At 37.1% G+C, this 144,179-nt stretch overlaps 8 protein-coding genes, 1 long non-coding RNA gene, 1 other non-coding gene and 2 pseudogenes across 13 annotated transcripts; 6 read left to right on the top strand and 6 right to left on the bottom strand.

Moving 5' to 3' along the window:
• Positions 1-1,761: 1,761 nt before the first annotated feature.
• LOC106373930 (protein ALP1-like) lies at positions 1,762-3,264 on the bottom strand. The gene is made up of 3 exons (XM_013814042.2): positions 3,253-3,264; positions 2,753-3,151; positions 1,762-2,565 (listed from the first exon to the last, which is right to left on the bottom strand). The coding sequence occupies exons 1-3, from the start codon at positions 3,262-3,264 to the stop codon at positions 1,762-1,764; spliced, it is 1,215 nt and encodes a 404-aa protein (XP_013669496.2).
• Positions 3,265-3,590: 326 nt separating this feature from the next.
• Positions 3,591-5,041, bottom strand: LOC106373929. Its single transcript, XM_048743744.1, has 3 exons — positions 4,652-5,041; positions 4,226-4,522; positions 3,591-4,133 (listed from the first exon to the last, which is right to left on the bottom strand). Exons 1-3 carry the CDS (start codon positions 4,709-4,711, stop codon positions 3,591-3,593), a joined length of 900 nt encoding a protein of 299 aa, XP_048599701.1. The 5' UTR covers positions 4,712-5,041.
• Positions 5,042-11,879: 6,838 nt separating this feature from the next.
• LOC106373927 lies at positions 11,880-14,712 on the top strand (annotated as a pseudogene).
• Positions 14,713-42,981: 28,269 nt separating this feature from the next.
• On the top strand, positions 42,982-43,088 carry LOC125580991. Its single transcript, XR_007318702.1, has one exon. It is a non-coding gene; the product is annotated as a small nucleolar RNA R71 (small nucleolar RNA).
• An 8,711-nt stretch (positions 43,089-51,799) lies between these two features.
• Positions 51,800-54,499, top strand: LOC106373925 (F-box/kelch-repeat protein At5g39560-like). Its single transcript, XM_048746249.1, has one exon. The coding sequence runs from the start codon at positions 52,643-52,645 to the stop codon at positions 53,333-53,335; it is 693 nt and encodes a 230-aa protein (XP_048602206.1). The 5' UTR covers positions 51,800-52,642; the 3' UTR covers positions 53,336-54,499.
• Positions 54,500-56,723: 2,224 nt separating this feature from the next.
• Positions 56,724-62,563, bottom strand: LOC106374952 (ribonuclease 3-like protein 3). The gene is made up of 3 exons (XM_013814866.3): positions 57,891-62,563; positions 57,164-57,307; positions 56,724-57,050 (listed from the first exon to the last, which is right to left on the bottom strand). Exons 1-3 carry the CDS (start codon positions 58,332-58,334, stop codon positions 56,787-56,789), a joined length of 852 nt encoding a protein of 283 aa, XP_013670320.1. The 5' UTR covers positions 58,335-62,563; the 3' UTR covers positions 56,724-56,786.
• An 11,909-nt stretch (positions 62,564-74,472) lies between these two features.
• On the bottom strand, positions 74,473-76,913 carry LOC106377121 (serine/threonine protein phosphatase 2A 59 kDa regulatory subunit B' gamma isoform). Its single transcript, XM_048744967.1, has 3 exons — positions 76,549-76,913; positions 75,199-76,399; positions 74,473-75,124 (listed from the first exon to the last, which is right to left on the bottom strand). Exons 2-3 carry the CDS (start codon positions 76,312-76,314, stop codon positions 74,747-74,749), a joined length of 1,494 nt encoding a protein of 497 aa, XP_048600924.1. The 5' UTR covers positions 76,315-76,399; positions 76,549-76,913; the 3' UTR covers positions 74,473-74,746.
• A 162-nt stretch (positions 76,914-77,075) lies between these two features.
• Positions 77,076-79,918, top strand: LOC125580490 (OVARIAN TUMOR DOMAIN-containing deubiquitinating enzyme 1-like). Its single transcript, XM_048744968.1, has 5 exons — positions 77,076-77,415; positions 77,496-77,590; positions 77,737-77,788; positions 77,962-78,011; positions 78,101-79,918. The coding sequence occupies exons 2-5, from the start codon at positions 77,521-77,523 to the stop codon at positions 78,268-78,270; spliced, it is 342 nt and encodes a 113-aa protein (XP_048600925.1). The 5' UTR covers positions 77,076-77,415; positions 77,496-77,520; the 3' UTR covers positions 78,271-79,918.
• A 7,633-nt stretch (positions 79,919-87,551) lies between these two features.
• Positions 87,552-92,588, bottom strand: LOC106377120 (protein SUPPRESSOR OF npr1-1, CONSTITUTIVE 1). 2 transcript variants are annotated; one of them, XM_013817291.3, is made up of 6 exons: positions 92,182-92,588; positions 91,073-92,101; positions 90,658-90,969; positions 90,057-90,539; positions 88,076-89,233; positions 87,552-87,983 (listed from the first exon to the last, which is right to left on the bottom strand). In XM_013817291.3, the coding sequence occupies exons 1-6, from the start codon at positions 92,275-92,277 to the stop codon at positions 87,678-87,680; spliced, it is 3,384 nt and encodes a 1,127-aa protein (XP_013672745.1). In that variant the 5' UTR covers positions 92,278-92,588; the 3' UTR covers positions 87,552-87,677. The 2 variants fall into 2 exon arrangements, with proteins under 2 accessions (XP_013672745.1, XP_048602076.1); XM_048746119.1 differs by having other exon boundaries at positions 91,073-92,587.
• A 189-nt stretch (positions 92,589-92,777) lies between these two features.
• Positions 92,778-94,738, top strand: LOC106374953. 3 transcript variants are annotated; one of them, XR_001275153.3, is made up of 5 exons: positions 92,789-93,219; positions 93,299-93,340; positions 93,421-93,584; positions 93,679-93,964; positions 94,141-94,738. It is a non-coding gene; the product is annotated as an uncharacterized LOC106374953 (long non-coding RNA). The 3 variants fall into 3 exon arrangements; XR_002654854.2 differs by having other exon boundaries at positions 92,778-93,219; positions 93,421-93,589; positions 93,679-94,738; XR_001275152.3 differs by having other exon boundaries at positions 92,790-93,219; positions 93,679-94,738.
• Positions 94,739-120,591: 25,853 nt separating this feature from the next.
• LOC106374858 lies at positions 120,592-122,042 on the top strand (annotated as a pseudogene).
• Positions 122,043-130,759: 8,717 nt separating this feature from the next.
• On the bottom strand, positions 130,760-135,240 carry LOC106377118 (cytochrome P450 708A2). Its single transcript, XM_013817290.3, has 7 exons — positions 134,946-135,240; positions 134,469-134,784; positions 132,069-132,218; positions 131,633-131,977; positions 131,347-131,529; positions 131,137-131,264; positions 130,760-131,039 (listed from the first exon to the last, which is right to left on the bottom strand). Exons 1-7 carry the CDS (start codon positions 135,203-135,205, stop codon positions 130,928-130,930), a joined length of 1,494 nt encoding a protein of 497 aa, XP_013672744.1. The 5' UTR covers positions 135,206-135,240; the 3' UTR covers positions 130,760-130,927.
• Between the last annotated feature and the right edge of the window lie 8,939 nt (positions 135,241-144,179).

A 144,179-nucleotide genomic window follows, 5' to 3' on the forward strand; every position in this document is an offset into this window, starting at 1 on the left:
TTTTCTTTTATACTTTTGGTTGTTGTATCAATTCTGGACATATTTGGTAAATAAAAGATTGAACATTTTGAGGTCTCATGGGCTCCATTCATCTATAAGATGAAAGGTACCTTTTTTTTTTTTTTCCGATATTGACTTTCAAGAATCATAAATGTCACAAATACTAGTACATATTGCTTATAAATGGATAAGGTTCTCTGTTCAAACAACTAACAATTTCAATATTAAAAACAGCTTTTACTTCCATATCAATTAGCTACCCTTGCCGGTTGCCATGAACCACAAGTACGTACTCTTATGTTCAGAGAGCCCTCTCATCTTGTCTCTAACATCAGCTGCAGAGTTACCGGCTTCCACCATATCTCCACAGAACCTGTACGCGATTAGGAGAAGAGGACTATCTCTTGGTTCTTGCTTGATGTTGAAACTGCAACAAAACACAATAACTTGTTAAAAAACAATTTGAAACAACACAACACAAGGTCATGAGAGAATGACAAGTTTCATGACTTTTCTCTACCAATCTGTTCTTTTTCAAGCATTATCCCGCAAACCACAGCTGAGTGGTTCATGGAAGACTTTCAAGTGTTTCTCCTTCTCTAGCTGTTGGGTGCAATGCTTAACACATTTTTCACAATGCAACAAGTTTTTCGCCTCCTCGCCACTTAGAACGATTTTGCTGCATACGAGATGATTACAAACAACGTTGTGTCTACTACCATACACTTCGTGCAACGCGATACTCCTGCTTGAAATAGAATGTTTACAGTTCCTACACTCTATTGTATCGACATCTGATGAAGATGACACAGCCCCATCCCCAACCTTAGTGCCATCGCTGCTTTTTTGAACTAGTATCGAAACCTGGTACTTGACCATTCCCTTGAAGCCTATACTGTAAGTCCCTGATCACAAAGCTCTATTCTTTAATCCCAAGATCAAGGTGTTTGAACCCACGTCGTGTGAAGACCCCTCTTGCTGATTATTAATGTTACCTTCCAGAGGAAAACACTATAGAGAGCGTTTATTTTGACTTTAGTAGAAAATATTCATAACACCAAAAGGTATAGTAATACGAATGACTGTTTTTATAAGTAAAAGTGTCCCAGCAAAAGCTAGAGTTTTGATTGACCAGGATGAGAATCTTTTCTTGATTTGATGCATTAGGTGTTCACAACTTGCGAGGGTTAGCTTACTAGAGGTAAGAAGAACACCAAGATAACGGACAGGGAGGGATCCACAAACCATTCCCATAAATCTAGTTAGGCTCTGTTTGGTTTTTCATTTAGATGAATCCATTCAGTTGATCCATTTATATGTTCCATCTAAATGATCCATTCAAATTTTTGGTCATGTTTGTTTCTCCATTTGGATGAGTCATTTGAATGAACCATTTGAATGAATTTTATGTTTGTTTCTCCATTTAGATGAATCATTCAAATGAGTTTAATAACCAAATTACATATATACCCATGTTTTGATTTAATCATATATTTGATATCAATTTTAACTACAGAAAATTTTATTATTCATTCTAAAATATATTTACACTGAAATTATTTTAAAATTAGCATTTTGACATTTATAAATTTTTATTTCATATAACTTTATTTATAAAATAGACTCAAATTTTAATAATTTTTTAATAAACTTTCAAACAACTCTAAGTAGATATTCAAATTTTAATAAACTTTCAAACAGTTCAAAGTAGATATTCAAATGCCAACAATAATGTTTATAAAACTGAAATTTAAAAAATGTCTAGTATGGAAGTCTAGTTCCTCTTGCCATCTCCATAGTAATACAGTGACGCACACTCTCCATCAGTCTATCACCCTGCAGAATGTATCCAACATGCTCTTCTTGATCATCACCATGCTGTTCATATGATTCCACTCCTTCCCAATAAGAAAAATCAGTATCTCCATGTTGTGAATCTTGAATAAAGTTGTGGAGGGCCATGGTTGCTGTCACAATCTTTATCCATTTCTTCAACTCATACTTGGGATGCTTTCTGTCTAAAACTCTCCACTTGGCTTTCCAAACACCAAAAGTCCTCTTAATCATTGATCTTAAACAGGAGTGCTTGCGGTTGAACAATTCCCTAGTGTTTGATGGTGGACCTCCTCTGTTGAACTGATCTATATGGTATCTAGTCTTGCGATGAGGACCTAAGTAACCAGTTCTGGTTGGGTAACCTGAGTCGACCAAGTAGTATTTTCCAGCTGGTGGGTGAGGAAAAGAAGCTTCTTCAGTAGCACAGTATGTTAGCACCTTCGTGTCATGTGCTCTCCCGGGAACTCCAACATAAGCGTAGATGAACCTCATGTCAAAATTACAAATAGCCAGCACATTCATGGTTGGTTCACCTTTTCTACCTCTAAATGGCTCACTATTCCCAGATGGTGGACGGACAGCAATATGAGTTCCATCTAAAGCACCTATGCAGTTCTTAAAGTAAGGCCAATACTGTGGTTTACCTTCTAGAAAAGGACTAGCAGTTGCAAACTCATTCCTAGTCGGTTTCACAATGTCTGATGCAAGCTTCAAGAGAGAACTTAATACCTGTAACAGAACATACTACCAACGTTAAAATGCAATTCTAGAACAAGGCGCCTACAACAACAAACACCATATTAATAAGAACAAGGCCACTCTTTATCAAATCCCATAATAACGTTGGTATTCTGTTCATATTAATAAGAACTATAGGATTTGAACAAACACCAAGCTTCAAGAGAGAACTTAATACCTGTTCTAACTTCTTTTTCACAGTGTCAATTGAATGCTGATAATGCTCTGATATAGCCCGTACAGTTGCGTCTTGTCCGACCGTCTCTAAGAACATTGCAACACTCTCCTCAACGTAAACATTGTGAGTCTCCTTTAACCCATACTTTTCTGATAGCACCTTACACAAACTCTTAAATGTTTCCTGGTTCATGCGTAGAATCTCATAGCATTGTACCTCAGACCCGTTCATAAAACGTTGCACACGTCGCCAACCTTCACCTCGGTTTGTCCTGACTAATTGCCTATCAGCATCAGCTTCTGTTGCTCCACCCATCTCCTCCAAAAGAGCACACATGTACTGATTCTCATCAAATAACAAATCCAACTCATCATCCTCAATTAAAAGTCTTAATATGCTCTGCAAATACACAAAGAATTTAGTAACAGATATTAGAATTTAGTAACAGGTTTATACACAGATATTAGATATTAGAATTTAGTAACAGATATTATACTTACGTTACTGTCCATCTCGACTTCCTCTACTTCACCAAACTGTATCCTCTACTTCACCAAACCTGAAATATCAAAACCAAATGGTTCACCAAAGGTCAGAACCATTGCACTCCAAACAAGAGCTCATACAAAACACAAATAGAACAGTGGAGTTTTGAACATAACAAACACAAACCAAAAGAACAGTAGAGTTTTGAACATAACAAACACAAACCAAAAGCTGATTCTCATAACAAACACAAACCAAAAGAACAGTAGAGTTTTGAACATAACAAACACAAACCAAAAGAACACTAGAGTTCATACAAAACACAAACAGAAACACAAGCATAACATAGTCTTCAAGCATCTCTACTTTCACCAGTAGCATACTCCAAGTAGAGAACCTTGTCCTCATCATCTTTATAGAACAAGAAGGTCTGACGATTGGTAGGGTCCTGCTTGAGATGATCGATGGCTGCCTTGTACAAAGGAGACCAGTGCCTGATAGCAGACAGTGAGTGTAAGGCTTCCATAGCTGTAAGCTGGTTGCAACTGAACTCAAGGTGGTTCCCTATCATCTTGTTCTTGTCAGAAAGACAATCTACTACAGCCTGTCCTACTTGAGCAGTTGATCTCTTCCTGTTAGCTTTTGTTCTACTGGATGAAGGGCCAGCAGTTCTTGATTCAGCTGGAGCACTGATATCTTGAGTAGGAGGAACTTGATCCACATCAGTGTCTTCAGCATCACCATCATTATTGTCGCCTTGCTTATCCAAAGAGTCTTCGCCTTGCTGAGCAGTCCATCCTTCACCTCCACTTACATGAACCGCTCCAAACACATTCTCCAACAAGTCAACATTTGCTAGTGGATTCTCTTTAAGCTTTCTAGCTGATGGGAATTCCTAAAAACCACAACAACAGACAGACATCACATGAGGAGACAGCAACAACAGACAGTCATCACTTAACATAAACAAGCAAGCAAAGATTGTACCTTAAAAAGTTGATCCCACCAGTCATCAGACATGTCTACGTACCCATTTGCATCATAGCCAAGTCCGGTCCTCTTGTTGATCAACCGTTTGAACCTTGCATACTGAGTTTTGCAAGTAGTGTGCTTGATCCCAAATTTTCTCCAAACGTGTCTTTCCCCATAAGCTTCATAAAACTTGTCGATAATGGACTGTCTCCCAACTTCATTAAGATTTCCTTTTCTTTCATTTCCTTTCAGCTTCTCCTCAACTCTCAGTTTGAGGTAGAACCGGGTTTGCTCATCAGTCCATGCCAGGGACTAACATTCAAATATTCAATACCAGAGACTAAACTAAACTAAGAGAACCATTCAAATATTCAATACCAGAGACTAAACTAAACTAAGAGAAGCATTCAACAAGCATACAAATATTTAAAATGTACTCACATCAGTACCAGGGACAGATGTCATTGCAATCCAAGTAAACTGCAAGAAACAACCTGCCATATAAATAATTCACAAGCTATGAGATTTCACAAGCTACTAGTGAGATAAGCTAAGCTAACAAGAAACTTGAAGCATACTTATGTAATCAAACCAAGCAAACCCATCAGTATTTCAACACATTCTCAAGCATAAACCCATGACAAATTCAAAAGGGAAATCAATACATAACATAAACCGAAGCAAACCCATAAACGAATTCAAACATATAAGCATAGATCTACGAAGAAGAAGATCAAACCGGTGAGAGAGATGACGAGACGACGAGATTGACGGCGAGAAAGAGAAGGCGAGAGAGACGGCGAGAAAGAGACGGCGAGAGAGAGAGAGGACGAGAGAGAGAGAGAGAGCGACGGTGAGGTGAGAGCTTCAAGCTCCTTTCATGGTGGCTAGAGAGAGAGGATGAGAGAGAGAGAGAGAGAGAGAGAGAGAGAGAGAGAGAGGATGAGAGAGAGAGAGAGAGAGAGAGAGAGAGAGAGAGGAGAGAGAGAGAGAGAGAGAGAGAGAGAGAGAGAGAGAGAGAGAGCGATAGAGAGCGATGGTGAGGTGAGAGCTTCAAGCTCCTTTCATGGTGGCTAGAGAGAAACTGAGATTTGAGGTTTGTCGCAGAGAGAAAGCTACGACGGAAAAAAAATGAAATTAGGTTTGTAATCTTTGAGTTTTTTCAAGGGCAAAATCGACATTTGGATATTTCGACTGAATCATCTCCATCTAACTGCTTCGTTTCGGTTCATTCAACTGAACCATCTCCATCCAACCTAATTTTCAAAAATCATTCAACTGATCCATTCGAATGAGTGATGTTTTTTGTGTCCAAACGAACAACGCGCTCAGCTTCGGCCAAATGATTCAGTTGAATGAAGAAACGAACATGGCCTTAATGTTTATACTGAGTTTAGGTGTGTTACATCTTTTCTTTTTTTTTTTTGGGTCAAAGGGTGTGTTACATCTATTTTCTTTGTTTTTCCTTGTACCCCCTTTCTAAATTAAACTAATTTAGCTATATTAAAATAATTTTACAATATTTTATATTGCAGATTATACATAAAAAACAACTCTTATATCCAAAAAAGCTTGTAGATATACAAATTTCGTGCTTTGTTTAGATGTTTACAGTGATTTTCATTCCTTATTCCTTATATCCTTTCAAATTTAATTAGTTAAAGTATATTTACATAAAAAAATACTAAATAAATAACTCTTATATATGAAAGCAAATATCTGTGGATCACATCGAGTTCTTACTTGGTTGAGGAGCGTTACAAAGATTTCTTTTGTTATGAACACTGTGGATTGTCATTAACCAAGACAAGAAGAGATGGCCCATCAGGCCACGACCAGGCTGGTCCATCAGGTCACGACCAGGCCCAACAACAGCCGTGTCCAAGAGGAGAGAGAGTCGGCGGCTGAGGAGAGAGAGTCGGCCTCTCCTTTGGCCGACCTTAGATCTAGATGTTTTCCATTTATCTGTTTTAGATCTTTTCCTATTTTATGTTGTATTAGGTTTTGGATAATTTCCTTTTTCTTATTCCTTGTAACCCCTATATAAGGGAACACTTTGATTGAGTAATAATATACAGAGACACACGAAATATTCAGTCTCAAACCCTTCGTTTACAACACGTTATCAGCACGATAGTCTCTAGACCCTGAGACAAAACCCTAACCTAAAATCTGTCACACATATAAACCCTAAATCAGGCGGAACTTCAAATCGATCTATCTCTCCAACCCCGAGGAACCAGAAGACGAGCCACATATCAAATTGAAGCTCTGGACGATACAAATCTATCTGCGAAAACCATTCGTCAATCCGATCTCAGACGCGCCCACACTTGCAGAAACAACAGGCGGCGCCGACTTAGTTCTTTGGAACCCTAATCCGAACCTACAAGATTTTCTAGCAAACTTCAAATCCTATGAAAGATAAGTTATCATACCTTAGTAGTTTGATGATATCTTGTTCAGATTATGATGTTCATGTAATCTAATACCCTTTTGTTTTGTTTCATGAGCTGAGAGGAGTTGGTGCAAAGATCAAATCTCAACGAACCCTAATTTGTCCTAGCTCGCGTTCCAGCTCGTTAGCATCCGATCAGATCCAGCCATAAGGTGTTCCTGATCCTAGACGACCTCAGCTTCCAGTTCACATCACAGGCAGCTCGAGTTTACAATTAACCAGCTCGCAATCCGATCAGCCGCTCGCAAAGGAAGCAACTCGCGACCCGATAGGAGGCAGCGTCTGTCCAGCTCGCGTCCGAGGTTTATCAGTCCATCTTGGAGGTCCGGGTTCTACAATCTGTAAGACAAAGGTAATCCTAATTCTGAGAACATGAATCGAACCTGGTTGTCTTGTAAATATTGAAACCCTAAAAGATAATCTCTAAAACTAAAAGCCATAGGATAATAGATCAATACCCTATGAGTAAATCGAAGCTCTATAAGTTCGATCTAAACCTAAGAAAGAGATTGATCCATTGATCATTAAAATCAGAGCCTTAAAGGTTTTTGAATCTCAATTCAAATCCCCTTGATCAAAGATCAAAGTTTTCGAAATCCCCTAAAACCCTAATTAGAAAATCGGTTTTAAAATTTGATTTGAAACTTGAGTGTTTTTGATTGATCACCTAGAGCTGTAATTAGGATTGTTTCAAAACTTGAATCTGAATCTTGTTTAAACTGAAACCCTAATTTCGAAGTTAAAGATCCTAAGGCCTTGAAACCCTTAATCGGTCACTTGAATGTTTTAAAACCCTAATCTCGTTTTTAAAATTCTAAAGGCCTTGAAACCTTAATATTATTTTGCTAAATCGATTTCTACTAAAGTTTAAATTAAAACCCTATATTTTATAAAGTAGAATCCAATTGATTAAGGTTGCTTGCATAAATGAGAGTTAAGTTGCTAGATTACTTGATACTAAAATCTAGTTGAATATTACCAAACCTTGAAATTAGTAAACCTAATAGAGATGCAACTATGCAATAGGATTAAATACATTTAGATTAATAATCCCCTATTGTATATAGCCGTATGGCCTAATACATTGTACACACTTGCGGCCTTGTGCCCTTGATTGATTAAAAGCCGTGTGGCTTAGTGTACATCTAAGAGGCCGAGTGGCCTAGCATCCGGATAGTCATATGACCCGGACTGCATCATGATCCGATCCTTAAGATCGTTCTATCACATAATAATCGTGAAAGTCTAAGGCAAAAGCCGTATGGCCTTATATCCGGATTGATATAGAAACCAGATCATATCATGAACCAATCTCTAGGATTGTTGGATCACACTAACATGGCCGTGTGACCTAATTCACACCATGATCGATTGTTTTCATAGATGCGTAAGACTTGTTTGTGGCCGAGCTTGTAAAATATCATGCGGCCACATGATCACATTGTGAATCTAAATTTTAAATGACAATGTGACTCAGATATCGAAAAGGGACTTGGCGATACAATCACCAAGGACAACAATGAGAATGAATTGGTACAGTATTCCATCATCTCATTGAAGGTCTAAAAGATCAGTACATCACTATGGAAAATCCACTAGACTTTGGGGATGCTTTACAGCATAGAAATTACCACTAGAAAACGGTGTTGCTTCCAAAGGCTAGAAATGACTAGAAGAATCTAAGATTCTTGGATTACAAAGTCATGGATGAGTACAACTCAGTCTTGTTTAAGACAGTCTCGATACTGAGACTTTGTGGTGAAGTAGTAACCAAGGAAGAGTTACTAGTGAAGTCATATTCCACATTCCATGTGTCGAAAGTCATACTGTAACAACAATATAGAATAAAAGGCTTCACCACTTATACTGATCTGATTTTCAAAAGGACCAAATTTCGATACGACTAGTCTTATTGCTTTATGATTGCATTCGTGTTTACTTTAACCTAAGGATCATTCACGATTTATATGGAATTGGTTTTAAGTTTATTAAATCTTGTCTGATCTTACTTAAACATATGAATGTTTTAAAGAGTTGCCTAAAGGGCATAAAACCAAGTAAGAAATCATGAATGGTATAGAAAGCCTAGTAGGAAACTATGGCTAAGGCATTTGCCTATAAGGCATTATATACACCCAAAGAAATGTGGTCCATTTAAGTTATAATGAATGGTTTCCAAATAAGAAACAATGGGCAAGAAAAAGGTAACAAAGTTCCTTCAGATCTTTAAGAATAAAAACGCCTAAGACCTTTGAAAGAAAGTGGTCGAGACTATACCGATAATCTCTACTGATTTATACTATGCTAAGGATCAGTATGATAAGAGGCAAGAGATGTGGTGATCATATTGAGAAACACCACGAAATTTTACACTATATGGCATGATAGGATTAGCCATCCTAGTATAGAACTTGATGCAAAAGATTAATATTGAAAAGGCACAGAGTTATCCCGTAAAGACCTCACGTTGTGAAACATGTACACATAGGGAAACTCATTTGGCTTAATTATCCCAAAGCACCACGACCTTATAGTATGGTCATGAGGGGGAGAGAGGATAAACCCATGATCAATACTACAAGTTCGTGTACTATGGTCTAAACACCATGATATATGGCTCGGCCATTACCTGACCATAAAGGGCCATTACCCGGCCAAAGAGAGGCCATGATACAAACGGCCAAACCAAAGAGGCATGTGACTTGTCCATTACACGACTTGGCCATGACTTGGCCGTGACTTGTCTGAATAGTGCAGGCTTGTCCGCACACAGTCCATGACTCGGCCAAAGAAGCCGAAGAGACCATGAGAGACGACGGTCTGGCCGCAAAGGCCATAACCGGCCGTAAAGGCCATTACCTATATGCTTGGGGACATTCTGAATATACATGTACAGAATGATAATAAGCATCAGGCCATATAAGTGAGCATAGATATTCCCATCTAAAGAATGAAAACGGGTCATTAAAACCAGACAAACCATCTTAGGAGATTCTGAGATAAAACCACCACATACATATATGTGCCGTCTAAGATGGAACCTCAGAAGAGGATTGGGAATATATGTTGGATAGGAGTAATACTTTCTCCCACAAATTCAAAGAAAGCTTGAGCCAAAACATGGGTGATTAAAATAGTGGCCAAGTACGGATTGCATGATCAAATGGATCCGACTATCCAAACATTAAAAGGAGAAAGATTATAAGCTGGATAAAGAAAGAGTAAAGGAATGATAAGAATGGTTTTAACCATCATTGTCTTGGCAATATCCTCGGACTATACATTATGATATAAGACGTCCAAAGAAAGATAATATAAAGATAGCCAATTGAGAAGCTAATCGAAATGCCAAACACTGACCCGAAAAAGAATGACTAACCAGCTTAGCACCAAACGAAATTTAAAGTCCTAGAAGAGACATAATCAAGTTGCTATAGAGTCTATGCAAGATAGACCAAGTGTTCCATAAGAGTAAAGAAACTCGGATAGAAAGAAAAGGTGCATAGACAGATCCGAAGTCATGATAATAGAAACCATACCAGACATAGAGATAAAGGCTGGCCAGCTACACATCTAAGGTACCAAACCAAGTAGTCTTGGGACGCCAAGCTGCTAGGTAACAAAGGTCCTGGATAACGAAATCTCAAAGTGATCAGATCATGTCTGGAACATAGTGGAATCACATGAAAGTGTCGACACACACATTTGTATAAAGATACATAAGAGAATAGCACTTGAACATAAGCGAGGATCATGTACCCACGAATGAGTACTCATCATACAATCATAGAATCATAAAGATTATAAAAGAATAGAAAGATAAACGTGGAGGTTCAAAGTATCTAAAGAGAGATGAGCGTATTGGCCATGTACATATACAGAAACGCCATCAGATAAACCAGTGAAATAGATGGATCTTGTGAGATAAAGAAACCGTGAGAGAGGACACATGATCACGTGGCCTAGAGTGTCTATGTCTTCATATTAACAGCATTAGATCATAGCTTGTTTACACAAGGTACTCACAGAGATCAAAGGAACATATTATAAGGAGATGAACTCCTATGTGGTGATTGCTGCTACAGATTTTCGATATTAAACCAAGTCTGGTCATAAGAAAGAAAATAGATACACTAAATGTAGTAAGTAGCATATGGATCACTGGATAAGATAAGATAAGAGAACAGCTTTGTTCCTAAGCTGATTCATAGACTGAAGCAAAAGCAGCTGTATAAAGTATATAAAAGAAATTGATCACACATGATCATTGATCTTGGAGTTGTGTAAAAGACAATCCAATAACAGTCCATATATATATGAGAATTTATAAAGAAATTCCTTGTGCTTATACTAAACCTAAAGAAGGTTAGTAGATATAGAATGAAAATCTATGTGGGTGTCTGGCTAAAAACGTCCAGCACACCAGCTAAGAGCATCCGGCTCTCTGGCCAAAAGCGTCCAGCCCTCAGGCTATAAGCATCCGGCCCCTTCTACCAAGGATGTCCGACTCATATCCTTTGATCACGGCTAGTATAAAAGATCAACCAACAGGTTGTAATCCGACATCAGATCCCTTAAGGATCCGGGATAGCAGAATAGTTTACAGCTGCTGTGTAACCTACACAAGACTTTGTCGTGAGGATAATAGGAGATATTTGATCTACCCTTCCCGGTCGGATACCAAAAGTATTGTAAGCCCGTGGAGTCAAGATCCATGACCTAACAATATATATTAAGCGTGTGATATGATCCACAACAACTAAGGTCATGAGACGCCATCATATGGCATTACCTAAGGCAAAGGAAACAATGCCCACATCCATGAGTGTGTTCGGCCTAAGAGACACAGCAATGATTGATCATGAACACTCATGAAAAAAAGTAGTGAACATGTATAGACAAGGTCTATGACCTGGACATAGATCGACCAGATTGAAACATGGTCGAATGATAAACCATATTTAGTATGCTGTCCATAAATACTTGGTCTGTCCGACCTAAGTAAAGGCGTTTGATAAGTAGACAGTCACGTCCAGACTATGGACAGATGCAAATACGTTTTGCAAAGACCAACATGTGATTCCCGAGGACAATGTGGTTCACATTGCTTAGCACACATGCTTTAAACGGGACACTCAATGTCAAAGGACATGAGAAACGACCTAAGAGGTCTTAATTACGGTGTAGTCATAAAACTGGCCGATTACTCCCTTCCTACACAGACAAGATAGATCACGCATCAAGATGCGTAGTATGTAGAACCTACACCGAGGTTCACATCAGGGGGAGTAGTGCGTGTTGTACTCTTTTTCCTTCATCATGGTTTTGTCCCACTGGGTTTTCCTGATAAGGTTTTAATGAGACAACATTAAGCGTACTACAAATCCTGTATGGTTATGGCATCCAAGGGGGAGTGTTATGAACATTGTGGATTGCCATTAACCAAGACAAGAAGAGATGGCCCATCAGGCCACGACCAGGCCCAACCACAGCCGTGTCCAAGAGGAGAGATAGTCGGCGGCTGAGGAGAGAGAGTCGGCCTATCCTTTGGCCGACCTTAGATCTAGATGTTTTCCATTTATCTGTTTTAGATCTTTTCCTATTTTATGTTGTATTAGGTTTTGGATAATTTCTTTTTTCCTATTCCTTGTAACCCCTATATAAGGGAACACTTTGATTGAGTAATAATATACAGAGACACACGAAATATTCAGTCTCAAACCCTTCGTTTACAACATTTTTCTTATTTTCTTTTTATCCCCCCTTCTAAATTCAATAATGGTGTCATTTTAAAATGTTTAGTTCAGATACAGCGCTGATTTCCTATATTTTAACACGAGTATTATTTGTTATAAATAAAAGCGAAAGGAAAGCAATCTTGTTAATACCCTAGACCTAGTTAAGAACTATTCCTCTGCCACCACTAGCGTCAACTCCATCTTCTGCCAACCATGATTCCCAAAGAAGCTAAACCGAATCAGAAAGAGACGAAGACTAAGCCTCAACCACTGTCGTTTTCATCACTCCCACGATATCATAGAGACCATACTTGCCCGTCTCTCCAAGTGGAATTACCCTAATCTCTCTCTAGTCTCCAAAAGATTCCTCTTTCTCCTCTCTTCTCCCGAACTCTACCCTACGCGTTCTCACATCGGAACCACCGAACCATGCCTCTATTTTTGCTTAGAGGACTTGCCAAATATCCCACATCCCAGATGGTTTACTCTTTGGATGAAACCTGCCGATGAAACCCTAGCTGACGACGATGAAATTCTTGAAGACTATTCGTTGGTTCCGGTACCTTCCTGTCACCATCTTCAACACGTACCATATTTTTCCACCGTAGCTGTTGGTTCGGACATCTACTTAATTGGTGGACCCTACAAGGGGCCGCCTTCTTCACGTGTTCGTATCTTTGATTGTCGGAGTCACACGTGGCGTGACGGTCCAAACATGTTGGTGGCCCGTGAGGAGGCTTATGCGTTTTATATCGATGGGAAAATATATGTAATGGAAAATGGCAGGAAAGACAGCAATTGGATGGAAGTATTAGACATAAAGACTCAAAACTGGAGTCCCTTGCTGAGCCATGGAGCTACTGAGTTTCGTGATGATTGGTGTCTAATCAATGTGTTTAGAGGAAAGATATACGTAATTGCTCAAGAGGAGAACTTTGCTTATGACCCAAAAGAAGGGACATGGGAAGTTGTGGGAACGCACAAGTGTTATGGACATATAGATGTTTGGTGCGCAATAGAGGATGTAATGTTTTGTTTTACGAACTCTGGTTATTGCAGGTGGTATGACACTAAGAGTAGAGAGTGGAGCTTGGTTTTTAAAAGCGACCGCTTTGGTCGCCATGGCGCATGGCGAGGTGGAGCGATAGCCTCATCGCCTCAATTCCCTATGGCTAGGCGACATACACATGGCGGTCGCTATTCACCGCTTTCATGCTTTCTGGAAGGCGCTTCTAGCCACGACATGTTGATATTAGACAAACTAGTTTGGTTTGTGTAAACCTAGTCTATCAAACCTACTTTGGTTTAGTAAGGCATATATCCCGTAATCATATTTTTCTCCTCTATCACGTTTAACCTTTCCTAACTATCCCTTGATCATACTTTTCTCTTCTGTGTTTAAGTTTTATTATGGCTGAGAGAGGATGAGTTAGATAACTATGGTTTTGTGTATGAGTTAGAGTTAAAGATCATAATTCTGAATAGTTTTAATGTTTAAGGACTTGGTGTTTTGATTTGGTATTTTTACTTGTTGTTTTGCTATTAAGACTTAGGTGTTTTGCTATTTAGACTTGCTATTTTTCGTTTTTCTTTTGCTATTTTAGATTCAACTATAGTGGATTTTGTGTTTTGGATTTGAACATACATTTTATTCATTGAACTTAAAGGGAAGTAGCATATAGTTGTTTTGAATTCCTTTTGTGTGAGGCATACACATGGCGCTCGCCTTCGGTCGCCATGGCGCGTGGCGCTTGGCGACCACTGGCTCGCTTTGAGTCGCCTCTAGCCATTTAAAACCCAGATCCCGTAATCATATTTTTCTCCTCTATCACGTTTAACCTTTCCTAAATATCCCTTATCATACTTTTCTCTTCTGTGTTTAAGTTTTATTATGGCTGAGAGAGGATGAGTTAGATAACTTTGGTTTTGTGTATGAGTTAGAGTATAAAGATCATAATTCTGAATAGTTTTAATGTTTAAGGACTTGGTGTTTTGATTTGGTATTTTTACTTGTTGTTTTGCTATTAAGACTTAGGTGTTTTGCTATTTAGACTTGCTATTTTTCGTTTTTCTTTTGCTATTTAAGATTCAACTATAGTGGATTTTGTGTTTTGGAATAGAACATACATATTATTCATTGAACTTAAAGGGAAGTAGCATATAGTTGTTTTGAATTCCTTTTGTGTGAGGCATACACATGGCGCTCGCCTTCGGTCGCCATGGCGCGTGGCGCTTGGCGACCACTAGCTCGCTTTGAGTCGCCTCTAGCCATTTAAAACCCAGGAGTGGAGAGAGGTCAAGGGTTCGGATATAGAAGTATTGCATAAAAGCGAGGATGGCTTTGTAGGGAGGTGTCTTGTTCAAATTGTTAACCATGGTGGGAAACTATTAGTTATTTTGGTCCCCAGGACTGAGGAATACAAGGCAAAGCGGAAAAGGAGAATTTGGTGTGCGAAAATCGCATTTGAGAAGCGCCTTGAAGGTGAGATTTGGGGTAAGTTGGAGTGGGTTAATGAAGTGCTTACGGTCACCAAGTCGTATAAGTTTTTGAGTTGTTTAGTCATTACGATTTGAGGATTACTAAAAAGATGGAATACTAATTGAACAATATGGTGATATCTTAGTAGAATCACATTAATTGTTTCATTTTATATGAACAACCTGCTTTGTTCTTTGAAATAAGCTCATTTGTTTTTTTTTTCATCTATCAGTGTCATGAAACTCTTTTAAGAGATCCATATATAATGTTATTTTTACACATTGTTATATTAAATTTGGAATCATATAAACAAGGGGTGCCTGGGCACTACTAATTACCCGGATTGTACTTGCTACTTGCCTCAGGGTTAGTTTGAAAAAGCAAGTACTTGCTTTAGTCAAATCGGGTAATAAGTAATCGAATTTTATTATTCACAAGTACAACCCAAGTATCAAATATATTTTTATTTCTTGACTACTTGTCCCGTCACTTGACTCGTTACTTATTAACCGCTAATGTTACTTGTATCCATTACTTGATTTACTAAATATTTTGTATCTATTACATTAGTTAAAATAGTTAAGTGACTTATGTTTGGAAGTTTGTATGTGTATTACGAAATTCTGTTTTGAATTTCAATGATTTCATGTTTAATTTCAAGTAATCAAGAAAAATAGGTCCAAGTAATTGAGCAGATCAAGTATGGAACCAAGTCAGGTAATATATAAAATCAAGTAATAAACTAATACAAGTAATTCACAAGTACTTAATTTTTTAACAAGTACTTGATATAGAAAATACTTGGTTAGGACATGTCAAGTACAAGTAATAAATACAACTACTTGAACAAACCAAGTCGGGTAACAAGTATCTCAAAATCCCCTAATATTTGCTTTGTGCCCATGTCTAGTATGACCCACATATATATATATATATATATTAAAAGGCACTCATAATTTTAACTTTAATGGCGATCATGGTTTGATCATGGAGGCAGCTTTTTAGATCGGATTTCTCATTGGATTTTCGATCTCCATCTGATCTCTACGCCCCTCGAAGTAGACATCAGCCATCGTTGCTTCACGTGGACGTTTCAGGTTTCAAATCTGTTTCTTCTCCAACAATCACCATAGTTCTCACGGCAAATCGTTTCTCTTTCACTCGTGGTTTCTACGTCAACACGTTCTTAACCAACGGTTTGGGGAATCTACGATCCATCTCAGATAACACGGCTCATTGGCCTGTCTCGATTACATTCGTGGGTTTGTACTGTTATTTACAGTCCTGCGTGATTCCATATCTTTGTATGGGGTCTTTCAACCGTTTCCGATCTGCTCATCAAGCGGATATCAAGGGCAAAGGGATCCTCTATGATGATGATGATGAACCTATAAAGCTGGTGGATCGCGATGATTCTTTTGTAATCAAGGAATTTGGATTATCTCTTATTGGCAAGCTCCTTAATCCAAAGAAACAGAATGTAGAGAAGCTGTTGCAAACAATGCCTTCGCAGTGGGGTTTGTCTGAGAGAATTATTGCCAATGATCTAGGGAATGGGAAGTTTTTATTAAACTTCATGTCTGAGGAGGATCTAAAGTCTGTTCTGAGAAGAGGCCCATTCCATTACAACTTCTGTATGTTTGTACTGGTGCGTTGGGAACCCATAGTGCATGATGATTACCCATGGATTATTCCTTTTTGGGTTCAGCTCATTGGATTCCCTCTTCATCTTTGGACTGACACGAACCTAAGAAACATAGGTGGTAGACTCGGTCATGTCGATACTCTGGAGCTCACAGAGGGGCGCATGCTCATAGAGGTTGATTCACGCCGTCAACTGAAGTTCTCTAGGAAAGTGGAATATGAGGGAGATGAGGTTATGATCGAAATAAAGTACGACAAGCTTTTCAAACACTGTACAATCTGTGGTTTGCTATCTCATGAGAAAGGATATTGCCCCTCAATGGATGTTAGATCACGGTTACAACATGTGGAAAGGCCTGACTTTTTTTCCCGAGTACAGCGGGCTCAGGATATGCCTCGTCAAAACTGGAGTCGTGATGCTCTGGTAAATGCTAGACCCTCCCAGCAGTCGTCACTGCAGACCCGGGAGCTGCAATCTTCACGATATTATACGTCTAAGCCGGTAAGGTATGATGATAAGAGTACGCGAGGACAGGGGCCTCGCTACTGGGAGAACGACAGCAGTCGGGGTCGTCACTCGGATAGGATTATCCGTAGCAGAGACGATCATTTAAGGAGGAACAGGTATAGTAGGGCACGGGATAATCCTGGTCCCTATGTGCGTCCAAACGAGAAGGCATGGAAAGTGAAACCGAAGACGCATGAAGTGGGAAGGGGTCAGTCTGCTGTTGATGAGGATGCAATGATTCGAGGAGCAACGTCCGGTGAGATAGTTCCTTATGAACAATCTCATGAGCACAAGTCACGTTCCATAGTTGATTTGGCTGAGATGAGGAGTGGTGAAAAAACAAGCAATAGAAAGTTAGCAAGCACCATTGTGACTCCGGTGCGTGCAGATCATCCTATGGAGGAAAACGTTACTTTACGTGATAGGGGTGAGGCTAGAGCTCTCGCGTTCTCCCCTAATGGCGAGCCGAGTCATGCCGATGACCTTATCATTGGGGCGCTGAGTGATATGGAGATAATGGAACAGTCTGATGGTGCACTGATGGCTGATGGAGATGATGGCGAGGACCTGCTAGGTTTAGATCTTATGAAGTTGGAGGATAGACAACCTCAACTGAGGTCTCTTCAGGTCTTGGGACGGCGTAGCAGCTCGAGGTCATCACGGACTAAGAAGCTTGGTGCGAAACGTAGTGCCCCTTTGGGCATTAACAGGAAGTTCGAGATCCTTCGTAGGGGATCTCCAAGCAAACGATCAACGGCCACAGTCTCACATGTAGCTGAGGGTGGTGAAAAGCCACGACGTCATCGTGATGACAAAGAGAAGGCGTCAAAACATGATGGTTTGATGAGTTCCAAATACTCATCGCGACGCCATCAGTGAAGACAATCAGTTGGAACTGTCGGGGGATTGGGAACGACCTCACAGTTCGACGCCTTACGGAGATGTGTCAGAAGCATCGCCCAGGACTTGTGTTCCTTTCTGAAACAAAGAACAGGAGGCTGATGTTGCAAAACATTCAGGCCGACTTAGGGTTTGATCATTTGTTTACTGTTGAGCCACTTGGTCTCAGCGGAGGTTTAGCTTTATTTTTTATGGATGAATTTCAAGTTAATGTTTTATTTTCGAATAACCGTATGATTGACATTGAGGCAGTCATTGATGGAATAAAAGTCTATATGACATTTGTTTATGGGGATCCTGTATTAGAAAGACGTGATCAAGTTTGGGAACGTCTTACGCGTTTCTCAACAACAAGATCTGGACCTTGGTTTATGATAGGGGATTTCAATGAAATTACGGGTCATGATGAAAAAGTAGGAGGAAGACAACGGGCTGATAGTTCTTTCCTGCCTTTTAAGCAGATGCTTAGTGATTGTGGAATGCTAGAGTTCTCTTTCACGGGAGACATGCTTTCATGGGTAGGTAAAAGAGCAGGTGGAATGACCGTTAGATGTCGCTTAGACAGGGCAGTAGGAAATGCAGATTGGCATGAGAAGTTTCCTCACTCGAGTGTCAAGTATATGAGATTGTGGGGATCGGATCATTGTCCGATTCTCGCAGATATACTCGTAAAACCAATGAGGAGATAAAAAAAATTTAAGTTTGATAAAAGATGGCTAGACAACGAGGAGCTAAGGCAGGTCATCCTGGAGGGATGGAAATCTCCTGATTTACCTCCAGAAGCGACTATTATGGAACATATCTCTAGCTGTCGAAAAGCTTTGGGGGAATGGAGGAGGCAGCATAATGTCAACTTTGCGAGACTGGTGGAGGAATTGAAAGAGAAAGTGGAGGGCATGTATGCGGATGACAATGCTACCACTGAAGAAATTGCCTCAGCATTGAAGGACCTCTCTAATGCTCTTAAAGCAGAAGAAATGTTCTGGAACAGAAGAGTCGAGTGTTCTGGCTAAGAGAGGGGGATAGAAATACAAAGTTTTTTCATGCACTAACAAAACAGAGAAGAGCCAGGAATAAAATTACGCAGCTCTAAGATGTGAATGGAAATATAGTTGAGGATGAAGAGGGTTTAGTAGCCATTGCTACTAGTTATTTTAGACAGATCTTTGTATCGTCTAACCCTGAGGACATTGAAGAGGCGTTAGCTCAAGTTCCTACGACAATCACTGGGGCAATGAATGAAAACCTTACAGCTCCGGTAACGGAACGGGAGGTCAAATTGGCTCTTTTTGCTATGCATCCAGAGAAGGCTCCAGGACCAGATGGGATGACTGCGCTATTCTATCAGAAATTCTGGGATATTGTAAAGGATGATTTAACTCTTATGGTTAATAACTTCCTTATCGAGGGAACGGTGGTGAATGGATTAAATGATACAAATATATGTCTCATCCCGAAGACGGCCAAGCCTAATGATATGGCTCAATTCCGACCAATAAGCTTGTGTAATGTAAGCTATAAAATAATTTCGAAGGTCTTATGCCAGAGATTAAAGAAAGTGCTACCAGGCTTGATTTCAGAGACCCAGTCAGCCTTTGTTGCTGGAAGACAGATTTCAGACAATATTATGATTGCCCAAGAAATGTTTCACGCGCTGAGGACTAAACCAAGTGGTCGCAGTAAAAGGATGGCTATTAAGACCGACATGAGCTAAGCATATGACAGAATGGAGTGGTCATTCATTGAAGCCGTCATGCGCAAAATGGGATTCTCAGAGACGTGGATAACCTGGATAATGCGATGCATTACGCCGGTAAAATATAAGGTGCTTATGAATGGTCAACCAAGAGGAAATATCGTTCCTGGTAGAGGTTTAAGACAAGGAGATCCTTTGTCTCCTTTCATTTTTATTCTATGCACGGAAGCGCTCGCTAGCCTTCTTAATCATGCAGAGAATCAAGGGAAGATAACGGGGATGCGTGTCACACGCGCGTGCCCCTCGGTATCTCACCTTCTCTTTGCTGATGATAGCCTTTTCTTCTGTAAGGCGGAGCCCCGTGAATGTGAAGAAGTAATGAAAGTAGTCAGGAAATATGGTAAAGCTTCTGGCCAATGTATCAACTTCGAGAAGTCGTCCTTACTCTTTGGTAAGCGGATTAATGCAAATACCAGGCAAGAGATCAAAGATGCAATGGGTATACAAAACGAAGGAGGGATGGGAACCTACTTAGGTATCCCGGAAGATATAAGTGGATCCAAGTGCAAATTGTTTGCATTCCTCAAGGACAAGTTAATGCACAGGGTAAATGGATGGACGGGTAGGTGGCTTTCAAAAGGTGGGAAGGAAGTTCTGATAAAATCTATTCTGCTAGCTCTTCCGACTTATGTCATGTCTACTTTCCTGCTCCCTTTAGAGATATGTGAAAACCTAGCTAGTGCCATCGCACGGTTCTGGTGGAGTTCAAATCCACCAAAGAGAGGAATTCACTTGGCGAAATGGGAAAAAGTTTGCCTACCAAAGGAGGAAGGAGGGATTGGGTTTCGTATGATCCATGAGTTCAATCTGGCATTGTTGGCAAAACAACTATGGAGGTTGGTTCAATTCCCAGACTCATTGGTCGCTCGGGTGTTGAAGGGGAGATACTACAAATTAACCTCGCCGCTGAGAGTAAACTCGGCTAGCTGCCCATCTTATGTGTGGACTAGCATTTCTGCTGCAAGGAAGTTGTTATTGCTGGGAATCAGACAGAAGATACACTCAGGTTATGAAGTAAAGGTGTGGGAGGATCCGTGGATCCCAACGATCCCAGCGAGGCCGGCTGTCCCTGTGGCACCAGTAATGCATCCTAACATGAGAGTAAGCGATCTCATTGATCAGATAGGGAAGGATTGGGATGTTGGATTATTGGAGAATTATGTAAATCCCGAGGACATACCGCTTATAAGGAGTTTGGCCATCAGTTCATCTCACCGGCGCGATACTTTTTGCTGGAGCTACACAAGGAATGGCCAATACTCGGTTAAATCTGGATATTGGGTGGCCCAGAATTTATTGAAGACGGCGGAAACACAGGAGATATTGGATCCGAGTATTACCAAGCTTCAAGCTTTTTCTTGGAAGTTAAAAACGCCTACGAAAATATGTCATCTTATTTGGCAGTTATTGACTGGGCATGTTGCAGTAACAAGGAATTTAGCAAGACGTAATATACGATGTGATAACTACTGCCCAAGATACGGAGATTTGGATGAATCAGTCACACATGCTATCTTTGAATGCCCGCCAGCGCTACAAGCTTTGACCTTATCGACAACCCCAACAAGCCCTGAGGTATTTCAACTACCAAGTGTCTACGCCAATATGGACTACCTATTCTGGAGAAAAAACTCTATTATTGAGCCGGAACAAGACAAAGATCTTTTTCCCTGGATAATTTGGTATATCTGGAAAGCTAGGAATGATAAACTATTCAAGGGGATAGATAGAGATCCTTTGGAGTTAGTCCGCTATGCAGAGAGTGAATGTCAGGCCTGGTTTGCTGCGAACGATGTGGCACAACCTATGGTACAAGAGACTAATATAGAGAACCCTCAAGTCATAAGCTTGGGTAATATTTGCTTGCTGGATGGATCTTGGACAACATCTGCCAACTTCAGTGGACTTGGATGGGTTTGGATGGACAATACGGGAAATACTCAGCTCATGGGGATGAAGAATCTTCCTCGACGTGAATCAGCCTTGCATTCGGAAGTAGAAGCGCTACGGTGGGCAATGGAGAATATGCTACAGCACTCAACATGCCAGCGCTTTGGGACGGATTGTAAGGAGCTGATCGCAATGTTAGATGATCCTCATGCGTGGCCTAGCTTTGCGACGGAATTGGAGAGGATAGAGACGCTACGGATATGCTTCCCGGAGTTTAGCATCACTCATGTTCCACGAGCGAGAAATCAATTTTCAGACTTTTTAGCTAAGAATGCTAGATCCTTCCATAGGGAGTTACTTTTCATTGGTTGTTCTATTCCGGTCTGGTTACCCAGACCACCTCAAGCTTGAGTAATAAAATGGCTGTTCGATGGAAAAAAAAAAAAAAAAAAAATTTTAACTTTAATCTTATGGTGGTTAGCAAAGATTCTATATTTCGTAGGAATAGGACATGTGTTTTTTTCTTGTTTGCTTTTCGTGTTCATTTCTTATTCTAAGGTAACCGCTCAATTAGCAGTGTTACCTTGAGTTTTTATTAAAACAATTGTAGTCCTGTTATGAACCAGATTGTAGATGACTCATAACCAAGAGATTATGATTTGTAATCTTTCCATTTATCTATGACGGTGTAATCTCCTATATAAGGAACTTCTATGTTATGAATACATATAGACTTTTTCATTACTTTTATAACACGTTATCAGCACGAAACTCTAAATCCCTAAGCTAATACCCAAATCGAAAAACCCTAAAACCCTAACCCTAGCCGGCGATCCGACGAACCCTAAACCCCGATCGCGTCTCTTGTTCCCGCATCTGTTCCAGCTCGCGTCCCCGATCAGCTTCAGCCCAAGGCGTTCCTGATCTTAGCTCAGACGTTCGCGACCCAAGAGCAGCTCCAGTACGCGACCTCTTCCTCGTTCACGACAGCATCAGACAGCTCGCGTCCGACGATCAAGGCGTTCCCGATCAAGCAACAAAGGACATCCGCGACCCGATAGAAGCGACTCGATCCATTCCAGCTCGCGTCCCATTCGTGTGCAGCTCGCGGCTCAACTCCTTTGGAGGTCCGATTCAACAATCATCTAAGGTTAAAAGGTAATTGAAAACCTAAGAACCCATAATCGAACATGGATTGATTGATAAAGAATGAAACCCTAAAACCCTAATCTTTATGAATCAAAACCATAGGGTAATAGATCAAAAATCCTAATTGAGTAAATCGAAGCTCTAAAAGTTCGATACCCCAAACCCTAAATCATGTTCCTACATGATTAAAACCCCAAATCGGTTTTTACAAGTTAAAATCCAATAAACTCTAACCCTATATCTATAAACCCTAAATAATATAAGTATCAGAATTAATTATACTATAATTATCAAATCACATATTAAAAACCTGATCGAATATTTTGAAATCAAAAGTGTTTTCGATTTTGATCATTGAGGTTTTAAATCTGATTGAATCTGATGCTATGTTGCTAGAATTGTTTGACCGTTAAATTGATAGATTTATTTTCTCATCCTGCTTGGTTAATTATTTATCTGATTTAAAATTGTTTAAACCTACCAGCCTGTTAAAACATTGATTGAATCCGATAGGTTTCTAGCTTACTTTGCTTATATAATCCGATAGGTTGATATATTGATTGAGGTTTACTTGTTTAAAATCCGAATGATCTGATTGCATGATTCTTGAGGTTTAATATCATCTGCTAGGATTGATAGTTTTGTAATTTGATCTGTTTTAAATCGAAACCCTAAATAATATGTATGATAGCTTATATTGATCTGATTTGGATGTATTTGAGAATTGAGAATCCGTATGCTACTTTGATAGATTCATGATAAAATCTAATGTCTTGAGGTTTAAGATTATATGCTAAGTTCGATTAAATTGATTGATCTGATTATATGTTTTTGAGGTTTGATAAATTCAGATACTAGATAAATTATTTACACACGGTTTATGCTGAATAAAATCAGCGTTGAAACTGATTGAGTGATTAATAAATCTTTTTACTAGTCTTGCTAAAATCCATTGATTGTTAAATCCTAATTGCATGATTAATTGAATCCGTTTTTGCTAGTCTTGATAAGCCATAATATTATGTGCACATAGAAATAGTATTGCTGAGACTTGCTAGATATTGACTGATTGATTAAATGCCTTTAAGATTGATAGTTTCATTGTCCTCACAAGATTGAAATCCGAATTGATTATTTTTAAGAGTAAGGCCGCATGAAAATTATACCTAAATATTGAGTGATATATGATTTGAGATGTCGAAAATCAACCTGGATTTTACTGCCCTAAATCTCTCTGGAGATAATTATTTACGGTGGGCATTGGATACAAAGATTATCCTAAAGTCAAAAAGACTTGGTGAATGAATCACAAAAGGCGATAATGCCAAATGAGAAAGATTGATACATGGTAGAATTAATTATTAGCCATCATCTTATTAAGAGTCTCAAAGATCAGTATCTGACTATAGAGAATCCTCTAGACCTTTGGACAGAGTTAAAAAATCGAGATATGATCACCAAAGAACGGTGTTATTACCAAAGGCCCTATTTGATTGGAGGAATCCCAGAATCCATCACTATAAGTCTGTGGATGAGTCTATTGCTAGCTGGGAAAAATAATGGATTACTGATGAGAAACAGTGAATTGAGACCTCCTGGATTAACCCCATTACCTGATACCAATAAGGCCGCAGAAGAAAAAAAAGGTAACCACGTCCAGAATGATAGACCACACGGTCATAGCCGTGGACGGTAGAAAGGACGTGGCCATCATCACTATAACACATTTGGCCGTGGGAATCACTATGGCAGAGGCCGTGGGTATCAACCCAATTTGAGCCATGGTCAAGGCAGTGGCCGTGGTATATCCTTTAAACCACAAAGCTCGACCAAATCAGTGTGCCATAGATGTGGAATGGGGAACCATTGGGCTAAGATATGAAAGACTCCTAAACATTTTTGTGACCTCTATCAAAGAGAGTCTGAAAGGGAAGAATCCTGAAACCCACTTGGTCTATAAAGATGGTGAAAATAATTTCGAACATGATCAAGATGATCTTATGGAATATGAGACTTATGATTGCCTAAAAGAATCAAGTTGATAATCTGATTTCGACATCAAACTTGTGTGATTGCTTTGCTTTTCTCTGATTTTTATCTCCTTGAATTTATTTCTATTACATTGTCTGCTTAGATTAAATGAATGAATGATTTTCTATATGAGTACACTGAAAAACGCCAATATAAGTACTGATGTTAGGAGTTTTCAAGGCTCCTAAGACAAATGATGTAGTATAAAAGATTGTCGAACCAATTCTAAGGGATTCAAAGCACCGAGAATGCAAGTACGTACTTAATCTAAGTGCAACCGATAATTTGGATGGTTTTATCCTACTACTAATAATATAATGCAATAACAGAACAATAAAACAATAAAAGAAGTGACTTTCTTTGGTTATGATAAAAGAGAACTCATGGGTATAGGAATTAGACCTTGGGTGATCAAGTTTCAAACTAAAGATGGCAAATGATCAATCAAACTATCAACCTTAAGCTTAGACACAATCTTAAACAAACTCTATGTCTAGATGAATGTTCATTTACTAACATATTTCAAACATCAAATGTCTTTGGTTGAATAATATGAAATCAATCATTACTAACAAGTGTATTGACTATCTTAACACCTTTAACAACAAATGTCTTTGGTAAAGTATGTTAAAAGCTTAGGAGAGTTGTCTCAAGCATTTCATCAAACACCTTGTGGGTGGGAAATGCCTAAAGATCAACTTTGAGAGGCCAACTCAGAAGATGCATTATGAATACTATACTAGCAAGGAATAAGGAGGATCTACACTATAACATCCTAGATCTAGCCTAATCACCCTTAATCTCCCTAACCCATGAATTCAAGAGTGGATTACTCACTACTCTTCATGATTCCTCTTAAACTCATATTGGATTTCAGATTAATCATGTAGAGAAATACAGATAATAGATATGAAAACAACAGAATTGCAATAACAAAATGATCAAATTGATTCAAAGAGATGAACTTTCCAAGAGGTTTTTGGTGGTTTTCTTTTGATAAAAGATATTCTGCCTGGTGACTTCCAAAAAGTACTTAAAACATAGGTTTAGAAAGTAAAAACGTGCATAATGAAATGACCAAAAGGCCCTTGAGTAAACATGAATTCGAGCAAACAATAGGCGCGCAGCGACCTCCAGTAGTCGCTCCGAGAGGTCGCTCCAGGCTTCGGAAGTGACCTGGAGGGGTCGCTGCGAGACGTCGCTCCGGGCCCGTTTTCGTGTCTCCGAGCGATGAAAGCGCGAGCGACTTCTCCGCGTCAATCTGGTAAGGTCGCTCTGATAAGGCAGGTCAGAGCGACTTGACGGTGTCGCTCCGGGAAGGTCGCTCCCAACGCTCTGCTTCGTCCAATGATCACCCTTACACCTCTTTTGAGCTCCAAATACACCCTAATGTCTCCGAGAACTCCATGCAGTACTCCAATACCTAATAAAGACTTATGTATTCAAAATGCAACCTAAACATGGCTAAATCCTAGTCTATATGATCAAAATGCACATGGGTGAATGGATAAAACAATGGAAATACGCAAGATATCAACTCCCCCAAACTTGTTCTTTTACTTGTCCACAAGTGAACTTCCTAGAACTCATAGGGAGAGAGGTTTGTAGGTGGGAGCTCATAGCCAAAAAAAACACAACTAGCACTCAATTCAACATCTAATCCAACATGAGCACACTCTCTTATTACACTATAGCTTCTCTAGGCCTATCTCAACTCCTTTTGCCCTTACACTCATCATCAAGCATCCACACATTCAAATCAACCAACTCTCACATTCATTAAACATAAAACATCAAGTGAATTCTTGAAAATGGTCAATTGGTCCAAATCATTTGGTTGGGTAAAGGGAGGGCTTTTATTCAAGTGAGTCAAGAGGTTCAAGATACATGATCTTTTAAGGTGGTTTACTCTCAAGACAAGTAGCCTTGACATTGCACATAATATATCTAAGAAATGGACCAACTCATGCATACAATGCTCAATCTCCATTGTTCTACCCTTTTCCCAAACATACAAGTTACACAATCACTTCCCAATGTCAAACACAACTCACATCTCTCACCATAAGATCCCAAGAACACTTTGCAGATAAAATTCTTTTTCTTTGAAATCTATAAAGGATTTTCCTCAACTTCAAAACAATCTTAGCTCCTAACAACTTTGCTATCCCTTTTTTTTTTTTTCTTTTTTGAGGGCCAAGACTTTTCATAAACTCGAGCTAGATGTTTATCTACTAATTCCAATAAGATTATCCATTCAAACACAAAGAGTCTATTCTTTTCCTTCGAACTTTTCATGCTTCCAAATCATAATCACAATACTCACCCCTCCCCCCCCCCCCCACCTATAGCTAGACAATAGAGTGCCTAATCTAGCAAGAATGAAGATCAAGCATTGTCGTTCCCGATACTCTCAACATTATGCACATGTAAGACTTTCCGAAAAAAGCTTCACTCATCAAACAATGAAAGCTTAAAAGGAGGAAAGGGTTTCGGGAGTGGTGTACCACTCAAGTTTGTCAAAAAGATTGGCGTAAAGGATGTGACAACTCAAGTGTGTATATCCATGACTCAGTACACAAGGGACCATAAGCAAAAAGCATTAAGTTCGTTCAGTTCAAATAAGGTTGTAGTTGGCTTCAAAGATTGAGTTTCAGCAACGAATGAGATTCAGGAAGAGTTTTCAAGGCTCGAAACATACAAGGCTTTTTGAGAGATGCAATAGCTACTCGAGTGTGAGATAGTGTTCTTTACAAGGCATCTTAAATCATTGCTCACAATGCAAGTGAATGCAACCTATATGCTCTAGACTCTCCTAAAAATGCAAGTGATGCAATCTATATGTTTTTTTTTATGGAAAAAGGTATGTGTGCAAGACTCAATGCAAATTCATCAAAGCAAACATGATCAAATACTTGGTACCTCCCCCAAACTTAAGTTACACAGTCTATGTGTTGTCAAGTAGAGAGAGATACCCACAAGGGAAAGCTAATATGCAAAAATGAGATGGTATATACAAGGAAAAATAGTGAAGTACTTTCAAGGATATTGAGTAGGGGCAGAGGCCCCAGCATCGTCGTCATCCAGTGGGAACGTGGTGTAGTAATCCCCAGGTGTTGAGCTGTAGTCTCCATACCATTGTTGGCTCTGAACCTCGTCAATCTCAACCTCACTATCTGAAAAGGCTAGGGATGGAGACTTGTTTCCTGAGGTGGAGGGTTGAATGGGTGGGTTCCTCCATTTTCGCTGGAGCTGTCTATCAGTGAGGGGGAAACCAAGATCAGTAGGCTGAGGTGGGGGCTGGGGTACTGATGTGTTCGCGAAGGCGAAGTCCGCTGAGCTACATCCAAATATTCCTCCTCTGGTCAAGACATTGGCCACTTTCTTCATGAACTTGGCTGAGGTCTTTGCCTGCTTCTTCACCGTCTTGCTCAGCGCCTTGCACTTGTCCTTCAGCTTTTCTATTGTCCTGTCTTGTGCCTTGTTCCATCTCTGAAGTCGACCAATATGCTCATGAGCATCACGAAGAGCCCCAGGAGGGAGAACTCCATCATATGGCTTGAAGTAGTAGCGCGGAGGTCCATAGATGGGTTCAGATGCTTCCGCAGCAGGTTCGTCAGCTCTCGTCGGCACACTTCTTTTTCTTGGTGCAGCAATTTGACCGAGAGGCCAGAGCTCTCCAAGAAAGTCTTCCTGGGAAATGTCGAAGCTGATAGCTCCAGGTCTCTCCAAGCTCGTCAGGTTCTTGTTGGGAAGAACCACTTCAACAGGCTTGCCCTTCAAGTAGTAGTGGTAGACATAGTCATTCCCATACATCCCACTGAAATAAGTGGCAATCCTCAAGTAAATGTCATCAATGAATCGAGGCCCTGCTGCGTCCTTTCCCAAGGGAACATTCAGAAATTGAAGCAGTGGTGTGATTAACCCGCCAATTCCAATCTTTGGGCGCGAATCAGAGGTGTACCATGCCCAATCTCTGTAGTGCTCGAGACGACTCACGAAGAAACTGACCATCCCAAAAGTAGCATAGATGTCGTCGCTTGGAAGAGGCAAGAGTCCGGGGGGCGTCGTAGGGTCGGATAGCCGGGCAGAGCAGTCGCATATCTTCCTCGGTGACATTACCCGCTTCCTTCCGTGGATAGAATGCGTGGACGAGCATCCTATGGAGGTAGCGCACATACGGATGCCGGATATGCGAGTTCTTGTCAGTCCTGGTAGAGTGCCTGTTTCCGGTGATCAACTTCCAAAGCTCGGTGGGTAGGTTTTCGCATTTGGGAAGAGAGGAGTCTTCTAAGTCTTGGAACCCCATGACTCTCCCAATGTCTTTGAAGTTCATGTTGTAGTCTCTCCCATTGATATTGAACTTGAGCTTGCCCCATCCTTGCCTCACATGCGGAGTGCTATGGTAAGTGACCTCAAGGGAAGACAAAAACTGACAGGAAACATCCTTGTAGACAGGGTAAGCTATGGTGTGGAGTTTTGGCATCTTCAAATGTCCCAGCATTGCCGCGATATCACTCAAGATCCAACTCATTCAGCAAATCAAGGTCGGCGAACCTTGTTGGAGTCCAAGTGACCCCATTCAGAAAGTGATCATACAGCTCTTCCACTGATGGAGTTTTCGCCATGTCTCTATCAACAGCAACCGCCTTCCCTTTTGACATCTTGGCTTTCTTGGTAGGAGCCTGCTCATCCCCACCTTCATCGTCACTCTCCTCATTAGTGGGAATTGCTACACTTTTCCCTGCCCTCTTCTCTTGCTCTTTTGATTTCTTTGTAGCCAAGGTTTGTTGTCGAGAAGTCCTCTGTGTCCCAGAGCCAGCTGGTTCAGAGGCTAAGGCTTTCCCTCTTAGTGCAGACTCTTTTCTTTCAGCTTCTTGCTTCTCAGCTTCTAACTTCCCCTTTGTTTTCTTAACTATTGTTACCTGAAAAATTGAAAACTTGAAAAGGGATAAGTAGGTGGAAGTAAAGAGGATTAAGACTTTGCAAGTGAAAATTGGAAGAGTGAACTCAACAAATGAACTAGCAATTTAAGCTCAAGTTAACTCAATGCCAACTATTCCACACATTTAACACTAAGAAGCCAAGCTAAGAGCAAAGAATCCCACTACTCAATCTTTTCAACATATGAAAATTACAAGTTAAGTAAAATTCAATAATCAAGTGGTCCTAGAGTGAGATAATTCTTTAATCAAACCTTTCAACACCTTAACATACTAACTTACCCACTAGCACACTCAATTGGGGTCAATTTTGAAAACCACCAAATCCATGAACCCTAATTTTAAAATTCAAATTAAACTCAATTTCACTATTAATTCAACAACCCAACTTGATAGATAAGCTTTCCCTAGTCTATTTTACCACAATCTAACAAGAAAATGACCAAATTTCGATTTTCAAATTCTAGGGTTCATGGACCTACGAAATTGAATTTAAAAACTCAATACCTTGCTTTGGATGAAAGGAAATGGTGAATGGGTGGTGAGGAATAGACTACAGGGGCGAAAGCTTGGATTTAGAAACAAGAACTTGTTGATTTGGGTGAGAATTAAGAAAGTTAGGGGATTTTTGGTGTGGGTGAGTTTGAGAGAGTATGAGTGTTTATGAGAGGAGGAGAGGGTGAGGAAGATGAAATCGTGGGGGTTGGGTAGGTTTAGGGGTGTCCGGTTCGGTTTAGGTAGATTGGGGATTGGTTCATTTTAATCAAACCAGGTTTAAAACGAAGAAAACTTACCTGGACCGGTTCGGGAGCGACTTGAGGGTGTCGCTGCGAGAGGTCGCTCCCGGGTCGTTTTTTCGCGTCGTGATTCGACAAAAACGCGAGCGACCTGGCTGTGTCGCTCCGAAGACGTCGCTCCCAGCTGGAGCGACTTCATGTGCTCGCTATAGGAGGTCGCTCCGAGAGCGATTCTCGCGTATCCGAGGCCATAAACGCGAGCGACCTCGCTGTGTCGCTCCGGTCACGTCGCTCCCAGCTGGAGCGACCTTATGATGTCGCTGCGGAACGTCGCTACGAGGTCGATTTTGTGCCCAAAAACCGCGAAAACGCGAGCGACCTGGCTGTGTCGCTCCGAATACGTCGCTCCCAGCTGGAGCGACCCTTCACACTCGCTGCTGATCCTCGCTCCCACGATCGATTCTCTGCTCAAACCGGATCGATCAAGCACCTGCACACCACTTCAATTTTTTTTTTTTTTTTTTTTTTTTTTTAGAAATATGATGAAAATGAAAATACTAATGCAATATGTAGAAGGATACGCATGAGACTTCCTTCCAAGTGAGCTTGTTTTAAGTCTCTAGCTTGACTTTGCCTCCTTTTGGATTAGGCCGGGGTAGGATCAGACAGAGGAGTTGAAACCCCATCTTCCTCGGGTGCATCTACCATGTAGACTTAACCCTTTGTCCATTGACTGTGAAGTCTCTTCCATCAGTACTCCACAAAAATATTGCTCCATATGGCCTAACCTCCTTGACCTTGAAAGGACCGGACCACCTTGACTTAAGCTTTCCTGGAAATAACTTCAGCCTAGAGTTGTAGAGAAGAACTTGATCTCCTTCTTTAAACTCTCTCTTCAGGATATTCTTGTCATGGAAAGCTTTAGTTTTCTCCTTGTAGATCCTTGAGTTCTCAAAAGCATCCATTCTTATCTCATCAAGCTAATGTAGCTGAAAAAGCCTTTTCTCCTTGGCACTCTTGATGTCAAATTTCAGCAACTTTACTGCCCATAGTGCCTTGTACTCAAGCTCCACTGGCAGATGGCAAGCTTTCCCGTACACTAGGTTGAAAGGTGTGGTCCCCAGAGGTGTCTTGTAAGCTGTCCTATAAGCCCAAAGCGCATCATCAAGCTTAATTGACCAATCCTTCCTTGTAATCCCCATAATCTTCTCCAAAATGGACTTGATCTCCCTGTTAGAAATCTCTACTTGACCACTTGTTTGAGGATGGTAAGGAGTTGCCACCTTGTGCTTAACACCGTTCTTCTTGAGAAGTCCCTCAAGCAGTTTGTTGATGAAATGAGACCCTCCATCACTGATTACAACTCTAGGAACCCCGAACCTTGGAAAGATGGTGCTCCTGAACATCTTGGTTACAACTCTAGCATCATTGGTGGGACTTGCAATAGCTTCCACCCATTTGGAGACATAGTCAACAGCTACAAGGATGTATTTGTTGCCAAAAGATGATGGAAATGGCCCCATGAAGTCTATACCCCATACATCAAACACTTCAACTTCAAGGATTAGATTTTGAGGCATCTCATTCCTTTTTGTGATGTTCCCTCTCCTTTGGCATGAATCACACTTTGAAACAATGTCCTGTGTATCCTTAAACATATTTGGCCAACAGAATCCAGCTTGTAGCACCTTCGCAACAGTCTTGAAGGTAGCAAAGTGGCCTCCATAGGATGATCCATGACACTGTGTAAGGATCCCATCAATCTCCTCATTAGCAACCACTCTCCTATAAAGTTGATCCTTGCAGAGAATGTAGAGCTAGGGCTCATCCCAGTAGTATCTCTTCACATCCTTGTAGAACTTCTTCTTCGCATAGCCCACAAGATTCAAAGGTTCTTTTCCTGTGGCTAGGTAATTTACCAAATCAGCATACCAAGGTTCTTTCTCCTCTGTTGCCTTGACTTCTTCAAGCTTCCTACCAGTCTCACAAACTGCCATCACTGCTCCAATAGCCATGATCTGTTCCTCAGAAAGTCCTTCGTCAATAGGAATGCCACACTTCACTCTCAGCCTGGACAAGTGATCAGCTACACCATTCTCAACTCCTGGCTTGTCCTTGATCTCTAAATCAAACTCTTGAAGCAAAAGAATCCATCTCAAGAGTGTGGGTTTTGCATCCTTCTTTGCCAAAAGGTGTCTCAACGCAGCATGATCTGTGTAGACAATGACTTTAGATCCCACCAAGTAGCTTCTGAACTTCTCAAAGGCAAAGACAATGGCTAGCATCTCCTTCTCTGTTGTGGCATATCTCATCTGAGCATCATTCAGGGTTTGGCTCGCATAGTAGATCACAAGGGTCTTGCCATCTTTCTTCTGCCCCAAAACAGCTCCCACAGCATAGTCACTAGCATCACACATGATCTCAAAGGGGAGATCCCAATCAGGTGGTTGGACAATCGGAGCACTGATGAGTTCACCTTTCAGCTTCTTGAAGGCTTGTAGACATTTCACATCAAAGCTGAAAGTGGCTTCCTTGCACAGCAGCCTGGTCAATGGTCTAGTGATCATGGAGAAGTCCTTGATGAATCTTCTGTAGAACCCAGCATGACCAAGAAAACTTCGGATGTCTTTCACTGTCTTTGGTGGGGGCAAACCAACCATAACATCGATTTTGGCCTTATCCACCTCAATTCCCTTCTCTGAAATCTTGTGTCCCAGCACAATTTCTTCCTTAACCATGAAGTGACCCTTCTCCTAATTCAGCACAAGGTTGGTGTCTTCACATCTCTGTAGGACCCTGCACAAATTTGACAAACAAGCAGAAAACGAAGATCCGTAGACAGAGAAATCATCCATAAACACATCCACAACATCCTCAATTAGATCAGAGAAAATTGACATCATGCACCTTTGAAAGGTGGCTGGAGCATTACATAAATCAAATGGCATTCTTCGATATGCGAAGGTACCATAAGGACATGTGAATGTCGTTTTCTCTTGATCATTGGGATGTATGGGGATTTGGAAAAACCCTGAATAACCATCAAGAAAGCAATAGGATGAGTGATTTGCAAGTCTCTGAAGCATCTGATCAATAAATGGTAATGGGAAATGATACTTTCTAGATACAGAATTTAGTTTTTGGTAGTCAATGCACATTCTATGACCTGTGATGGTTCTTGTTGGTATCAATTCATCCTTGTCATTTTTAATCACAGTGATACCACCTTTCTTTGGTACAACATGCACAGGAGATACCCATTTAGAATCTGAAATAGGGTAAATAACACCAGCATCTAAGAGTTTAAGAATCTCTTTCTTTACAACATCCTTCAGGTTAGGATTTAACCTTCTTTGATGCTCGATAGAAGTCATTGATTCATCCTCAAGATGTATCTTATGCATGCACAAAGAGGGTGATATTCCTTTGATGTCATCAAGTGAGTAACCTATTGCTTTTCTAAATCTTTTAAGTGTTTTCAAAAGTTCAGATAGCTCAGTTTCAGTAAGTTCACTACTCACAATGACAGGATAAGTTTCATTAGGACCGAGGAATGCATACCTTACACCATGGGGGAGAGGTTTAAGCTCCACATTAGGCGCCTTAAGCTCGCTCCAGTCATCTTGCTGGGTGTCCTCTTGTTGAGTGACTGAGGCTTCTTGATGAACCACTTGTGGAAGCTCCTCGTACTGATCCTTACTGACAAATCCCTGCTGTGAATCTAGCATCATCCCATAGGCAGTACTCTCCAGGTTTTCAATCACTTCAACCCCTCTCTCTATCGTCAAAGCATGCTGTAGAGGGTCTTCTAGTGACAACTCTTCAAGGAGCTCATCAGCAAGGGCGTCCATCTCTTCAATGTAGAAGACTTGCCCTTGAACTGTTGGCTTCCTCATCACCTCCTTGATGTCAAAGTGGAGAATGTGCCATTTACCCAAGTGGAGATCAATTTTGCCCTCTTTCACAATAACAATAGCTCCTGCTGTAGCTAAGAAAGGCCTTCCAAGGATTAAGGGATCTTGAGCTTCCTCACCCATCTCAAGCACCACAAAGTCTGTAGGGATCTCATAGTTTCCAACCATAACGGGGAGGTCCTCCAAGATACCCACAGGGTACTTCACTGAACGATCAGCCAATACCAGAGACAGTCTACACTTCTTGTACTGAGTGAAACAAAGCTTCTTAGCAACAGATAAATGCATCAAGCTGACACTAGCTCTCAAATCGCAGAGACATCTATCAAATACCATAGGTCCAAGAGCACAAGGTATTGTGAAGCATCATGGATCTTCTAGCTTCTTTGGAACAACAAGCCTCTGGATGATGGAACTGCACTCATGAGTGAGAATCATCATACCCTCCATCTCTTTCTTCTTTGCAGCTACAACATCTTTCAGGAACTTGCTATATTGAGGAATCAGCATGAAAGCATCAATGATGGGCATTGTGACTTGAACTTCACTCATTTGCTTCTCAAATAGAGCTTTGTACTTCTCTAGCATCTGCCTCTAGAATCTACCAGGAAATGGAAGTTTGGGTTCATAGGGAGGAGGAACAAAAGAATTCTCACTTGCTGGGGCAACAACTTCACCATCTTTCACTGTTTTCTTCTCTTCCCCAACCTTTCCTTTACCTTTGGCTTCCACAATCTTCTCCAAGATTTCATCATTGATTTTCTCATCAACAATTGTGAGAACCGAAATTCGCACTGTTGATTTCCGTTTAAATAAGGAAACTAGAAAAATCCTAATTTCCCAGAGGTCCCGGATATCTGCTAATACCACACGCCAAGCAATCATAATACAAAAATAACAACGATAAAGTATAAAAAATCGAAAAAGAGCAAAGTAGATCTTATTCCGAATTCGCGTTTGAGCGTTACAACAAGGTAAGAGCCGGGGCTACAAGAGCTGTCGGCGAGATTCCTAGTTTTAAAACCCTAAGACGGCAATAACCTGGTTGAGTCGCAGCTCGAATAACAAAAACGGAAATATGCCTAATTGCTCTAAGTGCTAAGTCTGCTCTGAGAAAAAGTCCTCCCATGCTTCTCGCCTAGGACTCCTTATATACTGGCTCCTAGGTCGGTTTGCGCTTTTCCTCTTCTGCCCTTAAGCCGTCATAGCATAAAAATGGAGATATTCCATTTTTTCCGATCCTCGTAATTATCTTCCAAATTTCGTATTTATCCGCGGAAACTTGACATTTATCTTTCCTTGCGAACCAAGCGTAAACCGTCATGCGGCTTACGGGCTGCAGATTAAGAAATCATAAGTTGGGCCTCGAGTCATGTCTTAGGTCCTTTTGGGCCGTCTTCTGACTCGAAACGTTTATTACGGCTTCTTTCGATAAAGAACGAACTTTCCGCGATTTTTACCGTAAAGTTTGATTGATGACTTAGAATGGCGGGAAACATGAAATGGGTTCGCTGCGGCCTTCGGGTGACAGCATCGAAGGGTAGACGAGAATGCATGGACTAATTGTCGTATCGATGTTTCGGAAGAGCTCGGTCGCTACGTAGCGACCGAGCGGAACGAACGCTCGGTCGCTACGTAGCAACCGGACAGCGTGCATGTGCGATAGTAGCGTAATGACCGAGCTTGGTTTTTCCGTGTTCCGATCGTCATACTCAGATTTATCCGTAACCGGTCTGGGTATTTTTCCGACGGCTTATGTTTGATCTAAATAGAATTTGGACGAAGCTTTATCTCGGGAACATAAGTTGTGACGTTCTCTTGACCGAGTATGATTTGTTGTGAAAAGACATACTTGCATTTTGCGGGGATTTGGACGTTAACTTCGTCGTAACCGTTTTCGACCCCAACAGTTAGCCCCCCAGCTCGTTAGGATCGTGGATTTCTAGTGAGATCCCAATGTGCGGTACGGCGAGTTCGGACGAGATTGGTGTATTTGGGAGAAGTTTGTGTCCAAAAATTCGCAAGTAAATAGTAATTTCTCATGCCTATAAGAAGGGAGGTAATTTCTTCACAATCTTTACACTTACTCATTCTCATAGAGAGGTTTCTTGAAAAATTCTTTCTTCTTTTTCTTTCTCTCTATCATTTCTTTCTTGGTAAAAAAGAAAAGCACGAGATGTCGAGTAAGAAGAGGACTTCGAGGAAAGGGTCCTTGCCCGCTAACGTTTCTGAAGAGCTCTGTGTGCCAAAGATAGAATTCGTTCCTCATTCGGTAGACCCGGCCGAGAACGAGGCATGGTGGGCGGCGTGTTATGGTTCGATCACGCCTCCCAAAGAGAAATCGTTCCCGGTCATGAACCGTCGCCCAGTCGAGGAAGGTGCACCAAGTAGGAGTACTAGCGAATTCCTCGAGGTCATGCGGTTGTTCTACCATATTTCGGATGCGGTGGAGTTCAGGGTTCCTCGTCAAGGAGAGCGTGCTAGTAGTCCCCCGGAGGGTTACTTTACTTGTTACGAAGCATTCGTAGTGCGCTGTCGTTTGTGGTTCCCGATTCCCGAAATTATCGTCCGTGTATTGGATCGTTTCGGGGTGGCGATAAGCCAACTGAATCCCCTTGGCATCCAGCACCTCATTGGAGTCCTGATCCTGGGCTATGAGCATGGTCTCTCTCTTACCGTCGATCATTTCGAAGCGCTTCTTAGGTTGCAGATCATCAAGGATACGGACAAGTACAGGTTGGTCCCTCGGAACTTCATGTCAGTGGTTAAGGGGTTTACTTCTAACTTCAACTCGTGGAAGAAGTTTTTCTTCTTCGTTCGTGTGGACGCTGTGTCTGTCGAGAAGAGTTGTATCCCATTGTTCCGGAGGTTGCCGAACGATCGTCCCTTCATCAATCCCCCTGCTCTGTTTCCTGAGGACATTATCGCGGTTAGGGATCTGCTCAGGAACGGTCCTTTCTTCTGGACCTCCTTTACGCCGAAGAGAGTTCGAAAGGCGTTGAGGTTTGTGCATCCTAGTCCTGCTTTGGGCGGGGAAACAGGGAGGATTCCGAGCCTGACGATCAAGGTCCCGACGCTACTCCCACGGTTGCGATGGGGCTGAATTCTTCGAGGGGAAAGATATTGACCTCGGTGACCTTGAGTTTTCGATGGACGATTGCATGCTTCCAGGATGGGATCCGGACCTTGCTTTTGGCGATGGAAGCGGTACGAGCGAGGTCCCTATTCCGGACTTTGATGATTTCTTCGCTGGTCTTCCCTCGGGCTTCGATGCTCCTCCGTACACGAATGAGTTGGGGAGGCCGAAAGTCGTCGCGGAAGGATCTCGTATCATCAACGGGGTATAGGCTTTAAGAATTTTGACGATCGTTTCAAGTGTATATATATATATATATATTTTTTTTTTGCTTATAACGTGTCAATCGGTTTTACAGGGCTTGAACTTGCTTGGATCGGCCCTTGAGGCGAGCCATAGAGAAGCCATGATCTACCGCTTTAAAGCGGAGAAGGCGGAAAGGGATCTTGCTCGCATGCGAGACGACATGTTGGCGCGAGATGCTCAACTCGCTTGTGATCGTGCGAGGACTGTTCGTATGGCGGAACGGAAGGGCAAGAGGGAGATTGTCGAGGTGATGAAGACTCGCGCCTCTCAATTCCAAGTCGAGTACGGGAACCTCAAGGATGCTTTTAACTCGCTGGGCGACTTCCGTGAGTGTCGCGGTTCAGTTGGGAGCCTTTGGAAGACGCGGGCGGATGACTACGTTTTCGAGAGGGAGATGGAGTTAATGAAAGGCAGCATGAAGGATCATGCTCATGCTGAGACGCTCATTTCTCCGATCGACGGGAGGATTCAGGGATTCTGGGATCCCATCCCAGTTTCTCCTGATACCGTAGAGACCACGACCGAGTTTTCCGGTGGCGATGAGGAAGTGAACTATCCTGCGGATACATTCGGAGCTTCCTTGTCCGGGAATTTTAACTTTGATCTGTGAGAGGTTAGTTTTTGACGGGAAGAAGTTTTTCCCTTATCTAGTATTCTGCGGCTAAGTGTGGCCTTCATTCATATATGTCCGGCCGAGAGTGGCCATTCGAACTTTGTATGGGCCTGTTTTGGCCGCTTTTATTTTTATCGGGACTGACCGTTGGTGGCTTTGAACCCCTACCGCTATGCGGTTTATATATAATGGATGTTTGTTTTAGTTACTTTGTTTCGAGTGGGTTTGAAGTAAACATGAGTTGTCTTCTCATATTTAACTTCGTTGAGGCGTTCGATCTGTTGGTTTGTTCGTGACGTGAGTTTTCGTAAAAATTATTTATTCTTTCGAACTTTCGGGAACGTTGAGATATGAACGGAGAGACATGTTTTAGGATCTCGTATCGTTTAGATATCATGTCTTTGAGATGTCTGAGACCAATGCGATGGGTTTAGGGCAAGACCTAGGTTTACTCTCGGCTTTAAGGTTTGTGCGGTGACTAGCCGGCTATCGATTTTCCTGTTGCGATTTCTACCTGATTCGTACCGATTTAAAGTCCGCGATAGGTTCTCGGCTTATATGGCTTGTTTGGTACGAATCGAGCATCTTTCTAGAGACAATTTTTAAGCCAACTGGAAGTGCTAGACCAAAATTTTGGATTTTTTTTGTAGCGCGCTTTCGTCCTTGTGTTGGACGTTCGAAAATCAAAAGAGTGATCAAGTTGCGTTTGTTTAAGACGGCTGATGTGTTCGTCGGGGCCAATCGACGAACAGAGTGTAAGGTTTTTGTGGTCGCGTTCGGACAATTTGTTCGCATCGTCTCGACTTTTAACTTGGCGACGTCTCGCAGTTATTTCGAAGACTATTCGTATATTTTCGGTGCTGAAGAGGGAATGTTTTGTGATTTTGGGCCGTAAGAGGCTGCTGAAGTGCAAGTGTCTTAAAAAGGAGCGATGCATATTGTAGTAAAAAATTTCGAAATCTCTATGAAACTCGATTACAATAACACATCTTTTCCTATGTGGGAGTATACGAGTATACACACCCACTCCCCCCCCCCCCCTTTTTAGAGAGGGGGATAGCTGAACTCGTCTTTCGGCGAGCTGCCTACGTACCTCTTTCGAGGATCAAGCAATCTCGTAGTTCTATTTTATGCCGCGAGCATTTTTACTCGGCGATTGTCGTCGTGCTGACCGCCTTGATCGTGACGACCGTGGCTGGGTCAGCGTTCTCCTCCGGATGTTCCGGTTGAGTCGTAGTGTCAGCTTCAGAATCGTGTTGAGTTTCGACACCCGAAGCGTTTGCATCAGCAGACGATGTTAAATCGTCTTTTCTTGAAACGTTTTTGGCCGAAGATTTGTCTATCTTCGTGCGCTTGCGATTTGCCTTTGCAGAGGTCGTCATCTGCCTTAACTTGTGCTCCGCGAGGAAGCATAGTCGCGACTGTTTTTGACATCCCCAGAGAGCTGCGACTTCGTTTGGGGTCGGGAACTTGACGCCTAGGTGGTACGTTGATGGAACGGTTTGCTTGGCGTTGAGCCACGGGGTTCCCATGATCACGTTGTAGATGGTCTCCTTGGCCTTGACTGGCAGCTGGCCATGACTGGCAGCTGGATGATCGACCACCGCGAATTCGATAATTTTCGTGCTCTACTTGGCCATGACTGGCAGCTGGATTGACCCGAGGGTCATTGATACTTTGCCTGAAAAACCCGTGAGTGGTTTCGGCGAAGGAGTTACTTCTCCCAGTTTGATGCTCATCCGATTGAGAGTGTCACGGAAGATTACATTGATCGTGCTTCCCTTGTCAATGAGTACTCTGCCGACCTCCAGATCTCGTATGACGCGATCTATGACGAGCGGATCGCAGTGAGGTTGATCGATCCCGCCGGCTTCCTCCTTCGTGAAGGTGATTGAGAAATTCTGATCATCTCGGTTAGGAGACTATGTAGGCCAGTTTGCGCTCGACTCCGCCTTCCGCTGGTAAGCCTTGATGGCCGAAACCGTATTGTTGCAGAATTGCGATCCTCCAATGATCATGTTGACTCTGCAACGATTGTTATCGTTCCCCTTCTGGTCCTCCTTGGATGTCTGTCGACGTCCTCATCAGTCTCGTTGGAGACATCGCTAGGATCCAGGTCGAAGTGCTCGACTCCGTTGTCCTCCGAAGCCTTCGCGGGATGCGGAAGACTTTCGGGGTTTCCCTTTTCGAAGGGAGATTTATCGCTAGGGTTTTGACCCGAAGGTCGTTTCTGCGCGACTTTAGGCCTGTCGAGTGGGGTTGCGAAGTCGAGTCTTTTCCCGCGGACTTTAGTGGTTCCGCGGGGGCGGATTGCTCGAGTCCTTGCCGTTAAAGTTTCAACTTGTTTGGTCAAGGTGCTCACGAGCTTATCCTGTTCTTCCAACCTTTTTTCGTAGGTGGCGAACATCTTTTTAAACTCCTCGAGTGCCGCAGCGTTGGCTGGTGTGTTGGCCGCGGATACGTCCGCTTTGGGAGTGTGGAGGTTAGTGCCACTGCTTCCGTTAAGAGGAGTCTGCACGTTATCCGCGTCGTCGGTTGACATGTCTGGTTTAGCGTGATGTGGTTGAGAGTTAGATTGATCCGTACCCCCCCCCCCCTCCTTCTAGCGCCAAACTGTGGGAACCGAAATTCGCACTGTCGATTTCCGTTTAAATAAGGAAACTAGGAAAATCCTAATTTCCCACAGGTCCCGTAAATCTGCTAATACCACACGCCAAGCAATCATAACACAAAAATAACAACGATAAAGTATAAGAAATCGAAAAGAGAGCAAAGTAGATCTTATTCCGAATTCGCGTTTGAGCATTACAACAAGGTAAGAGCCTGAGCTACAAGAGCTGTCGGCGAGATTCATAGTTCTAAAACCTAAGATGGCAATAACCTAGTTGAGTCGCAGGTCGAATAACAAAAACGGAAATATGCCTAATTGCTCTAAGTGCTAAGTCTGCTCTGAGAAAAAGTCCTCCCATGCTTCTCGCCTAGGACTCCTTATATACTGGCTCCTAGGTCAGTTTGCGCTTTTTCTCTTATGCCCTTAAACCGTCATAGCATAAAAATGGAGATATTCCATTTTTTCCGATCCTCGTAATTATCTTCCAAATTTCGTATTTATCCGCGAAAACTTGACATTTATCTTTCCTTCCGAACCAAGCGTAAACCGTCATGCGGCTTATGGGCTGCAGGTTAAGAAATCATAAGTTGGGCCTCGAGTCATGTCTTAGGTCCTTTTGGGCCGTCTTCTGACTCGAAGCATTTATTACGGCTTCTTTCGATAAAGAACGAACTTTCCGCGGTTTTTACCGTAAAGTTTGATCGATGACTTAGAATGGCGGGAAACATGAAATTGGTTCGCTATGGTCTTCGGGAGACAGCATCAAAGGGTAGATGAGAATGCATGGACTAATTGTCGTATCGATGTTTCGGAAGAGCTTGGTCGCTACGTAGCAACCGGACAGCGTGCATGTGCGGTAGTAGCGTAATGATCGAGCTTGGTTCGTCCGTGTTCTGATCGTCATACTCGGATTTATCCGTAACCGGTCTGGGTATGTTTCCGACGGCTTATGTTTGATCTAAATAGAATTCGGACGAAGGTTTATCTCGGGAACATACGTTGTGACGTTCTCTTGACCGAGTATGATTTGTTGCGAAAAGACATACTTGCCTTTTGCGGGGATTTGGACGTTAACTTCGTCGTAACCGTTTTCTACCCCAACAACAATCACCACTTCATCATCTATGTTGATGGCAACCCCCTCACCTTGTTTCTCAGCATCCTTGGTGAGAGCCCTTTGAGGTAACTCCTTACCACTCCTGAGGGAGATAGCTTTCATGGTCTCCTTGGGATTTTGCTCAGATTTTCCAGGTAAAGAACTTTGTTGGCGATTTTGTTGAGTGTTCATGGCAGCAAACTGGTTCTCCAAGGTTCTGAACTTGTTGTTGAGCTCATTGTAGCTTCCATCAATCTTTGAGTGAAGGTTCTTCAACTCATAACCAACATGCTTCTCACTTCTTGTCTGAGACTCCAAGATTTGTTTCAGTAGGGCATCAATGCTGCTGACTTGAGGAGTAGAGGTAGAAGGATTAGCTTGTTGTTGGGAAGAATGGTGTCCTTTGTTGTTGAAACCAGGAGGAGGGTTTTGTTGAGGCTGATAGCTGCCTTGTTGGTTGTTTCGAGGCTGATAACCACTCTGTTGGTTGTTGGAATAGGATTTCTGTTGGTAGTTGTTGTACTGAAAGTTGGGCTCTTTTTTGTACCAGCTACCATTGTTGTTGATGAAACACAGCTCTTCTTGACCTTCCAAACCCTCAACCTCATGAACAACAGGTGGTGTCTCTTGGCTTGGGTTACCGACAAAGTGCAGCTGCTCTTGGGTGGCTTTATCAGCAATGAGGATGTCTATCTTATCCTGTAGAGCTTTCAACTCCTTTCTCGTCTGCTTGTCATCTGTTCTTCTGCCTCTGTCGTGGTCTCCACAGTAGACTGCATCACTCTTTACCATGTTGTCAACCAGCTCTTCTGCATCTTCCTCAGTTCTCCCCAAGAAGAACCCATTGCTAGCTGTATCCAGTCTGGCCCTATACTTAGGAAGAGCACCCCAGTAAAATGTGCTTAGTAAGCTTTCCTTAGAGAAGCCATGGTGTGGGCATTGAGCTTGGTAGCCCTTGAATCTCTCCCAGGCTTCACTGAATCCTTCCAAGTTCTTCTGTTGAAAACTGGAAATCTCATTTCTCAGCTTAGCAGTTCTTGAAGTAGAGAAGAACTTCTCCAAAAATGCTTTCTTGCAGTCATCCCAGGTGGTTATAGAGTCGCTGGGTAGAGACTTTTCCCACTGACGTGCCTTATCGCCCAAAGAGAAAAGGAATAGCTTGAGCTTTAAGGCATCTTCGGACACACCATTGGTCTTTGACAACCCACAGTAGCTGTCGAACCTGTCCAAGTGATCAAATGGGTCCTCTAGAGCCAAGCCATGATACTTGTTGTTTTCGATCACGTTGAGGAGTCCTGATTTGATCTCAAAGTTGTTGGCTGCTACAGCTGGTGCTCGGATTCCCAATCTATGACCATGAATGTTGGGGCGGTCATAAGTGCCAATGGGTCGAGCTGCTCGCTGTTGGTTTTGTGGAACGTTGTTAGCTCCATTGGCGTCCGCATCATTTTGAGGTATGTCTCCCATATCAGTATCCAATCTCTGCAAGTGAGCATGTTGCTCTTCTTCTCTTCTCTTTCTAGCACACTCTCTCTCTAAAGCTCTGATGTCTGCAGCTCTTGGAACTAGGTTTGATGGACCTCTGCTCCTCAAGTTCATACACCTGTAAATTAAAGGGAGGTGAAGAAGGAGAATCATTAACAAAAGAAAATAAAAATGACTTAGACTCAAGCAAGTAACTAAATCTCAATGTTCAAATCTACCCAGAATTTGGCAACGGCGCCAATTTGATGTTAGGAGTTTTCAAGGCTCCTAAGACAAATGATGTAGTATAAAAGATTATCGAACCAATTCTAAGGGATTCAAAGCACCGAGAATGCAAGTACGTACTTAATCTAAGTGCAACCGATAATTTGGATGGTTTTATCCTACTACTAATAATAGAATGCAATAACAGAACAATAAAACAATAAAAGAAGTGACTTTCTTTGGTTATGATAAAAGAGAACTCATGGGTATAGAAATTAGACCTTGGGTGATCAAGTTTCGAACTAAAGATGGCAAATGATCAATCAAACTATCAACCTTAAGCTTAGACACAATCTTAAACAAACTCTATGTCTAGATGAATGTTCATTTACTAACATATTTCAAACATCAAATGTCTTTGGTTGAATAATATGAAAGCAATCATTACTAACAAGTCTATTGGCTATCTTAACACCTTTAACAACAAATGTCTTTGGTAAAGTATGTTAAAAGCTTAGGAAAGTTGTCTCAAGCATTTCATCAAACACCTTGTGGGTGGGAAATGCCTAAATATCAACTTTTGAGAGGCCAACTCAGATGATGCATTATGAATACTCTACTAGCAAGGAATAAGGAGGATCTACACTATAACATCCTAGATCAAGACTAATCACCTTTAATCTCCCTAACCCATAAATTCAAGAGTGGATTACTCACTACTCTTCATGATTTCTCTTAAACCCATATTGGATTTCAGATTAATCATGTAGAGAAAAACTACAGATAATAGATATGAAAATAACAGAATTGCAATAACAAAATGATCAAATTGATTCAAAGAGATGAACTTTCCAAGAGGTTTTTGGTGCTTTTCTTTTGATAAAAGATATAATGCCTGGTGGCTTCCAAAAAGTACTTAAAACATAGGTTTAGAAAGTAAAAACGTGCATAATGAAATGACTAAAAGGCCCTTGAGTAAACATGAATTCGAGCAAACAATAGGCGCGCAATGACCTCCAGTAGTCGCTCCGAGAGGTCGCTCCAGGCTTCGGGAGCGACCTGGAGGGGTCGCTGCGAGACGTCGCTCCGGGTCCGTTTTCGTGTCTCCGAGCGATGAAAGCGCGAGCGACTTCTCCGCGTCGCTCTGGTAAGGTCGCTCTGATAAGGCAGGTCAGAGCGACTTGACGGTGTTGCTCCGAGAAGGTCGCTCCCAACGCTTTGCTTCGTCCAATGATCACCTTTACACCTCTTTTGAGCTCCAAATACACCCAAATGTATCTGAGAACTCCATGCGGTACTCCAATACCTAATAAAGACTTATTTATGCAAAATGCAACCTAAACATGGCTAAATCCTAGTCTAGATGATCAAAATGCACATGGGTGAATGGATAAAAAAATGTAAATACGCAAGATATCAAGTACTAAAGCAGGTATCGCCAGTTTGAAAGAAAACTATGGCTAAGCTAATATATTATTGCCTAAGGGTATGCATCTAGAAATCAGTGATGCCTTATATTCACCCAGCTCTAAGATCAAGAGCAGCCTATTGAGTTTTAAAGATATAAGAATGAATGATATTGAAACAATGGGCAAAGGAAACAAAGAGTTCCTTCAGATATATGTATAAAATCGCTCAAGGCCATAATAAGTCCTAAAGACTATACCTGCATTCTCTACTGACCTAGACTATGCATAGATCAGTATGATAGAGCTAAAAGCCTGCGAAAATATACACTTTAAGGCATGACCGGATTGGCCATCCTGGTCCAAACATGATGCAAAAATTGATATTCAAAAGACACACATTAAAAGATAAGAAGAGTTATCCCAAAGAATCTCACGTGTGTAGCATGTACACAAGGGAAACTCATTAGGCCATCACCAGTAAAACGGCTACGAGCCACTTTTTCATAATAAAGACTATATGTCTAGATAATACTGGTGAATACATGTCCCAAGCGTTTAAATGATTATGGTATGTCCATGGGGGTAAGTGTGGACAATTCTGTGATACATGTCCATACCAAGAACGGCTTGGCCGAAATCTTTTAAAACGCAAATAGCTGATTGATAGACCATAACTTATGAGGTCAAAACTCCCATTCACAGCTTGGGCCACACGAAATTTACATGCACCTAAGTTAATATGCATCAGGCCATTTAGTGAGCATAGATATCCCCTATCACAATTATTAACGGGTCAAGAGCCAGACATACCCCATCATAAGACATTTGGACGTGCCGTCTATGTACTAATTGCTCCACCACAGAGAACTAAGATGGGACCTCAAAAGGAGGATGAGGATATATGTTGGATATGATTCTCCCACAATAATAAAGTACCTTGAGCCAACTATGGGTGATTATATTTGAGGCCATGTACATAGATTATTTTAAGACCAGGAGGAGAAAAATAATAAAGTTGGTAAAAGAATGATAAAAGAAATAGAATGGAATCAACCATCAATGTCTTGGCAAGATCCTCGAACTAAAGAATGTGAAATAGACGTCCAAAGATTATACATTTACAAAGCTAGCTAATCAAATGCCAGACACATTTGCTGACCCGAAAAAGAATGACTAAGTCATATATAAACCAGCTTGTAAAGCACCAACGAATTTGATGTCCAAGAAGAGACACAATCAAGTTGCTACACAGTCTAAACAACGTATGAAATGTGGTAGACCAATAGGTTCCAAAAGATAAGAATCCTCGGAAACAAAAGAAAGGTGCAGATAATGATAATCAAAATCCAAATCCGAGGTTACTAAGGAAACCATCCCAGACATGGAGATAAGGCCGGCCGGCTAAGGTACAGGTACCAAACAATGTAGCTTGGGACGCCAAGCTGCAAAGTATTAAAGGTCCTGATAATAATGAATCTCAATCGATTATATCATGTCTGGAACATAATGGAACCAATAAGGAATGTCGACATAAGATGATTTATTTGCATATAAGGTAGCACTTGAATTTATGAATATAAGCGAGGATCATGAACCCACGTCAATATAAGAGTGCGCACTCGTATAACAGATTGGATTGAATGGAAACATGGGGTTAAATAGTTTAAAGAAAAAAAGGCGTATTTGGCCATATGATTAAGATGCCATAGGATGTTAAAACCAGTGGATATAAATGGGTCTTATGAGGAATAGAAATCGTGAGATATAAAGCTGATGTTGCACAAGGATTCTCACAAAGACCAGAATAGATTATGAGGAGACATACTCCCATGTGGTGGATGCAACTACTTTTAGATTTATCATAAGTCTGGCTATATTTTTTTTTTTTTGGTCAAGTTGTCGTAGTGACTGCATATTTATATGGTCCACTAGATAATGAAAGTACTAGAGGGTATTGAGCTGAAAGTACAACAAGTTCTCGAGAACAGTATTAATAATCATCAAAATATATGATCTGAATATCCTAGGAACCTCTGGATACAATTTCCCAAACAGCTGAATATCTCAAGAAAGAGTTTGAGATGAAAGATCTTGGAAAACAAAGTTTTGTTTGGGATTACAGCTTGAGTACATTAACAATGAAATCCTTGTGCATCAAATAGTATATACAGAAAGGGGTACTCAAAAGATTTAATATGGACCAGTCTCACCCATTATCTAGTACATGGGCGTGAGATCACTTGTTTTGGACACTGATCCATTCAGTCCAAAGGTGGACGATAAAGAAGTCCATTTAGTCCTGAGATGGACGATGCAGAAGTCTTGTTTTAGACACTGATCTGATTGGTCCATAAGAAGGACGATGAAGAAGCATTTAATTTTGGTTTATTTTATACTAACCAGCCCAAAGAGAGGTTATTTGGTTTTGTTGATTTGTTTTCAGACAGGTTATGTTTTACACATGGTGGTACACGCATATCACAGCAACATCATCCAAGATTTCGTGTGTGTGTATTTGAGGTCGATGACTCAATATGTTCGATCAGATTGTGGCATGGCCGATGGTAAAGAAGAACCAACTATCATGTTCGAGGACGAAGCATATTCTGCCCAAGATCTTCATCACCCACGGATTGCAGAAAATTGGAGAGGTCCAAGGGACCTTCAGTAATGTCCAAATCAGGAGAAGTAATGTGTGTTGTACTATTTTTCCTTCACCATGGTTTTGTCCCAATTGGGTTTTCCTGGTAAGGTTTTAATGAGACAACATTAAAGCACATTACAAGCTTTAAATGGTTACGGCATCCAAGGGGGAGTGTTATGAACCAGATTGTGGATGGCTCATAACCAAGAAATTATGATTTGTAATCTTTCCATTTATCTATGACGGTGTAATCTCCTATATAAGGAACCTCTATGTTATGAATATAGATAGACTTTTTCATTATTTTTATAACAAGTCCGTTTTATTTATTAAATTATTTATTGGTTTTAAAAGAGTTCATTGAATAAGTTTATTTTAGTTCGTCCTGCTGTTTGGGCTTTATGGTTTTTTATCTTTGTAACGTGTGGGCGTGGTTCTTTGGGCTTTACTCTTTAATAAACTCTGGATGGAAAAAAAAGTTTCATTTCATGATGAGTTCTCCTCTTGATTGTGTTTGCCTTTGGTGTATTTTTGGGATATGGTGTTATTGTTTGAAACTTGGCGATTGGAATTCGGAACGAATTTCCATTAAAATAAGGAGAACTGTAACATCCATATCCCCAAAACCAAAAACTTTTTGAGTTTAGAAAGAAAAGTCCGCTAAGTGCATAAGTCCATATCCATTAAAATTAAACTTTGGATTTCTTTTAGTTTTATTATAAATAGAAGTCTATACCTTTGATTCTTTCCCCATCAAAAATCTAGAACAAAACCCTATAGAGTTCCTAAAGGCTAAAGCTAAGAGAAACACCAAAATAACAGATACGGAGGGAGCCACAAACCATTTCCATGAATCTTGTTAATGATTATACTTGATGATTATACTGAGTTTAGGTTTGTTACATTTATTTTCTTTGTTTTTCCTTATACCCCTCCCCCTAGGGACGGATCCAAAAACTAATTTAACATGGGGCACAATATATATTATATTAACTATAAATTAAATTATTCAATAAAACATATTTTATTTATATTATATTATATTATATAAAATTTTATTATTTTAAGAAAATTATAATTATTTTTAAAAAGTCATATAAAAAGATAAAACAATCTTTATAGTGCTACATATTTTTTGGTAATATTAAAAATTAGATATTATATATAATTTTATTATGATAAAGTGTATTCATTTTAGTTGTTGTATTTGTTTAAATGTTGAAAAATATAAACTTGATAAAAATAGATGTTAAAATAAAATTTAAATAAAGAAACTTTTTTAAAAAGTTAAAACCCAATATAAAGAAAAAGAAGAAAAGAAAATTATTTCTATTAGATAACAACATCAAACGAGAAATGAACATTTATTTTCTGAAAAAGTGACTAATAAATGTAATAAAGTGTGTAAACAATCTGAAAAACAAAAACAAGTGATCGGGTTCGAGCTTGAGTTATTTTGGGCACCATGGACAATTAAAGACAAAAGAGCTGACAACTTCTATCTATCTATATCTTTCTACAGAGTATTTAAAAAGTAGCCTTGTGGCACCTGCCCCACCTGCTAAAGGCATGGATCCGCCCCTGCCCCTCCCCCTCCCCTAAATTAAACTAATTTAGCTATATTAAAATAATTGTACAATATTCTTTTACTGTAGATATATATAAAATAAAAAACTTTTTTATAGAAAAAAGTAGAGAAATTGCACCATGTACACAAATTCCGTCCTTTGTTTAGATGTTTTTTCTTTCTGGCGACATACTTTGTTTAGTTGTTTACAATGATTTTCAATGTTTACTAGATGTTTTCCTGCAGTACAAAATTTTTTTAAATCTAACTTATATTTAAAAATAAATTTTATTAAATATTATAGATTTTACTATTTTCTTACTAATATTTAATATAGATTTGATATATATTAAATCAATTTGTATAAAACTAATAAAATGATATAAAATTGTATAATTATCAAAAATTTAGCCTAAACAATATTTATAAAATTTGTAGATATATAAGAAACTAATGTTCTTATGATTAGATATTTAATTTTTTTATAAAATTGTAGAAATCTTTGAAAGTTTTAGTAATACAAATTGTATAATTATACAAAAATAATAATATTTTGAAATTTAAAATGTTATATATGAATTTATTTATTTTATAGATGGTGTATGAGCTATTACCATATTTAAAAAGAGTTTACCAAAAAGAAATATCAATATTAAATATAATATATGAATTATTACAATATTGTAATAAATTTGTCAAAAATATAAATCAACATTAAATGAAATTATCCATGTCATATTTTTTCGGAAGCCATGTCATCAATTTCAGTAGCCATGTCATATTTGTTTTGTGAAATTGATTGTAAAGAGGACATGTGGCAAAAACGCTTTTCAAATATAGTCTAAGGGATTGAGGATTCCTGATCCTTTTAAATTTAATTATTTGAAGTATATTTACATAACAAATACTAAATAAATAACTCTTCTATACAGTGTCGGTTCAGACATGAATGGCGCCTAAAGCGCATAAAAAAAATCTGCCCCCAGTTATAACTTTTTCGCATTTTCGATATGCAAACAGAACCATGCAAAATATCATTGTAGCTCTTTAATATTCTAGTGATGTCATTGATAACTCACTTTATAGTGTACATACTCGAACAAACTAATTTTCTCTGAGCTTCAGCTTTTAAATACAACAACTAAGGTTGGAAATACTAATAATATACGGTAAAAAATCCTTTGTAAAAATAGCAATCATCCGTTCAATTTGTAAAAAGTTATGATATTTCTAAGACTCAGAAATATAACCTAATTCATAATAGTTTTATGTTTGCTTAGATCTTAGGAATTTTTTCGTCACTTTTTTATAAATTCTTAAAAATAACGGCAATCACAAAAAAAAAAATTGAAAATAAAACTTACATGGAAAATTGGGAGATGGAATAACAATCAATGGAACAGGTTACAAATATTTCAGAAATAAATGGCCTTAAGAGTTGATTTAATATTTATTTTATAATTTATATTCAATAATCAAAAATAACTACAATAGTTAAAAAAAACAATAAGATTCTTCATAAAAACAATCGTATAATGATAAAAAGAATAAAGTCAAATTATTGTCATCATTATCAAAAAGCAAAAAAAGGAAGAGAAGAAAAAAAAACTAGAAGACGTAAGAGCACCATTATCCATTTATCTTGTATCTTAGGTTAAATGATGATTTAATGAAAAAGAATAATGGAAAATGAAACAAGAAACGTATTTTAATTTAGGTTCAGAAGATATGTCCCTTAGAGACACGTCACTTTCACTGTCCATGGAAGAGAGTATCATATGGCTTACTATCTCACTGATGATATTTATCCGAAATGAGCGACTTTTATCCAATCTATTCCAATACCACAAGGGCCGAAAGTAGTTTTATTTGCTCAACGTCAAGAAGCTGTCCGAAAAGATGTCGAGCGTGCTTTTGGAGTCCTGCAAGCTCGCTTTGCCATTGTTAAAAATCTAGCACTTTTTTGGGATAAAGTCAAAATTGGGAAGATCATGAGAGCATGTATCATACTCCATACAATGATAGTAGAGGACGAACGAGATGGATACACTCAATTTGATGTTTCTGAGTTCCAACAAGGAGAAGACAACGGAAGTTCACATGTGGATCTCACGTATTCTACAGATATCCCTACAAATATCGCCAATATGATGGGGGTTCGAACTAGAATTCGTGATAGACAAATGCATGCACAACTGAAAGCCGATTTGGTTGAACATATATGACGTAAATTTGGACGTGATGAAGCCAACAATTGAGCTCGTATGTTTTTTAAAAATTATTCTCCTTTTTTTACTAATCTTTGTTTTTATGTTTTTTTTTTAATTCTATGTTTTAAATGTTATCTTCATATATGTATTATATAATAAATAAATTTTATCTTAAATCAAAAAATGTTTTTTTATTTTATTTTAAGAATCCTAAATAAGATACTTGCAATGGAGATCCTAAAATTGTATGTCTCTTACGTAAATTTCTTAACCCACTTTATTACTAAAAAAGTATTAAAATATGATTAAGATCCCCTAAGTGTATCTTAGGGATAATGATGCTCTAAGAATCTAACCAACAATAAGACTAGAAGACATGTACACAAACCACTATAGTTTGGACAACTGTTAAAATTTGACGTCCCTAAATTGTTAATAATCCATTGCACCTAAATCCCTTGCTTTACGGACTTTAGCTCTAGGCCGGCCCTGCATCCATACGAAAGCAAATATCTGTAGATCACATAGATTTCTCACTTTGTTTAGATTTATTTTGTGTGTTACAATGATTTCTTTTTTTTTCTTTTAATCCCCTTTTAAGTTACATAATGGTGTCATTTTAAAATGTTTTGTTCAAATGCTGCGTTGAATTCCTCTATTCTAACACGTGTGTTATTTTGCTATAAATAAAAGCTAAAGGAAAGCAATCTTGTTAATACTCTAGACCTAATTCAGAACTGTTCCTCCACCACCACTGGCGTCGACTCCATCTTCTTCCAGCAATGATCCCCAAAGAAGCTAAACCAAATCAGATAGAGACGAAGACTAAGCCTGAACCCCTGTCGTTTTCATCACTCCCAGACGATATCATAGAGAACATTCTTGCCCGTATCTCCAAGTGAAATTACCCTAATCTCTCTCTCGTCTCCAAGAGATTCCTCTCTCTCCTCTCTTCTCCAGAACTCTACACTACACGATCTCACATCACAACCACCGAACCATGCCTCTATTTTTGCTTAGAGGACTTGCCAAATATCCCACATCCCAAATGGTTTACTCTTTGGATGAAACCCGCCGATGAAACCCTAGCTGATGACGATGAAATTCTTGAAGACTATTCGTTGGTTCCGGTACGTTCATGTTCCCATCTTCAACACGTACCATATTTTTCCACCGTAGCTGTTGGTTCGGACATCTACTTAATCGGTGGACCCTACAAGGGGCCGCCGTCTTCACGTGTTCGTATCTTTGATTGTCGGAGTCACACGTGGCGTGACGGTCCAAACATGTTGGTGGCCCGTGACGCTGCGTATGAGTTTTATATCGATGGGAAAATATATGTAATGGAAGATGACCGGAAAGACGACAATTGGATGGAAGTATTAGACATAAAGACTCAAACTTGGTGTCCCTTGCTGATCCATGGAGCTACTGAGTTTCGTGGCAACTGGTTTCTAACCAATGTGTTTAGAGGAAAGATTTACGTAATAGCTGATGAGGAGAACTTTGCTTATGACCCAAAAGAAGCGTCATGGGAAGTTTTGGGACCACGAGAGTTATGGACACATAGATGTTTGGTGTGCGATAGAGGATGTAATGTTTTGTTTTACAAACTCTGGTTTTGCTTGTGGTATGACACTAAGAGTAGAGTGTGGAGAGAGGTCAAGGGTTCGGATATGGAAGTATTGCGTGGTGAAAATTATGAGTATAGCTTAAGAGGGGGGTGTGTTGTTGAAATTGTTAACCATGGTGGGTAACTATTAGTTATCTGGGTCCCCAGGTATGAGGAATACAAGGCAAAGCAGAAAAGGAGAATTTGGTGTGCGAGAATCGCATTTGAGAAGCGCCATGAAGGTGAGATTTGGGGTAAGATTGAGTGGGTTAATGAAGTGCTTACGGTCACCAAGTCGTATAAGTTCTTGAGTTGTGTAGCCATTACGATTTGAGGATTACTAAAAAGATGGAATACTAATTGAACAATATGGTGATATCTTGGTAGAATCACATTAATTGTTTCATTTTATTTGAACAACCTGTTTTCTTTGAAAGAAGCTCTATTTCGTTTTGTCAACAATCAATATCATGAAACTCTTTTGAGAGATCCATATATAATGCTATTTTGTACACATTAACAATGGAGGATTTTCCAAAATGTCTCAAATTTGATTTGAAATCTAAAAAAAAATCATATATTCAATAAAATCAAAACTAACATAAATGTTTAGTAAAAAAACTCATGATTTGAAATGTACTTCAAGTTTTTGGTACTACATACTACTAACTCCTCAACAATGGCTGCATAACATGGAATGTAGACTTTTCTTTGTGCTAGTCTTCTCTCTGACTTATACTTGTCTAATTTTGTGAATGACATGGTTGCTGGAACTAATCCTTAAAGCTTCAATTTTCAAAGCACCAGAATAGTTTAAGAAGGACAGAATTTGCCTGCTCGATGCTTTGTTTGGTCGAGTGTGGACAGCGAAGAACTTAGAGTTTCTGAACTCTTCTCTCATTCTTGACTGCTCAGATAAACAACTCCCTCTTGGAGCCTTAGAATACTACACATGTGACGAGCTAGCCTATTGCATAAAAAGATATGGGGGCTGTAGGTGGATAATATATATGCACCCTTACACATCAAAAACAATCATTGGGTAGCATTATGGGTATCAATTCATATCAATTTCTAGGAGGCACATAGTGATTTGGGATAGTGGTATTATTCACTCAAAGGATGAAGAAATTGCTACAGTTGTGTATCCTATTGCCCACATCACATAATGGCGTACATGCTTCGTGAGTTAGCTCACGGCAAGAAGAAAAAGATGAACCCAAATGAATTCACACATGAGCGGATCTCAAAATCAGGAGTACTACAAAACGTACAAAGTGGTGATAGTGGAGTGTTTTCTTGAAGTATATAGAATTTCATGCCAAATGCATGACGTTTCCATCTTAGTTGTGTGATACACTTACTCATAGATATCCAACAACATGGTGTGCAACCATTTTTGGGCTACAATTGGAAGACAAGATGAAGTTTGTGGTGTTCTCAGCGGATATCGGTCCACATTTGTAATAGGCATTTGTATTGTGCTTTTGTACCAGATTATACTGTACTGTGCTTAGTTTGAGGATATAGAATATGAGAAATTATCATTTGTCTTTTATAAAATTATTTACATACTAGATGATAACCCGCGCGCATGCGCGGAGTGAGTTTTTATAATAATGGTTTTTTATTAAATAGTTTTAACATTTTGTAACACTACAATCTTTATCGATTATAGAATGACCAATACAAATGTTGGTATCTTCAATATATCATCGTTGTTGAAGAGTGAATGCATTACATCTCATTTTAATTATTTTTAAGACTTGATACGCACAAAAGGAAATTAAGTTTTGCGGCTGACACAAATCACCGAAACCAAATAGGCAACATCGATTGTATAATGGCGAAAGAGGATTAGGTTTTCTTCTCCCAATTTTTTTACTATTGACTTTCCGTAAGTGATTTCATTTTCTGCCTCTATAAAATTGTGATTTCGTTCTGGTCTTTGTTTAATTGATATGAGTTAAGTTTTTTTTAACTTATTCTGATGACAAAAAAAAAAAAAAACTTATTCTATGAACTCGGTGAATTACATAAGTGTCAATTTAAAAAATGGACATATGTAAAAATTAGTTTCATTCCTGATACATATCTAAGAATCAAAATTTTGAAAACAAAATCACCGGCAAACTGTATTCAAATCTAATATATCAAGCTGTTATAGAATATACGTACAGACTCGAAATATAAACGTCTGTCTAGTATATATTCACCAGCTCGGTCTAAAAATAATCTAATTCTATAACAACACAACAAATTACTTATTTCACCCATTCGGGTAATATCTGAATCCGAACGGGTAATATCCGAACCCGAATGGATATTCGAAGATAACCAAACATAAGTATACTTAACCCTATATTTCTAGTTTACTTCTCTCAATTTACTCAAAATATTTATATTAATGATGCGTATTGCTCAAAATTAGATTATATACATATAATTATGGACAAAATCATTTGCTACTCACTTAAAATACATATCAAGCTCTTGTTTCTTGCATTAACAAAAGTTGCATCTAAAATTTCAAAACAACAACTAAATTAGTGTCTTTCTATTTTTAAAGTTTCATCTCCAAACTTTTTAATAGTTTAATCTTTTAAAAATTAGAAATCCGGTTAAGTTAAATATATTTTAAATACAAAACCTTTAAAAAATGAATAATTTATTAATTTTTTCTTCAAAATTTAAATATCCAAACCCGACCCAAAATATTCAAACCCGAACATAAAATACCTGAACCCGACTCGAAGTGTAAAATACCCGAACGTGTTCTATACCTTTATGCTGAAATATCCGATACGAACCCGAACGTATATCTGAATGCTCACCCCTACGATATATGATCATTTGTATCTTGCTTGAACAAAACAAAAAGTTAAACCATTGATCACAAAAATTTTAATGTGAGACTTTTACCATTTTTAGTAATTTATAGTCGTTTTTAAAAATTCAAAATATAACGTATAAGAAAAAAATTAATTTTTTTTTATTATATGCTTAATGTGATTGTTTAATTTCTTTTAATAGTATAAAATTAAATAAAAAAGAGAGAGGTTAGAAAAATTGTTATCGAATATGTATTATTCATAATCATTAATTGTCATATATATGTTAACCATATTAGGTAATTCTGTAGCTTTTATTAAAAAAAAAGAAAAAATATTCTTTTGTACACTACTAATTAATTTGATAGTTAATTTAATAAAAAACATAGTATATGTTTATATGGACCAATTTATTTTTCTAACAATTCTAAGAATCATTCTTGTAATGACACGTGGCTACGAAAACATGTTGTAATGTTCCAAGATTAATATATAGGGGATATCTAAATTATTGAATTTATTATTATATGATATGGTATGCTTATGGATAAGTGAGGTGGCAACACCAAAAGAAAATTAAATATTTTGTAGTATATATATTTTTATTTTTAATTTTCATATAAAATGTTGACACTTACAATGGTGTTTCATGGGCTTTACCCAAGATGAGGTTATTTCTTTTCGCCTTGATTCAGATGAAAAAAATGAAAAATAATCTTTTGCAGAAAACTGAGGTTTCAAACAAATTTATATATAAATATGATATTAAATCTGTGGAAAGGTATGGGAAAATTCGTCCAGAGCATTTTGTGCAGCACAATTTTTAGCAATGTCTTTCTTGACAAGATGGTGTCCATGTCCAACCAAATGGTCCTCAATAAAGACACGAAAAGTTTTATCAACTTCCCAAGTATTGTCATCGAACTTCAGTTTCAAGTTCTTCTTCTGACACATCTCATTGAGCTCTGTCACTGGATGGTTCTCCAGTTTATCTAATGGTATTATTGGCTCCAACAATGGTTTTACCACCTATATATTTATAATTTTCAACCAAAACATTCATGGACTAGTAGAACATGTCATTACTTACTCCAACAAAAGAATGAGTACAATTGATATCATACATGTATGCATGCAGTTACCTTACACACGGTCTCGAAGCAGTCGCAGTCGGTGTAGAGAGCTCCAATGGTAGACTCTACTATATCAGCTAGGGTTTTAGGAGTTTCCAGGAGATGACGCGAATGTAGTGGATATTTTTCTATATCTTTTGCAAATTTCAATATCTACATATATTTCACATGATTTCATTATATATAATTGTATATATTGAGCAAAAAAACACACCTCATACCTAGTTTTTTAAGGATTGTTGTCCGTATATACAGTTTGTACTTTAAGACCCATGGTATAAACAAGAATATGAATTGTTAAGTTTCGAAGGTTCATAGTTAATAACCAGATATCAGATACGATCAAGGTTCCGCAACATGAAGCATAGATTTGGCCAATATTAATGGAAAGCACATGTTAACCGAAAATAAACACACATCAGGAATATCAATTGATACGAAGTTAATAAGGTATGGATAAAAATTTGAAATTTGATGATAGAATCTGGAATTCGTGAGCAGGATTTAATTGATTATAATATAAATATAATTTTATCAATGACAAGTTGACAACTGATAAGTTCCAACACGTACACGATGGAAGTCTGTTGTCGTGGCTAGAAATAGTTGAAATATTAATCCCTATTCAATTAGTATTATTTCGATCAACCAATATTAATTAAACATGATCAGAAGATAATAAATGGAAAGTAGAGAGCAAATAGAAAAAAATTAATTATGTAAGAAAGAGGCTTACTTGGTCGTCAAGCAAGGGTTTCTTATGACGGAGGTAACGATGCAGATTATATTTTACGGCGACTCGGGCAAGTTTCTCTCTATCAACGTTGAACGCACGGAGTCTGGTCAATGAACCAGGTGTAGCATCCTCGTAGCGAAAATATAAATATTTGGTTACAATCATGTTTAAGACCGTGTCTCCTAAGAATTCTAAGCGTTCGTAAGAAACACAGTTTTCATCAAAACTAGCATCAGTGAACGCTTGCAGCAGCAAGTTCTTATCTTTGAACTCGTAGTTCAAGATCTTCTCCACGAATTCGATGCCCAAAGGCTGGTCTGTACCAATGGAGTTTGCTGGTTGTGATGAGTTGACGTTTTCTGTGTTGTTGTCGTTAACTCCGAGGCTCAAATTCAGTAACCGCTGGAGGGATTCAGTGTCTGCGTTTGGGAGTTGCGTTCCCATAGAAACAAGAGAGAGGGAGGCAGAAAGAGAGAGAGATAGAGGGATTGGGGTCTTTTCTGATTTTGGTGCTTGTTTTTATTTTGTTTTTGGTCTTCTTTGGCCCCTTTATATATTTATTATAATCTCTTCAATAGTTTAGTAGTCATAATTTGTAAGAAGAAAAATCAAAATAAAATCTAATATTATTTATTATACATAATAATAGACTATCACTATCTTTCAATATTTATGGTTTTAATACCACACCATATATGAACTAATAATATCTTCGGAATTAAATTTGTTTCATAAAGAGAATACTATACACCTTTTAATTAAAATTATAAAAATCCAGTCTTTCATTTTGGATTAAGCTTGTCTAAGTATGTAGAAAATACTGCAAAGTGTTATTTTGGTAAGAGATAACAAACATGGATACATCACATTTCAATGAAATGGAAAATGAAATCAATTTAGTTATTTTGGAATTTAGGAAGTGTTAGTGGGAGTTGATCTACAAAGAGTTTGTTGGTTTTAAAAGTTGAAATATTTGTAAAATTTGGAAAGAGTTCGAGAAAATTTAGTATATTGCAAAAATCTTTTTTTTAATCACTATATTGCAAAAATCTAAAAATACTATAATGGCTTTAACAATCGAAAGGATATATATGTATTAATTTCAAAATATTAATTTTTGAGTTAATGGTTAAAAATACAATTCTTAATAGTTCTAAATTTAAGTGATTTGTAGAATCATTAAAACCTAAACTTTTTTAATAGCAATAGATTTGGAAAACAATTATAAAATCATAAATCTAATAATACTAGATTTTAATTAGAAAGTGAAAATCTATAAACAATAATACTAGACTTGAAATTTCTAACAATAATTATAATCTAATTTTTAATAACACCCCTCCCCCCCCTTAATATATTTTGTATGATGATAATATTCTAGTTTAAGAAGTCCGTCTTAACTTATATTAAACATACGTATGAGATGTTTATCATTCTTGTTATGAAAGTAAGGGGAAAGTCTATATCTTTATTAGACAATAAGGAATCCATTTATATAGGGAATTACATAATTATGAAACCCTAATACAATATGGACTAGGAAATACAAAGACATAAGAATATGGACCTTCGAATATGGGCTTCCACCATACTTTGGTTTATAACACTTCCTCTTAGAAGACCATCTTCGAAGTGGTTTGTAATACGCTTTGGATATTGCCTCATTAAAACCTTACCAGGAAAACCCAATGGGATAAAACCATGGTGAAGAAAAAAGAGTACAACACGTATTACTCCCCCTGTTGAGTACATCTTTGGATGTCAGTAACGCCTTAGTAATTAGATCCACCAAATCCTCGCTTGAGTGAACTTGGACGGACAAACAACTTGTATCACCAAAATAATTTACCCTTCTTCGGGTAGGTTAGTATAAAATGGACCCAAGTCTTTAGTTCCTTGTATGTAACAAAATATGTATAATCCCGTTCTAGTGTCTTTGGGTCGATCATGAGCTATATATAGCTAATAGATTACGGTAAATTATTTATCTAGCCTTGTATGGCTCGCCAAATCCGTCAAAACTTTATGGCACTTAGACATGGCATTTCGGGACCAAAGATCTCCTCATTTTCTTCATTAGGGCCGAAATTATCTTTTCAAAACAGAGGAACCTTATAATTATGGGACTTGTCAATTCGTAAGCTTAGTCCATATCAAACTTCTTGAGCACGTTATCTATGTATGTCATTTGATGCATAAGGATTTTGTTTTCAAGGTGCTCAATGTATAATCCAATATATAATCTTGTTTTCCCAAAACCTTTCATGTTTAATTCGAATTCTTTCTTGATGTGTTCTATCTTTGGAAAATTTCTCCAGAGGTTCTTAGGATATTCAAGTCGTTTACATAAAGATATTCAATATTGTTCTCGAGAACTTGATGTGTTCGGTAGTTCGATACCCTCTGAAACTTTCACATAAATTTCGTTATCCAGTGGACCGTATAGATATGTATTTTATTTGCTAGACGTATAAGGAATCAGAATGTCGTTGCATCCACCACATAAGAGTATGTCTCCTTTATAATTGATTCCAGGTCTTTGTGAGAACCTTATGCAATTTCGCCATTCTTATTATATTTTTTCACCAAAGACTTACTTATGTCCAACTGGTTTGACTACATCTCTTCTCTTAAGAGATTTCATATACCACGCCTTATAGCATTATCAATTTGCTTAATCAATTTCTCTGAGTAATTTTTCTGAGTGCACTCTATGATAGACATTGGTTTCATGATCCTCGCTTTTGTCAAGCGCTTTTGTATTCAAATATTATATCATCAATGACATCGATATTATTATTTTACCGGTTCCATTTATAATCCAGATATGACATAATGCATTTAGATCATATTATTTTCAGGTACCTGATCTTTATTCATGGTCATGTCTAAGGTTTCCTTTGGACAACCTTAATTTCGGATCTGCCATTTCAATTTTATGCTCTTCTTATTTTCGAGTAATACATGTATGGAACCGTCTTATCTTAACTAAGTCCAATATCAATTTTATTAGAGCATAACCCGCTGGTATATTTCAGTTTGGGTCATCAAACATGTCTGGCAATTGACTTGTTTAAGTTCTGAGAATGATTCATTCTTTGGACTCTTACTCTATATTCATATTTGAAGATCATTATTCATTCTCGAAATTGTTTACCAGCTTATTATTTCTCTCCCTGATGTTGGATATACGGATTTATCTAATCCATGGCTTAGCCTTAATCAAATCTCTCGTGGCCTTATGTATTCTTATGGAGATTTATATCCAACGTATACACTTAATTCAATTTCAGATCCCATCTTATAACTTTGTGGTGGAGCAACTTATTTAAGTTCTCTATGTGGGAACATTAATTCTTGATACTTTATCAAATTCATGGGAGAGTCTCTATTTGTTCTTTGGCATTATGCGAACAAATTTTGCTGCAACTTATAATGATTCATCAATCCACCAGTATCACCAATTACTCTTGCAAACTTATTGCAGATTTTGACAAGGATATGTACAACCATATGTCGTCACATATGATGGATGATCAGTCCATCCGTGGGTGATCAAGCCCACAAAATTCCTTGCTTATTCTCAAAATATCATGGTGAAGACTCATATTATCAATTCCCTTATTCAAAGGGGCAGCATATCTTAAACCATTCAATAGAATGCCGCATACTTAACTGGAATGGCATGACCGGTTTGCCAATCATTAATCTCCATATAATCTTTCTGTTGTGCAATTTCGATTTCAGATTTGATTTTGGCCGAGTTCTATTTGGGCTATTGTTGTCGTGGATGCTTAACTTATTTAGGAATTTTAGGATTCTCTGATTCTCCCCCTCGAGATAATAACACTTAATGTTCATTTATCTCGTATTGAATCCCAAACTTAGGTAATTTAATATCAAATTTTGTTCCCTTAGACAATAATTTTGAAAACATCATGCATTAAATAAATCAAGGTGTGCAACAAATAGCCAGAGATATATTAAGTCTGAATAGATTAATAGGATTTTAAATCCGGCCAAGATTTTAAGTTTGGCTAAGATATAGATTCGGCCAAGATAGATTATTCAAAAGACTTTGGCCAAGGAATTTTGGCCAAGGGGATTCGGCCAAAATGATTTTATTAGTTTGACTAGATTTCATATTTGGCCAATAGAAATTTTAATTTGGCCAAGGGATTTCCTATTTGGCCAAGGTTTCACCTTTGTGGCCAAGGAAAATCGGTTAATGTTTGTCTTTGGCCAAGCTTTTGCCTTCGGTCAAGGTCTTTAAGGTTGGCCAAGAGAATTTAGACTTTGCATTTGATCAAGATTTAACCTAGGCCAAGCTTCTACATTTGGCCAAGGTTTTAAAGATCATGCGATTGTTCATTTGGACAAACATAAGTTTCGGCCAGGCCAAATCCGAATGGTTCTAGGATTCTTATAGATTTCGGCCAAGGAGTAATTTTATGATCATATTTTAATTTTTAAACAAGTGATCATGTCTTAAATTTGGCTAAGATTTCATTTGGCCAAGGCTTTGAGAAACGATCATACAAATGTTCATATGAACATGTATAGTTTTGGCCAAGCCAAATCCAAACAGTTTTAGGATTTGGTTATGTGTTACGTATTTGCTAGATCTTTTCAGAATATGATTCAAGGTTTAAAAACACATATAGGCCAGGAAATGTAATCGAATCAAGTTTAGCATATGATGAAGTTTTGATCCTACGGCCAAGCTTTTAATCATGCGGATAGGATTTCATGCAATCTCTATGTTTTAAACAAGCAAGACATCATTTTCAATCAAGTAACCAGCTAGCAAATCAGATTTGGATCATGTGAGCACGTGATTGAGCAAATTAAATCTAGGTTCCATGCTGCATGCAATTAGATTTTATCTTTAACAATCAATCCAGATTTTAATTTCTTAGCATGCGAGCTAGGCGACCAAACAAATCAGATTTTGGGTTTGAAGCATGCGAATCAGATTTGGTTAAGACATACGATTCAGATTTTAAACATATCATGTGATCAAGCAACCAAATCAGATTTCAATCAATAGCATGTGATCAAGGCAATTTCTATTTCTAATTGGATTTAATCATGCGATTTCAATTTCCTAGGTCTAATCGATTTTTAATCAATTAGCATATGAATAATTTCAATCTAATCATGAAATTTTATCCCTAGGTTTCATATGATCAAATTCTGGAATTCTAATTTAAATTTATTAAGTTTTAAATTTTCAGGAAATACAAATAATCATGCGATCAGATTTTAGGTTAAATTTCAAATCCTAATTCTAATGGGATTTAGACACAAGAACATGTAATTATTCTTAGTCTAATTATGCAACCTCAAACATGTAATTATGCATGAAAAAAATATCAAGTTATACAAGCATAAAATCGGCCAAGACAAAAACCCTAACAACTTTATAACAACCTTGTAACAACCTTCCTATTTTTTTAAAGGTTCTAGATTTTAGCATGAATTTCAGTTTTAATGTTTATGTTTCGATTAAAACATGTAATTTCTATTAACAAACAGATCATACAATCAAGTTTTAATAATCCTAGCATGTGATTAGGTGATCAAACAAATCAAATTTCAATTAAGCATGTGATTTGCAATTTTATGCCTAGCATGCGATTTCTAATTTTAAAAACATGCAATCAGATTTTCTTAAACAAACAATCAGATTTTAAAACTTTAAACAGCATGTGAAAACAAGTTTTAGAAATTTTTCATCAAGGGGTTTTAATTTTAAAGCTATGCGATTTTTTTAGGTTTAAGCAAAAGTGATTCCTAAACACATTAGGAATCGGTTTTTCAAGCATTCCAAGTATGCGATATGATTATTGACATAATCAGATCTGAAACTATAGTTTTAGGTATATGATTCAAGTTTAAGAATTATTAGAATCATATTAGATAGTATAGGTTTATACAATTTTCGGTTTTAAGCATGACATGCGATTTTCATGTCATGCGATTTTAGGTTTAGATTAGTTCTTAGGTTTAAAACTTATGACCATGTTTTACTAAGTTTTAAACATATACTATATGATTTATAAGGAAATAAATCGAATTATGTATTCATAGTTGGTTAGGTTTTGATTTCTATGATCGCATATTAAGGTATATGCGATCAGTTCTCTCTTGTATGGTTCGAGTTTAATTACATTAAACTCGACCTCTAAGTAGTTTTAAAGTTTGAGATAGTTTACCTATGAACTCCTTTTGATCTGAATGAAAAAGAGAGTTTGATCACACGGGCAGCAACTCCTCTCGGCTTGAACTCCTTGTTGATATTAGATTTTAATTCCCTCGGCTCATGAAACAACACGAGGAGCATTAGATAACATAAACGCCATAAGCTAACAAGATAACATGAATCAACTAAGGTATGATAAACTTATCTTGCACAGGAGTTGAGTTCGGCTAGAAAATCCTTGTTGGAATCGGATTTGGTTTCCAAAGCAAATCGGTATGCACTGTATCTGTGCGTGAGGGCGCGTCGGTGGTCAGATCGATAAGCGGTTTGCACTGACTGATTCGTCTCGGAAAGGGGTTCGATTTGATATCTTGATCGTTTTCTGGGTCCTCACGGTTTGGGAGAACGGCCTCTTTGAAGTTCCGAGGCAGTTCTTTTCGTTTAGGGTTTGATGATTTTCGGCTGAGTTGAAGAATATTTCGTGGGGGCTTAGGGCTAGAGACTATCGTGCTGATAACGTGTTATGAAAATAAGGAGAAAGTCTATATCTTTATTAGACAATAAAGAACCTTTATATAATGAATTACATAAGTATGAAACTCTAATACAATCTGGGCTAGGAAATACAAAGACATAAGAATATGGACTTTTGAATATGGGCTTTCACCAGACTTTGGTTTATAACAAATCTTTAAATTATTCTTTTATTTGCAACAAATTTTTTGTAAAGATATATAACATTCAAAATATAATGTACACTCACTCACACGAGTTTATGTAATATCTCCAATGGTACTCTAAGGCTATATTATTCTGTCAAATTTAAAATTGTAAATAGTATTGAACGACATCTGGTGTTGTAAATAATATGACACCAAATTTAATGTAATACTATTAATCAGAGGAAGATCCACCTTAAAGTAAAACGGTCCTCTGAGCAACCTGAAATCTATAAAAATAATAATGTGTAGGCTTATTAGCTCACTTATTGTTGTGATGAAATGGTAAGAATATTCGTTATGACCTCCCCCCCCCCCCCATGTATTGAGTTCAAATCCCTACATTTTTCTTTTTAGCTATATTAAATAAATAAATGAATCATGTAGAACTATAATATCTTGCTCAGCCATTATTATTCATCACACCAAATATAAAAATATATATTTATTATTTCATTTAAAAATATAGTTAAATTACTATTTTAATTAGTTCAAATCTTCAACTAAAATATATTTATGATTTTTATATTCTTCATTTTCAAATTTAACAATAATATAATATTTTTTATTTTACATTTAAGAATAAAGCTAAATTAGTATTACTAATAAATTCAAAATGTTATTAATTTATTTTGCATTTTTCATATTAATAGTATACAGTTTTAATTGTAAAGGATATTTTCATTAAATAAATCAATATATAAATTGATTATAACATAAGCATAAAATTTAAATAAATTATTACAAACATAAAATTTTAGCAAATAAACATAAAATCTAAATGTCACAAAATAATAGTAATTCAATTACAAATAAATACAAATAAAATTTTAAAATAATAGAAATATTATTTTAGGATGAAATTTTGGTGTTGTGTATAAAGATGATATTAAAGTTTGATACAAAACACTAAATTTGATATTATTTTAAATATCAAATTTAATGTTATGGTTGGAGTTGATCTTAGAATAACAAATTCTCCACCAGTCGAACGGGTCTTCAAAGTAGATTTCAAGTTTTACTATTGTTCCCGTGTGAATATGATCTGTTCCTAATAGATTGACTTTCATGTTGAAGCAAGAAAATTTGGATATTTTCAATATGTATAGGAATCTTTAAATAAACGCCATACTTAGAAGTTGACCTTGACTTAGTAATTGTGTTCAGTTGTCCTTTGGATTTTTGTTATTATACTCGAAGTTTCAATCGAATTTTACTAATTATCGGGTCAGGTTTGGTTCCTTGCAGATTTGGTTTAAATCGGATTATAACCAATATCTGAAATCGTCCAAAAAATATTTTTCAAAAAACTAAAAACATTGACAAAAAATACTCAAAATATATATATCATTTACTGTTATGAACTATTTTATGGATGTCCATATAGGCCAATAAACCCATGTTCTAGAGGTTCTAAACCCTAGTATTGTATTCCTATATATATGTATTGTTGTCTATGGAATAAGAAGTAGAACAACCGTTTCTCTCTTTTTCTTGATTCACAACACATTATCAGTACTAAACCCTAGCCGTCCGAGCAAAACCCTTGGTGGGGCACGTTTATTTTTTTTTATCCAATCCGTTACCAAGTCAGTCGTTGAGCTAAGTATCTCTTTGTCGTATTATTTAATCGAACCATGTATATGAAATTCTATTCCACTAGTTTATGACTCTTAACTTATTGCTTATGATTTCATCAGTTACAACTGGCTAGACATGCAAGCATATAAATTTGTTCTTTATTATTTAATTTACTTGTTTAATATTCGTGTCATGTATTGCTTCGTTTGATGAACCATTAGTTTGAGTTAACATAATTAACGATGGGTGTGACATAATTATATATATTAATTGAATCACATGTTGAAAATATGACGAAGATTGTTTAGTCAAAACTATGTATACTTTTGTTTGTTCGTAATTATCATATGCTTGATAGTGAATCTTAAACTGTGGTGAAAGACGATTCATTTGTCTATACAAAGACGATAAGCCTCTGGTAGTATATATAACTCATCGTTTGATTGGTGCTTTGTTAATACTTGATTTATTGAAATTGAACTCATTTGATGTATAAGCATCAAAGTATTGTGACGTAAATCTAGAAAAAAAATATTTATAAGAGAAATTTGACTTGTTCGTTGATTATGGAATTGTGCCCCTATTACTTTATTGATGCTTTATACTAACGATATTTTTTGGAGGGGTTTATTATGCAGTTTTATTGGTTACAGTGATACTCTTTATATCAATCAAACTTTAGCCGAGACGATCTTAATATCACAACCCTAACCAACACTGTTTGTGCTAGTCAAAATCGTTTACGTTTACCAAACATGGCCTCCGTATCACCTCCGTATCCAAAGCAATCGCCATCCAGATAAGTACCAAGTATTAATATGCTGAGTAATTATATTTATGATGAAACAATAAGACATATATATAAAGATGTGACTGATAGTCCTCTTGCTTGATTGTGCTCATATGATAAAAGGGATTTATCTGTCATGCCAAACTATTATTATTGCATGTCTGTTTAGTTTTATTATGATTGACATATGAAAGTATGATTCCATGAACAATGATTTTATATTCGTTTCCTTTAGCAAACAGAGATGCAGAAAAGGAGAAGACTAGAGAGATCACCTGCTAGGTCACGTAGCAACGAGATTCGAGATTCGAGAGAGAGAGAGAGAGAGGTTGCTTCGTGCAATTGATTGAGAAAGCAGCGGGTTTTATCGGAGTCTGGTTTATGATTTCAAGCTCCATAAACCGGGTTTAATTGAAAAAATACAGTCGAATTTGACTTGTTCGTTGATTATGGAATTGTGCCCCTATTACTTTATTGATGCTTTATACTAACGATATTTTTTGGAGGGGTTTATTATGCAGTTTTATTGGTTACAGTGATACTCTTTATATCAATCAAACTTTAGCCGAGACGATCTTAATATCACAACCCTAACCAACACTGTTTGTGCTAGTCAAAATCGTTTACGTTTACCAAACATGGCCTCCGTATCACCTCCGTATCCAAAGCAATCGCCATCCAGATAAGTACCAAGTATTAATATGCTGAGTAATTATATTTATGATGAAACAATAAGACATATATATAAAGATGTGACTGATAGTCCTCTTGCTTGATTGTGCTCATATGATAAAAGGGATTTATCTGTCATGCCAAACTATTATTATTGCATGTCTGTTTAGTTTTATTATGATTGACATATGAAAGTATGATTCCATGAACAATGATTTTATATTCGTTTCCTTTAGCATAATTAGCATGTGCTTTTTACCCTTTAACATTATATTGACCTGCATGCACACACGTTTGAAATATACAACTCAATCTGATTTGGTTTAATATGTTTCTTCGTTTATAGTATCCATAGCAGTCAATTATAATATACACGGTGATTGATTCATGTTTTATTTTATCAACTAAAATAAAAATTTTGTTAAACTATATGATCTATTATCATAGATTTAATTTTGATATTAAATATTGATGTGCTCTAACATTTTAGTAGCCATGTTTATGAGCAAGCAAATTTTAAGTATTGCAGGGTTATATATATATATATTAGATGCTACTAGCCGATGCACATAAAAGGTTTTCAAGATCATCTTTATGTCAGATCTCCAATTGCCATTTTACTTCTACCATCGAGATAAGTCTTAGTTACCTATCATGATTAATATTTGATTTATAGTCAAATAATGTTTGATTAGATAAAATAATTTATACATGTAATATGTTTTTGTTTGAATAATAATTGAAAAATTAGTCAATATTAAGATGGTTAATGGCATGATGATGATAGTAAAAAGCTAGTGAGTAAAATAATTCCTATAAAAATATTTTTATTAAGTATAATAAAATATTTATGATAATACATATCTCTATATAATTTGACATATATGCTTTATTATTATAGTTTATCATCCAATGTATATAAGAATTTTAAGTTTAAAGTTTGATCTTAAAAGATCCATAAGGTTTGAAAAAAAAATCCAAAGAAATATATAATTACCTGAGTATGGTTATTTAAAGCTCATTATGTATTTGTATCTAAAGATTACAAGACTTGAAGTCTGTAACTATATCTTGTCTATTTGAGACTGAGAAAACAGTGAGCTATCGATGTGGATATGAAAAGGTCAAAGTCAAGACCAAAGAGTTTCATTTTAGAACTCATACTCTCACTTGAAGTTGAGAAAATAAAGATGGTAACAAATACAAGATATTTCTCTTATCTTATAAGGAAAGAAACCAGTGTGAGTACAATGTCTTGTATTATCAAGATTATTGTAAGCTATAAAGGAGCATATACATGTTTGTCTATGAGAACGCAACTTGCAACTTAAAATTATCAATGCGATATACTTTTCGCAGTCTCAAAGGTCAAAATGATATAAGATATAACACATGACCTTAAGATGAATATATTGTTGATTATAAAGTGGGATTCAATTCTAGATATATGAACTTTGAGTGTCATTATCTCGAGAGGGAGAATTAGAGAATCCTGCATCCCTAGTAAGTGGAACATCCAGAAGTATGTTCACACTAGAAATAAACTTGAGTAGTCATTTATAGAATAAAACCAAGGGATTTAGAATCTAATAATGCTGAAACAATAAATAAAAGGAACTGTTGAATACTTTCAATAAGAGTATTACCTAAGGCACTATTGTATTGTACTACACAATGATTAAAAAATGGAGATAAATGTAATAGTAAACCAGAAGTTTACCAAAAGTGTAATGTTTGGCAAACTGGTTATGCCATTTCGGATTAGTAATGATGCGGAAGATAATCATATGGACATTCGTTGAAGAACCAGAAGATTCTTACGAATGATCTGCTGTATGATGCTTCCTTATAAGGCAATATAAGAATACGATCTTCACCAATCAAATAGATTCGGAATATATTTATACAAGGAAATGTTTGTGGGCTTGATCACCCACTGGTGGCCTGATCATCCACCATATGTTTAATGCATCGACAAGAAAGTCGTATGTATCCTTGTCAAAGATCCGCAATTTGATTTTTGCGAGACTAATTGGTAATATTGGTGAATTCACAAGTCTTTGATGATTATTTTATGCATGTGGGGATACATGATGAACATCTTGTAGGTAATGTTCATACCTAAAATGCAGCAACATTGATTCGCAGAATGCCAAAGAGTAATTAAAAACTCTCTCCAATAAATTGGTTTTGGGTTAGAAACCAAAGATCCACATCTAGAAAATTTAGATAAGTTGTAGTTTCTCTACCACACTGATAAAAGATGGGACCTCAAATGAGGATATGAATATGTTGGATATGATCTCCATTGATGATAAAATCTAGAAGTTATAAAATTATTTAAAGACTCGAAAGTTAGTCTATCCAACATTAGGGGAAGAAAATAAACAGTTGGAGAATGAATGAGTTGAAATGAATTATCATTGATCCTCAGACAAAAGAGAGTGAATTAAAGTCCAAAATAAATATATAGAGATAATTCAATTACAAAGATTAGCATATGAGTTGCTAGACTCATTTAAGTGATTAATCACAAGTACCAGCTGTAAATGCTCCAATTAAAATGGATGTCCCAGAAGGACAATATCAAACTGCTAATGAGGCTAAAGAGCCCTTGAAGCGTGAAAGACCTATCGGTTCCAAATAAAATAATCCTCGGAAAAGAAAAATGAGCATGAATGAGAATGGCAGAATCGAGGAATGAAATATTAATGATCTCGAGAAGAGAAAAAAAAAACATGACAAGAAAGAAATTCAGGTACCTGAGAATAAAGAAATATCATAGCTATGTCATGTCTGGAACAATGTGGAATCAATATCAAATCGACGTCGTGAATACTTATGCATGCAATGTAGCAGTTGATGAAAATGAGGATCATGAACCATCTATTGAAAAGTGTACACAAAGGAAATGATAGGCTAAAAATGGAAATAAGAAATATATGAAGGATTAAATCTCTTTGAAAGAGAAGAGTATTCGGACCGGTATTCCGTACACCTAATGGTGTAAAACCAATGGCATAGAAACATGTCTTTATATTAAAAAAATAGATGTGCTAACAAAATCATGAGATGCGATGGAGTAATTGCACAAAAATTATCACAAAGAAACATATCATGTGGTGGAAGCATCAACTTTCAAGTTTTTTTAGTCTGGCAAGAATTGAAAGCCATTGAAAAAAAATGACATTTATGTGATACAAAAAGAATATAAACTGCAAGAAGCAGTAAAACCCATAAGGATTTGAACTGCTAAAAGCAACAAATGCTAGTTCTCGAGAACATTACCGTGCGAGTATATTGAGCATATAAAAGAAAGAAAAAGTATTGGTCATGAAGTACCATGATATTGGAAATTTACTGATCTCTTTCATGATTGAAAGATGTGATTTCGTATGACAAGAGGGATAGTCATATTTGTAACTTTCACAAGAAGCAAAATAATAACTCGTATGTATAAGTATGCATAGTGTGAAGGTTTATAAGATTGTCTATAAAAGGAAACTTGGACAAGGAGTCCAAATAGACCAAGATATGATCTTTTGTGTGAAAATAATGCTATGGATAAGAAGTCCAATGGTCTAAGAGATTATCTGACAATCAAACGAGTTTATTACTAAGGGTATGCTTATATCAATGCTTAAAAGGAAGATATATATGATGAGAAAACATCTCTCTAAGATGATGCTTCCAGAGGGAGAAATATGATGATGTTTGTAGTTATACTCTTTTTCCTTATCATGGTTTTTGTCCCATTGGGTTTTCCATGTCAAGGTTTTAACGAGGCAACAAAGAACACGCAAATGATAGATACGTAAAGAGAAATGTTAACACTTAAGTGATGAAGATCTATCAATCTGCCAAAGTATTTTTCGAGATTTAAGAAGCAGGAGAAAAGGAGATAGATCAATCAAACTTGAAGAAGAATCAATTTATGAACACATTCCATTCTTGAGACAGAATCGAAGGTCAAAAGTTTTCCAATCAAAGGAGACCTTCTAGACGGAATTAAAATATAAAATTGGTGTCCAGAGAAAGATATTTGAGTCTATTTTCATCTCCAATTTGAATCAAGTCATTCTCCATTATAGAACTCGAGATATGACTGTTTTCTTGGGACATGTACAAGCTGTCTCAGAATACCTAATATCGTATGATATTCAAAATACCACTCGATATTTTCATCTTACCAGAGCCATATCGGTACCTAAAGTTAGACATGGATGTTAGCTTCGATTTCCAAGTGTTTTGAAGTCATTTTGTTTTACGGTCACCAGGATATTCAAGTTTTAGTGAGGAGTGTCAAATCTGCCAAGAGAAGTGGACCGGTCCAACCCCAAGAAGAAGGAGTTAATTCATCATATTGGATTGTGTCCTATCAGATATCTCAAGTTATGTTCTTATCATGGGGAGTAGATGCTCGCTGCACTCTTTTTCCCTTCACCACGGTTTTTTCCACTGGGTTTTCCTGGTAAGGTTTTTAATGCGCTTTAGGATTTATTTTGTATAATGGGCATCCAAGAGGAAATGTTATGAACTATTTTATAGATGTCCATATAGGCCCATAAGCTCATGTTCTAGAGGTTCTAAACCCTAGTATTGTATTCTTATATATATGTATTGTTGTCTATGGAATAAGAAGTAGAACAACCGTTTCTCTCTTTATATTGATTCACAACATATACAAAGATAATTTAAAACTAGTTTTCAACTAGCTAAACTAACCAAAAAAAAAACCATTCAAAATAACAAATAAATCAAACTATAAAAATCTTTAAAAATACTCTAAAACATCTAAATTACTTTGACATATATTAAAAGGTTAACATATTTAAGTAATCTCGGATATTTTCGGATCCCTAATTCGGATTTCAGTTCGGTTTGAGTTATACCTAAATTTCAAATTACCAAGCTCTTAAGTAGGCCTGGGCGTTCGGGTCTTCGGGTCGGGTTCGGACCGGTTCCTTTCGGGTCCGGATCTTTTCGGATCTTAAATATTTAGACCCAATAGGTACTTAGAAATTTTTGGTTCGGGTTCGGGTCGGTTCTTCTCGGGTCCGGGTCGGTTCGGGTCTATAATTAAAATATCCATAAAATACACGTAATTTTTCGGGTCCATATCGGGTCCGGGTCGGGTTCGGGTATTTAGGATCTGAAAAGGACATGATATACCCAATTCCATCAACTTTAGTTGAATATTTGTCATATATATCTAAAATTTTACAAAACAACTTGAATGAAACAATTAATAATTAAAATAAAACATTTTAAAACACTAAATTTTACATTTTAAAGCTTTATATTAATTTAAAAATGTTAAAAAATAATAACAAATGTTGTTAACAAAAGATATTTCAACTAAATCATAAAATAATATATATAAAATAGACCACAAAAACATCATAGTCTTAGATATACATGTTTTTAAGTCGGGTACAAATCGGTTCTTATCGGGTCGGGTCTATTCGGGTCGGTTCTTTTCGGGTCCGGGTCTATTCGGGTCGGTTCCTTTTCGGTTCTGGTTCTTTCGGGTAAAAAAAATTTAGACCCAAAAGGTACTTGTAAATTTTCGGTCCGGTTCCGGGTCAGGTCTTTTTGGGTCGGTTCCGGTTCGGGTATTCGGGTCCAGGTTAAAATGCCCAGGCCTACTCTTAAGTTTTGTTTGGATATTTTTGTATAATGGTTTGAAATAAATTTCATCTTTTTTCAATTCATAATAAGGTAGAAACTAGGCCTGGGCGTTCGGATCTTCGGGTCGGGTTCGGGCCGGTTCCTTTCGGGTCCGGGTCTTTTCGGGTCCTAAATATTTAGACCCAATAAGTACTTAAAAATTTTCGGTTCGGGTTCGGGTCGGTTCTTATCGGATCCGGGTCGGTTCAGGTCTATAATTAAAATACCCATAAAATACCCGTAATTTTTTGGGTCCATATCGGGTTCGGATATTTAGGATCTGAAAAGGACATGATATACCCAATTCCATCAACTTTAGTTGAATATTTGTCATATATATCTAAAATTTTACAAAACAACTTAAATGAAACTCTTAATAATTAAAATAAAACATTTTAAAACTCTAAATTTTACATTTTAAAACTGTATATTACTTAAAAAATGTAAAAAAAAATTAATAACAAATGTTGTTAACAAAAGATATTTCAACTAAATCATAAAATAATATATATATAATAGAACACAAAAACGTCATAGTTTTAGATATACATGTTTTTAAGTCAGATACAAATCGGTTATTATCGGGTCGGGTCTATTCGGATCGGTTCTTTTCAGGTCCGGATCTATTCGGATCGGTTCCTTTTCGGTTCCGGTTCTTTCGGATAAAAAAAATTTAGATCCAAAAGATACTTGTAAATTTTCGGTCTGGTTCCGGGTCGGGTATTTTTGGGTCGGTTCCGGTTCGGATCTTCGGGTCCAGGTTAAAATGCCCACACCTAGTAGAAACTTCCGTTTGGAGTAAAATCGCCACCTTTGAACATCGACTAAAGAACAAAGAAATAATTATTTCACTATATTGCGTCTGTAGCTGTTATATGATTGCATCTGCATATTTTTGAAACATATAAATCACAGTATAATACGATAAATTATTTAGCCATCCTATGAAGAACTATATCTATAGAACCAATTTATTACACAACATATTGTTTTTTGCAACTCCTTTTAAGAGCTGACAATAAAAAAGAGATCAGAAACAACTAATAAGTGAGCAACCCTTGATTCCAGAAACCTGAAAAAAATAAATGTTAAAAGTATTCACTGATGACACTGCTCCTCTTCGATGATCATCTCATTCCGCTTCGGTTTCTCCATTTTAAGTACTGATCCTGATGTTTCTAATGGTTTCATAAAACTCTGCTGGATCTTTTGAAAGTGTTCAACTAGCAGAAGTTTTCCCAGTGGCAAGTGTAACCGAAGATGAAAACCTTGAGAGCAGCACTGCCTCGTTGCTCACGGTTTTGGAAGCCGCCAAGTCTTCCAAAAGCTTCCATGTTGCTTCTCGTTTAACTACAACCTCGGTTGTATTCACCTCGTCTTCTTGGAACTTGGCTAAGCATTCATCAAACAGAGCCTGGTCTGTCTCTGCCAGTACCTTTCTGACATTCAAAGTCAGACTCTGAACCGCTTGGTGCCAATGGCCCCGCGTGTTCCTCTCCATAGCCGGGAACACAATCGGCATTATCACTTTATAGTTTTGAGTAATCAGGTTTCTTATGTGGTCGTTGTTCCACAGAAACAGAGCTCTTTCAGCCACCTGAGGAAACAAAAAAAAAAGACGCAACTCAGAATCTAACAAACTCTTAGCAAAGTTTTTACACAGACTCGAACCTGAAAATGCGAACTGTTGATGCATCTTGCGATTCGACGGAACAAAGGAACCATACACCGCTGAAACTCAGCGGCTTGCGTTGCTTCCAAGACTTCTTCCAACTCACCAAGGAACATAACTTCCTTTGAACTGTTAGTCACAGGCCAATACTTCAGAAGCCCTCTAATGACCGTGTCAGCAAGCTTGAAGTCTTTCTCTACAAACTGAACAATGCAGTAACAAAGCTGCTGGTGATAAGCCGCAGCGCATTTAGGTCTGTGAAGCGGTATCAAAGCCCGGACAAGGAAGAGCTTGTGCTCTTCTTTCAACGGCAAAGCGAAACCGTTGATTATACTTCCAAGAATCTCAAGCAACTCCGCAATACCGTTATGCTTCTCGGTCTCAAACATGAACCTGTAGAAGATATTGTTGATAGCTTTTCTTATAAAAGGTCGATGCACCATGAACTTCCCGTAGATTCGATGGAGAATGGTCTTCAGATACTCCCTCTCTCTCTGGTCTTCAGAGTCAAACAAATCCAAGAGCTTCAAGACGAAAGAGTGGTCGATATATCTCTTTGCAAGCTTGGCATCAGTCATGGACGAGGCCACGAATCTAAGGAGAAGCTCGTAGACAACTTGAAGGTGAGGCCAAGCGGGCTCTAAAGCAGGCTCCTCATCATCACCATCGAGCGTTTCCAGGATCTTGCTTTCTTGATTCGCGGAAGGGAACTCCCTGAAGAGATTAACCACAGCCAGTTTGGCAATCTCTTGCATCGCAGCGTCGGTGAACTTAGTGGAGACGGTGGAGATGTAGTCAACGAGCTCGAGCAAAGTCTGCCTCTTTATCTCTTTCTCTCTGAGATTCTTGGAAGGGTCGGTGAAGTCGAACACGACGCAGCATAGAGTCAGTTTCTTGATGAAGAGGTTTGGTTTCTCTGAGGTGGGAACGTCTCTGAAGCTAGGCAGGGCTTCAAAAACCCCATTGGTGGCTCTGTTTGAGGAAGGAGCAATGGTCCCATTGGGTGCATTTGAGTTTGAAGGTTTTGAGCTGGGAGGGACGTGATGCCCTTCTACGTTTGGATTGGATGATTTGGAAGTTTTTTTGGGTAATTTCCCAAATATCTGCTTCATCATATCTATCGATAACCCTTAGCCACAAGGAATTAAAAGCCCTAAATTATCTTGCTTCTAACTGGAAACCCCTTATCATTGAACGGCCCTGCATGGATATGAATCAAGAATTCAAGAATTGGAAGCAGAAACTCGCAGATTCAATTGAGGATTAAGTTAGGAAAGATATAGAGAAAGAAATTAAATAAAAGAGAGGTTAAGTTGGGAGAGATATGAGGAGGATGAAGAAGAGCTTACAATTGAGATCTGGGCACTCAAACCCTAAGAAATGCGAGCTTCAAGTGATCTTGTGATAAACCCTTTTCTCTCTCTCCTTAGAAACTGAATCGAGAAAAAGAGACAAGGCAGGAGAGAAAGAAGACAAGGCAACGAAGCACAGCAGCAGCTAATTAGAGAAAATAATCTGAGAAGATACAGGACAGAGTATGACTATTTAAGGTTGTAATGAAACAAATTAAAAATAATTGTCTCTCGACTCTCACTATTTCTCTCCCTTCTCTAGTTTTTTTTCTCAACAGTAAATCTCTGGCTTCCTTCGGATTCGAATTACAGAATATCAATTTTCTTTTTTTTTTAGGAGAACAAGAAAAATGAAAAACAGGGAATCGACAGATTGGCCGGTATGTCAATTTACCTTTATGTCCTTGATTTAAGGGAGCTTAGACCACCTCCATCGGGAGGTTCCTAAGAGAAGTTTTAAAGAAAAGCAAAAAAAAAAAAAAAAAAAATGGACAAAATTCAAAGGACCGATGCTTAATATGGAGGTTTTGGAGTTGGTAAGGAACCTTACGTGTCAGCGGGTGAATGGACTTCCCATTTATTTCTCTCTCTCTCTCTTTCGTCACATCTTCTCTTTTCCTCCTCCAATATCGAGAGCACGACATCTTCTCTGGCGATTTTGATCTCCATTTTCATCATCCAATCTCGATCACTCCACTTCTCTGGCGATTTCGATCTTCATCTTCCTCATCCAATCTCGATCACTCCATCTTCTCTGTCCGGATTGAAAGACGAATCTGTTTTGTCTGGAGGAGATCGATGACTCAAGACCAATCGTTTTGGTCAGGAACGGAGATGGGATTGATTCGACTGTGCTCCTCAAACGTGAGGAAGATTTGGTTATGATTTGTTCATTTTTCTTGTTAAAGTTTCCAACTTTTGGTGACCCAATTGGAATGTGGCAGGGATAAATCGGTTTTTTCTCACTCTATGACTCCTGGAGAAACCATTTCTGTGAGTTCCGCCAGTATCAAAGGTGCCATGGCCTTTGAAGTTTCAGGTATGCTGATTTTGAGTGAATGATAGTTTCACAACATCTCTAAGATAGAAAAGTTAATGTTTCTATCCGGAGCCCTTCTCGCTTGGTCTAAGATAGAAAAGTTCCTTTTTTGTTTGCTTTAAAATGATCATATGTTTGTTTTGTAGAACTAGAGGCGATGGAAATTGCTTCTTCCGAAGCCTCATGTTCTCTTACCTTGTATGTTCTCACAATGTCTTTACTTATCCCTAACTGTTTCTTCTATCTCTATCTAAAGTTGTTGTTGTTCTTCTTCTTTTTGTTTATTAGAAGCATATTTTTGAATCACAAGATCGTGGTGAAGTTGATCGTTAGATGTCTCTTCTCATATTATATCATTTTTTTTCTTGCAGCTACGAAGAGCTGGTTAACAGAAATAGAGATCAGTCTATCTCTGACTACAGTAAGCCACTCTAAAATATCTTTGATAATGTATATATGACCAAGTATCCAACCGAACGTAATTTTGACAGATTCTGGTTTGTGTCTCAGTTGTAATGTTCTTCTGGTTTGTTACTGCTGGTGAAGTACGAACTCGTGCAGAGTTCTTCAAACCTTTTATAACAGGATTATCAAACTCAACGGTTGATCAGGTTTGTGCACACTTTATAAAATATTCTATAGAAAGCTTTGAATCCCCCATGATAGTTTTTTTATCGTAGTTCTGCAAGACATCGATTAGGTTTGGAATTAAATGGAATTTAGTGTTATGGTTTGTGTTAGTTGCGGTGAAGTGATTGACATTAGTTTGAGTTGCGGTGAAGTGATTGCATTAGTTTAAACTTGCCTTTAACGTTGTGTCTGCTTGTGTTCCACCATTCATGAATCAGTCTGATAGTGTAGTTTTGATTTGGCACCAATGCAGACAAACCTGAGATCACTGTCTTGTTAGAGTTGTGTCTGCTTGTGTTCCACCATTCATGATCGATATAAAGTAGAAGAGTTGTGTCTGCTTGCCATTATAATATGGTTTTTTGTTCCACCATTCATTTTGTTTCAAAAAAATTTAAGAACCTCAATGAAGTTCTTCCATTGGAGGATGAAAAAATTAATTAGACTAACAAGGGTTCTTAGCTTTTCAAATCACCAAATTGAATACTAATTTATTCATTAGAACCCATTAGGGTCTCTAACCAATGGACTTGCTCTTATATGTGTGTGGAGTCAAAGCAGCAACTGGTCAATTCGTAAATTCACGAGTAGGAAATTATATAATTGGACAATTTTTTGAATAAAATATTTCTAAAACGATTATTCTGTACAAAAGATACGGTAGTTGAGTTGTTAGAGCATCATTTGGGGTTTCTTAATTTTTTTTTTTTTTACTTTTTTGAATTTAGAGAAAAAAAAATTATAAACGAACCAATCACGGGCCGCTACATGTCAGTGGGGCCCGTGAACAGTGTAAGAAACCCTTAAGTACCGACTACTATTTGGTAGTTTTGGTAACCGGTTTCTTAAAAAAAAATGGGTCCTACGCGGGATCCACACGCTAAGAACCCCTCTGGTATCCTTGGATAAAGATGCTCTTAGGAACCTAGTCAAATTTGATTTTTGCATAGGAGACGGATACGAAGATGAATCTACAAGTAAACAGATTTGTTGATTATCTCAAATTATCCCAAGTCCTAGCGTTGACCTTATAGTTGGGTCTTTTATAAGGTTCTCAACGCTGGCAACAAAAACGCAACTAGAGAAGACATATATCGAATGGTCTCGAATAAAGCTAGAATTTCTGGTACTCTCTGGAGCCACCTGGTCTTGAAGCGACCGTGCAAGTGTCTCATGGTGTGGTGGTTGTTGAACCTGGATACAAGGTGTGTCCCGTCTGCTAATCTGAGCTGGAACGAGGTAGTTAGTGCTGCTGTGTCTACAAAAGCCCTTTTGGTGGTCTTGGTGCTGCGTTCGTTTGTGTGGGTGAAGCTTGTGGTTCTGCAGCTTATCGTCTCCTAGGGTTCTTTCCTACACATTGGAATGAATTTTTGGGCTTTGTGGTTCCAGTGTGTAAGAGATGCTAAGAATCCTTTACAGGTTAAGGGAATGAGACGTACTGTATAATTGTCTTCTGACGAGATCGATATGAAGACGTACGGATCTTCCTATCTTTTGATTCAAGTTCACGGTGGCACTCTGATCTCGCAATGCTCTACAAAAGACAACATATATAATCAGGATTCCTAGAGTATCCAATAAAATTGAAAGACAAGCAACCTATTTCATAACTAGGCTTTAGAGGCATATACATCAGCGAAACAATAATGTTTTGCATTAAACCTTGAATGGGAAAAGATTTGAATTGTTGTGTTTTCAGGGTCATTAAACTTCTCGAGGGACCATCATTAACAATGAAACCGTTCCTCCAGAAAGTGATGGTGTGCATAACCACTTGAAGCTGGTCTAGCTGTTGCTGCTGAGGACAGAGGGAACAGGTTCACCAGACAACATTCGAGAAGCTTCAGTGAAGCTGTCTACAGGTCTGTCTACAGCTGACAGCCTAGCTTGCTCGAAGAGTGCATCAACGCCTAGCTGATTTTGAAACATCATGCCACTATACACATGGCATAATCCAAAAAATCTGTTTGCTCAACAGAAAGAATATTAAGAAAGACAGCAAAAAAGCTAATACAAACAATGAACTGATGAAAAATTCATGAACTGAACGAAACCAGAATGAAAAATTCATGAACTGAACAAAACCAGAATTTATAAATGATCATTAATTCAATTTGTATAATTGTAACCGGAATGACATAAACGATAAAATAAAAACGATGTTAAGGAAAATAGACGAATGTAAGAACGAATACAAAAACGATAAGAAATCGTATTCGCAAACAGACATGGAGTCGAGATTTGATCTCTTTCCTTAACTCAAAATATTCGCTCCGTTAATGAGACGGGACTGTACGAATATAGAATCCCAGGATACAACCATGGCAGACGAATCACGCCTCACTCGTGATCGCCCTATCGAACTTTAAACTCTAAGTAACACTCTCGAGACTTATGCTGAGGGATTTTGTGATTTTTTGTTGCATAAAAACTTAAAGAGAAATGAAGGAGGCGATGAGTTTATAAAGAGGAGACGACGAGCCACTTTCCGTAACTGATGCAGCACGTGCGCATGTTGGCGGAAATCTCGCGAGGATCTCGGAGGCGAGACGTTACGAAACTTCCTCCGCAAGATCTTTTCTTGTTTAAACTTATCGTCAAGAAGAGAGACAGCGTGTTGTTTTTAAACGAACTACGTGTTGTTTAAAAATAAAATGCATGTCATTTTTTCGGCAATTAAATGGCAAAACGTTGAGCTTAACTTGGTCCAAAAAGAATATTCTTATTGGGCCGGAGGCCAAGACCCAAGACCCAAGCCCAAGCCCACGCCGAGCCGAGCCGAGCCGGCCGGCCGGACGGCGGCGGCGGCGCGCGCGTGGGGAGCCTTCCTCTCTCTCCAAGCTGTTTAACACATGATATCAAGTGACCATATATAAATAGCTCTCTTCCTCTTGTTCCCACCGATGTGGGACAAGTCCCTTTGTGTTCATTATTAATGTTTTTTGGGCTGTTAAACACACAGTCCCAAGTCATTTGTTTTCACAATTTTCATTAAAGCCTAATGGCTATTAATGGATCCAACAATTCCCCACATGAATAGAAATGGCTCTTCTAAACATATGTAAACTAAATGCAGACTCGATAGACTCTAAAAACTATACTTATTCTAATCCTCACTAGACTAGACAGACTTATCGAGAGTGTTTGCGAAAATTCACTGTGTTTGAGTTGGTGGCATTTTTAAGCCTTGAACCACTCATAGTTAATATCTGTCGGGTTTACTTTACCAGAAGGTGAACATGATGTCTTGAACCAACCGGTGTTTTATGTAGACCAAGACAACATGCATAACGCAGTTTTATGTAGACCAAGACAGACTTATCGAGAGTGTTTGCGAAAATTCACTGTGTTTGAGTTGGTGGCATTTTTAAGCCTTGAACCACTCATAGTTAATATCTGTCGGGTTTACTTTACCAGAAGGTGAACATGATGTCTTGAACCAACCGGTGTTTTATGTAGACCAAGACAACATGCATAACGCAGTTTCATTTTCTCGTAGAGCTTAGTTCTCTATTGTGTTCATTGTGGCCCTGAACTATTCCTGGTTTTCATGAGTGAACTTAGAGAATATAGCCTTGCATTCATTCTCCTAGAAACGGCCCCATTTCACACTCATTAGGTGATTGACCATGAAAAGTATTGAGTAATACTCCGCTTTGGAAGCTATGGGATCATTAAAAGCTTATGCTTATCCTTCTCACATTTGTTAGCACTTTTATCATCTTAGGAGCTGGGAAGAGACTACTTTGTCTCAAGTGCTTTGGTTAGATTCAGTTTGATTTTGTTTTCCCTTTGAACCTACGTCTTGGGATCTCCAGTCATGATAGGTAGGGTTGCAGTCAAGCATCCTCATTCGTTATGGGCTTTAAACCTATTACTTTTGATGATTTAGCAACAACATCTCGTGACAAACTTTTTGTAAATGGATCCGCTAGGTTGTCAGCCGATTTGATGTAGTCTATTGTGATTACACCAGTTGAGATAAGTTGTCTAATGGTTTTATGTCGTCTTGTGATGTGACGAGAGCTATAGCTGATTGACTATCACAATGTATGTGTATAGCTGGCACAGGTTTCTTCCACATAGGAATATCTTCCAAAAAATTTCTAAGCCATTCAGCTTCTTCTGCTGCTTTGTCTAAGGCTATGAACTCAGATTCCATGGTTGATCTGGCTAACACTGTTTGTTTGGTAGATTTCCATGATATTGCTGCTCCTCCTAGTGTAAAGACATATCCACTTGTGGATTTTGAGTTTTTAGAATCTGATATCCAGTTAGCATCACTGTATCCTTCTAAAACTGCTGGTACTTTCTCATAGTGAAGCCCAAAATCTTTGGTGTAGCGCAAGTAATTGAGTACCCTCTTTATAGCTTTCCAGTGTGTATGACATGGATTACTTGTATATCGACTAAGTACGTTTACTGCATGCGCTAGATCTGGTCTAGTACAATTGGTCAAGTACATGAGACTTCCGATCACACGTGCATACTCGTTTTGTGAAACCACTTCACCTGAATTCTTTGTCAAGTGCATTTGGGGATCTAACGTAGTTTTTGCCGTACTATTAGAGTAATTTTTAAACTTCTCTAATATTGTTTGAGCATAATGAGATTTGGTTAAGATAATTCCGTTTGAATTTCTTGTGACTTTAACCCCGAGAATTACATCTGCTAATCCCAAGTCTTTCATCTCAAATGTCCCTTTGAGCATGTTTTTTGTTTCATTGATAATGTCTTTATTGCTTCCAATAATGAGCATATCATCTACATATAGACATAGCAAAACATACGCATTTTTTGTAGTTTTGTAGTATATGCATTTGTCATATTCATTTATTTTGAAACCATTTGACATCATTGTATCGTCAAATTTTTGATGCCATTGTTTAGGAGCTTGCTTAAGTCCAAAAAGTGACTTTACAAGTCGGCATACTTTGTCTTCCTGTCCGGGAACGACAAAACCTTCAGGTTGTTTCATGTAAATTTCCTATTCTAAATCACCATTTAGAAAAGCGGTTTTTACATCCATTTGATGGATTTCTAGGTCTCTTAAGGTTGCGATTGGTATCATCAGTCTTATTGATGTTATTTTCGTTACTGGAGAATATGTATCAAAATAGTCCAAACCTTCCTTTTGTCGGAATCCTTGAACTACAAGCCTAGATTTGTATTTTTCACCAGGTTTTCGTGTCATTATCCATTAATTTCCTAATGCTTTGCAGCCAGGTGGTAAATCTGATATGTACCATGTATAATTTTGCATGATAGAATCAAATTCACTCCTGACAGCTTCGTTCCAAAATGGAGCTTCGGGTGAGGCCATGGCTTCTTCCAAAGTTTTTGAAACATTTTCTACTAAAAATGCCATTAGGAAATCTTCACCAAAAGATTTTTCCTTTCGAGCTCTTTTGCTTCTTCGAGGTTCATCTTTTTCTTCGTTTTCTGAAATATCATTTGTAGAAATCTCGACGTTTGTCTCAGTTTCTGAGTTTTTGACATTGTCTCTTTCTTCTCGAGTTCGTTTTGAACCTTGTTTTTCCTTATATGGAAAAATATTTTCGAAGAAAGATGCATTTCTTGATTCCATGACTGTATTTTCATGAATGTCTGATATTGCAGATTTATGTACCAGAAATTGATAAGCATTACTGTTATGTGCATATCCGATGAAGATGCAATCCACTATTTTAGGTCCAATAGTGACCTTTTTTGGTGGCGGTACCGCAACTTTTGCCAAGCATCCCCATACTTTGAGGTATTTATACGAAGGTAAATTACTTTTCCATAATTCATATGGAGTTTTGCGAGTTACTTTGTGTGGAATTTTGTTGAGGATATAATTAGTGGTAAGCAACGCTTCCCCCACATGTTCTGGGGTAACCCAGATTCCTGCAACATTGCATTCATCATCTCTTTTAGAGTTTGATTTTTGCGTTCAGCAACTCCATTAGATTCTGGTGAATATGGAGCTGTAGTTTGATGGATTATTCCATGTTCTTTACAAAATGCATTGAATGGACCATCATACTCGCCTCCTCTGTCGCTTCTAACTACTTTAATAGTTGTTTTAAGCTGATTTTCGACCTCGAGTTTAAATTCTTTAAATTTTTCTAAGGTTTCATCTTTTCTATGTAATAAATATACATAACAATATTTTGTGCAGTCATCTATGAAGGTCACAAAGTACTCTTTCCCACCTCTAGTTTGTATGTATTTTAAATTACATAAGTCGGTTTGAATTAAATCTAGAGGTTTGTTAGTTCTTTCAACACGAGGTGATGGCGTTTTTGTGAGCTTAGCCTGTACGCATACTTCACATTTTTGTTTAGTTGTTTTGCATTTAGGAATTAGATTTAAATTCATTAATCTTTGTATAGATTTGTAGTTTACATGGCCTAATCTTTCATGCCATATATTAAAAGACTCAACCAAATACACAACTGGCTCTTTCTTATTCATTGAAACTATTGGAGCTACAACTTTCGGAGGGACTGTCATTACATTCAACTTGACAAGTCCACCCTTTACATACCCCTTTCCCAAATACATCCCATTCTTCCTAATCACGAGCTTGTCCGCCTCAAAACTTGTGGCGAATCCATTCTTGCTGAGCAAGGTTCCCAAGACCAGGTTCTTCCTCATGCCAGGCACATGCTTCACATTCGTCAGAGTGACCTCACGTCCAGATGTCATCTTCAAAATCACATTGCCGCGTCCTTCAATCTTGGAGACTGCAGTGTTTCCCATCCTGAGCTTCTCCTGAGTCTCGCTTTTCTGATAGGTGCTGAACATCGCCCTATCGGTGCAAATGTGGGTGGTTGCACCAGTGTCATACCTCCATTCCTTGGGGTTGTTGCTTTCAACCATGTTGGCTTCAGTCACCACAACAACGAGATCCTCCTCAGTGAGATTTGCCTGAGCCTTCTCATCCTTGATCTTTTTGAGACACTCAACAGTCTTGTGCCCCACTTTGTGGCAGTAGTGACATTTCCCCTTGAACTTCTCCACATTCGCATTGATCTCAATGCCTTTGTTCTTGAAGTTTTTTCTAGAAGCCTTCAGGGCTGCAGTAGTTTTGGAAGGCTTGGCAGGAGAATTGGCGTGTGCCTTTCCTTTGCCTTTGTGCTCAGCCATGTTGACACTGTGCTCCTTAGCAGTGACCTTGTTAGCAGTTCGGTTTCTGGATTCCATCTGAAGCCTCATGATGAGCTCCTCGAGCCCCATCTTCTTCTTCTTCTTGTGCTTCAAGTAGTTCTTGAAATCCGCATAGCTTGGAGGAAGCTTTTCAATGAAGCTGAGAGTTATGAATGTCTCGCATATGGACATTCCTTCAGCAGCGATTTCATGGCAAATGAGCTGAAGCGCTTCCACCTGATCCATGATGGGTTTTGAATCCACCATTTTGAAGTCGTAGAATTTTGAGACCACATACTTGTGGCAGCCAGCGTCCTCACCTCTGTACTTCTTGTACAGTGATCTTCATAGCTCTTTCGCTGTGGGGATCTCACAGTAGACACGATACAATGGGTCAGTGAGACGACCCAAAATGTAACATTTGCAGATGAAGTCGGAATGCACCCATATGTCAACAGTTGCGAGACTGTGAACATCATCAATCCTGTAAGGAATAAGGGGCTTGTCCTCCTGGATGAACTTGTCCAGCTTCATCGTTGTCAGGAAGAACATCATCTTCTTCTGCCACGTTTTGAAGCCTTTGCCATCAAACTTGTCTGGTATCAGTCCTTGAGTGAACACACTAGGGACAGCCGGGGGAGTTTGAACTGCCACCGGACCACTTGCAGTTGCTGAAACTGAACCCGTCTGATAAAGACCAGCACCGAATAAGCTACAGCGAGGTTTCATCAGCAGCATTTCCCGCATGGAGGATAGTGCTTGTTGTTGCTGCAGTGGTTGACGCTGTGATATTTCCAACATTTTTCACGGTTGCATCAGTTGCTGCAACGTTGAGTGGAGTCTGAATGACATATGTGGTGTCAATGGGGGTGTTGTTATCGTTCGTCATTTTTCTGTAGAGAAAACATGAAGACGGATTAGTACTCCATTCAACAAATAACATATTATTTTTAAGCAAAAAATAATAGTCTAAAATCGATTTTCATTTTTGGTGTTTGAACCAAATCATATCGATATAAGTCTCGAGAAAAACGTTTTGCAAACTCGCTTAAAAGCGCTCGCAGAAATCGTTTTGTATAGACTTAGAATGTTTCACAAACTCGCTTAAGAAAGCGGTTATAGAAACGATTCATGTAAATAACATTTTGATAATGTATCAAAAATGTTTCGCGATAATGCTAGAAAGCAATCCGCAAAGCGGTATGAAACAAATAAGAAACGTTTCGCGGAAGGGCTATAAAGCAAATCGCAAACTCGTTTTCAAAAGAACATAGAAACGTTTCGCGGAAGTGCTAGAAAGCAAATCGCAAACACGGTTCCAAAACCCGTTTTTATTAATCGTTTTTTCAACCTGATTAGAGCTTTAAACGTAAAGCTATTTTGAGTTAAGATTGTAGACGCCGGTACACTGGAATGACATAAACGATAAAATAAAAGCGATGTTAAGGAAAATAGACGAATGTAAGAACGAATACAAGAACGATAAGAAATCGTATTCGCAAACAGACATGGAGTTGAGATTTGATCTCTTTCCTTAACTCAAAATATTCGCTCCGTTAGTGAGACGGGACTGTACGAATATAGAGTCCCAGGATACAACCATGGCAGACGAATCACGCCTCACTCGTGATCGCCCTATCGAACTTTCAACTCTAAGTAACACTCTCGAGACTTACGCTGAGGGATTTGGTGATTTTTTGTTGCGTAAAAACTTAAAGAGAAATGAAGGAGGCGACGAGTTTATAAAGAGGAGACGACGAGCCACTTTCCGTAACTGATGCAGCACGTGCGCACGTTAGCGGAAATCTCGCGAGGATCCCGGAGGCGAGGCGTTACGAAACTTCCTCCGCAAGATCTTTTCTTGTTTATACTTATCGTCAAGAAGAGAGACAGCGTGTTGTTTTTAAACGAACTACGTGTCGTTTAAAATAAAATGCATGTCATTTTTTCGGGAATTAAATGGCAAAACGTTGAGCTTAACTTGGTCCAAAAAGAATATTCTTATTGGAGACCCGAACCCGAGCCCAAACCGAGGCGAGCCGAGCCGAGCCAGACGGCGGCGCACGCATGGGGAGCCTTCCTCTCTCTCCAAACTGTTTAACACATGATATCAAGTGACCATATATAAATAGCTATATTCCTCTCCCTTTGTTTTCGTTATTAATGTTTTTTTGGCTTTTAAACACACGGGCCCAAGTCATTTGTTTTCACAATTTTCATTAAAGCCTAATTGCTATTAATGGATCCAACAACATTTGAGTGACTGAAGCAAACTCCAGAATTCATCAAAACTTATTTTCTGCGATGGGAAGAAATATTTCATCTAAGTAAAAAAGTCTATAAGCTGTGGAGAAAATGAAGGATCCTCGTTGGATAGACCTCTGTCTTGTTGCTCGATTATCATCGGTTCAAAATGCAAAGATTCTCTGCGAAGACACGGGTCAAAAGAAGCTGCTCCATCATCATGGAAGTTCCTTGAAGGCGAGGACACTTTGCTTCCAGAAGATACCTCACCATATGCTCCAGCCAGCCCCAAGGAAAGCTCCAAATTCTGAGCCAGTAGTCTGGAATTCACAACAGTTTGGATATAAAGAGAGTTGGAATGTTCTTGAGATGTTGGAACTGTCATCTGCATCATAACAAATCAAGTGAAGATTTTATTTTATAGTTGAATGTAGCAAAAGAAATAGATCATGAAGTTTTCAGTTCAATAAAGCTTACCCGCATCTTCTTCTTGCTTCTATTACTCTCTTCATCACTTTCTTCATCATTCTCTTCAGCACTTTTTTCGTCACTGTCTTGGTAGTCTATTTCTGAGATATGAATGATTCGTGCACCGCATCCTTTTATCCTTACCAGGGTACAATTTTCTGTGTGGCTAAAGCTGCTGCAGGAACACTCCCCAAAATATTCATCATAATTGGCGTTGTAAAACTCAAGCAGTAGAACGTTGTTGTTGTTCAATTCAGATGCCGGGTTATCCACTTCTTTTATTCGTAAATCAAAGCCAATCAAAACCAGATGATCCATCTCGTACGACGCCACTTTAATTCCAAAACGAATCACACCTTTTTCGCCTCGAAAGCACCAACGAACTCCAAAGTCTCCGTTGGGGTGACTTGAAGGTCCAACCACGATGCAAGTTTTAACTATCATATATTCTTGAGAAAGAGAGCTCTCAGACAAAAGGATACTTAGGGACCGACCACAAGCTCGATGTGTGAAATACATAGGCACTTCTCCGCCTGGTATAACGGCACCGTTTGAGTGTGACTGTATTATGAGTTCCTGTGCATCTCTATCCAGATTGAAGCAATTATAGAACCCGAGAGGAGTCAGACCTAGAAGATAAGATTTAATGCCGATTCTAGCAGCAACGGAAGCCTTGTGGGGCCCTGGTAACTGATCACACATTGTTGTGATTCCTCCACAGTCTGAAAAATCTGCCTCGAGATATTTCAGTTTAAAAATATTTAGGGAGACGTTTTTTAACTTCTTGCATCGAGACATCCTTAGTTTTCTGAGATGTGACATCTTCTCAATCCAGGAAGGAATTTCTTCAATCCCGGTGTCATCTAGATAGAGATATTCAATGTTGGTTGAAATCTGCGGAAAATTTCTCAACTTTGAGCATCCACTGAGATCGAGCTCTTGAAGATTTCTCAAGTTGACGTCGGTTGGTAGGACCTCAAGCATTGTACATCCGTCCATGTTCAAGCTCACCAGTCTGTTGAGATTCCTAAATGAAGAAGGAAGCATCACCAAACTTTTGCAATTTTTGAGTTTCAAAAACTCAAGTTGGGTGGCCATTGAAAGATCTGGAATTTCAACCAGGCTTTCACATCCTGACAAATCCATCATCCAGAGACTTTGAAGCGACTGAAAATTAAATAATAAATATATTATGCCTTCAATACAGAAAGGTATTTTGCCATTTATAACAAAGAAGAAAAAAAACAACAGAATGACATGATAAGCAACTGAAGCCAGAAACTCGTTCTTGCCTCTTAGAGCATGGTTAAGATGGAATTCTTAGTTTAATATAAAATACAGTATCTTAACTTTTAACTAAAAAACTAAGAGACGCCTCTTAAGAGATCTAAGAAATGTCTCTTAGTTTTTCAGTTAAAATCTAAGAAACCGTATCTTATATTACGCTAAAAAACTCACGCTAAAAAACCTGCATTAATCATGTTCTTAAGGGCATTTCCAATTCTTTACATCAATATTTTTTTCCTTCAAAATGATAAATTTAAATTGAGTTTGATTTTTGCTCTCAAAAGAGAATATTCTAAGTATATTCCTTTATTCATACTTATTATTGAATTTTAATAATGCTTTTATTTTAAAGCTTACAAATTTTACCCAATAATAATTTTACTTTAACAAAATATTTATTATATACATAGGTTTAGTTTTTAAAGAATATCCAATGATTTATATGAATTTATAGTTTGTATTAATGAAAAAAAAAAATTTGTCAAAGTATAAAACAAATATATTTAACTTTTTATATAAACAAAATTATTCAAAAGTTTAAAGATCAATTTGTAAATAAAAAAATCCAACATCAAAATGAGGTAGTGAACATTTTCCCCTCAAATTTGATGTGTTTCATTGGAGAGAATTTTTCTTCAAATGTACTGTTAGAGATGATCTAATCACAAAGATATATTATATAAATAAATTGTGATTAATTTACCTTGATTCTTTCCCATAACTTCTGAAGTCTGCCGCCTCTCATTTCAAAGCTATGGAGATATTCTGGGTCGAAGTGAGGAGGCATACAACTCAATGGAGCACCATCCCAGTTGAGTATCCTAAGTTGACAGATGTTCTCAATCCATGAACTATCTTCATCTCCTTTTAGTGCAGTTTCATTTAGGTAAAGCTCTGAAATTTTCCTTGTTATCCGAGGAAACGTACTCAACTGTGAGCATCTTCCGAGATTGAGGATTGTAAGATATTTCAAGTTGACATCAGCTGGCAGAATCTTAAGCCCTGAGCATCCCCACATGTTTAACACCCACAGTTTATTGAGATTCCGAATTGAGGAAGGAAGTGTCACCAAAGATGTGCATTCCTCAAGATTTAATTCCTCGAGATTTATGGCTTTTGAAAGATCTGGAATCTCTTTCAAATCTGCAGAACAACTCATATTCATCTTCTTGAGGCTTCCAAGAAGCTGAAAAAATGAAAGGGGAAACCAATACAAATGTTTTGTGAAACATATTTACAACTTTTCTAACCATATAAAAATATTCATTACATATAAATGCAAAATTACAAGTTAAAAGTAGTACCTGAGTTCCTTCCCACAGCTTCTCAAGCTGACTATTCATCATTCTGAGTTCAACGAGGCCCTCCGCCTTAAAACAAAAAGGCATACACTTGGATGGATATTCATCCCAATGTAGCAATCTGAGTTTACGAGGAAAATGAACAATGCCTCGAGGTAAATACAGTTTACCTTTACCAGTCCCTCTTAACCACCCGTTTTTGTAAAAATTTAGAAATTTGAGATTACGCATTCCTCGAAATGCATTTTCATCTATAAACAAAGGCTCGCTGATTTCTGACATGTTCAAATACATGGCTAGAACACTCTCTGTACCCTGAAAAAAGAACATTATCTTAGCAATCACAATATTGATCAAATACCAAATGACAATCAAATATAGAGCCAGTCATGCATAAAAAGCATATGTGAATACTCACAATATTATCGGTAAGTACATCACATATATCCTCAGCTTCCCTCAAGAACCGACGTTTTCCAGGGTTGTTGATGGACTCTGCACGATCAATTTCTGTACCTAACTTCTGTAACAAACTATGCATTTCAATCTTGTCTGATGGTGTTATATGTATGAGGGACTTGTCAGCCAGTACTCTAAGCCCAATTCTGACACTGTCTCCAAGCAAGTATTTTATGTGATTGACTTCGTGACCACTGAATAAGCATGCAATATAAAGAAACAACTCTTGATCTTTGCTATCTAACCCATCATAGCTAACTCTTAGTGTTTTCTCGATTTTCCCGTCCAAACTATTTCGGAGTCTAGGTAACATATCCACCCACTCCTCCTTCGTCATCCCTTTCAAAGACGAACCCAAGACATTTAGACCTAAAGGAAGATAACCTGAAAGATTGGCAACTTCAACTGCAAGTTCAGAAAAACCGTAAGGCGGATAGTTTTCCCCAAACGCAGATCGACAGAACATCTGCATAGCAAGATTGTACGATGGGAAATCCACCTCATAAATAAGCTCAATCTTTTGAGACTTAAGAAGTTTCCTATCTTGAGTTATAACAATAATTCTGCTACCCGATCCAACCAATCTAGTTTGCCCCACCAATGTATTTATTACTTCAAGATCATCCATATCATCAACGATGATAAGAACTTTCTTTCGGTTTAGAATTTGTTTTGCTACACCTAAGTGGGATATCTTTATGCCCTTTTGACATGAAATTTCCGACAGAAGTCGTTCATCCAAATACAACTTCATGCTATAGTCATCCCACTGTTTTATACTCTTGTAAGAGACAAAAGCATGGTGGTGGAATAGGCTAGAGAGTTGACTAAAAAGAGCTCTTCCTATGGTACTCTTACCTATCCCTGAAGGCCCCACAATCCCTACCATTTTAATCCCCACAAAGTCACTAAAATCATCTGATGGTTTCATAAGTTTATTGAACACATCATTAGCTATATGTTCAGTCATTTTTGCTTCGCACCAACCCTAAAAATTAATGGTATAATGTCACTAACAGACAATCAAAATCTATGTAAATCAATTGATAAAAGAAAAAAAAAACGTACACCGTTGTTTATCATCATCAGTTTTGCCCTTACAGGTTTTCTCAAACCTCGCCCCGAAATCTCCGGTCTGTTTTCTAACCTCAGAAGGATCGACATGGTAAAAGATCGGTATCACCATCTGATCCAGATCCGTATAGCACTTGTGGATCTCCACCAGTTCATTCAAGCACCAGGTCGAAGAGGCATAGTTCTTAGAGAACACAACGATCGAGATCCTTGATTCTCTAACCGCCGATGAAAGCTCTGGTCCGATCGGGCGGCTTCTGTCGATGCCATGATCTATGAATGTAGTGATCAGTTTGCGATTGAGCTTCTCGAGAAGATGGCTGAGGAATGAGTTGCGGACATCTTCTCCAGGGAAGCTCGGGAAAACATGGTATCTCCAGTTGCCAGGAGTAGAAGCCATGGAAAATAATAGACAAGACTCTTGTCGTGAATATGGTAAGTATCTTTTTTTTTTTTTGATCAAAAAAAGTTGAGTTTAGTCTCTTCTCATGCATCCACATCATCTGGAAGAGAGAGGCAAACGATGACACGTGGCGATTTCTTTTTAAACTCTTTAAAACAGCTTTCCCGTGTTCTCGCCGAAATCAAATGAGACTAAGTTATGGGCTTTTTATTTTAGTTGATCCTTAATTATATGATGAGGCTGACCCAGTATTGTGTAGGGTTTTAGCAAGACGATGTCGCATCCGGTGAAGAAGACGCCGTAACCATTTGTGTACCTATGGAATCCGATCAAAATCTCTGTAACGGATGAGTTTCTGCTTAACTCCTCCATCAATTGACTCATTAAACTGCATTCAACTTCCTTCCCCTCCGCTCATTATTTGAGCCTCATCATCGTCAAAGGTAACGGCTACAACCTCGAGCTATAAATGAGTATTTTCGATGCACTGTATACCTCCACCGCTCAGATATCTGCAAGATTCAACTCTGTCAAGCATCACCTCAAATTATGTCGACTTCATATGTTCTTTTCGCCGATTTGAAAGCTGCGAGATGCTTAAACACCACTGATATCCATCTGCTGAGAAGGTAACCCCTTCGGCTTGATTCGTTACTTATGACTATTGCATACATATCTCAGAAACCTGACTGTCTGAACTTATTTTAGAAAGCCGGTGAGCTGATAGGCGTTGAACTCATCGATTTGAAGGTACGTTGGTTTTTAATTTCTTTGCTTTCATTTATCAACTTTTCAATTTGATGTTATCTTATTTCACTTCCCCTTATCAGTCTTCGCTAATCCAGACATCAATATGTGTTCACCGGCTCAACACTTCCCGACATCATCTCAGTGAAGGTTTTGTGTACTAGCTCAGTGGTTTCGATGTCATACAGACTCCCCTGTCTCCATTCGATTCAATGATGGTACTTCGTTTGCAGCAAAAGCTGAATCGGTTAAGTATATCCCCAGTGAGCTTGAATTTATTATCAATTATTGTATAGACAGTCCATTGATTAATTTGGTCTCTCAATTTTGTCTTAATCCAGAACTGCAAAGAAGGGAGTTTTGTTCAGCATTGGAGTGAGTTGTTATTTACTACATCTGGTCTTTACTGATAGAGTAGAGATTCACAATATCGTCAATCTAAGGAACGATGTAGAGAGGCTTCTTGAATGTTATAACGATGTATTGAGACGAAAACATCAAGAGATTATTAAGATATGCTGCAATATAGAGAAATTATTAGAATTTCAGGTTGAAGCAGAACTTCAAACTGAGTTTGAGCTTCTTCAGATTGGAAAAAAACAGGAGGGTAACTATTCCAAGCTCAAGGTAAACTACTTGACTTTAAAGTCCTTGATATTCAAGCGGTCAAAGATTTGGATTCTTTGTCTCAACTCCAACGCCCTAGGCTCCCACATAACATTAATCTTTATTGTCTTTTCTAATGGAACTGTTTTTTTCTGAAACGGTTTATATGTTAATTTTCAATTCCTTACAATTTGCAGGAATTTTAAAAGAAATGTCACGTTTTCGGCAAGGAAATATCATTCTGAGATTAACGTTTGTAAATGATTTACAGCTACATTTTACATATAATCCACAAATATTTAAGTTAAAGCACAAATAAAAATTCATAAATACAAGATAATTCATTTATGATTTTTTCTCATGTCTAATCAAACAAAGACCAAATAAGATAAAAGATAAAATAAGAATTGGCTTTCATGATTTTTTTCTTTCTCGGTCATTAAGTTCATAAAATTAACAAAAACTGATAGATAACCACATCCAATAATTAATTCGTAATCAAAATATATTCTTAAAATTCAAATTCAGTTATAGCTTCTAAAACATGAGTTATCAATCAAATAATTCAAATCTCTTGCCAATATTTCAGAAAGAAAAAACAAGTATTGACATTAAAATACAAATAAAATGTATCAAATAAAATACAAAAAAAAGACAGAAATAACAAATAATAATTAAAAGAGTGTCATAAAATAAACATTTTTATGAATTCAACAACTATAATGCTTATATCCATCACAATGATCTAGACAGTTTAGATCAAACTCATGTTTCAAAAAAAAAAAAAGCAAAAATTTTAACAATAAGAATTAACAACCTTTAACAAAAAGGACTAAAATCCAATCCATAATAATAAACCTTAAAGTAAACATTCACAGATACAAAAAGTGGAGATGAAAGATGTATATTTCTTATGGGATTTTAATTGTAAGATGAAATATATTTACACATATGCCAAATAACAAAACTGAAGGTTTATTCAGTCATAAACACCGGCGATTTCTAAAATATCTTTTTGGTAAATGCACAAAATTATAATTAAGCATAAACTTTTTAAAATAATATGCATAAATGTATATGTATATGGAAATTAGTTAAGAAATATACTATTTGGAAAATATTATGTATGCTTAGCTAAACAGATAATCTCTAATAAGAATAACAAAACATAAGTAGTAAAGTTATTATCATTTTAAATTGAGAGTAAACAAAATATTTTTAATATGTTTTTAAAGATATTTTTATATTGCTTACTTACTTACTCCAGAGAGAGTTCAACATTAGAAAAATATACCAGAAAACTAGGATGAAAATAAAACAAAAAGAAAGCGAACTATTGTTTGAGGTGCATAAAAAAAAATCACTCTACAAGATTAGAGTAATCATGCTACCATGTTACTTAAAAAATTACGAATACAAAAAAATTACCTTCAACAACATCAAAACATATGTGGCACAAGCTACTACCACAAGCACATAAAAACTGTTTTTATGATTTAAGCAAAAGATCTATGGAATAAAAAAATTTTGAACTCATTAGAGAATAAAACATACGAACCCGGCGCGTAGCACCGAAATACCACTAAATTGTTTATATAGTGGAGAAAGGAAGCAACGAGTTAATTATTGCTCGAACAACTTTTTCAGAGCTATAGTTCCAAAAAAAAACATTTTCAGAGCTGATTTATCCGTCATTTGAAAGACAAAGTGATATTTAAATATTCATTCCAACAACAACTGCGTAAGTGGTCACTCTTCACTTCCTCTCTAAACACTCCAAATTCTCTCTGGTTCTTCCAAAAGAAATTTCGTTTCCGGTTGCGGGCGTCCGTCTCGCCATCTCCTTTTTGTTTTTTGTTCTGTTCTTGCACAGTATTCTCGAGATCTTAGATGTATGGCTATATTAATATAATGTATAACAAAAATGAAAGGGTCCAAAAATGTTTGTAAGGAGGATGAGTGCGTTTCTCCCGGCCACGATTCTCGAGAAAAGTCTTTAACCAACGGGTCACTAACTCCCCCCGCTTGGCAAACCGAATTTTCTCCTGTTTTGGAAAAGATACAGTAAAAAGTTCACGTTTTTTGAATTCACTACCCATTTTGGGAATTATCTTCTGGATAATACAAGTTCCTGAGCGCTTAACCCCCGGGTTCTTCCCCCGACCTGGGTCGGAGGGACCGCTGCTCCGCCGCTGCCACGCCGCTGCTCAACCGGAACACCAGAATGAAGCTCACTACCCGAAGAACCAAACACCAACCAGAAGCCTTTCGAAGAATTTGCAACTTCTGATTCGTTCTGCTCCTTGTGAGAGTAACCACTTCATCTACTTAACACAGCAACAAGTCTCTGAATCGTTCTGCTCCTTGTGAGAACTTCCACTTCCACTACTTAACAACAACAAGTCTCATTCCTGCATAACAACCATGAGTCATCGATATTCAAGAGAAGAAAAGAAGAAATGGATTCCTGCTAGGAGTCAAACAAACCGCAAGCCCCCTGTTCAAATCCCAGAAATTGATACAGCTGCTCTGATTGAGGAAAACAAATTTACCCTTATTGGGAGAGTCACAAACCCTGCAACACAGAACACAAAGGCCCTTGTGGACTTCTTTCTCCAGCACTAGAATGTTTCTGGACGCTTCACTGGAAGAGATCTAGGCCCACTACTCTTCCAGTTCCGTTTTGAAAACGAAAGAGACCTACTCACCATTCTCAACAAGGCACCTTTCCACTTCAAAAGATGGATGATTATTGTGCAACGATGGGAACCAGTAGTTTCTGAAAAGTTCCCGTCTCTCTTGCCTTTCTGGATCCAAATCAATTGAGTTCCCCTCCATTACTGGGAAGATAAAGCTCTTCGAGCCATTGGAAAAGAGCTGGGCACTGTGGAAGACTGTATACCTACGCAAGCCCGAGTTCGAGTACTCATCAACGGCCTCAACCCATTGGAGATGACTAGAGACATCTCCCTACCCTCTGGAGAGATAATAGAGGTGGAGTTTAGCTACGACAACCTGCGAAAACATTGCTTCAGATGCCACTCACTTTCCCATGAGAAAGATGATTGTCCCTCACTGGAGAACTCTAGGGAACGAGACAGAAGCCCTAACAGGATAGGTATTTCCCAAAGGAATACTATGGCTCGTCTGGATGATAACATGAGGAGATATGAAGAAAGGAAAAAATTTAAAGGGCACCAGGTCCAACATAAGAGAGAAGCCCCTCCCTCGTACACAAGAAGAGACTATTATGAGGATCGTAGAACAGACTCAAGGTACAACTCTCGACAGCATCAAAGCTATGCACCAGTGACCAGTGAATACCGGAGAGGTCGTGAAGACTATAACCCAGGAAGATCTTTCTCACGAGAATCTGGTGCCAGAGTGGGAGTAAAAAATAACCCCCACATATCTGACTCCCCAAGCAAAATGACAGAGCATGACAGAGACAGAGATAGAAGTGGTCAAATAACAGAGAAGAGACGAGCACCTAGTCATGACTCAGCATCCAAAATACAACTTCCGGCTCTACAAGACCCTACTCCACACTCAACAGATTTAAGAAGGGCCCTGTCACGTAGAGAGGATGGAGAAGCTTCAGGAGACCATGTGTCTTCAGGACACCGCCCCATTAAAGAAAGACTGATGCTACCTGATATCCCTCACTCCACAGACTTAAGACGATCTTTATCGCTGAGAGATGATGGAAATGAGATGGGAGGCCAGACATCTGCGAATAGACCCCCAGTTAAACAAAGGTTATCATTGCCCTCCAATGGGAAATCTAGACTTGCGCAGCAAGGGACCTCTACAGGCTCTAGTCTCTTTCAGGATATCGATATTCATTATCTGGAGGAAATCATGGAACCACCACGACTCGATACCAGTCGACCCTCAGGCTCCCGTCCTCCAGGAGCCCTCCACTCACCCCCGCAAAAAAACTCTCCGATAAGAACTCTTAGTGAAGATAGGAGACATGTCTCTCTACGCTTAGGGCCGCCACATGTGCCTAACCAGATGGACTCCTCTATGCAAGCCAGACTATCTGAAAGACCTGGAATAATCACTAGAAGCGTGGCCAAGAAGAAGGATGGGAAAATGCCACAAAAAAGAAATATAACACCAGCCCGCTAAAAGGAATTAGCATAAAGAAGAGAAGGGTCTTTAAAACCCAAAACTCCCCAAGAAGGAGGACACAGTCTGGAAACACAGCAGCACCATCTCAGCGTCAAGGCACCTGGAAGACCACCATCGTCCCTTCAATAGCAAAGAAGCAGAAGGATTTTCGGGTAAACCCAAGCGCTCTTCCTTAGCGCTACTTAGCTGGAACTGCCAAGGACTTGGGAGCACCTTGACAGGCCAGCGAATGCAGGAATTCAAAAGGCGAATTTCCCCAGAAATTATTTTCCTTCAAGAAACGATGAATCAAGATGAAGTGGTGCTCCGACTATTCCACAAAACGGAATATACAAGCCATTTCACAGTACCCCCAAGTGGGACAGGAGGGGGACTATCCTTGTCTTGGAAGCCTGAGGTTTAGGTGGTTATCCTCTCTTTTTCTTCAAATTTTATTGATACATCTATATCCATGTTCCAGAGATCTATGATGGTTACATTTATCTATGGATCACCCCGACAAGAAAACAGAGCACAGTTCTGGAACGAACTGACAGAACTAGGCTTAGGGCGCGATGAGGAAGCTTGGCTCGTAGTGGGAGACTTTAATGATTTGCTGGACAACTCAGAAAAAATAGGAGGACCTTTGAGATGGGAAGGCTCCTACCTGGCGTTCAGTATCTCAGACGGGGTTATGGGATCTCTAGCACTCGGGTAACTCGCTATCTTGGAGAGGCAACCGATATAGTCACTTCATTCAGTCCCGTTTGGACATAGCCATGATCAACTGTAGATGGGCTGAGGACTACCCTTCTGGGTGCTACGAATACTTGAGATTTGAAGGATCGGACCATAGGCCGGTCCTTGTACATCTCAGTAAAAGTCCTCCTAAGAAACGTGGACTCTTCCGTTTCGACAGACGATTAAAAAATAAGCCTGAGATACAAGATTTAGTTGAGAAACATTGGACTTCAATGTCATATGAGTCGGTCCTAGTGAAGATATGTAAGATCAGGCGAAAGATCATGGAATGGTCTACGCTAGAAAACAAGAACAGCAAAGAGCTCATCTTGGAAACATATACAAAGCTGGAAGAGGCGCTTTCAAGCACTAACCCCGAACCGATAGTAATTGATACACTATCGCAGAAACTGGAAAAGGCATATTTGGAGGAAGAACAATACTGGAAACAAAGAAGCAGGATTCAATGGCTACACAGTGGAGACCGTAATTCCGCCTTTTTTCATGCTGTTACCCGTGAGAGAAGAACCATAAATAAGTTTTCTGTGATAGAAAACTCATTGGGTCAATCGGTATTTGAAGAAGAACAAATAGTTCAGACCATTTCAGACTACTACACTGAACTATTCTCGTCGCAGCAAACACCCTCGCTCCATGTGGTCGATGAAGTCTTGTCCCCTCTCATCACACCTGAGATGAATGAGGCTTTGGTCAAGATACCGGATAAGCTGGAAATCAAACAGGCGGTCTTCTCTATCAACCCGGATAAAGCGCCAGGGCCGGGCGGGTTCTCCGCGAGCTTTTCCCAGAGCTTTTGGGACATTATGGGAGATGATATAACAGAGGAAGTCGGCTCCTTCTTCACGACGAACACCCTTGATGCTCACTTCAATGAGACCCATGTTAGGTTAATTCCAAAAACCAGAGGAGCAAAGACAGTCGCTGACTACAGGCCAATCGCCTTGTGTAGCACACACTACAAGATCATAGCCAAAGTACTCACCTCACGATTACAACCTGTGCTTCAAGCCATCATTTCCAAGAACCAATCTGCTTTTGTTAAGGGAAGAGCAATATCTGATGACGTACTCATTACCCATGAAGTCCTCCATTATCTCCAAACCTCTAGAGCTAGCGTACAAAGCTCGATGGCGGTGAAAACCGACAGGAGTAAAGCGTACGACAGAATTGAATGGAACTTCTTGGAAAGAGTCTTAGAAAAGTTGAGTTTTCACCCAAACTGGGTAGTGTGGATAATGGAATGCATCCGCTCAGTGTCTTACTCCTTTCTCATAAATGGAGCAGCTTAGGGAAGGGTAATCCCCACAAGGGGTATAAGACAAGGAGATCCCCTCTCACCCTATATCTTCATTCTTTGTACGGAAGTCCTCTCGAAACTCTGCGATAAGTCCTTGCAAGACGGGAAAATGGCGGGAGTCAAAGTGGCACGAGGCTGCCCTCCAATTAACCACTTGCTTTTTACGGACGACACAATGTTTTTCACCAAAACAAATGTGTCTAGCTGTCAGGCGTTAAAACGCATCTTAACCGTGTTTGAAGGGGCATCCGGCCAGTGCATCAACCTAGGGAAGTCGGCAATTACCTTTTCATCAAAGACACCTAGCAAAGTGAAGACTAGAATAAAAGCTTTCTTTAACATCCATAATGAGGGAGGCGTTGGCAAATATTTAGGGCTCCCCGAGCACTTTGGGAGGAAAAAAAGGGACATTTTTGCTAACCTCATTGATAGGATCTGACAACGATCAATTGGCTGGACCACAAGATATCTATCAAAGGCGGGAAAGCAAGTGCTACTACAAGCAGTGTTAGCGGCTTTACCAACGTACACGATGTCCTGTTTTAAGCTACCTCTCTCGATATGCAAGCAGATTCAGAGTGTCTTAACGCGCTTTTGGTGGGACGTAAAACCAACGGTTCGCAAACTCTGTTGGGTCTCGTGGAATAGACTTACGCGGCCAAAAGGGGCTGGAGGTTTGGGTTTCAGAGAAATCGAACAATTCAACGACGCTCTCTTGGCAAAACTTGCTTGGAGGCTTTTGAAGGAAACCCACTCTCTCCTAGCACAGACGCTGCTTGGTAAATACTGCTTAAAATCCTCTTTCTTGGATTGCACGGCACCCGCCTCAGCTTCTCATGGCTGGAGAGGGATACTTGCGGGAAGAGAGGTTCTCCGTCATGGTCTGGGTTGGGTTGTGGGAAATGGGAAGGATATCTCTGTCTGGTCAGAGCCTTGGCTAAGTCTTGAGAGGCCAACGGCTCCTGTAGGACCGCCTACCCAAGCAAATTTCAACCTATGCGTAGCGAACCTACTACTGCCCTCCTCCACAGAATGGAACATTCAAATGATCAGAGACCATCTGCCTCAGTATGAGGAGGTTATTAAGTCCATTATTCCTAGCGACTGCAACATGAATGATGAGTTGGTGTGGCTGAAGGATAAATCTGGGAAATACACTACAAAATCAGGGCACGCATTAGCAAAGATCAACTCTAAGGCTGACTCCTCTGATCATTTTGACTGGAAGAAGCGGATATGGTCCCTCAACACCTCCCCGAAGCTCAAGCATCTACTCTGGAAGGCAAACGCTGGAGCGCTACTCGTTGGAGCCGCATTACAAAGCAGGGGAATTGATATTGATGATAAGTGCAAACGTTGTGGAGCAGTTGAAACAGAGATACATGTCTTGCTCCACTGCCCTTTTACTACCCAAGTGTGGAACAAACTCCCCTGCCTCCATGCCCCATCATCACTCCAGCAACCTCCCATGTCGGTACCGGATCTTCTTGACAGTTGCAGCAGAGTAATAACCTTGCCTCCGACAGGTTTGGGATCAACTCCGATCTCGCCATGGGTCTTGTGGACCCTTTGGACTAATAGGAATAAGTTACTCTTTGAAAATAAAGAGTACACTGTTGAGGAATCAGTTCTGAAAATCCTCAAAGACTCTAAAGCTTGGAGAGAGGATCAGGAGTCGGAAAAATGTACTTCGTTGCCACAGAATGTGGATCTCTCTAGCTATGTGTCTAACCCCCATGTACCCCAACTCCCTCTTGTAGCAGGATCCTTGTGGAGTGTCTACTCTGATGCTGCTTGGGACCCTAGAACCGGAAACTGCGGTATGGGCTGGCACTTCAGCGACAGCATGGCTTCACCAGCAGGAAGCAACTCCTCAAAACGCCACTCAGTCCCCTCAGCCCTTGTAGCAGAGGCAATGGCGTTAAAGACCGCAATCTCCGAAGCGGTCAACCGTGGCATTGATTCTCTTAGAGTGTTCTCTGATTCCAAAAGCCTCATCTCACTTCTTGTCACCAAGAAAAACCATACTTGGATTCAAGGAACACTCTTCGATATTCACTATCTATCTAGTTCTTTTAGTAACATATCTTTCCATTTCATCCCGCGTGTGGGAAATACTCTAGCTGATACTCTTGCGAAATCAGCGCTGCTATCCTTAATCAACTCTCCGTATGTGGATGAGTAAAATACTCTTTATGTTTCTTCTTTAGCTAATCAATATGGTTTTCGATCAAAAAAAAAAACAAAAATGAAAGGGTCCAACAATCTTTCGTGAGCAAATTTTTTAAAACTCGTTCTCTTTTAATAGTATAGATTTTGTACCAAGAAAAGTTAGAATATGGGGCACTAAAAACCATAAAACTGTTATGAAAAGAATCAGAATTTTATTGTATCGCAAAAATTTAAATAAGGGCAAAACTGTATACCCATAGAAAGAAATAGCACTGATATAGAGAGAGAGAGTTTATTATAGAGGGAGAAGAGAAGTGTGTAGTGCGAGTTATAAATGATCGAAATCGATCATTTATATAGAAGTTAAAAAGTAGGATTCACTGTGCAAATAGTGCAGCGGGCCCCACATCTTTTATATTTTCAACATAAACGTCTGCTTTCATAACACTCTCCCTTGGGGACCGGTGTCACTATCCATTCTCGCTTAACGTCTTTGTTGTCTCGTTAAAAACCTTTCCAGGAAAACCCAATGGGAAAAACCATAGTAAGGTAAAAAGAGTACAACTACGTAAGCTCCCCCTCGAATGAGCAGTCATAGATCCTTCTGATGACGCATTCCAATGTTATGGAAATGTTTTCTGAATACCGAAGTTGGAAGTGATTTTGTGAAGAGGTCAGCTGCATTGTCACATGATCGGACATATCTCACTTCAATCTCTTTCTTCTTCTCGAGCTCTTGAGTGTATGAGTAAAACTTCGGAGGTATATGTTTGGTTCTATCGCTTTTGATATATCCCTCCTTTGTTTGAGCAACATATGCTGCATTATCTTCATATAGAATAGTTGGCTCCGTATTTTCGTCAATCCCGCTGCTTGAACCGATGTGTCGGCTTATTGATCTTAGCCATACACATTCTCTACTTGCTTCATGGAGTGCAATGATCTCAGCATGATTTGAAGAAGTAGCCACGGGCGTTTTTTTTTCCAGAGAACGCCAAGATATAGCAGTGCCTCCGATCGTGAAAACGTATCCTGTTTGTGATCGGGCTTTGTGTGGATCTGAAAGATATCCTGCATCTGCAAAACCAACCATTTGACCTTCTGAACTTTTAGGATAAAACAACCCTAAATCAATGGTCCCTTAGAGGTAACGAAAAACATGTTTAATCTCATTCCAATGTCTTCGAGTTGGAGATGAGCTGAATCTTGCCAAAAGATTTACAGCAAATGATATATCAGACCGTGTACAATTTGCAAGGTACATCAGCGCTCCAATTGCACTTAGGTATGGTATTTCCTGACCAAGTATCTCTTCTTTCTCCTCAGGTGGTAGAAATGGATCACTTTCAATATTAAGTGACCTAACGACCATTGGGGTGCTAAGAGGAGTTGCTTTATCCATGTTAAAGCGTTTCAATACTCGTTTGGTATATGTAGACTGATGTACAAATATACCCTTTTGAGAATGCTCAATTTGTAACCCTAGACAATATTTTGTCTGTCCGAGATCTTTCATCTCAAATTCTCCTTTTAAATAATTTGATGCCCTTTTTATTTCTTCTTGTGTTCCAATAATGTTAAGATCAACAACGTACACCGCGATTATCACAAATCCGGATGTTGTTTTCTTTATGAAAACACAAGGGCATATAGGATCATTCGTGTATCATTCTTTTGTTAAGTGTTCACTGAGACGATTATACCACATTCGTCCATATTGCTTTAAGCCATATAATGATCTTTGCAATTTTATTGCACATAACTCTTTAGGTTTGGAACTTAATGTTTCTGGCATTTTAAATCCATCTGGGATTCTCATATAGATATCAGTATCTAATGATCCATATAAATATGCCGTAACGACATCCATGAGACGCATTTCTAAATTTTCATTGGCCGCTAGGCTCATCAGGAATCTAAATGTGATTGCGTCCATAACAGGAGAATAAGTTTCCTCATAATCAATTTCTGGCCTTTGAGAGAAACCTTGGGCTACGAAATGAGCTTTGTATTTTGTAATCTCATTTTTCTCATTTCTTTTTCGGACAAACACCCATTTGTACCCAACAGTTTTTACATCTTTGGGTGTGAGCACAATAGGTCCGAATACATTTCGTTTGTTAAGCGAATCTAATTCGACTTGAATTGCATCTTTCCATTTTATCCAGTCATGTCTTTTTTGACATTCATATACAGACTTTGGTTCTGGATCTTCGTTTTCTTCATTTATTTCCTTTACTAAACGGTATGAGAAAACGTCATCAATATCATCCATCTCATTTCGTTTCCATATCTTTCCATTATGGATGTAATTGATAGAAATCTCGTGATTCCTTCAGATTCATGATGCTCTATATTGTCGTTAGATTCACAATTCGCTTCCTCCAAAATATTTTCCGCTATTTTGGGAGTATCATGCCTTTCAGCTTCTTTTCGCTTTCTAGGATATTTGTTCTTTGAACCAATTGGTCTACCGCGTTTCAAACGTGTTCCTGATTCACGTGTATCAACTGCTGTTCCACCGTTTTGTGGTATTTCAATACGAGCAGGAGTATTTGCAGCGGGTATATGTGATTTGGTTACCGTTTTAGTATCAGCAAATGTATCAGATAACTGATTTGCTATATTTTGTAAATGCATGATACGTCGAACTTCTAGTTCTGACTGTTTCGTAGGAGGATCAAGGTGTAATAACGATGGTACACTCCATTTGATTTCTTTTCCTATTTTCTTATTGTCTCCCCTTAGAGTTGGGAATTCTTTCTCATTGAAATGATAATCGGCAAATCGTGCCGTAAACACATCACCAGTTTGTGGTTCTAGGTATCTTATTATTGATGGAGAATCATAGCCAATATATATTCCCAACCGTCTTTGTGGTCCCATCTTTGTACGTTGCGGTGCTGATATTGGAATATAAACCGCACAACCAAAGGATTTTAGATGAGAGATATTTGGTTCTTTTCCAAATGCTAACTGTAATGGGGAATATCTATGGTATGAACTTGGTCTTATCCGAATTAGTGCTTATGCATGCAAAATAGCATGTCCCCATACAGAGGTTGAAAGTTTTGATATCATGATCAATGGCCTTGAAATTAGTTGCAGCCGTTTAATTAATGATTATGCCAAACCATTTTGTGTATGAACATGAGCAACATAATGCTCTACTTCAACCCCTGATACCATACAATAATCATTAAAAGCTTGGGATGTGAATTCACCAGCGTTATCTAATCTAACTCTTTTAATTGGATAATCTGAGAACTGTGCTCTTAATTTGATTATCTGAGTTAGAAATCTCGCAAATGCCATATTTCGAGATGATAACAAACAAACATGTGACCATCTACTCGATGCATCAATTAATACCATAAAGTAGTAGAATGGTCCACACTGTGGATATATTGGTCCACAAATATCACCTTGGATTCTTTCCAAAAACTTTGGTGATTCTTTGTCAATTTTGGTTGGTGATGGTCTTATGATTAATTTCCCAAGAGCACACGCATCACATGTCATTTTATTACTTTGGTATATATCTTGGGTTTTTATTGAATGACCATGTGAGCTTTCAATGATTTTTCGCATCATTGTAGTGCATGGGTGACCAAGACGATCATGCCATAATGTAACATCTTCTGGATTTCTTTTGATCACAAGATGTGATTCTATAGCATCAATATAAGTGTGATGCAATCCAGAAGGAAGTTCTGGAAATTTTTCCAGTACAAGGCCTTTGCCTGATTTTTCAGAAGTTATATACAAATACTTCTTTCCATTCTCAGTTGCAGACTGAGTGTCATACCCTTGACGGTATATATCTTTGAAACTCAACAAATTTCTCTTAGAATTTGGAGAATATAAGGCATTATCTTTGAAAAACTTTGTTCCATTAGGCAACATAAAGTCTGCCTTGCCAATTCCTTCGATCAGGTCTGTAGAACCTGATATTGTATTTACAGTCATTTTTACTGACTTTAAAGTAGAGAAATATCTCTTATCTTTCAGTATAGTGTGCGATGTGCCACTATCTGGTATGCAAACTTCTCTACCAATTTGCTTAGTTGTTGTTCCACTTGCTTTCTTATCCATTTATAATATTTTATGGTATCAGTGGGCATTATTAAGCTTGATCAGTACAAGCACTTCAATTATTTTGATGAGTGGCCTCGTCGAAATCTCCCATAAAGTCAGAGGATTCGAGGTATGTCGATGTTGTACCCACAAGGTGTTCATTGAGATTTACTTCCTTTGCCTTGTCTTTAATAGATTCATGGTACAATTGGCTATATGCCGAGGAGTTCGACACACTTGAGACCAGTGTCCCTTCGATCCACATCTGTAACAGACGTTCTCATTTTTATGAGTAGGTTTTTCTTGGATTTCTTTCCCTCTTACCCGATCAGATCGATTCCATGTGTTGGATCCCCTTCCTCTTGGGTTGGTACTCCTTTCATGGTTGTGGTTAAATCGATAACCACGACCACGACCAAAACCACGATTGTGACCACGGCCACGACCACGCCCACGATAGGAATAATTTCCTTTTTCTGGATTTTTTATATCCGTTGCATTTACCTCAGGAAATGCTTTGGTTCCCGTGGGTCGGGCATTGTAGTTTTTAATGAGGAATTCATTATTTCTCTCCGCTATTATAAGCGCCACAGCGAGTTCAGAGAACCTCGTATACCCACAATTTCTATATTGTTCTTATAGAACATAATGTTTTTTTTGGAACGTTTGGTAAGTTTTCTCGAGCATTTCTGCTTCCGACACAGGCTTACCGCAATAATCTAATTGCGCCGCTATCCTCAATATAGCGGAATTGTACGTTTCCACTTTTTCAAAATCTTGAAATCGTAGATTTTTCCACTCATCGAGTGCATGGGGGAGAGTAATTTTCTTTTGGTTATCAAACCTCTCCTTCAGAGCTTTCCAAAGATCTAAGGGATCTTTGGTTCTCGCATAATTATGCGTAAGATTTTCATCTAGATGCCTTTTTAGAAATATCACGGCCTTAGCCTTTTCATGAGAGGTTGATATATTGCCTTCTTTTATTGTTTCGAGTATTTTCTCAGAATCTAGATAAAGCTCCATGTTTATAACCCATGCCGTGTAGTTTGCCCCAGTTACTTCCAAGGCCGGAAACTGAAGTTTCTCGATTTTTGCCATTTTTATTTCTAAAGCACATAAATAAAAATTATTAGAATATTATTAACATTAAAATGAACCGTTTACATTAATCATGCAAGCAATTACAAGGAGAAACAATGTAAAGAAAAGAAAACCGATATTCATCTTAAATTCTCCCTGAGCAAATTCTCCAACGAATAAACCGTAAATAGAAACACAAATAAAAATTGCACATAAAATCAAAAATGCGCGAATCATCTTTCTTCGGAGGAGAGCGATTTGAAATTTTTTGAGAGAAGATGAAATGTTTTGGATGAGGAAATGGAGTGAAAATGAGTTGTATTTATAGATGAAAATCACTGTTTATGACCGTTGGATAAAGGGAAAATTTTGGAAAATTTTTCTTTGTGACCGTTGGGGTTAAATCGAGTGCACCAAAAATCAGTATGAAAATATCATATTAAACAGTCAATCAAATCTATAAAATTTCATAAAAATTAATAAAAATAAAAAAAAATTATGGCAATGGAATATTTATGTTATGACAACAAATCATGCGACGGCTCAGCCGGTCAATGCAAAGTAATAAATAAATTATACGGCGGCTCGGCCAACCAATTAATAATAAACAGAATATAAGGTGGCTCGGCCGACCAATAAATAATAAACAGAATATAAGGTGGCTCGGCCGACCAATAAATTAATTAAATTACTAATAAATAATATTGGCGGTATTCCGGCCATTATAACATGATATAAATAATAGTAGAGGCGGTATACCGACCATTATAGCAGGGTATAAATGATATAAATAAATTTTACCAAATTAGAGAACGATCGTGCTGATAACGTGTTATGAAAAGAATCAGAATTTTATTGTATCGCATGAATTTAAATAAGGGTGAAACTTTATACCCGTAGAAAGAAATAACACTGATATAGAGAGAAAGAGAGTTTATTATAGAGGGAGAAGAGAAGTGTTTAGTGCGAGTTATAAACGATCGAATATAGAAGTTAAAAAGTAGGATTTACTGTGCAAATAGTGCAGCGGGTTCCATATCTTTTATATTTTCAACATAAACGGATGTTTTCATAACAAAAACAAAGTATTCTCAGCACATTTTAAGTAATTAAAAAAGAAAGAGTAATGAGTACATAAAAACAATGCTGAAGGCAAGCTCGAACAAAAGCAATATGTGGCTTCGAGAAAGAAATTCCTCTTTAAAACCGTTTTTTTTGTAACTTTTAAAACCGCTTTTGTTATGAAAAATGCAGACATTCCGTGACACTCCAAGGTAAACTCTGGATGTAACTCCACAAACTAATTCTGCACACAAGGCAAGGAACCAGAGACGGCTTAGGTAGGAGGGGGGAGAATGCGACCGATCCAGGGTCCAAGGGTCCAATTTTTTTTTAACAATTATTTAAATTTTTTATTAAACTAAATTTTGATATATATATTTTATGAAAAAAGAAAATTTTCATTATAAAATAATATAATAGCTTAAATAATTATATTAAAAAAATAAATTTTAACTCATTAGAAAAATATTTGTTTGCCAAAAGACCATTTTTCCCAAGAGGCCCTAAATTCTTTTGAGCCGGCCTTGCAAGGAAAACAAAAGAAGAAAACCGCATACTTACTTCTGATGTTAACGAAGAGGTGTTTATTGACAAACCGAGCAGTTCTGGACCTTCATGACCATCATACGCATTACACACCAACGAAAGTAGCTCGAGGACCAGAATCAGACATGCTAACGGTCCAGATTCAAGATTGCTATGATCTTTAAAAAGATTGTTAGCTTGAATGACAGTGATAGATCAAAGATATCTCTTCTTATAAACTGAAAGTACTCAAGTTTACAACCACATGAACCTCGAATCTCAGGAATATCAGCAAGAAGATCTCATCACAATCTTCAACAAGCTTATCGCGCTCGTTCTCACAATTACAAAATGCATAAGAAGGTATAGTGTAACAATACTGTTTATATATACATATATTTGAGCGGATATCTGTTTTTTAGTACTTGTGATTTAATCTGCTTTAATGGATAATGGATATTAGTAATTGTTTTATTCTGTAGAATTATGAATATCCAATTTTGGATTGACTCTAAACGTAACGAATCAATTAAGATTTATGGATATTTTGCTCACCCCTGTGATGCAAGTGAATGAATTTGGGGACAAGAAACATGACACATAGAAAACTTCATGATCAATACCAACTTTTGAAGAATCAAGGACCAAAAGAGGGTTGGATAACAGAAGTTAAATACAATTATGTTGCTAGTATCTTTGAATGATTCATTGATATATGAATGGATCGTTCGAGACAGTAGAGCCACTTATCGTTTGCTGGGATCACGCAACTTGGTCGAGTGATAACAAATAGCATAAGTTTGTATGGGATACTATACAAATAACCAGTGTCGGCCATGGACCCAAGAAGAGGAAGCACGCACTACAAGAATTCATTGAAATAGCTATGGACTAGCGAAAGAATTTCCGTAGCCAAATATATTAGCTACAGAAATGGCGAAAGATGGCGACGAAACACATAATTTTGTTTTTGTATCTAAATTTGTAGCTAAATTGTAGCAATCCGTAGCTATATGGCTAAGGATCGTTTCGTAGATATTCTGTAGCTAATTAGCGATGTATTAGTTAGAAATAAGTTGTTGCGAGAAAAAAACTAAAAAATCTAAACTAATACACACAACCTTAAATATATCATTTAAACCTAAATCATAAACACAAAACTCAAACCCCAAACTCAAATACAAAAGTACTATAATATAACTAAAAACTAAGATCTACTCTTTATGAAAACTAATAAATGTATTAATCTATTTTCGAATATTAATCTATTTTTTCGAATATTAATCTCAAACCTTAGGCTTCCAAATCTCAAACCTTAATTATAAAGTTTAACCCTTATAAACTTTATATAGAGAAGTTAACTCTAGTCATTTTAATTATAAATCCAACTATTTATTTTTGAAAACCTTAACCATAAACTTTAATCTTAAACCCCATTTTAATCATAAATTTATTTCATGATTGGAGGTTATTCCGCTCTTGTCCATCTCTTTGATAGTAATCAATAAACATCATTAGCCAGAAAAATATTAGCAATCCCCCCCCCCTCCCCCCCAAACCCTATGTATACCCTAAACTCCAAACCCAATTCTCAAAACCCAAAACCATATTCCCAAAATTCCAAAACTTAATTGTATCATAAATTTAACCCCGACTTAGAATTTTTAGTTATTGTAATTAAATAATAACTATAATACCATAATATAACCTTTGTTTCTTTTTTATCTTTGGATTGGTTTTCATATAAAGTGTTTATGCCTAGTTAAAAGAAGCACCGACACATGCTTTTTACCAACGAGCCACTTCAACACACGAAATAACAATTGTATTTATATACAAATATTTAAATCAACCATATATGTATAATATTGAAATAAGAAAGATAGATTGGTATTGGCTAAAGTAAGAAGACGAGGATAACCTAGGGTTAAATCTCAACCATTGATAAAGTTTGATCTAATGGATAAAATGCTTTGTTTTTTAATATATTTTTTCTTCTTTTTTTCCGTTCTCTCCTATTTCTTCAGATCTATCGATCTCTTATTTTTCATCTCTTTTGTTTCTCTATCTCTTATTTCTTCTCCAGATTTGTTAATCTCTTCATCTATTCTATCTCCTATGCGATCTCCATCACCTTCTTATGCTCCCGTTGTGTAAGGCGTGGTCTTCTGTCCGGTCATCTCCTTGGTCGTCTCCTCCTCTCCAGTGGTAGCCTAGGCTCATCTCCGGTTGTCTCTTTAGCGGTCACAGTCCAGTCTCCTCTCTGCTCATCCACAGTTCAATTTTCTCTCTGATCTTCCATCGTCATGGCTCCTCTCCACTCCTCTTCAGTCCATGCTCCTCTCTGGTTTGAAGTGGAAGCTATGTCAGATCCATCTCAGCATCTCCACACAAACATTTTCAACTTTTGTTGTCTTTAATTTCACCTCTTAGTATTAGATTTTTTTCTCGTGTATAAAAAGTTTGACATCAACATTTTTGTTACGTTTGTGAATTTTAGATTTTTTCTTATAATAATACTATAATCTCTTTAAACAATATGGTCTTATTTTTGTATTGTTAACAATATTCAGGCGTTATCAATTATTTTGCCATGACATTGCCAAAATCTTTGTCTGTTTCTCTATGTTGGAATCCAACATTTATAATCAAATCTGTAGTTATATATCTGCTACAACTTGCTACGGATAGATTGTAGTTAAATATTGTAGCTATTAGATATGAAAATCCTTTGCCAAAAACGTCGCCAATAAGCAACGGACAATTCGGTGGCCATGCTGTTGCTATTGGCTACGACCATTTTTGTCGCGAATCCGTTGCAAGCTAGCTACGAATCGGCGAGGACTCGCATTTAGCGTCGACGCTGACGCCACCGCTTTCATTCGTTGCCGTCTGTCGCTATTTGTTTTTTCGCTACAGATTATCTCTTCTAGCTACAGAAAATTCCATCGCTATTTCATTGATTTCTTGTAGTGACGTCCTTTCGGCCACCATATTATTAACTATTTTATCGGTCACATAATTATATAAATGTTGCTTTGGTCTAGTGGTATTGCTGTCACAAAGTACTGCATGGAGGCTGGGTTCGACCGGCTCTGCAAATAACATTGGATTCTTATAGCATTACAAAATACATGGTAGCATAACATCTATCTATCTATATCTAATTATATAAAGAAGAGATGGATTCTCTTCTCAGAGAGACACGTCACTAATTGGATGTACGAGAGAGTGACACATGTGCAGATTTAGTGGGTTATTACAAGTGCAGATTTAGTGGGCTTGGGAAATGCGATCCCGGCATTTGAGTGTCTAAGGGCTGTTGGAAATCTGAAGTTTGGGCTCAAAAACAAAACCTAAACCGACATTGTCCTTCCTCCTCCTCAACATTGGCGACCAAATGATTTCTCAGGTTCGAGCTCCGTTTAGGTCTACCGACAATGGTGTTTTAGGAAGATTGTGAGAGACAAATCTTCTTGAGTAATCTTTAGATCGAGCTCCGTTCGTGTCCGTTCACCTGCGATTCATCTCCTCTGAAACGTTACGGGATGCATTCATCCATCGCCATTAACACAACCTTCTTAATTCCTTCACCTCATTCAATGCTTCTTATCTCTCTTAGAGACGGTGTATCTCCACGTATAAAAAGGTCAGCTTTCATCCCCTGAACATCATCGTCAAACTTCCTAATAACAATATAAATTTAAATTTCTTTTTCAGTTTAATAGCTAACTCATCTATCCTTCTCTCTGATTTGAAGTTTGACCAATCTTGAAGTTTCGAACTTTCAGATGTAAAAGCATCTTTCTTCTTATGAGTTTCAGTGATTTTATGTGTTTCAGATATGCTTTTTTTATTTAGTTCTGTTTTATCTGCGTCTTTATGTGTGAAATTGCCGCTTATGTAATTGCATCGTCTTTTGTCTTAGGACAGATCTCATGAGCGATCTTCTTATGTGAGTTTCAGTGATTCTACTGTCACTAATTTTAAATGCTCAGTTTGTTGCAGGCTTATCTTTCTCAAGCACAGAAGAGACATCAACCCTAGCATTTTCTCAATATGGCCGAGTACTTGGAGGTCAGCCTCTTAAATCTCAACACCAGTTTTAGTTCAGAATTTTTGGAAGCTGCATTTACACGCATGTCTTTTGTCTTCTTCAAATTTTTGGTCGTTTCAGTGGATGTTGTAATGGATGATGTTAAATTAAATGAAGGCCAAAAGGGTTTTCTTATGTCACATTCTCTTCTAAATAAGAAGCTGCAGAAGCTTTATTAGAACTAAATGGACAAGTATCAAATCTCTTCATTATTGTTTTTAAGTCTAGCAAGCTTTTTTCGTAAGTTCAGTATCATCTAAATCCTTTCACACAATAATTTTCTTTCGAACATATAGCTTTCTCATGTTAGGTGGGGAATGTATATGATGAATAACTGTGAATTTCCTGGTGGAGTACTGAATCATCAACTCTCCGTGCTGGTTATGTTGAGTAATGAATTTTGTTATTTTGATCACAGTTGGTAGACGGGCAGGTTGTGATCCGTGACACAACAAAAGTTGTAAAACAGAATCGACCCTTGCATATCAAAGACCCCAAAAAAATCCCTGCTCGATCTGTGGGCGTTGTGGATCCATCGGGATGGGTAAGATTTATTAACCTTGAGAGCAAGAAGATTGCATAGTGTATAATACTTATCATAGTGATGTTAATCAACTCTTCAGGTGTAGTGGTCACTGGTCACGAATATGTGTGCTCTCAAAAGAAACAGAGGAAGCTGAAGAGTAGCCCATATTCTGCTCCAAACACAGACCTGGCTCTCATGGCTTGCTCTCTCCTGATCCTTCGAGCTGAGATTCAATGCGAGAAACCAACCATGGTCTCTCATGAGAATTTTCAATGTCCCACAATAGCTCCTACAGACAAGCTGTTCTAAATGGTGACTTTTTTACTTACCAAAGTTTTTTTTGTGTTTTCTATTTGTAGAAAGTAGCTTCGAAAGTCTAAAAGGTGATTGGCTTGATGATAGTAGTGACATGTGAGAGAAAATCATTATGAAAAGTTGTCAACCTTTTCTCTGTTGTTTGATCGTGAGTACAACTGTACAGGAATTCTATGTGGGGAACAAGTGAGCATCGGGCCCCATAGATGAGAGCATTTAAACGAATCCAGTTTTCCATTTTCGATTCTTCTTGCCTGATCTCCATTTTAATTATGTGCAAGTTAGTCGTGTGTTTGATCATATACCTATTTTTTCGCGTACGATATTATTAGGCTTTAAGTCATTGTTTATTGATTATTAAGATATCAGTCTAGCTTCTCGATCCATTGTTTCAATAAAAAAGATTATATCTTGTAGGGAAAATTATCGGATAATAATTTCTTTGAGAGGTTGAGATGGAATGTGGACGGTTAGTGTTTAAGATAACCTTCTTATTTTTGGGAAAAAGATTTTCACTAAGGTTTGTGTTTGGAGATTTCTTAAAGACTCTTAGAATTCTTTATGAAATGTTTTCTCTCTATTGCTTTGCTTGATGTGGGATGATACAAATGGTGCTAAGCACCCCTATTTATACAAGTGAAGGAGCAAACTCTAATATGTTCTAGATTTCTCTAAATTATTATCTTATTTCAAAATATCTAACATTAATTATTCTACTCCATAACTTTCTCTCTTCTTCTCCATAATTCTAGATAATTTTTCATCCTTGTGCTCTTCTTTTGGGCTCTTAATATGGATCATGATTTTTGGGTTTTAGGCTAATGGAGAAAAAAACCAGCAAATCTCCCCCTTTCCGACTTAGCCCGAAACCGTTGTCATACCGGTGCCTTTGCAGCAATCTTCAAACTTCTTAATCGGTAATACCTTGGTCATAAAGTCTGACCAGTTTTCGTCGGTGTGTACCTTTGTTAGATGTATGAGCTTCTCTTCCAGAACTTCTCGGATCCAGTGATGTCGGATATCGATGTGCTTTGAGCGAGAGTGAAACGTTGGATTCTTTGCTAAGTGAATAGCACTTTGGTTGTCACATAGCATATTGTACTTGTCTTGCTTTACTCCCAACTCAAGCAAGAAGTTCTTCATCCATAGCATCTCCTTGCACGCTTCTGTTGTTGCGATGTACTCCGCTTCCGTGGTGGATAAGGCAACACACTTTTGTAGCTTTGATTGCCAAGAAACAGCTCCCCCTGCAAAGGTAGTCACGGATCCTCATGTCGATTTCCTTGAATCTTTATCACCAGCCCAATCTGCATCGGTGTAACCGTTCAACTCCAATTTTCCATTTCCAAAACATAGACACTTCTTCGTTGTGCCTCGTAGATAGCGTAGGATCCACTTAACTGCTTTCCAATGTTCTTTTCTTGGATTGGCGAGAAAGCGACTCACAACTCCTACGGCATAGGCAATGTCGGGTCTGGTGCACACCATAGCATAGATGAGACTACCCACTGCTGATGCATATGGGGTAGTCTTCATTTCCTCTTTTTCCTTCTCACTTGTTGGACTTTGCTTCGAACTTAGTTTGAAATGTCCACCAAGTGGAGTGCTCACCGGCTTTGCTTTGTGCATGTTGAATCTCTCCAACACCCTTTCAACATATCGTTCTTGGGACAACCATAAAAGCTTCTTTGGTCTATCCCGAGTGATCTTCATTCCAAGAATCTGTCTCGCTTGCCCCAGATCTTTCATCGCAAAACACCTTCCCAAATCTTTCTTTAATGCAGCTATCTTGTTGCGATCTTGGCCCATAATTAACATATCGTCAACATAGAGCAATAATATGAGAAAGTCGCCGCTTTCATACCTCTTTATGAAAACGCAATGATCATTCTTGGTTTTCTTGAAGTTATGATCCACCATGAAAGAGTCAAACTTCTTGTACCATTGTCTTGGGGCTTGCTTGAGGCCGTAAAGACTCTTCTTTAATCGGCAAACCAAGTCTTCTTTTCCTGGAATCTTGAATCCTTCAGGTTGCTCCATATAGATCTCCTCCTCGAGTTCACCATGTAGAAAGGCCGTCTTGACATCGAGTTGTTCAATATCCAAGTCTAGAACCGCTGCTAGACCAAGAACCACTCGGATAGAGGACATCTTCACCACTGGAGAGAATATTTCTTCAAAATCTATGCCTTTCTTCTGGTTGAATCCTTTCACAACCAATCGAGCTTTGTATCTTGGATTTGAGCTTCTCTCTTCATACTTCAACCTGTACACCCACTTGTTCTTCAAGGCTCTCTTTCCTTTTGGTAGCTTCATCAGCTCATAAGTGTGATTATCATGCAAGGATTGCATTTCATCTTGCATAGCTTCAACCCACTCATCTCTATGAGTGTATCCTACGGCCTCCTCGTAGCTTTGAGGCTCCCCCTCATCTGTAAGATTAACGTACTCATCTCGATAATATCTTACAGATGGTCGTGTCTCTCTTCCAGACCTTCTTGGCTCATGTTCTTCCTCTGGCTCCACTTGAACTTCTTCTTCACCTTCATCACCATTCGGATCCATGATGGGATCCCCTTCGCCATCATCTCCAATCACTTGTTCATGATCTTGAGGCTTATGAGAATCTTCATTCCTTACAACCCTTAGCTTTGGTTTCTTTGATTTGTTGATGTCTTCGATTGTTTGATCTTCGAAGAAAACAACATCTCTGCTCCGAATAATTTTCCTGTTAACCGAATCCCAAAGCCGATAGCCGAAATCATCTCTTGGTGACCCAACATAGATGCACTCTTTAGTCTTGGAGTCTAGCTTTGCTCGTTCATCCTTAGGTATATGAACAAACGCCCTGCAACCGAACACCTTCAAATGGTTGTAAGAGACCTTCTTACCCGACCAAACTTCCTCCGGGACATCGCCTTCCAAAGGAACTGATGGTGTAAGATTTATGACATCCACTGCAGTCTTTATGGCTTCTCCCCAAAATGGCTTGGGTAGTTTAGCATGAGAGAGCATGCACCGAACTCTTTCTGTGATCGTTCGATTCATTATTCCTGCTAGCCCGTTCAGTTGTGGCGTCTTTGGTGGTGTCTTCTCCATTCTGATTCCATGAGCTTTGCAAAACGCTTCAAAGGGACCTCGGTACTCTCCACCATTGTCAGATCGAACACACTTGAGTTTTTGACCTGTACTTCGCTCTGCTTGGGCTACAAATTCCTTGAAAGCATCAAGAACTTGATCTTTTGACTTCAAAAGGTATACCCATACCTTCCTTGAATGGTCATCAATAAAATTGACGAAATATGATGCCCCTCCATTGGATTTCTCGGACATGGAGCATACGTCAGTATGCACAAGATCAAGAATATGCTTTCTTCTCATAGGCGTAGATGATCTTCGGAAAGCGACCCTATGTTGTTTTCCGGCTAAGCAATCATGACATGGTGAGAGAGAAATACCTTTCATATCAGGAAGAAGTTTCTTTGCGAGAAAGTATATTTAAACCTTTCTCACTCATATGCCCGAGTCTTCTGTGCCATATATCCATGTCGTCACTTGCGACATTTACTTCTTCCTTGCAAAGCTTGGCTTGTGTTACATATAAAGAGCCTTCTTTTCTTCCTCGAGCCATGATCAAACTCCCTTTGGTTAGCTTCCATTTGCCACTGCCAAAGTGACTGTCCAAGCCGGCATCATCGAGCTTTCCGGTTGATATGAGATTGAGTCGCATGTCGGGAACATGTCTCACATCCTTGAGAACTATTTTACATCCAGTGTTTGATGTAAGAATAACATCCCCCTTTCCAATGATCTTGCTTCTTCCTTGATTTCTCATTTGAACATTACCAAAGTCACCGCTTTGATAGGTTGTGAAGAAGCTTCCATGAGGGGTGACGTGAAAAGAAGCACCAGAATCAACGATCCATGAGCTATCATCAGAGCTAAGATTACATTCTCCAACGAGATATAATTCTTCGCTCTGGTCTTCCACAATGGTGGTAGTCTTGTCTTCATACTTCTTTGTAGGATTGAGCCGGTCTGGTTTGATATTACCTGCTTGTTTGTCTTTCTTGAAAAATCGACATTCCGACTTCATGTGACCCGGTTTGCCACAGTAATAGCAAGTAACTCTCGGACGTGACTTAGATCTTCCTCGAGATTGGTCTCGTCCTCTGCTTCTGTTTTGGCCACGAGTCTCTTCTCTACCTCGTCTATCAACAATGTTAGCTTTTGAATAAGAACTCGAACCTCGCTCCTTCCTGCGAACTTCTTCATTTAGAAGGCTGTCAGTGACGGTGTCCATGGTAAGCTTTCCCTCCGGTGCTGAATTGCTTAGAGTGACAACTAGTGTGTCCCAACTCTCCGGTAGTGAACTAAGGAGTAAAAGGGCTTGCATTTCATCTTTAACCTTCATATCAACTTTGTTAAGCTGATTTACAATGCCCTTGAAATTGTTCAAGTGCTCTATCATGCTCTGGCAATCCTTGTACTCCAACTTTACCAACCGTTGAACAAGAAGAGCTTTGTTTCGAGGTGTTTTCTTTTGAATCATGGATTCAAGTTTTGTCCATAATTCAAAAGCATTTGTGTAGGTAGAGACATGTTTAAAGAGAGATCGGTCGACATACTTACGTACTACGGCAACCGCCTTTCTATTAAGAATCTCCCATGCTTTATCATCCTTTCCTTCCGGCTTATCCTTCATGATGATGGGCTCATGCAAATCCTTACAATAAAGGTGATCTTCCATCATCGGTTTCCAATAAGAGAAGTTGTCCGCCGTGAGCTTGAACATGTCACCTTCAACGGTAACGGTTGCCTCCATCTTCACTTCTTCAAAGATAACGGTAACCTTGCTCTGATACCAGCTGTAGGGAAAATTATCGGATAATAATTTCTTTGAGAGGTTGAGATGGAATGTGGACGGTTAGTGTTTAAGATAACCTTCTTATTTTTGGGAAAGAGATTTTCACTAAGGCTTGTGTTTGGAGATTTCTTAAAGACTCTTAGAACTTTTTATGAAATGTTTTCTCTCTATTGCTTTGCTTGATGTGGGATGATACAAATGGTGCTAAGCACCCCTATTTATACAAGTGAAGGAGCAAACTCTAACATGTTCTAGATTTCTCTAAATTATTATCTTATTTCAAAATATCTAACATTAATTATTTTACTCCATAACTTTCTCTCTTCTTCTCAATAATTCTAGATAATTTTTTATCCTTGTGCTCTTCTTTTGGGCACTTAATATGGATCATGATTTTTGGGTTTTGGGCTAACGGAGGAAAAAACCAGCATATCTTTGGTCCTCAACGTTAAAAAAAAACAATGGCAATTTTGTGCACTAATGGGACCGGGATTGTCTAAACACACCCATTGTTAATTTCTGTTGCACCTTGACAGAACACAGCTGATTCTGTTACAAAAAAGGAATCATAATTTAAACAATAATCATATAAACATTACCTTCTAATGCAAGTAAACATGTTACGGTCTCTTTACCACTATCACGCTCTTCGCCATCTTGGATGTTTAGACAAAATTTCAAAAGACATTACAAAAGCACTTGAACTTAGGTTCTATTTCTTTGGCAAATGTCATTCTTTACTCGATAAGAAGGTGAAGATAGCTTTCCAGGGAGGATCTACACAATAATTGGCCGACATACATAACCTTTTCCCCCGTCTAAAGCTTAAAACTCTTCCAACAAACATAATTATTTAAAACTAATCTACTAATTAAACTTTTCACGCCCATAACGGAAAAAAGTAACCCCACCAACTATGGGCACAAATTTTTAAAAAGACCAACAACACCAACACCTTTGAAGCTTACGCAGCCTATCAAATATGTCACCCGAATACTTCTTCGCCAGATTAAACTGCTCTTGCGAATCAAATTAATCGGTATTGTATACTATAAGCTTGCTTTAGAGACAAACGACATAATTCATATCATATATAATTCTTCCTCCCGTTTACCTCATATCATAATATAATTCTTCCGTTTACCTTCTAAAGTCTTCGCGCAAAGCATTATTAAAAAGCAAACATATTACCATATACATCATATCCAAATGCAAACAAAGCATATAACCAACCAGAACTTCAAAATTCTTATAATGAATAAGTTATTTCTTTTATATTGTCTATATCATTAGTTTTAAGAAAATGTATAAAAAATAATTTAATTTATGAAACAAATATATAACTAAGAGCGAAAATAATTTTACTCTACTAACTCTAATCTATTGTAATTTTTAAGAAAATCTATTGACTTATTGTTATTCTTAACTAGAATAAACATTGAGAGAAAAGAAATTATTATATTTTTACAAATGTATAGTCAAATAAATAGTTAAAATTGTTGTGAGAAATTTATGAATGTCAATGCTACCTTTAGTTAAAATAAATCAAACATTAAAATATATTTGTACTATTAGTTTATTCATTCGTCTGTCCGTAGGGTGGGTTTTCCCTAGTATATATATATATATATATATATCTATTACTATAAAGAAGAGCTTAACTCTTCTGTGAGGCTGCCACATCATCAATTAGGTAATTCTCAGTGTGCCACGTGTCCCTCTATCAAAACTATGCATTTTATTTACGGGCTTTCTTCATGATTTTGTGGGCCTTTTGTTTAATCCCGTGAGCAAGCCCGAGAGACAGCGAGACCAGCTGCACGACTTGGTTCATCTTCTTCTTCCACACTGAATCCACAAATCTCCTCCTTCGTTATCTGATACAGCTATGGAGTTTCGAGATTTTCAATCCACTTGAAGGATCGGTTTGTAAAATATTTGATCCCCACGTTTTGTCTTCTCATCTGATCAACGAAAACATTTTGCCTAATTGATTCATCCTCTTTATCATACTCCTTAACTCCATCACCTCTTCATGTACGATCTGTTATTGAATACACTTTATTACTCTTCAAGGCAGTGTCTCTACTCCTATAAAAGGTATGCCTTTATTTCCTTGAACATCATCATACTTTTCTCTAAAATGGCTAACTCATCAATCCTTTTTTCAGATTTGAAGTCAGGCCAACGTTCTTCCACCTTGGAGGGGAGGTTGCTTAGATTCTGGGTTTTAAGTTCATATATAGATGTTCATGGTGTAATCAGCCTCACCCCCTTAGATACATAGCTTCACAGATATTGGTGATGCCCTCAAGCTCCACCACTTCGTTCTTTCTAAGAACGTTAACATATTCTCAAGAACATGGTTTGGTTGCTGACAACAACAAGAAAATCTCGGTAAGAGTTATTCAACATTGTAAACTAATGATCTCTTATGTGATTTTACTATTTAGTGGTGGATATTGGTTGGGTTTTGAATTAAGCAGGAAGCAACATAGATTTTGGTTAAGCGATTGGGTCAGTTGAAAGCAAACAAGAAACTATTGTAGAAACCGAGGAAATAAGAATCCAAAAGCTAAAGCCATGAAGATTATGACTGAAATGGAATCTTAATGAAATGACAGTGATTGTGGCATAGGAAAAGTTGTTGATATGACGTCTTTCGGAAATAAGGCTACACTGATTCTTGAGTTGTTACAGCCATAATCTGGAGTGAAACCCTTCCCAGAATGTAAGAACGCAGATAAATAATTGGAGCTTGCTCTACTGCAATCAGCTGCTGCATCGATAGCCTTTTGCTCAATTGTTAATCCTGGACAGATATTGAAGAATGTAGAAGTAGTTTCAGTTGTTTGATTGCCACTGAAAAGAGTAGAAGTTTGTATTGGAAGAAAGTGCAAGAAGTAAGGAAGAGTTGCGTTATTGGATAAGTTTCAGAAGGCAACTGTCATTGAAGGGTTTGCTGTGGCTTGCAAGTGCTTGGGAAAGTGTTGAGATTGTCAAAATGTAAAGTACTAAACGAGTCTGATCTGTGATGACTTTCTGTTAACACCTTCCAAGGCCGTTTGTATTGGAGTTGGGTTGCAGGATGTGGAAACTATTGTGGTGAAAATATACTTTACTTCTCTATATAAAACGTTCTGATCTTCTTCTCTCTCTTTGTGCACTGTCAAAATCTATACCAATTTTTTTCTATGTTGCTAATGATAGAACTCAAAGAAAAATGAAATTAAGATGTTATTTTAAAAAAAATATAACCTAAACCGACTAGCTAGGGTTAACCGGAATTGGTATTACATAGTGTTATGTTCTAGACTAAGGTGATTTGCTCATTTTTATTGGTAGTTTGCCCATATTTCAGTGCTAATATCCGATAATTTCCTTTAGGTTTCATCATTACGCTTCCTAATAAAACACAGACAAGTAAAAGTAAAAATAAATATGAAAAAGAAATGACAGAGCAAATATGTTGTAATGTTAATCGAGCATAGCTATCAAAAGAAAATAAAAACGTGTAAGATGTAGTTGACTGTATTGGGTTAAAAAAACATAGTAATGACATTCTCCAACGGTATATTCCCTTTGCATTTCCAATATTAGATCATCTCAATAGACAAGATTTGTTTGATGTTTTAGTACCAATACCTGCAAATTGTAACGAGTCTTTCTTTGTTATGACCAGCATTGAAGAAAATCCTCTGTGTGACCAAAATGAAAATTTCAAAGAAGAATCAAGAGAAATGCGAAACATAAAAACAATGACACCCAAGAACATCAATATAATAAAATATTTATCTCTTTTATACAATTGTAAAAGTCTCACATAGGGTGTGATATCCGAGTAATAATTCATCCGTCTTTATCCAAAATAATATTTAGATTATGAAATGAACAATACAACAAACATAAAATTGTTATAAAAAGAACTGAAATTTTATTGTATCGCGGGAATTTAAATAAGAGCAAATTTATACCCGTAGAATATTTTAACACTGATAGAAAGAGTTTATTAGAGAGAAGAGAAGGTTGAGGTGTGTTTACAAATGAACGCAAACGTTCGTATATATAGAAAGAAATTTAGTGTGCAAATAGTACAGCGGGCCCCACATCTTTTATATTTTTCAACATAAACGGCTGGCTGCTGGCTTTCTTAGCTGTCTTTCATAACACTCCCCCTTGGGGACCGGTGTCACTATCCACTCTCGTTTAACGTCTTTGTTGCCTCGTTAAAAACCTTTCCAGGAAAATCCAATGGGAAAAACCATAGTAAGGTAAAAAGAGTACAACTACGTAAGCCTCCCCTCGAATAAGTAGTCATAGATCCTTCTGATGACGCATTCCAATGTTATGGATGTGCTTTCTGAATACCGAGGTAGGGAGTGATTTTGTGAAGAGGTCGGCTGCATTGTCGCATGATCGAACATATCTTACTTCAATCTCTTTATTCTTCTCGAGCTCTTGAGTGTATGAGAAGAACTTCGGAGGTATATGTTTGGTTCTATCGCTTTTGATATATCCTTCCTTCGTTTGAGCAACACATGCCGCGTTATCTTCATATAGAATAGTTGGCTCCGTATTTTCGTCAATCCCACTGCTTGAACAGATGTGTCGGCTTATTGATCTTAGCCATACACATTCTCTACTTGCTTCATGGAGTGCAATGATCTCAGCGTGATTTGAAGAAGTAGCAACAAGTGTCTGCTTCTGAGAACGCCAAGATATGGCGGTGCCTCCAATTGTAAAAACATATCCTGTCTGGGATCGAGCTTTGTGTGGATCTGACAAATAACCTGCATCTGCAAAACCAATCATTTGACCTTTTGAACTTTTAGGATAAAACAAGCCTAAATCAGTTGTTCCTTGAAGGTAACGAAAGACATGTTTAATTCCATTCCAATGTCTTCGCGTAGGAGACGAACTGAATCTCGCTAAAAGATTAATGGCAAAAGATATGTCAGGTCGAGTACAATTTGCAAGATACATAAGAGCTCCAATTGCACTTAAGTATGGAGTTTCAGGACCAAGTATTTCTTCATTTTCCTCAGATGGTCGAAACGGATCATTTTCAACATTAAGTGATCTAACGACCATCGGGGTGCTAAGAGGAGTTGCTTTATCCATGTTAAAGCGTTTCAATACTCGTTTGGTATATGTAGACTGGTGTACAAATATACCCTTTTGAGAATGCTCAATTTGTAATCCTAGACAATATTTTGTCTGGCCGAGATCTTTCATCTCAAATTCTCCTTTCAGATAGTTTGATGCCTTTTGGATTTCGTTTTGAGTTCCAATAATATTAAGATCATCAACGTACACCGCGATTATCACAAATCCGGATGTTGTTTTCTTTATGAAAACACAAGGGCATATAGGATCATTCGTGTATCCTTCTTTTGTTAAGTGTTCGCTGAGACGATTATACCACATTCGTCCAGATTGTTTTAACCCATATAATGATCTTTGCAATTTTATTGCACATAACTCTTTAGGTTTGGAACTTAACGTTTCTGGCATTTTAAATCCATCTGGGATTCTCATATAGATATCAGTATCTAATGATCCATATAAATATGCCGTAACGACATCCATGAGACGCATTTCTAAATTTTCATTGGCCGCTAGGCTCATCAGGAATCTAAATGTGATTGCGTCCATGACAGGAGAATAAGTTTCCTCATAATCAATTCCTGGCCTTTGAGAGAAACCTTGGGCTACGAGACGAGCTTTGTATCTTGTAATCTCGTTTTTCTCATTTCTTTTTCGGACAAACACCCATTTGTACCCAACTGGTTTTACATCTTTGGGTGTGAGCACAATAGGTCCGAATACATTTCGTTTGTTAAGCGAATCTAATTCGACTTGAATTGCATCTTTCCATTTTATCCAGTCATGTCTCTTTTGACATTCATATACAGACTTTGGTTCTGGATCTTCGTTTTCTTCATTTATTTCCTTTGCTAAAAGGTATGAGAAAACGTCATCAATATCATCCATCTCATTTCGTTTCCATATCTTTCCATTATGGATGTAATTGATAGAAATCTCATGATTTCCTTCAGATTCAAGATGCTTTATATTGTCATTAGATTCACAATTTTCTTCGTCCAAAATATTTTTGTTATTTTGGGAGTATCATGCTTTTCACATTCCTTACGTTTTCTAGGAAGTTTATCCTTTGAACCAATAGGTCTACCGCGCTTTAAACGTGTTCCTGATTCACGTGTATCAACTGCCGTTCCACCATTTTGTGGTATTTCAATACGAGCAGGAGTATTTGCAGCGGGTATATGTGATTTAGTTACCATTTTGGTATCAGCAAATGCATCAGGTAGCTGATTTGCTATATTTTGTAAATGCATGATACGTCGAACTTCTAGTTCTGACTGTTTCGTAGGAGGATCAAGGTGTAATAACGATGGTACACTCCATTTGATCTCTTTTCCTACTTGTTTATTGTCTCCCCCTAGAGTTGGGAATTCTTTCTCATTGAAATGACAATCGGCAAATCGTGCCGTAAACACATCACCAGTTTGTGGTTCTAGGTATCTTATTATTGATGGAGAATCATAGCCAATATATATTCCCAACCGTCTTTGCGGTCCCATCTTTGTACGTTGTGGTGGTGCTATTGGAATATAAACCGCACAACCAAAGATTTTTAGATGAGAGATATTTGGTTCTTTTCCAAATGCTAACTGTAATGGGGAATATCTATGGTATGCACTTGGTCTTATCCGAATTAGTGCTTCTGCATGCAAAATAGCATGTCCCCATACAGAGGTTGGGAGTTTTGATCTCATGATCAATGGCCTTGCAATTAGTTGCAGCCGTTTAATTAATGATTCTGCCAAACCATTTTGTGTATGAACATGAGCAACAGAATGCTCTACTTCAATCCCTGATACCATACAATAATCATTAAAAGCTTGGGATGTGAATTCACCAGCGTTATCTAATCTAACTCTTTTAATTGGATAATCTGAGAACTGTGCTCTTAATTTGATTATCTGAGTTAGAAATCTCGCAAATGCCATATTTCGAGATGATAACAAACAAACATGTGACCATCTACTCGATGCATCGATTAATACCATAAAGTAGTAGAATGGTCCACACGGTGGATGTATTGGTCCACAAATATCACCTTGGATTCTTTCCAAAAACTTTGGTGATTCTTTGTCAACTTTGGTTGGTGATGGTCTTATGATTAATTTCCCAAGAGCACACGCATCACATGTCATTTTATTACTTTGGTATATATCTTGGGTTTTTATTGAATGACCATGTGAGCTTTCAATGATTTTTCGCATCATTGTAGTGCCTGGATGACCAAGGCGATCATGCCATAATGTAACATCTTCTGGATTTCTTTTTATCACAAGATGTGATTCTATAGCATCAATATAAGTGTGATGCAATCCAGAAGGAAGTTCTGGAAATTTTTCCAGTACAAGGCCTTTGCCTGATTTTTCAGAAGTTATATACAAATACTTCTTTCCATTCTCAGTTGCAGACTGAGTGTTATACCCTTGACGGTATATATCTTTGAAACTCAACAAATTTCTCTTAGAATTTGGAGAATATAAGGCATTATCTATGGAAAACTTTGTTCCATTAGGCAACATAAAGTTCGCCTTGCCAATTCCTTCGATCAGGTCTGTAGGACCTGATATTGTGTTTATAGTCATTTTTACTGACTTTAAAGTAGAGAAATATCTCTTATCCTTCAGTATAGTGTGCGTTGTGCCACTATCTGGTATGCAAACTTCTCTACCAATTTGTTTAGTTGTTGTTCCATTTGCTTTCTTATCCATTTCTGTAACACACAGTTAATATCAATAAAGAAAATAAACTTTCATAAGTAAACATATTATGCATCAATAACAAGTACACAATAATTATACATTAGATATTTTGAAATACAACATTATTTTGAAAGTGAAATACATAATATTTTATGGCATCACTAGGCATTATTAAGCTTGATCAGTACAAGCACTTCAATTATTTTGATGAGTGGCCTCGTCGAAATCTCCCATAAAGTCAGAGGATTCGAGGTATGTCGATGTTGTACCCACAAGGTGTTCATTGAGATTTACTTCCTTTGCCTTGCCTTTAATAGATTCTTGGTACAATTGGCATAGATGCCGAGGAGTTCGACATACTTGAGACCAGTGTCCCTTCGATCCACATCTGTAACAGACGTTCTCATTTTTATGAGTAGGGTTTTCTTGGGTTTCTTTCCCTTTTACCCGATCAGATCGATTCCATGTGTTGGATCCCCTTCCTCTTGGGTTGTTACTCCTTTCATGGTTGCGGTTAAATCGATAACCACGACCACGACCAAAACCACGATTGTGACCACGGCCACGACCACGCCCACGATAGGAATAATTTCCTTTTTCCGGATTTTTTATATCCGTTGCATTTACCTCAGGAAATGCTTTGGTTCCCGTGGGTCGGGCATTGTGGTTTTTAATGAGGAGTTCATTATTTCTCTCCGCTATTATAAGCGCCACAGCGAGTTCAGAGAACCTCGTATACCCACAATTTCTATATTGTTCTTGTAGAACATAATGATTTTTGTGGAACGTTTGGTAAGTTTTCTCGAGCATTTCTGCTTCCGAGACAGGCTTACCGCAATAATCTAATTGCGCCGCTATTCTCAATATAGCGGAATTGTACGTTTCCACTTTTTCAAAATCTTGAAATCGTAGATTTTTCCACTCATCGAGTGCATGGGGGAGAGTAATTTTCTTTTGGTTATCAAACCTCTCCTTCAGAGCTTTCCAAAGATCTAAGGGATCTTTGGTTCTCGCATAATCATGCGTAAGATTTTCATCTAGATGCCTTCTCAGAAATATCACGGCCTTAGCCTTTTCATGAGAGGTTGATATATTGCCGTCTTTTATTGTTCCGAGTATTTCCTCGGAATCTAGATGAAGCTCCATATTTGTAACCCATGCCGTGTAGTTTGTCCCAGTTACTTCCAATGCCAGAAACTGAAGTTTCTCGATTTTTGCCATTTGAATTTCTAAAGCACATAAATAAAAATTATTAGAATATTATTAATATTAAAAGGAACCGTTTACATTAATCATGCAAGCAATTACAAGGAGAAGCGATGTAAAGAAAATTAAACCGATATTCATCTTAAATTCACTCGGAGTAAATTCTCCAACGAATAAACCATAAATAGAAACACAAATAAAAATGACACATAAAAACAAAAGTGCGCGAATCATCTTTCTTGAAATGAAAAATTGGAGGAGAGAGATTTGAATTTTTTTTTTTTTTTTTGAGAGAAGATGAAATGTTTTGGATGATGAAATGGAGTGAAAATGAGTTGTATTTATAGATAAAAATTACTGTTCATGACCGTTGGAGAAAGGAAAAATTTTGAAAAAATTTCTTTGTGACCGTTGGGTTTAAATCGAGTGCATTAAAAATCAGTCTGAAAATATCGTATTAAACAGTCAATCAAATCTATAAAATTTCATAAAAGTAAAAATTATGGCAATGAAATATTTATGTTATGACAACAAATCATGCGACGGCTCAGCCGATCAATGCAGAGTAATAAATAAATTATACGGCGGCTCGGCCGACCAATTAATAATAAACAGAATATAAGGCGGTTCAGCCGACCAATAAATAATAAACATAATATAAGGCGGCTCGGCCGACCAATAAATAATAAACAGAATATAAGGCGGCTCAGCCGACCAATAAATAAATTAAATTACTAGTAAATAATATAGGCGGTATTCCGGCCATTATAACATGATATAAATAATAGTAGAGGCGGTATACCGACCATTATAACAGGGTATAAATGATACAAATAAATTTTACCAAATCGCAGAGTGATCGTGCTGATAACGTGTTATAAAAAGAACTGGAATTTTATTGTAACGCGGGAATTTGAATAAGAGCAAATTTATACCCGTAGAATATTTTAACACTGATAGAAAGAGTGTATTAGAGAGAAGAGAAGGTTGAGGTGTGTTTACAAATGAACGCAAACGTTCGTATATATAGAAAGAAATTTACTCTGCAAATAGTGCAACGGGTCCCACATCTTTTATATTTTTCAACATAAACGGCTGGCTGCTGGCTTTCTTAGCTGTCTTTCGTAACAAAAATAACTTCTTAACCCAAAAAGTTCTACGGAAAAAAAAAAGAAACAGGAAAAAGGATGGTTTTGACTTATCTACTCTTATTTTGTCAACTTGACTTATCTACTCTAATATTTTATTTTGTGTAAAAAGCAAATGTCGATTCACTTATAAGTATTTTCACACAAATTACACAACAGATTTATATAAAACATAAAATAAATAGTAAAAATGATATAATGTTATAAATTGTGCCGTTAAATAAATACTTTAGTTCGGATTTTTAACCAATCAAAATATGATTCATTTTGTTTAACAATTATTCTTTGTGATTTTATTTTTCATAAAAACAAAAAAGACAAATCATCTATCATTCAATTTATTTAATTGCAATAATTTTGAAGTGTAAGCTCCTAAAATTCTATATAAAACGATTTCACATAAATAATGTTATATACTAAATATATAATTATACTCAAAAAGAATATCAAATAATCCACTTGCGCATTTAGAATTTTCTTGACTTAATTTTTCGTGTTTTTTTTTGAGTTTAATACATATCTATTTTTTTAATTGGCATGTACTGCAAAGAAAATTGAGTTGTTTCTCCATCGAAAAAGAATCGATTAAACCTCCTTCTCACTCTTTCATCTTCTTACAGTTCTTCAAATTAATTCACACACAGAAAAATAAAAAACATTGATGCACAAAGAACAATAACTGTAACAATTAAACTAACAAGCAAAAAAAAAAAATTGAGTTCTTCCAAAATGAGATCCAAAACAATAAGAACGCATAAAAAATATAAAAAATGAAAACCGGCTTTTGCGAAAGTCAACTGTTTATATTTTGATGATTTTAAATATAGTATATATTCAAACCTGCAAATCATAATGATTATTATAAAGTAATCATATAATCATTAACCATTATTGCTATACAAAAATTAATAGCTTAATAATACGTTTAACAATATAAATACACTACTTTTAAGTATAATACGAAAATTAATAAATAAAAATAATTATCTAAATGTTAATATATAATAAATCAATAGATTTAATGAGGTCAATGTTTCAAATTATTTTCTAAAATTTAATAAGTATTGTTTTAGTATCATAAAAATATTTAAATTAATCTATTACATATAATTGATAATAAATTAAACGTTTTTATAAAGTTACGTTAAAATTGTTTTTAATGGTAAAATAAATATTTTTTGTAAGTATTGTGAACAGTAAATATAAAGTTATTGTATTTAATTTTGTGTATTTTTTTAAATTCTAAAATAAAAAACTCAACCATTATTTTAATACTGGTATGGAAATTAAAAATATATACTTGCATAATCCAACTAATGTAAAATAACCCGATAACAAACAAAAAAAATAACAAAAATAAAATTAGATAATTTATACTGAAATAAACAGATTAAAATATATATACCGACATAATCAAGTTAAAAGCAAAACTTCATTAATAATCGCAATAATTGTATTAGAAAATTTAATTAATTCCAACAAAACTAATAAAAACGAGATCAACGAAAAAAGAATGATAAAAACTAAAAAAAAATACAAAATAATGTTCAATACATAATTAAAATAAAATCATTTAAACTAAAAACAAATATGAAGGAAAAATATAATGAAACAAATTTCCGCGCGAAGTGCGGACTGACTTAACCTAATTTAAAGTAAAAATGAGTCTATTCCATAAGTGAAATAATGTATTTATTTTTTTGTTTATTACTTCATTTTTCACTTTGTTATGGAGTTATTTCATTTTGTTGGAAAAATGGAGTTATTTCACTTTGTATGTTTCTATGCATTCAATAGAAACATACACTTTAATCATTGTTTCTTACAAGATGGCTTTTATTTATGCAGTAATTAGTACTGTTCAACGTATACACTCATATAGTGTAGCTTACTCCGAACCAGCAACCTCCGATGGACTATAACCACTCTACTAACCAGCAGAGTTTTCCACTTCAGTGTCTTGTGAGATTTGAACATCAGATCCACCTGGAAACATAAGTATAAACCTTCGAAGTACTGTAGTCTCTGCCTTCATTGACCACCTTGAAACCATAGATACATATAAAAATATATGTAAATTAAACTTTTGACCGCATATATTAAAAATCGAATCAGGAGTCATTAGGTGATTAATTGAACCTGTATCTACACAAGTGATAGATAAAACTGGCCATTAGAAGCTTAGCGAAGTCAGCTCCTAAACATAGTCTGGAACCAGCGCCAAAAGGAATGTACGTCTTCGAGACAATAGCCGTCAGGTCTTTTTCCTGAAAAAAATTATGTAGTTTAATAAATGCAAAAAATCTTATGAATGTATAATTTAAGGATGAAGAACAAATTAAAAATCACCTTCCACCGCCATGGATTAAATGCTAAAGGGTCATCATATTTTTCAGGATTGAAATGGACACTAGGAAAGCCCATGAAGATCCAACCAGCTGGAATTGTATATTCACCAAACTGGAACTCATGATCAATTATTCTAAGCACTGTCGGCGCTGTGCTTGTGATCCTCAGTGACTCATTTATCACCTGAAACAAAACACCATGATTGTCTAAACTATGATAAGGTTCGTCGATTTTCAGTCAAAACCCTGTTTTTTTTGTCAAAACTCTGTTGACAATTAATGCTGACCATTTGCGTGAAAGTCATTGATTTGTAGTCTTCCCATGTTAGGCCAGTCTTCTTCTCCTTCTCACTCTTATCCCAGACAATGCGTTCATGCTCTCTCTTTAATTCCTGCATGACTTTAGGGTTGTCGCTTATGAGCTTTACTGTAGCCGCAAGGACGCTTGGTGTTGCTTCGTTAGCAATCAAAAAGAAAATAAATATGAACTCAATCGCACTCTCTACGCTTATCTTTTCCTCTTCTCCTTCCATTTCGCCAAGTAGCGTCTTGAAAAACTCTCCAAGCTCTTCTCCTGAAGCTCTTTTCTTCAACACCGTCTCCTTTAATATATTAATCATCTGTTTTTTTGCCTGTTTAAGAGCATCATCACCCCAGTTCTCTTTCTCTAATTCTCATATAGAGCTATTTTAAGGGTTTATAGATGAATAAAAAGAGGTGTACCTTCATCATTCGATAGACGCCATTACCAGGAATGTTCCAGGATATTCGAAACCACCCCTTTGGAAAATGGCTCCAACAGAGTGTGAGTGCTTTTGCAGCCTCTGGTTCCATTTCGCCCATAACTTTCTTGGCAAGACATTCAATTAAGATCTGTAAAGTTTGATGATATGTATTAGAGGAAATGATCCAATCTTAATTAAGTAATCGAGTTGATTCTTATTGTAACAACTCACAAGAGCCGTGCCTATGTTAATAGAAGTCCTATACACAATTTTCCAAAAAAAGTCTCCCTTCAATTTTCATTTTGAAGCTACAAAATAAAAATAATCTGCTTCTTATTTTGGAGTGAACCTCAAAAGATTTGAATTTTACACCACTTACAATGGAGAACTAGATGATTTCATGCGGCACACACAAAAAATAATTTTTTTTTTAAATATTCATTTAAAATTATATTTACATTATATTTAGCTTTAAAGTTCATTAGTTTTTACAAGTATAAAGTAATCACTTGTAATTTTTTGGTTAGTTAAAATTTCTGATCCGACTGTATTTAAATTAGTTTTAGTTCATAAAATTATTTTTCATTTTATAAAATAATAATTTTATACTATTTTACTTATTTTAAAATAAATTTAATAAATTTTAGTTTTATTGTTTTAGTCAAAATATTTAAATTAAAAAAATATTTATTAAACCTAATAAATCAAATGCTAATCACTCAATTAAATTATTCACTAAATTTTAAATATTTTCACTAATTTAGAAACTTGATTATACTTATCCTGATATTAAGTAATAAACTAAAACTTAGCTTTACTTATTTAACTATCAACGAAAAGTATAAATATTTCTATAAAAAATTATTTTTGATATGATATACATATTATTAAAATATCTAAAAATCTTGTCAGAATGTAATATCTATAATAAATTTGATCATGTTACAATAATTTTAATATCATGTTACAACTTTTGAAAATAATATATATTGTTTATAAATGCCAAACTTTTGTTTGTTTTCCCTTGAACAATATAATATTATTTTTGTCAACGACATAATTAGTTATCTTGTAACATCATGTACTATTAGAATTTTGTTTGTTTGTCAATGGTGAAAATATCAGCGCCATATTATTAGATTTTTGTTTTGTTTGTTTGTCAAGTTGGACTGTTTCTGGCTATTAAAATGCATAATATATTCAACTATTATGATTTTTATATAAATAATATCTATATTATTATTTAAAAAATAAATTTGCTTACTTGTCAACTTTTATATAGTTTTGCTTACTTTACTTATTTGTCATGTTTTTTTTATCTATCAATTATTTTGGATCTAATACGCTTTTTGTTTTAAAAATAGATTCCTTGAAAATAGATCTATGAATAAACATGATACGTTAATAACTCTTTAAATAAAATATTAATACACATGCATTATCATCTAACTGAACCTAACTTTATACATATTCGCTATGCACAAAAACTAAGATGCATATAAACATACATAAAATTAAAAAAAAAATTATATACTTTTTCAAATAATAATTTATAAAACTTATATTCGCTTTTGTGTAAGCTTAAATTCAATCTCACTTGTAATATACATTTGATAGATATACTTTTTTACTTTTATTTTAATTAGCGCACATACATGCAGACTTTATGGATATTATATTATATATATAATTTTTATATACATGAGTATTTTTAAGTTTATTTTATGCATTTAAAAATATTTATATTATAATAAAAAAAATTCATATATAAAGAGTTTGATATTTAATTTAATACTAATATTTTAAACGCATGAGTATTTCCACTATAAAAAGTATTTTCTGTTGTGATGAAGTAATTTATCATATATAAAGTTTGATGTTTAACTTATTATTAATATTTCGAACAAATAAACAATTATGATGATTTGAACTGATAGCACATTTACTTAGAAATATTTGTAAATTTGTTACGCCCGCAAACACCTAGTTACATTGTAAACTATAATTTTAAGATTATAATTTGAAAATAATAGTTTTCTTCTATAAAGCTTGTAAATACTATAAATTAATTTGTATATACTTTCTTATTTTGGTACTCTCAAAATATCATATCCGGCTGTGATTTTGTACATACTGTCTAAAGTGTAGAACTCGTATATGGTTAATCATCACTTATTTTTGGTGTAGAGAACTTAAATACTTTTCCTATAACAATTTCTTTTGTTTCGTTATATGTTTATGATCAAAATTATTGTTTTTTTGGTAAAGATTGTTACGGTATGAATTTGGAGCCGGCACTGGATTGGAAATACAAATAAGTTAAATAGGCACTTCATACATAACTTTTTTTTCTAAATGCACACTAGGCACGGCGCTAAAGTGGAAACTTATATTTTACCTTGCTTACTGTTTCCTTGACGTCAAGACCGCCGTTTCTGGCTCCTACCTCAATATGTGTGAGAGTCAAGATATCGATGTCTTGCATCATTCTCAATTTTAAACCTTGTGAACCTAACAACTGGGTTGTTACGCTGCGTACATGCTTATGAGAGTCTTTACTCTGTACGAACAAGTTATTTTCGCCGAATAACCGCGCTAAGCTCTTCGGCATGCCAGGCACATGATTCGTCTTTGCCATCTCTATGTTCAATCCACTATCAGTCGAGATTATAACTTTGGCTCCAAACAAGCTAGTCCGAAAAACTGGCCCATATCTGGTTTTCCAATAAAAAGGGAAAATTAAGACAAGATAACTGTTAGTTGCTAAAAAAAAAAGACTAGATAACTGATTATGTAAGAATTAAACATCTTTAAATATATATTTCTCATAAAAAAAACTCCACAACCTTATACTGAAAATATAAAATCAAATAACCTGTGGACTTTCTCCTTCACAAATGTTGGCAACTGAATAGCATCATGAGGTTTCATGAACTCGAAGGTCTTTCCGATGATCGGAAAGCCCATTGATCCTGGAGGAAGCTTTCCTTCACACTTTGGATTGTTCCACTGATAAATCCAATGATAAAGCTTCACCACTATGAGTGAAAGTATCAGAGTCCATAAATTGAAGACCTCTACCATGTTGGTTTGTTTATCTCTTTCAAATGTTCGTTTTAGTTTTTTAGGTTGCATACTTATCTGAGGGAGGAGAGAGTTCTCACTTTATAGTAGTGCTCTCTCGTGGAATAGTAAATATATTAAATATGAAGATAGTTACTGATTCTGTAGGAAAGACAGCTGTTCTTATGTCTACGAGAAGGAAAGACAGCTGCTCTCATGGATATTTGTTAGTTTTATTCTCACAGAAATCTTTTTTGGTAAAGAAAATAGTTTCAATTCTTTGTTGGAAACTCCAAAAGTGTAAATAGTCATTTCTAACGAAAATTAAATTCCAATGATGAAATGCCTACTAGAACTCCTTTATTAGTAAACCAACAACTCGTTGATTTATCACCGATCGATATCCTATTAATGTTACTAGGGGCATTGTCCCTGCGTGCGCATATAGACAAATTTTTTTGTTTCATCTCAATATATGCTAAAGTATTATAATTGTGAATTTTGCGTTTTGGGTTGATCATTGTTTTTCAAGTTTTTTATAGTTATAAGGTCAGAGTTGTGATGATGAATTGTGTATGCATTGTTTTCCACTTATGAAAGACTAAACTGTGTTAGTAATGTGATTAATATAGTTTGTGGTGTTGGTTGATATGTCACTGAGACTTATTGTTTGTTTATCTTTTTAATTTGTTTTTTGTACTGTTAAGAGTACATAAATTATATTAAGGTTGTTGAGAGTATCTTTTGTTTCTGGATATTTTTTCTCTAGTTTAGTTGTGTAAGTTGTGTGTATTAAGCAATATTTTTTATTATCCTTATTATGTTTGTTATATATTTTTTTTTATTTTTAAACTTGTTGCTTTTACCGGACCTTTAAAACAAATACATGAAAACTTGTAGAAATAACTATAAAATGAGTGACAATTTTGAGTATTTGGGGCTTAATGGATTTTAAACGAATTTATGTATTTCTCATAAGAAGAAAATAGCATTGACCTGTTGACATTGGGCATGTAAGCTATTTTCATAAGACAGAGGAGTGAGCTGGTGGAGATGTTGTTGCTACCTTTGTGTCTGTCGGGCTTGTCTCTTGTATCTCCTGGTGTGACTGTGTTTGTTTCTCTTTTATTTGATAGATAATATGTAAACAAAAATTATTGTTAGTTGTATTTATCAGAGTACGTAACTTACTCTACTTTTGTGTTTAGGTAATTTCACTGATCTTGGATGTCGTCTTCGTCTTCTTCGTAAGCATCTGCCAAAGAAAATTTGTAAATTGTTAAATAGATGGCTGTGTAGTTTGTATTTGTCTAGCTGACTCGATGTATGTGTCGTTGAGTTTTAGTTGAGGTGATTGGTTTGGTATATTTTTTTTTTGAAGTTTATTTGTAAGATTAGACAAAAAAAAAAGAAGTGATCATTAATGATTCGTCTATTTGGGATTCTTGTTTTTGGTGTTTTGATTATTTGGGTTGTTGTGGTTTCTTTTAAGCTGTAAAATAACGGTTTGTGTAAAATTAGTTTGATAAGTAAAGGATATAAATAGACGACCACAAATCTTGGATAGAAAATATTTTTGATTATTGATGTTAGCACAATATAGACAGTAATATAAAGGGAATTGTGTGTTGATTGTTTCTTACGGATCAATGACGAGACGGATAACGACTCGAGTTGTTTCTTTTGTGAGGTCAGACCTTGGACATAACGGATTTGCCCAAAAAATATCTGCGAGTTTAAATATCAGTTATGATATCGAAACATAATATAAACCCAGATGCAATATGATAATATACCTGGAAGTTCTAGGTTTGTGTTCGCAATCACTTGGAGATTGTCGAACAATCTAATCATGACTGGAGATTGATCTCAGGAGCACCCGTGATGACTTCATCAATAATGGTTGGTGAGATGAAACGAATGAGGAATGGATGATCAGTTATCTTGTACATGCTTGAGCATCTAGCAACCTCAAAACGATCGACTTTCACAATGGAACCGGCTTTCAAAGATGGCATGTAATGATTAGCACGTCCGGCGGGAATAAACCCATGAATCACGGAATCTGCAAATAATATTATTCAACAAAGAATCAGAAAATTAATTAAAAATAATTATGTTAAATAAGTGTGATAGATCGAAGTTTAACTTACCTTTTCATCAAGGAAGAGAACCGTGATTCCCATAAACTCACTGTCTCTCTTGAAGTTCAGGGAATCCCAGAAGCGGAGGAGGCCAGAGGCTATGCTCTGACAACTACGACCAAGACGGAGAGACTCGAATGTTGAGTGACGGAAAGATGGTTAAAGCTAAGAGGAATCAATGAGTTTTGTGGAGATGCAGATTGAGTTCATCAAAGATGAGAATCATATATATAGGGTTTACAGAGGGGCTACAAATCAGGAACATTTATGATCAAGCGATTTCAGATGGGGAGATGAAGAGTTCACCGGTGGAAAAATAGATTACGAACAGACACACGACGCAACTCTGTAACTCAGACTTGTCTAAGACAATGATGAAAAGAACCCTAACTCATAATACACTTGTAGATCCGGCCCTCAGAGGAAGCCGGAGAAGAAAGGGCTTCCGACCTTCATAAATATATATTAGTTTTGGCCATCAATCTACAAAGTATCATTTACTTTAGTGGTATAAATGTTGAAGTTTCTAACTCAATAACCCGGGTTCGAATCATGTGCTTTGACACTTTTTCACAGTTTTTAAAAGTGAGATCCACAAAACGCTGACGTGGTGCGCTGAGGAGTGAGCCAAGTGTCTTATTATAATGTGGATTTATGTAGTAGTTATATAATTAAATTATCTAATGAAATGAGATAAACTAAACACTTATAAATGCACATGAGTATCTAATGACTTTACTAAAGTTACAAAATTAGAAACTATTGATATAATATCTTAGAAACCAGCAATTAAACTGTTCTATTCAATATTTTCTCCGTTTTACAATAAGTGTCGTTTGAAGTTTTTATTTATAGATTAAAAAATTTAGTAATTTTCTATTTTACCTTTATTTAATACATTATTTTATTTAGTTTTTGTTAATTAATAAATTAAAATTAAAGAAGAAATTTATTTATACGTATCAAAAATATAGAGCGATATTTATAGTGAAACAAATTTAAAAAAACTAAAAAACAAACGAAAACAGTACTAGGGAGTTAAAATGAAGATAAATTCAAATTCGTTGTCTTGGGAAATGGCATAACTTCCTTAAATTCCTAAATGGTTGCACCACACCCTCCCAGGCGAGACTTTCATTAAAAATATCCAAAACCTAGGTTCTAATTGGTGACCATTAAATTATGAATAGGAATGAATTGGAAAGGAATGAATAGGAACAAAATAAAATGAATGGAAATAAATATTTGTTCCTTTTGTTTCATATCAATTTCGATAAGAAATGTTTTTTTATAGTTTTTTAAAATTCAAGGAATGACAAGGAATCAAACGAAAATTTAGCGAAAATTTCTCATAAATTATGTAATTTTTAAGGAATGAATATGAATTGACTATTCTTGTGGAAGTACCGTAGCCTACTGGTTAAGGTTTAAAGACTTCTACACTCAGGTCTATGGTTCGAATCCCAGACTATGCAATTTCTTGCAGATTACAGGAAATCCAGGTTTCAAGTCCCAGAGAGAGCGATTTATTAACGAAGACTACAGACGAAAGACTTACAAAAGATTTTCCACATGGGACAAGTAAATCTGGTCAGAAGTAGATCTTCATAGGACGGCTCAACTGATGTAGTTAAGCGTAGATCTTCATAAGGCAGGTAGTATTGTCGGTTGTTGAATCGTTTATGTAATATTTCTCATAAATGTAATCTCATAATAAATCGCCGTTATAAAAAAATAAAGGAATCGACTATTCCCTTAATTCCCCGTGTCACCGTCTGGACAGTAAACTTGTGGAGTCTTAGACTAGCCAATCTAATATAAATTTGAGTGTAAAAGTAAGAAAAAAGCAACAATTTCTTATTTTTGTCGTCGATGAAAAGAACAATGACTTTAAGAAATTGCGCTATTAAAGATAATGATAATACGGAAATATATATCAACCTCAACTATTAAATAAATTATAAGTTATTTCACTCTTCACGCTAATATTAATTGTACTGATCTGTTTTTATAAATCTAGAGCTGGTCCTGTTGAGCGGATTGGGGAGGAAGGCCGAAACATTTAATTCATACTTCACTAGTATTATACTATCCCATCTAGTTAGATGGTAAGACTTGGAGCTAGTATACTGTATACACAAGAGAACCTCTATTCTGTTGAGACTCTCTTTTCAGGTCTCGGTTTATTATATATGGCGAAAAAGAAATGGTCGAAGACACTATCAGCCTGCCCGTCCGGTGGGTCAAGTTGCAAAGATCATTGATAAAACCATAAGGCAGAGAATCTTATCTACATGCTACACTCAGAAACCAAAGCTATATGGTCTACTCTAATGTTGGTTTAGTGCTCACATGAGACATAGATAGATTACATGAGACTTAGTTTAGCATTCTTTCGATGTAAATAAACATTCAATTTCTGGCAGATCAATAAATTTAACATTTTATAATAAAAGAAGGGTCCAGACCTGTATCCTGACTAACGTTAATTTTGGTATAGAGAAGGTCGATCATGGTATAGACCGGTGGAGATCAAGTCAAAACAGTTGAGTAAATGAAGATGAGTATGTGACATATATAGTAGCAAATCATTAAAGAATCGTGTGTGGCTTAAAGGTGTTAGAGGAATTTGAAGCTCCAGTCGATCAAAGTTGATAAGGTTTGCACTGATGCTATGTTATGTAGCCATATGTCCAAACCTAAAGGCAGGCAAGATTTGGATGAGTAGGTATGTGAATTGCTGAAAGAGATCAAGGGTCGTCATATCTATTTGAAAAGCACCAAAGGCAAATTTTTAGGACGTAAGCTCGTGTGATACTTGGAAGAAGATAATATCTCTTATATATTAAAAGAGAAACATTTGTCATTAGTGCATTCACACTATATTCGTCACGTGGTAGCATCACATGAATTTTAAATTGAGTATGCTGAAGCGTCTGTTTCACAATCATTTAACAACTAGGTTTTGTGTCCGCACATGTAGACATAACTTTCTCACGGATATTTATTAGTTTAAATCAAACCGGTACGATATGTTATTATTTATCTCTTCAAAAATATTAAATCAAACATTAAACTATTTATATTTGATAAAGTTTTCAGTAAAAACACTCAAATATTAAAAATATTTTAGAAAATATCTTTATGCAATTTTTCAACCTGATTAATTGTTTTATATCTTAAATTAAAAATTTATAATAGAAAAATATTATTTGAAGGTAACAACACAATATATATATATAAATTACCTTATTTTTCAAAAATATGATATTATTAATATAACATTCGCTTTTAATTATAATATCTATATATATATATAAATTCATTAAGATAACAACACAATATATGAATTATCTTCTTACAAATATTTATTAGTTCAAATCAAACCAGCACAATAAGTTATTATTAATTTCTTCAAAAAAATTAAACCAAACATCGAATTATTATTTTTATTTGAAAAAGTGTTTCATTTAAACACTCAAATATTAAAAACATTTTAGAAAATTTCTTTATGCAAATGTTTTTACTTGATTAATATTTGATTATAAACTGTAGTATATCTTAATTTAAAATATATATAACACAAAAAATATTATTTCAAGATAACAACACAATATATAAGAATTATCTTATTTTTTTAAAATATCATATTATTATAATATAAATTTTTTCTTTAATTATATAATTATATATATATATATATATATTCATTAAGATAACAACACAATGTATAAGAATTATCTTCTTTTTTAAAAAAAATATGGTATTATTAATATAAATTCGTTTTAATTATTTAATAAAAATATATAAAAATTCATTAAGGGTAACTATGACATTAACCAGTTTTACTTTTAACGTGAGAGCTCTGTTGCGAAAAATCATTTCACAAATAATAGTATATATAGATTAATTCGTTCACACAATAATTTTTTAATTTCACTGTAGAAAATTTAATGTCTTCACACTAATTTTTTTTTAATCAGCTCATTTTTAGCTCCTCAATTTTTAATATTTGTATTAGTGAATTGAAATTATATCGGTACAACTACAGAATAATATCATTTTGAAAGAAAGAAATTATAGAATCATAAGATTCGCAGCAACTAAAATGCTGGAATGAGAATGTTTTTAGAAATTGAAAGTTTTGTATCTTGCTAAACTTAGCCATGGTTTAGGCTTCTGTACACGAAGACAATAAATAATTTTGATTGGTTATGACTTAAGAAAGTGAGGTAAAAAACACCATACACAAAACCGAATCTTTAGTTTAGCCAAATATTGTTTTTCTTTACGGAGTTTTTATATTATACCAAGAATTAGAAACATAAACAGATTGCTAAAAAAACAGAAATCAGAGGAGTTTTAAAAGAAAAGAAAATTCGAAATCGATTGACAAATAGAATTTAGGTGCCGAGTGAAAAGATCACATTATTTTCCACACAACTCTAACACTTTTCACTCGATTGTATCGTGTTTTTATTATATTTACCAAAAAAAATTATAAGAAAATACACATTATTGGTTATAGACAACGTCTATTTTGCAACATGCCCAATAATATTGACACGACGCCCAATAATCTTATTGGTATTCTTATAGTATGGTCCAATAATTATATATGTTAATAAGCCCAGGATATTTGGTCTTACATAGTTCAAAATTTTATGTTTTATTTTTGGATTTTGAAGTTTAAAGTATATTTAGATTTTTGTTAAAAATAGATAATTAAAATGGGTACTCAAACTCGAATCCGAACCCGCAATGATCCGAACCAAATCCAAACTAAATTTTATAAATATCCGAATATGATTTAAATTTTTAACTCTAAAAACCCAAAATCCGAAAAAATCAACTGAATCCGAACGGATATATGAATGTCCATCCCCATCAAAAAATATACAAAAAATTACTTCGTAAAACATACAATAAATAATCTAATAAACGATTTCACGTGCACCGCTATAAATCAACTTGATAAAATTAGCTAAAATTTGTAAGGGTTTTTTGCAAGAACTTTGACTTGCCTCTTTCACCCCCAAAGTTCAGATTATTCACGAAAATGCCATCATTTTTTTTTTTGAAAATGCATATTTTATTTTATCAGTCTCATCTTCCTCAAGTATTCACAATATTGTCATTGCCATCAATACACCAACCACCATGAATAGCCAATTTGAAACTCTTAATGCACCTAAAAATCGATTTACACTCTTTCTATCTCAATTCTTATGAACCAAAAACAACATCTCTTTACTTTCTCTCCATATTCATCCAAAAAACACCCAAGATTTTGATTTTAAATTTTTTTATGGTTCATAGAGCCATTGAAGCTTACGATTCTTGGTGGGTAACTTTTGTTTGAGATTCTGGGTGCTTGGAGATGACATTTATGTGCTAAACAAGTTATCTAACTGGTTGAAACTATGAAATTAGTTTTTTTCCAGATCTGTTCGTCTAGACGACTTCCGGGTAAGACGTCTGGCTGTAGAAGACTTACATGGAAGTCTTCTGGTCAATGCAGAGGTTAATTTGCAATTGACTTTTAAATGTGTTTTTCTAGACGACTTACATGGAAGTCGTCCATCTTTGTTTGTTAAAAAAAAACATGACGACTTCCATGTAAGTCGTCTAAGGTAAACGGGTTAGTTTTGCATTTGACCGAATTGTGTCAGAAATTTGACTTTTCCTGGATGACTTACATGGAAGTCGTCTCAGGTTAGTTTTGCAATTGAAAAATAAAACAAAAAAAATTATTTTTGTCTAGACGACTTACACGGAAGTCGTCCATCAGACGACTTACACGGAAGTCTTCCATATCAGACGACTTCCACGAAAGTCGTCCATGATTTTATTCTGAGATTTTGGTTAAACCTTGCTTATCTTGGACGACTTCCGTGTAAGTCGTCTAGAAAAAAATAATTTTTTTTGTTTTATTTTTCAATTGCAAAACTAACCTAAGAAGACTTACATGGAAATCGTCTAGGTATAACAAAATATTGACTTCCATGTAAGTCGTCCAGAAAAAGTCAAATTTCTGACACAATCTGGTCAAATGCAAAACTAATCTATTTTCCCTAGACGACTTACATGGAAGTCGTCTCGATTTTTTTTTTAACAAACAAAGATGGACGACTTCCATGTAAATCGTCTAGGTTAAAAATCAATTGGAAAACTAACCTAAATGAACGACTTCCTAGAAGTCTACCAGACGACCTCCGTGGAAGTCGTCTGCGTCAATGTTTAATAAACTTTCATTTTCTCTAAAACTATAAAGACTTTTTAATTTTTTTTGTTAATTCATGTATATTAGTCAATATTGGGGCTATTGAATGAAATTTATAACTTAATTGGTGATATTTATAAGGTTGCCAATATTCATGCCTTGTAAAGTTTTTAGCTAATTGAGAAATCTTCTACGTTAGTTTTTGTAAATTTGTTAAGTAACTTTAAGATATGTTTATTTAATTTTTAAAAGTGTTAAGTAACTTCAAGAATATCAAGTAACATGGTTTAATGTATTTTCTCAGATCATATGATATAATTTTTACTTATGTATCTACTGAAAGTGTTCTAACTTTAAACTTATGTAATGTTTTATTTTAAGTTTTCTTGAGAATTCTTCTCCCTTAGTTGTAATAAATTTGATTAATTTTTTGTATTATTGTGTTTTGCTATTGAAATTGTATCAATAACTTCAATTATGTCAAGTAATTTTTGCAGGATAATGTCGTGGAAAATGAACATATTTACCAAATTTTTTCATTAATATCTTTTCAAATTTAAAAAAAAAAAAACCAAAACTAAATGAGTACACACGCAAATCACAAAACAGACCACAAACAAAACTATTATAGATTATTGCTCTACAAAGATAAGCTTAGACTCCACTTGATATGGAAGAA

Source organism: Brassica napus, chromosome C1 (assembly GCF_020379485.1).
Source record: "Brassica napus cultivar Da-Ae chromosome C1, Da-Ae, whole genome shotgun sequence".
Taxonomy (NCBI): domain Eukaryota; kingdom Viridiplantae; phylum Streptophyta; class Magnoliopsida; order Brassicales; family Brassicaceae; genus Brassica; species Brassica napus.

Bases quoted from the DNA above. Each gene is read 5' to 3' on its own strand.
- LOC106373929 (XM_048743744.1), bottom strand. From the start codon at position 4,711: ATGGCAGGTTGTTTCTTGCAGTTTACTTGGATTGCAATGACATCTGTC. The intron at 4,523-4,651 runs GTGAGTACATTT...TTTGAATGTTAG, and splicing joins CATCTGTCCCTGGTACTGAT to TCCCTGGCATGGACTGATGA. The intron at 4,134-4,225 runs GTACAATCTTTG...TGTGGTTTTTAG, and splicing joins GGTGGGATCAACTTTTTAAG to GAATTCCCATCAGCTAGAAA.
- LOC106373930 (XM_013814042.2), bottom strand. The intron at 2,566-2,752 runs GTATTAAGTTCT...GTTCTGTTACAG, and splicing joins TGAAAAAGAAGTTAGAACAG to GTATTAAGTTCTCTCTTGAA.
- LOC125580490 (XM_048744968.1), top strand. From the start codon at position 77,521: ATGACTCCTGGAGAAACCATTTCTGTGAGTTCCGCCAGTATCAAAGGT. The intron at 77,591-77,736 runs GTATGCTGATTT...TTTGTTTTGTAG, and splicing joins CATGGCCTTTGAAGTTTCAG to AACTAGAGGCGATGGAAATT. The intron at 77,789-77,961 runs GTATGTTCTCAC...TTTTTCTTGCAG, and splicing joins GCCTCATGTTCTCTTACCTT to CTACGAAGAGCTGGTTAACA.
- LOC106377118 (XM_013817290.3), bottom strand. From the start codon at position 135,205: ATGCAACCTAAAAAACTAAAACGAACATTTGAAAGAGATAAACAAACC. The intron at 134,785-134,945 runs GTTATTTGATTT...TTGGAAAACCAG, and splicing joins GTGAAGGAGAAAGTCCACAG to ATATGGGCCAGTTTTTCGGA. The intron at 131,265-131,346 runs GTGATTTTTAAT...AATTTTTTTCAG, and splicing joins TTAATCCATGGCGGTGGAAG to GAAAAAGACCTGACGGCTAT.
- LOC106373925 (XM_048746249.1), top strand. From the start codon at position 52,643: ATGAAACCCGCCGATGAAACCCTAGCTGATGACGATGAAATTCTTGAA.
- LOC106374952 (XM_013814866.3), bottom strand. From the start codon at position 58,334: ATGGGAACGCAACTCCCAAACGCAGACACTGAATCCCTCCAGCGGTTA. The intron at 57,308-57,890 runs GTAAGCCTCTTT...AAATATATGTAG, and splicing joins AACCCTTGCTTGACGACCAA to ATATTGAAATTTGCAAAAGA. The intron at 57,051-57,163 runs GTAACTGCATGC...ATAAATATATAG, and splicing joins GCTTCGAGACCGTGTGTAAG to GTGGTAAAACCATTGTTGGA.
- LOC106377121 (XM_048744967.1), bottom strand. From the start codon at position 76,314: ATGATGAAGCAGATATTTGGGAAATTACCCAAAAAAACTTCCAAATCA. The intron at 75,125-75,198 runs GTTCGAGTCTGT...TTGTTTCCTCAG, and splicing joins TCAACAGTTCGCATTTTCAG to GTGGCTGAAAGAGCTCTGTT.
- LOC106377120 (XM_013817291.3), bottom strand. From the start codon at position 92,277: ATGTCGATCCTTCTGAGGTTAGAAAACAGACCGGAGATTTCGGGGCGA. The intron at 90,540-90,657 runs GTACTACTTTTA...TCATTTTTTCAG, and splicing joins AGCTGTGGGAAGGAACTCAG to CTTCTTGGAAGCCTCAAGAA. The intron at 89,234-90,056 runs GTAAATTAATCA...TTTAATTTTCAG, and splicing joins AGTTATGGGAAAGAATCAAG to TCGCTTCAAAGTCTCTGGAT.